The 144,179-nt window shown below is 39.3% G+C and overlaps 2 long non-coding RNA genes across 2 annotated transcripts; one reads left to right on the top strand and one right to left on the bottom strand.

The window, feature by feature from the left end:
• Window positions 1-40,275: 40,275 nt before the first annotated feature.
• LOC122459998 lies at window positions 40,276-53,754 on the bottom strand. The gene is made up of 3 exons (XR_006281003.1): window positions 53,700-53,754; window positions 46,253-46,530; window positions 40,276-40,855 (listed from the first exon to the last, which is right to left on the bottom strand). It is a non-coding gene; the product is annotated as an uncharacterized LOC122459998 (long non-coding RNA).
• Window positions 53,755-81,650: 27,896 nt separating this feature from the next.
• Window positions 81,651-123,790, top strand: LOC122459820. Its single transcript, XR_006280763.1, has 3 exons — window positions 81,651-81,731; window positions 83,771-83,899; window positions 122,895-123,790. It is a non-coding gene; the product is annotated as an uncharacterized LOC122459820 (long non-coding RNA).
• Window positions 123,791-144,179: the final 20,389 nt, after the last annotated feature.

Raw genomic sequence — 144,179 nt, 5'->3', positions numbered from 1 at the left:
CCGACTGACTCATTATTAAAACAACTCCATCTACAAATATGGACGCCTGTCCTGTGAGCACTTAGGCACATGCTTAACTTCAAGCATATCAGTAGGCCCATTGTCTAATCTCATGCTTCAGCATCTCTATCAACATGTGCAGGATTGAGGCCTGAGAGTACAGTCTAACCATAGCACTAATAAACTTCACTGCTTTTTGTTGCAATCTAATGCAACCCTGGTAAGTATGTTGTCCATTTATTATGTGAACTTCTTAGGGCACGTATCTTGACTATTTGTCCAAAAAAAGCACCTTGCTCATTTTTAATGCTATATAAATAACAGCAAACAACTTCATTTTGCTATATACTCACACAGTGCTACTTTCAGAATACCACTTCTTAAAGAATTATATTAACTTATAATAGCTTCTGTTTATGCAGTGTAACAGACTGAAGTCAGTGGGAAAGTGTCAGCTACAGTATATGACTTAGCTGTCATTGCATCATGGAACTTGGCAAGTTCTTACAATGCCAGATAAACTGCATTCTATACATTTTGAAACTCTCAAAGGATATGTGGCTGGGAAAGGCTTGCAAATGCCTCATGTTGATTAATAGTCACAGAACTGAAGTGATCATAATTTAATCCGAGCAAAAAAGACGTACTTCTTTGTAGCAGCAATAAAGAAAGACAAAACCCCCAGAACCTACACAAAATACAGAAACAATTTTAAAAGAAATTCATCGTCATCATGCCAGACACCAAATAAATTGTCTCTCTCATTTCTTGTCTCACCACAGCTTCCTCCCACTTGGACACCCGTTAGGCATTCAGCTAATCTCAAACATAGGCTTCCTTGCCGTATCAGTACATCTGCACTCCCCATCATGAGGGTATGCTAGACTGCATTTTTGCAGTGTAAAATGAGTGACTTTTTTTTTGTTTAGGTATGCTGTTAATAACACTTGCACAACATGTCAGTTAGAATCCTACAATTATACTCAGCTTGGTTCAGCAATGGGATGTGCATTGTTTTGGGCAGTGCTCAACCAGTATACTGTCTTAAGTTTTATTTGTTTCTGCAGCTCTGTGCAATGTGTCCTGTTCTGAAGCATAAAGAACACTTTATTTTTTCTGCATAGCAGCTGTGTATTCTTCCACATCTATAATACTTTTCCCAATCCTCTGCTCTTGCATTGCTTTTCCTGTGAAATGCTTTTTTCATAGATGCAGCAGAGGAATATGTTGTAACAATGGAGTGTTTAGAAAACCTTGTTTTGTTGCACTAAACCTAGTTTCTTGTCTGGTGGTTGTCCTTGCCAGTTCCAGTGTATTTTTCATTGCTAAAGCTATTTCACAGACAGACTTGGAAGTCAATTGCTTTTAAGATAGCAACCTTTTCTAGACTGATCCCCCTCTGCACTGATTTACAAATCAAATCAGAGACCACTTTATTTAAAAATAAATGTGTATGGCATAATGGAGTATTTATAGAATGTGTTAGAAGGTCACAGTGTTCATCAACAATATTTAAATCACAAAAAGCTTTTTTTTTCTTGCTGCCTTATCTAAAGTAAGGAAATGCAATTCATGGCACTGACAAAGACTTCTGTATGTGGGGAAATTAACAGATACCTGCTTACCTCAGAAGAAAAAAAATTACACTGTAAGATACAATATGGGACCCTCTTTTGGTGAAAGTCTAATAATTCTCTCCTTCATAAAATGACTCGATTCACAAGAAAACTTAAAAAATTAGTTTTAAATAGCTTTTGGGATCTATTAAGTACAGTTTTAAGCATTTATACAATTCCTAGAATGGGCAGCATTATGAGTCTAAGTAAATAAATAGTTGCAGTCTCTAAGCCTTAGACCACCTTGTTGGATCCCACCCTATAAAACTCCATTGCTAGGACTTTATTGATAACATCTAACCTTGTGTTTACCCTTTGGGAAATACTTCATTATCCACCCTGTTTAGTATCACCTTGGTTGGTCTCATTTTCCTACTTGTATGATCTGGAAAATTGGTTTGCCAAGCCCCCATGCTTTCCTCATTCCATTCCTTCCTTAGAATTAATTTATGCCACAATGCCTACAAGGAGTTCTTAATTAAAAACAAATGTTGCAATTATTCCCTGGATTTCCTAGTGCTTTCTGTCATCTTTGTGTCCTGTTCTCAGGGGAACTACTACTGCAGGTTCAAGCACTTAGATTGTAAGCTCTTAGGGGCAGGAGCAGTCTCTACCTTTGTGACTTGTCCAGCTCCAAGTGTATGGTCTGTTCTAAGGAATTAAGCTGTAATATTTCTGTAAAAGTTAGAAATCTTAAAGACTTCCTGTACAGGTGTATAGTTTTAGGATTTTAGCAATAGGCTCTTAAAGGCTCATATGTTAAAAGGGATCTTTTTGTTTATTCAAGTCTAAGGTAATTTGGTAGTCCAGACAGTAAAACAAATACAGCCTACTTTGTTGCTATGAATGCTGGATTTTGGTGTCCTCCTCACCCCCATTCCCTGAATCAGGCCTTTTATAACATGTTCTGTGTTGTATCTAAGAGTGCTAGGTGCTGCCCACAAGACAAGAAAACATAGCAAATCCTTTAAAGCAGGTTGCATAATCTGTGCCATATTTTCCTTCTGATAACTCTCACCTACACCATCTAAAAGTAGCCATTTGTACAAAAGTAGTCTTTTAATGACAGCCACTGTTCATGTTATCTTTACAAATTTCCTCCTTGAAAGAGCTGGTCCACTTACTGTTCAGATACCACTGTTTCTGCAATTGAAACCAGAGGGAGTGTATTTGGCCTTGATTCAGTTCTTACATAGTGTCTGCAGAGATCTAAACACATTAAAGTGTCAGCTAGATAGAACAAGCCAGAATCTATTTTAGAATAATTTAAAGTTTGACTTCCATTTGCTTAAGAACTCTGTTTATTTTAACTTCACTAAAACTCTTTCAGCATTTAAAGACAATTGCAGCTCTGCTTTTTCTTTCTCCCCCCTTCTACCGTCAATAACAGAAATCTCTAATATATTTATTTCACATTTATCAACTTTAAAATTAACTGTTTTTATTATGGAACATTACAAGTCTAAAAGCATCTTATATGGAACAACTTGTCATTCCATATTCAGAAGGAAGTGTACCTATTTTCTGCATGACATCAGGTTATGAAAGGAGAAATAATAGAAAATAAATATTGCAGAAGCCTTTGCATTAATTAAAATCAGATAAAGATTAGTCCATATTTTGGGATAATAAAAAAAATAAAAGGAAAACAATTGTACATTTTTGCTTCTGACAACAACAAACATATCCTATAGCATTATTCATGGGATTTTCACTCATTGAAATACCATTTAGAATATTTTAAGTTTCTGTGTTTAGAACTTTGGACATTCAAACTTACTCCGTAGCAATTTTCTTGCATCTGGATTTAAGGTCAGTCCAATCATGCTTATAGAGAGGTCAATGGGCTGGGCTAGGCTCTAAATCTATTGTCACAGTAGGGACTGTGCTAGTAGCTTTCAGTATTAACATTACACAGTTCCTGACATGCTCTCTCCTTACACTTGTGTGGTGTTGATACTAGATGTTCTGAGGTTAAGACCCCCGTGTCCTACTTCCTAAATTGACTCAGCCCATGGAAGAGGGAGTTGGGAGAAGAGTAGTAGTATATGCCCTTCAACTCCTGAAGATTTGACTTATCAAGGGACTACTGACACCTTTGAAAAGCATGCAGCACTACTCCAGCTCTGCCCCACCATTCCAACTTTGCAGTCTAGACCCAGAGAGACTTTCCCAGAACTTTACAGTTGGAATAGGATCATGACTGGCGTCATAACAAAGGGTCTCCTTGTGTCTTCTTTTCACCCTTGCACATCCACACAGGGCCATCCAACTAGCTGGCTCTGATTATGAATCATTTGAATATTGTATATGATTATAATATTTACAGAATTATTTTTATTTATTAAAGCAATTGTTCTACTCTCAGTATCAAGTTCTTACATGACACAGCTTCAGGGAGCACTCAGGAAACAAAAAACCAAAAAATGTTTGTTCTCCTATCTCTCTACAGCGTGCAATAGCTTAGCAGCATTAGGAAAACTGCTTATCTTTAGCCCTTCAAATAGATATACTGTATAAATGTGCAGAAATTCATGCACAAAAGATGGTGGGAATAAATCACAGTCTTCAAAATCCATTTGATAATCAATACAGTCCTCAAAAATCAAACAAATAACTTTTTCTCCACATTGAAAGGAAAGAAGTGCATACATTTAACCCAAAGATGGGCTCCAGCCACAGCATTAGTATCTGCACCTGAATCTTCGCATAATTCAGGGCAATCACATCTAGGGTTTTCATCCAGGCCCTTAGATATTTATACACAAATCTAGATCCTTCTCCATTCAATTTAATGAATGTAGGTTATGTTTAAGTATTTCTAACATTCCATCACTGTGGCATCTCGGCATAACCAGCATTTCCAAAAGCAAACCTTCAGTCTGAAATACTTCCTCTCCCTGGTCTTGTCCAAGTCCAAGAATGTGTGTATAGTTAAGTTTCTGGTTTTGTTTGTTTGTGGGTGTCATGGGGAGGCATTAACCTACAGTTCTGGGGAATTAATGTAAAGCTTGTGTGAAAAGATGATGATTTTCTGAACATGAACAAAGATGAACGACCTTCTGACCAAATGGTAAGACCCATTTCTATACACTAGCTTTCCCTCCCTCCCCCAATAAACTTCCCTGAAAATTGGAAGTTAAAGAACTTTTAAGGCTGGAGAGGAGAAGATAACTAAAAATAGCTTGATCAACTTTCTGTAATTTTGGTTGTGTCCAGATACCACAATAATGTGCAATTATCACCCAGAAGAAACCACTCATACTCATCTTTGAAAAGGTATAGGGTGGAACATTAAAGAAGCTCAGATTTGGCCTAACTCTGTACCCATTGAAGTCAAGTCAATGGAAGTTTTACCGTGACTTCAATGGCAGCGGAACTAAGCCTACAAATGAAAACATATGCACATAGCATGTGTAGCCAGACATCTGATACAGGTGACTGCCCTTGAAATAGGTTACAATCTATATCTCAGGAGAAGCCATAGGAAAGTCACATTCCCCCTCACAAACAAAAATATTGTTATAAAGTTAGAGTTAGATAGCTCCCATGTGTTTCCTCACAATGATGCAAAAGATTAAAAGCTTTTATGCCCATTTCTAGCCGTATGAAACTTTTACAAGCATCTCTAAGGATCTCTCTTAGGAAACAATGGCATTTTTGCATATTAATAGCTGATTCAGCCTGGCTTGCTGTAGTAACAGCTTTTGCCAATGTGAAGTTAGGTTCAATTAACAGTCTTACAAATATTAAGCATGTCTTTATTTGGTGGGGTATTAAAAAACACATTGTTCTTCAGTGCCTAAGAAATGTACCCAAACAGATCACTTATGTATATCAAGCCATGCCTGCCTGGTAAAATAATCACAAGCAGATCATTCTCAGAGACCTTCATCCACATTTTTAAGCAATTATTGAGTCTCCAAAGAAAGGGGTAAAACCACCAAGCAGACAATATCTTTTTTGCTAGTTTATAGTGTTTTATTTTCTTTTTTGCCATTCTTTCTTCAGAATTTCCTCTGGTCTTCCTCCATGTATCTAGACTCCATTTTCTTATTCTTCCATGCAATTTGCTACACTGTATTCAGTCAAACTAATCTCACCTCATTGATTCTTCCATTCTTTTTATTTTGTTTTATTTTCCCTGTTTATATGCCTCTCTCTCTCTCTCTCTCTCTCTCTCTCCTCTCTTACCCAGACCTCCACCCTTTATCTATTTTCTCTTTTCCTCTATCAGAAATACCCATAATACTATAAGTAAATGTTAGAGATTTTAAAAATAGATTTTTAAATGCTGCAAGAGGCAGAACTGGAAGATTGACATTTTGACCCCGAGTTCACTGCCAGATGAGCTACTGGGTGTTCTGGATAGATTGGTTCTCCTTTTTCTGTCAAAGTAGATCGTTACTTATTCTCATCAGTCTTTCAGACAAGTGGGCAAATCTGAAGTTGTTTTGGCTCAGAAGTAGACTTTTTTTTTCTGTTTCTGTTCATAAGTGAGTTTAGGTACTATAGAAGGTGCCTAAAAGTTTTAAATATTTATCCACAAATCAGATAAGTTAGCAAAAATGAAAGTTTCCCTACAGTGCTCCATTAAACTGCTTCAGTTCAGACCTAAAGGATTCTGAAAATAAGGGAAATCCCTTTTCTATCATCTTCATTCAGTCAAGCCTTCCTCATCAGGTGCCAACTTTGAGGTGAGTCTTTGTAGTATGGATAGCATCTAGTAGAAAATGGACACTAATATCTCATTTCATGGAGGTTGTAACATTAGTCACTGAAGTCAGTGGATACCAACTACAGCTGGTGAGAAAAATACTTTATTTTACATGAAAAAATGACAAAGTTTAGCAGATTTTCGGGAGAGGGGAGGGAAAGAGTGGGGTCCTATGAAAATCCACAAACCATAATTTTTTTTCCCCAGTTAACTAAAAGGTTGGAGACTGTGGGGGTTTTCAATGAAAACTGCCCAAAATTTAGATGAAAATGAAAACTCTCACAAAATATATTTTATCATGAAGCCATAAATAAAATTTATTGTATTAAAAATATTTTGATGAAAAATGTATTGACCAGCTCCAATACAGACTTTTAAATACCTGATACCTTATACAAGCTCAAGGACTAATTAGCAGGTACCTCTCAGAAGATATGTCACAGATCAGAGTAGGCATATTGATGTCAGAAGCTTAGAAATGCAATGAGGCAAAATAGGGATAAGCCAGGTAGAACTGGCACAAACAGAAATTCTAAGGTCATGCATTTTTATTCTATGACTTTTCTCTTGTCATTTGGGCTTTGTCTTACCTAGTCTTAGATTTAGGTGTGTTTTGTACCAGCTATCTTTGCTTTAATGTGATTCTCTATGGCTTTTCTAATAATTTTTAAAATCAAATTAGTGATTGTAGAGTGTTGTTGGGAAATTCAGTGGTCATTCTTCAAAGGAAGCAAAGAAAGCAAGGTCAGAGACAAGGAAAAATGAGCTTCTAACTTACACGGAGATGCAGAAGTATTCGGGAGGGTATCTGAGCTAGGTTACTAGGTCAGAAGCACAGAACATGGAAACTGTCCATCCTCAAGAGGTGTTGGCAGGACACTGCTTGTAGCTGGTATTACAAATAGGCAAAGTCCGGTGACCATTACATGTGAGAGATTGAAGTAAAGTGACCAACCAACTGATGGTAATACTGAAATTTAGTCACTACCAACAAAGTTAAATTCAAATCAATGACCTAGAGGTGAAAGTCTGTATCAAATTAGCTAATCTCTTTAAATATCCAGTTATGTGTTCCTTAATTATTGCTTTAATTACTGTAGTTGATATGTGTTCTCCAAGCATATCACCCTAGCAGATCGTCCGCTCTGCCTACGTCTGTATTTTTAACCTATATTATCTTTATTTCTGAGTTTCAGATTAGCTTTACAGTCAAGTTTTACCTAAAGGGCTTTTTGTCTTGCTCAGCACTATTGATAAACACTAAAGTTACATGTACCTCACAGGAAAATACATGGAAACACTGAAAGGATGCTTAAAAGATCAGAAGAGATTATTTTATAAAATAATATTTATACTTTTCACATACACCAACATAGCCAGAAAATTATTACAATCATGTTTCAGGTTTCATAGTAAGCCTTTTTTTTTTTTGGCAGAAATGAAATATTACAGGCCTAAGAACTAGGTGGCTGCTGAAAGACTACCAACCTACGTTGGTTTTGTAGGGTCTTCCCTCCTCCCTGCTCCAGATGAGTGCTATCAAAAACATAGTAAGACCTTAATATTTAGCTGTAAAACTCAAGGGAGAACATATTCACATGAAGTGATTATCTCTTATGTTTCTGGACATTCTAAAGATACATTACATTCTCCTAATACTTGCCTTCTTTTTGATATGATGTTTTGGAAGAACAGCTTGCACTTATAATCAGTACAATTTATCACCTATCCCCAAAGTACCCTGCCGTTGAAATGCCTGACATATATATTAGGTGTTGTGGATTTAGCAAAAATTGAATTATAAATTGCCTTGCCAGCTTTTGCCTCTGGAAATAATGAAAAAGTAAGCTAAAGAAATGTTTGCCTGAAGGATTTATTTTTAAGTGGCTATAGAGAAAGAAACAACAACAAAACACAGATTGATCAGATTTTATCATTCCAAGCTCAGAGTGGACTTAGTCTCAAGGGTTAGATTTTTTCCCCTCTTTTAAAAAGAAAGACTGAACTGGGACCACTTGAATGTCCTTGAAAATAACTCAATTAAGAAAGAAAAAAAGTAAATTTGTACTTAGTATGTCCAGCTGAAGAATTTCAAGGTCTTGTGTCCAAATGAAGTCAAACTAAATGTCATCCAAAATACTTTCTCTTTTCTGCTCCGTTAAGTGCCATTTCTTATTCTTTTTGGAGTTTAGCAATATCCAACTCCCAACAATAAAACAGCTTTTATTAACTTATATAAACATCTATAGTCAAGAAGAATTCATTACAAACAAGTATTCCAAGATCAAATGTATAGAATTAACCCGAATGTTGATTAAATACTCCAAATACAAGATGCTTTAGTCATACCAATTTTAGGCTAATGTTCTGTACACATTGTGTCTCATAACCTACATATTTGTATCACTGGAAAGCAAGTTCTTTGTCATTTCTATCATCTTGAAGAAAAGCAGCAGCTTTTGAAATTTAATTTACAGTTATTTAAGTTAACCATGAGATTTAAAAAAAAAACAAAAAAACAAAAACAAACACCCTATAGGGAAAGTTATACACATACAGCCTGCACTCTGTATTTAAGAGGGTCTGAAATAATATTTCATAGTTAAGTTTGGAAATATGGAGTGACACTCCAGCTTAACTTATGTCATTATGATGTTGGGTTTATCTTTATTAGGGTTTTGGGGTTTTTTTGTTTTTTTTTTTGCTTCAACAAGCTAAGTCTGGAGTATCAGCCAGAGCTCCAGATTTCTTTGCTTGTTTGTGCGGGATTTAAATCCACAGCATTGTGGATGTTTGTTGTTGTTGTTGTTGTTGTTGGGGGCGGCCCTCAGGTAGAAAGGATTCATAGGGGAGTATAAAATCATACTGAAGCTGGGCAAATAATTGTACCGTAACTATCATCATGTTGCCTCTTTTTCTGTATATTGAATGTTTATGAATGATCATGAACTCCTCAGATATATTTGTTATTTGAAATTATTCACAAAACTAATTTCATTTCTATTTGAAATCAAATATTGTTGCTTGGGACTAGTTACATAAGTCATGTGACATTCTTTCTGCTCCCTGACTGGATGAGTGTTAATTCATAATGTTAATAGAAAATGAACACAAGGAGTGACAAACAGGGTCAAAAGAAATGTGTTCCAAAATCTGAATGAATAATTATGGAAAACATTTTCAATACTTATTCAGATTGTGCACTATTCTTTATGTAGTGCTGTATGGAAGAGTACTTAAGTTATGAGCACAAGAAGCATTAGCAACAACAGCACTTAAAGCAATGGCATCTGCTGAGGGTGGTCCTAGGCTATTCAGAGGAAAAGTAGGAAGTCAAGTGTGTACAACATATTGACTGAATCACACAGTAAGATTAATAGACGGATAAAAAAGAAACCAGACACTAACATGAAGGTCAGTAAGTACTACTTGCTATATAAGACAGGGAAGAAAGGAAAAGACATAAAAGGCAGCAGCACCCAAGCCTACAATAGGGTCATCATTTGATATTCAGAATTTGGGGCGGTACAAGTTCCTCCCTTTGTCCCTTCCAGAGTTAGAAATAGTAAACGGAGATGGAACCTTCTTGGCCTGCTCTAATCTAGGGGATGGCTACATAGCGAGGAGAGGAGAGAACAGTGCCACTAATATCTAACTTTTGCTTTTACAGAGTAGGCTTCCAGTACTTGCCACTTATTTTCTTTCTTTCATGGCCACCTTTTAGACTAGGTCATTATTGTGAATGTTTGTTGTTGTGTGGTTGGGTGTGTTTTCAGTTAGAAAGGATTCATGTGGGAGTATAAAAATCTTACTGAAGCTGCGCAAATAATTGTAAAGTAACTATCATCCAGAGGTTGCCTCTTTTTCTATATATTGAATGTTTATGAATGATCATGAACACTTTGGGTGCCTGAACTTGGAGAAGTCAGAAATGTAAGTGAGCGGTCACAAGGTACTTGTGTTACCCAAACACAAAGAATGCTTTCAAGTTAGTGGAACACACTGAAGAAACATGTCCAGTTGTCATTTCATAACTGCAAAACATCCTGAAGATTAACCTGTTGGTGGCCCTCCATGACACCTGTTCTAAAATTAAACCATCAATTTGTAAACTCCTGGAGGTGAATAGGATTATAAGGAATAGCCAGCATGGAACTGTCAAGAACAAAGCATGCCAAACCAACTTTGGACAGAGTTATTAGCCTAGTGTATGGGGGGGGGGGGGAAGCAGTAGATATGATATATCTTGATTTTAGATTGGCTTTTGACACAGCATCACATGACAGTCTCATAAGCAAACTAGGGAAATATAAACTGGTTTAGATGAAATTACTATAAAGGTTGGTGCACAACTGGTTGAAAGACTCCAAGAGTCATTATCAATTGTTTGCTGTCAAACTACGGGGCTGTATCTAATGCGGTCCCGCAGGGGTTCAGTTTTGCGTCCGGTACTATTCAATAATTTCATTTAGGCTGTGGCTAATGTAGGGGAAAATAAGCTTATAAAATTTGCAGATGACACCAAGCTGGAAGGGGTTGCAACACTTTAAGGCCAGGATTAGAATTCAAAACTACCCTGACAAATTGGAGAATTGTTCTGAAATCAACTAGATGAAATTTAATAAAGACAAGTACTTCATTTAGGAAGGAAAAGTCAAATGCACAACTACAAAATAGGGAATAACTGGCTAGGTGGTAGAACTTCTGCAAAGGGTTGGGTGGTAATAGTGGATCACAAATTGAATTTGAGTCAACAACGAGATGGATTTGTGAAAAGAGCTAATATTCTGGGGTGTATTAACACAAGTGTGGTATGTAAGACACAGGAGGTAATTGTGCCACTCTACTCATCACGGATAATTCTCGAGCTGAGGCCTTATGACCAATTGTAGGTACACTTTAGGAAAGACATGGCCATATTGCGGAGATTCCAGAGGAGAGCAACAAAAATGATAAAAGATTTAGAAAACATGACCTATGAGAAAAAGTTAAAAAAAAGTTTGTCTTCAGAAAAAAACAACTGAGGAGGGACTGATAACAGTCTTCAAATATGTTAAGGGCTGTTATAAAGAGGACTGTAATCCATGTTCACTGTAGTAGAAGAAGAAGTAATGGGCTTCATCTACAGCAAGAGAGGGTTAGGTTAGATGTTGGGGGGGGGGGGAATTTGCGACAGTAAAAGCAGTGTACTCCAGCATTTTACCAACCAGAAAGCTCTAGAAACCAGCATTTCTGATATCTCCCAATATAAATCTTCAATCAGGTTGCCAGGCTCCCTACCTGGCTCCATGTGGCTAATCAGAAATGGCGACATGTCCCTGCTCCTCCTGGTGGGAGAAATGTCCCTGGGGGCTCTGAGCACTGCCCCCTGCCCTACCCTGAGCACTGTTTCCACAGCTCCCATTGACGGGAAACTGCGGCCAATAGGAGCTGCGGGAGTGGTGCCTGTGGGCGGAGGCAGCGCACAGAACCATTTGGCAGTGCCTCCACCTAGGAGCAGCAGGGCCATGTTGCTGCTTCTGGGGAGCTGCCCAAGGTGAGTGCTGCCTGGATCTGGCACCCTGAAACCCCGCCCATACCCCAACTCCTTCCCCGAGCTCCCTCCCACATCCAAACTCCCTCCCTCTATTGGTAAGCATAACTTAGTTAATCAAAATTTTTGACTAACCAGCACTCCCCCCTCCTTCTCCCAACATGCTGAATAACATGCCTTTTGCTGTATAAGGATAGTTAAGCACTGGAATAGACTTCCAAATCAAAACCCCAACACTGGAGGTTTTTAAGAACTGTTTGGACAAACACCAGTCAGGGTGGATCTAGGTTTACTTGGTCCTCCCTCAGCACAGAGTGCTGGACTTAATGACTTCGAGGTCCCTTCTAGCCCTACATTTCTATCATTGTATGTGCACACCAGGGCAAAATATTTGTTAGAGCTAATCATGGACCTGTTACAACCCTCCTTAATGCTCATTAATTAAGAGCACTTGTGCAGATACTCTGTGTTGTTCTGTGGCTGATAGATACTTTTTGAAGTAATGTTCCTCTTTTGGGGATAGCTACGCAATCAGGGGCATGAATGCCGCACATGGTTCCTTCATGTAAATGACAGAAATGGTCTAATAAATTAACAGCTGTATTTGAATAAAAGTACATTTACTTTGGTGCATCGATTCTGTTACTCCGCTCATCTGAATGGAATGTTATCATGTACATGGTGCGTACAGAGCCCAGAAGATGCATTACACATGGATGTCCAGGAAGCAGCCAAGTGGTTAAAAGAGTAATATTCTTTGTAACATTGTAATCAATGATACAATGCTGCACCTCTCACAGTCCCAACATTTTTACTAATAAACCCCTTGGACTACGAATGCTTTTCCACACAATCCACCTTACCCTTTAAAATGGTAACAGATAGGCAAATGAACTGTAGTGAGATACAAATATAAAACCATCATCGGTCCACTTCCAAAAACCACTTTCCCTTGCTCTTGGGGTCTAGAACGCTGGCTTCTTTGCTGTGCCCATGGATCCATGCTGAAGACTCAGAATCAAAGCTGCTGTTTAGTAAGAAGAGGTGCCAGCCTAGATTAGGATTAGCCTGGGTGGAGTAAATTGAAGATGCATAGATCCATCCTTCCCGTTCACTGTGAATAGGCTACCACGGCTGCAGACAAAAGTAGTAGGTGGCTTCTTGAAAGACACCCACCTTGCTCCCTCCTTGAGGATAGACCCTAATGTCAACAGTCAGTATGTACAGGACCGCAGGCTCAGCAGCCAGCAGCCCAATTTTTTCGCATCTTCTACTGTTGCACTCATCTTATATTCAAATGGCACCAGTGGATGCACCTTTTCCACCAGCAAGCATGGTGATGTAAACAAGGCTATGGGTGGGGGGAGAATAGCAAGAAAGAAATATGGATAACAAAAGGAGTAGAGAGTGGCAGTTATTTTAGGACTTGTCCAACATACGGGATATTCACCCTTCAATCTGTCCTGAAGGTAACTCCAGCGAAAGCTAATTTAGAAGCTACTGACTTTCTGTCTGCATATTATGGTTTTGCTTTACCCTATATACGTGGATATTTGGTGAAGCTGTATATTTATTTCAGTGCCTTTTTAAAATGTTTATATATAAAGTGTGTGTGTGTGTGTGTGTGTGTGTGTGTGTGTGTGTGTGTGTGTGTGAGAGAGAGAGAGAGATGAATAGAATATTAAATGAATATATAATGTTCATTATGTTGAGCATATATATTAGCTGGATTAGGCCCTAGCCTCTCTTTTGTATGTACAACAGACACCTGAAAAATCTGCACTTCCATTTTTCACCAGCAGAAATAATTCAATGGCATAAATCGGAGCATTAGCACAGGCACCTGCAATCCAGCAGCGAGAGGCACAAATACCCTGAACGGTAGGCATAATTCAATTGGGAGTTAAAAAGTATGGATAGAGTTTTGTGGATAAAAAATTGCACCTACTATATGAAGACTGCCCAGCTGAAAATGCCTCCAAAAATACAGTTACTAGAGATAACTAAAGCTACACTTATGCAACTGTGGTATGTTTATTTTTTTTCTACTGGTCGATTTACAGCTTTCACAAAAGCGTGTAATGAATCTATCAAGTCAGTAGTTTTAGAGCATCTTCTTGAATGCAGTGTGTGTCAACACTGTCATGCTTTTTTGATGCAGCAATAAAAAAAAGGCATCTGATATTCAAGATTGCTATCCACCCAGAATAATTTTATGTACACAGTTTTAGTACAGCAAGTGTACTACCTGATAAGAATTCCGTGATTTGTCGATTCTCAGTCTTTACATATGACTGATAAACTGCAGAAATTTGTTAGTGTGCCTTAAGGACAAAATGCATCTGTGAAATAGGGGAGATTTGTCCCAATGTTACAGATGGAGAACCGAGACCTAGGGTAGATTAAAGGACTTGCCCAAGGCCATAGAGGAAGTCCAGAGTGACCACTCATCCCAAATTGGGTGGGACAGTCCCAAAATACAGAGTTCAAGTCCTGGTCCTGGACTGAATGACTCCAGGACATCATTTGTCCCAGGGCAGGCACGGGAGTGGCACGAGGCTCAGGGGTGGCTCCAGCCTCTTCCCAGTGGGGATGGGCTGAGGTGGGCCTTGGCCCCACTCCCTGCTTCTCCTCTCCCTCCGAGGCCCTGTCCCAGGCTAGAAGCTGGAGCCAGGCAGTACTAAGAGCTGCTCAGGAAGTCTGGGATCACTATGGGAAGCCCTGGACCCTCTACCTGCATGCCCCAGGGGGCAAGAACATGGCCTGCTCTCGGTCCCCCCTGACCCCCTACCCAAGACAGGTGGAGGGTTTGGGGCTCCCCACAATGGCCTGGACTTTCTGGACAGCTCTTACTATGGCGCAGCTCCAGCTTCCAGCCTGGCCAGGGGTGGGGCCTAAAGGTAAGAATAAGAGCCGGGGTGGGACCATGGAAAGGGGTAGGGCTCTGCATGTGTCCTACTTCTACCTTTTGAAAAGGTGGTCACCATAAGGAAGTCTGCATCAGAGCCAAGAACCAAACCCAGGCCTCCTAAATCCCGTCTAGTGTGATTTAACATTTGGGAAGAGCGGTGAATCAGTAGGATAGTGAACTGAATCATAGAAGGTTAGGGTTGGGAGGGACCTCAGTAGGTCATCTAGTCCAACCCCCTGCTCAAAGCAGGACCAATTCCCAATTTTTGCTCCAGATCCCTAAATTGTGTTCAAAGATTGAGCTCACAATCCTGGGTTTAGCAGGCCAATGCTCAAACCACTGAGCTATCCCTCCCCCTATGAAACAATGCTTTGCTGAAATAAATTCAGGTAGTTAAGAGCTGCATCTTTCGCAAACATTTTTACAACAAAAAGGATAAATTTTGTAATGTGCATTGTTATACTCATAGAACGTATTATACTGCTAAATTGAATACATTCACTAACACCTACACTCTACCCTACTTTGTCCCTTTACACACACACACACACACACACACACACACACACACACACACGCTCCTCATTTACATTATTTTTAAATTGAAGGTTTGTATAATATTTCTAGACTATCTTGGAAAAGAAGCAGTAAATTCAGCTCTTCCAACTCCCAAAAGCCATTTGAAAGCTCACTTATTCCCCTTCAAATGGAGTTGTCCCTCAAACAGATGAAATAATCTGTTCCCAGGTTGAGATGACATTTGCCAAGTTTCAGAGAAAATATTCATGATAAAGTCATAAGCCTCTGAAAACAGGATTTTCCAGTGGAAATGCTGACAGGTTTTTAAGCATGGTAGAGTGAACAGCACTGCTGTGATAAGCAGTAATTTAAAGGCTGTGTACTAGTTAACTATTACTGCTAGTAAACAAGTGAACTTGATGGTATTTCAAATTAGAGCTCTATGGGAACTATTTGATATTTAGGTCTGCTGCTCTTCCACCTAATGGAAACGGAAACTTTATATCATAACATAATATTATTGTGTGGCTCGCTCACTTGATATGAACAAAAGCCAGATAAAAGAAGATAGGTTTCAGAGTAGCAGCCATGTTAGTCTGTATCCGCAAAAAGAAAAGGAGTTCTTGTGGCACCTTAGAGACTAACAATTTTGTGACAATAAGAAACCCCTCTGTTTCAGCCAATACAGCCAGCTGATATTCTTCCACTGGCAATTACATATATGGATTTACATTGGCCTTCATGTTGGCTGAGGCATCTGGAAATGAGAAAATAATGTGCTAACTATACATCGAATTCTACCAGTCAGCAATAAAGCATGCAGAGTAAATTAAAAATAACTCTCGCCTCTTGCACCCCATATATCTCATGCAGACCCAAGTTGGAGGGTGGGTTAGGCTCCCTTAATACGCAGTCCAGTTGACATACACTCAAAGAACCTATCAGAGAAACTCAGAAAACACAGATTTCAGAGTAGCAGCTGTGTTAGTTCTGTATTCGCAAAAAGAAAAGGAGTACTTGGGGCACCTTAGAGACTAACAAATTTATTAGAGCATAAGCTTTCGTGAGCTACAGCTCACTTCATCGGATGCATTTGGTGGAAAAACTCCCCTCCGTTTTTTCCACCAAATGCATCCGATGAAGTGAGCTGTAGCTCACGAAAGCTTATGCTCTAATAAATTTGTTAGTCTCTAAGGTGCCCCAAGTACTCCTTTTCTTTTTTCAGAAAACATACTACATCAGTATAAAACAGGAAGAATTTGATGCCCCTCGGGATTAACTTTTCTGTCCAAAAGCCACAAAAGCACAAATGATGAACTGAATACAGACATTAACTTTGTCCCACAGAGAATGTGTTAGTCAGCCCTTTCCCTTTCATCTATCCTCAAAATCAAGGAGAGCCAAAACTTCCCTCCAGGGAATTCTGATGGTGTATTTATAGTGTGGAAGAAGCTTGACTTAGGGCTGTGGGCAGTTATGCAAAAACAAAACATCTGAACACAGATTTAAATTAGTTCATATCCTGGTAAGGATTCTGCCCTCTGCTCTCAGCCCTGCTCTGGTGGTGCAGTGTAGGGATTTTAAACAATCCACAAGGGACTAGGAAGAAGGTCCTTGGCACAAGGACCATGTTGGCCTCCTGCAGGACCAAACAGAATCACGTCCCCTTTTTTCATATATCCAACTTAAACACTGTTCACTGAGGGGCAAAACTGAGCTCAGCTCTTGGCCACAGTAATAGACCTGGTGATGGGCAGAGGGTGATGAAATGGCTGGAGTAGCTCCCATGGGCCTTTCCTTGCCCATCCACAGGGGAGATGCGATGGCCACTCCCCTTCCATCTCCTGCACACTACCACTAAGGAGCCAGGCTCCACTGCACTTCAGAGAGCCCAAGCTCAGCACAACACCACTGTAAGAAGGCCCTATGCCCTATGCACCAGCAGAGAATGAGGTCGGAGTTGTTTCTTCGTGAAGGATATGCCACTTATGGACAAGGACTTCCTCAGCTTACTGTACACTGCCAGTCATACTAACACTCAAAGTAATAATAGAAACTGTTATATTAGATTTAAAATAAAATGCTGTAGACAAAGATACAAGCCACTATCCAAAATTTGTCAAAAGGAGATAAATACATCTTTAAAATGCAAATGGAAAAAATCCTCCTGCTGCTGATACCGACAGTTATTAAACGTCCCACTGATGTCTCATAGGAAGACTAGCATAAAAGCAATTCTGCTTTTATCACAGATTTTCACTTTTTCAATTATCCTTTATTGTTAGGGTCACAGGTACAATAAGAGGCTCTTCGTGCTTATTCTACTTTTATAATTATAGCCCTCGATCGGTGACAATAAAATTAGCTACAATGGAAATCATTTTAATGTCATAAACTAAGAATTGTTATGACGTAAGTAAGGAATAAGCAGTAGGGAATAACTAAGCCCTGTAGAAGCAGAAATTCTATTTTCACACAGCTGTCCCTAGTAGTACAAAATTGGGCAGGGGGGAGGGACAACACACACACACACAAAAGATATGGAAACAGGATTGTCTGTAAATAATGTCAAACAGATTTCATCTTTTTCCAGATGGCATAAGCATGTCTTTAAAAACCAAAAATAAAATCATAAAAATGACAATAACAAGAACTAAAAATGTGGGTGCTTCCCAGCTTTCCTCTCATGTGTAACAACAAACCAAACACATTGGCAATAGGCCTTTTAACTATTAGCTAATATTCATTAGGCTTACACACAGATTTTTATTTATTTGTAGTTTGATATCATATTTTTTTGTTTTTATCTCATCAGCTATTTCACAAATAATTTAATCTCTAATTAGTCCATCTATTATCTGTTCAAATTCCAGGTCTGCAACTTAATGGTCAATGATCTCACCTGGCAGTTAGTTTCTTCTAAAGAAAGTGTGCCTTCCCAAGAGACATTCTTGCATGCAACAGTGTATTTTTGATATTTTGATCTACCTTTGTCTAGCAGTTTGCAGTTGCTTTCATGAGCCCACTAATTTGTGAATCGTTTCAGCACCCCCACGCAATGCAGTTTTTCGTGAATTTACCGTTTGCCAAAAAAAAAAAAAATTGCCCGGCTCTAGTTTTCATCTTTTGATACTGTCTCACATGACCTTCTCATTAAAAAACCTAAGAGAAATGCAACCTAGAGGGAGATACTATAATGTGAGTGCAAAACTGGTTGAAAAACTATTCCCAAAGAGTAGTTATCAGTGGTTCACAGTCATGCTGGAAGTGCATAATGAGTGGGGTCCTGCAGGAATGAGTTCTGGCTGGATCCAGTTCTGTTAAATATCTTCATCAATGATTTACATAATGGCATACAGAGTACATTTATAAAGTTTGCAGATGATACCAAGCTGGGAGGGGTTGTAAGTGCTTTGGAGGATAGGATTAAAATTCAAAATGATATGGATAAACTAGAGAAATGGTCTGAAGTAAATAGAATGAAATTCAATAAGAACAAATGCAAAGTACTCCATTTAGGAAGGAACAATCAGTTGCACACATAGAAAATGGAAAATGACTGCCTAGGAAGGAGTACTGTGGAAAGGGATCTGGGGGTCATGGTGGACCACAAGCTAATATGAGTCAGTGTAACACTGTTGCAAAAAAAGCGAGCATCATTCTAGGATATATTATCAGGAGTGTTGTAAGCAAGATGCAAGATGTAGTTCTTCCACTCTACTCTATGCTGATAAGGTCTCAACTGGAGTATTGTGTTCAGTACTGGGCACCACATTTCAGGAAAAATGTGGACAAATTGGAGAGAGTCCAGAGAAGAGCAACAAAAATGATTAAAGGTCTAGAAAATATAACCTATGCGGGAAGACTGAAAAAATTAGGTTTGTTTAGCCTGAAGAAGAGAAAAGACAGAGGGGACATGATAACAGTTTTCAAGTATGTAAAAGGTTGTTACAAGGAGGAGGGAGAAGAATTGTTTTTCTTAACCTCTGAGGATAGGACAAGAAGCAATGGGCTTAAATTGCAGCATGGAAGGTTTAGGGAGGTTGTGAGTCTTCATCACTGGAGATTTTTAAGAGCAGGTTGGACAAACACCTGTCAGGAATGGTCTAGCTAATACTTAATCATGCCTTGAGTGAGATGACCTCTCAAGGTCCCTTCCAGTCCTATGAAAAACACTATGGCCCAGATCCACAAAAGGGACTTGGGCATTGTGACACTGAGCATGACAATGCCTAACTTTTTGGTGCCTATAAAAAAAAAATCACTGGAATAGCACTGCAATTCATAAAACCTGAACTAAAGGTCTAGGTTTCTTATATAAAGAATGGAGAGAGATCGGTGCCTTAGAATGTGGTCCACAAAGCCATTATGTTAGGCACGGAGCTTCTTAAGCTAGCCAGTGGGAGATGCCAATGACAGGAGTGTGTGCTTAGCCCCACACCTCTTGGAATTCAGTGCCTTAATCCAGGGTGCAGAGAGTTACCTAGCTCGATTTGTAATTCACAGAGCAGGGGAAAACAGGCATTTGGCCACCTAAGTCACATGTGAGGCCCACTATTAGGTATGCTCAGAGGCTGCCTAACTCCAAACAAAACAGCTCGGGGTGGGAGAATGAACACCTCCCTTATAATCTTGAGCCCAGTGGTTAGGGTACTCTCCCAGGATGTGAGAGACCCTCCGTTCAAAACCATTCTCTGCCTGATGAGAAGGGCTTAGAACAGACAGCTGTGACCTCTCAGATGGATACCCTAACCATTATGCTATAGAGCCATTCTAACACTTTCTCTGGTCTAATTAGTAAATTTGGTTAAAGTGGTACAACCTCAACAAGAGCCATCACACTCTATCAGAATATCGCATTACCTAGTGGCTCAGGCACTCACCTGAGAACTGACAGATCCCTGTTCAAGTCCCTTCTCATCAGGTTTGGGGATGGGGGGTGGCTTGAACCAGAGCTTTCGTACAGCCTGTGTGAGTTCCCTAACCATTGGGCTAAATGTTATGAGGGAGGTCCAGCCTCCTCCCACCCTGTAACTAGCCATTTTGTGTGAACTCGCATGCAGGGCTCTGTGCCTGCCCACCAAATCAGGTCCCACACAGGATTTAGGCAGCTAAACACCTATCTTCCCCAGTTTGTGAATTGCTCTGGGACTTAGTCAGGAGATAGGTGCCAGATGCTTAGAGTGAGGCCACAGTGTGCGTGTTCAGAGGCAGAGGCAGACGTGCCAAGGGACCTTTTACCCAGAAAACTTAGGTGCTAAGACAGTTTAGGTGATAGCTGACTGGGAGTTTTGTGGATGGCAGTGATGCCTAAAACCAGGAGTTAGGCATACAAGTACTTCTGTGGATAACCCTGCCCTAAGTTCTTACTATAGTTATTTTAATCAGTGTACCTGACTGCTTCAAGACCATCTGTTTTAAATGTTAAGAACTTCCAAAGAAGATTGCTTGTCCTTTGCATCTTCTGATATTCCCAATTCTAGATACAGTGTTATTCAGCACTTTACCAACCGGAAAGCTCTAGAAACCGGCATTTCTGATATCTCACAATACAAATCTTCAATCTAGTAACCGGGACCAATGCCAAAACTAATTGGAATGCGGAGGCTATTCGGGACCAGAGTATTTCCGAGAGCAGTTGGACTATGGTCAAATTAGCAGAGAAGAGCCGAATGCTTGTCTTTTGTTTTGTATCCGCCATTGTGATTGGTTGGTTTATTACTCGATGTATTGTCCTGTGTTTATTGTAAAATATCAATGCCATCCTACCATTATGGCATCCAAAATACCACTGAAAAGCAAAGGCAAGATGTGAAAGAGTTGTGTTGACATTAAAACAGAAAATAGATATTTGTAAGTGCCTTGAAAAGGGTGAGAATAGGAAAGTTTATTTATTTTATTGTATTCTAACTCTTTGAAAATTCATAATCCATTGGTAAGTATAACTCTTAACCAGAATTTTTGACTAACCATTCCCCCAACTGCCAGATAACAACTCTTTTACTGTAGTTCTGTTAATTTTCTCACAGGTCCAAGCAGTCTGCTGTATGGTTTTGTGCCTGCATTCCTATTCTGGCAAATCATGCCATCTCCTCTCTCTATCATATACTATTCTGGTTAGTTCCTATGAACTCACTGAAGAATTAGCCACAGGGTAGCTAAATTCTTAATTTTTTTTTAAAAAAAAGAATCATTTGAACTGTGCAACCATTTTACAATAGGAGTCAGATACTTTCTAATTTTAATCATCTATTTACAGTTTCAATGGTCACCATTTTCTTTTCTGAAAGAAAGATGAATCTGTAAATTAAATCAAAATTATCATATAAACCGAGATTACAACCTATGGGTTCACTAGGTTATTTGGTTTTTGTGGGATATTTATCCCATCAGACAAGCATGTCTTCCACATATGCTTTCTATACAGCCTACTAGTGTCAAAATAATTATAATGTTTATTAAATTAAAAGAATGAAGTTTATATGAACTTTCAATAATGCAGACAGGCAGACTATAACTGTAAGCCACATGCTATATACTCTGGACTTTTACGGCTTTTAATTTATCAAAGGAAATAATTAACACACTTTGTGGCAGCCAGTGATGGAATTTATTCATTTGGAAGCCATGGGTTTCCTGTCATTAAAACTGCATCATGTCCTTCCTTTTCTATTAAACTTCAGCTGAGGGCAGTAAGAAGTCACTAAAAGGAAATGAAGAGTTTTTTTGGCAATGTTCTCAAGCAATGATTTAATACTGCTAAAAGATAGCAAACCTATAATGTAGACCAATAAGGGATCAGGGTTTCAATTACCACATTATTTCCTTCATTTGATGCTTTGTTTGTGGCTCAATTAACTGATTTGCAAAATCACTTCAATAAATGTACTCTCTCTTTGTTGAGTTTAAAGCATTTCTGGTTCCTAATTACAAGTGTTTGTGGCAAAGAATAAAATTTAGATCTTTAACCACTGTATTTATATTTATGTCATAGGATATTACTTTTTTTCCCCTTCAAAATGATCAGTCAGATCTCATTAGCCAAAGAATCATTTTGGCTGAAGTGAACACCTTTTTTCCCCTTGAGCTGTTTTCAAGTGACAGTAGCATGAGAGATGAGCTTTCTTCAAGTTGAAATGGAACCAAGAGTACAACAAGACTACTGCCCTGTCTGACTTCCATACTAAGCTACATGGTTTCAACAGACTGAAATCCACATTACAGAAGCAACACAGTCCAGACTGGGATAGGCTGGCAGATACAAGTCCTTTTTCTTCAAAGGAGGTCTAAAAATCAAGTTAGCATGGAGACAGAATTACCCTCTTCCCCTCAGGAGTGGGTGGTCCTCCCAGGTCATGACCAAGGTACATTCATGGCAGAGGTGGAATGCTGCAGTTTCAAGCACTTTATTAAGTGAGGCTAGGACAATGGACAATTTAAAATAGGGTATGATTTTACCAGATATATCATTATGTCAATGACTAAAGAATCAGAATACATTTAAAATGATTTGAGTAAGTCTAAGCAGTTCCTTTGCAGCCTTTTATAGAATGGGAGGGGGAAACACTCTTTCAAATGTAACAACTTTACAAGAGTATTTATTTTTAACTTCTGTATCTGCTACATGTTATATAGAAAATGTCAATTATTCAGATTTACTCTTTGGGTCATCCAACGTAATATTAGGTTTTTTTAAATTCTCACTCTGTCATAGACTACGGTTAGCCTTCATTAGTGAAGCCACCATCTTTAATAAATAGTAAAAAGTGACAAACTTTTTTCTTTTGGCTCCTTAAAATGATCTGCATACTTTTACATGCATGACTTTTTGCTACAGCTCAATAGGGAATCAGTTAAATTGAAAAATGCGCAGGTTAAATTGAGTACTGATATTGCTGTTGAGTTACCAGATTAAGATGCAAGATCAGAGCTAGCTAAGATTGTCATATTGTCTCCTCTAATTTGGAAAAGTAGGACTAGGCTAGAGAGAAACTCATAAAAAAGACTTTATGAGTTTCTTCAAGGCTGACATAGAAGCCAATGCTCCAATCCCTTCTCCCAGCCTCTTGCAATTACATTTCCGCAGGAAGAAAGAGAAGGAATTAGAAACAGGATAATGTAGCCTTAAATCACTGCTCATAGCCATTGCCTTCTAGTGGGAGTCCAGAGCTTTTTTTAACATGGTTCTTATACTGTTTAGTGTGATACAACAAAAAGCACAAGTTGTTTGACCCTTCCTCAATAAAAAATCATTTTGTTCTGACAACCTATAAAACCTGTGCATGAGCCTTCTAAACCCTTGTGTCTCCTTCAATTGGTGAGGGGGAAGCATTGTAAACACATACAGTAAAGACAAGGTGAAAGGCAATTCTGATAAAGCAATACATGTCATAGTACAGTGTGGCAATATAAAGGCATGTGCTGCTGCTGAGTGCAACAACATTTCCAAGGCCGGGACTTATGTCATCACTAACCTTTAAAGGTTCTGAGTCATCAGAGTTGCCTCATACTTGGGTGAATTATATTTGATGGGTACTAAACTGGAATACTATGAACTCATAGGAACACAATGTGATTGTTTACAGAGTCCAAGTCTGAGACGGCATCAGCATGGACAGGTTAGTATCCTAAAGAAAAGCAGTGTGTGGAGTTTTCTGACCTGAGATCACCAGAGAAAGATGACGGGTGTAACTTGTTAGACGGTTTTTGTTTTTCCCCAGGAAGTAGAGAAAAAGATAGTCACTATAAACTTGCTGAAGCTCACGCTTACTGCTGATGTATATCAATAAAGCAAAAAAACCCCAGTGCATACTCTTGTGTACGGGAGAAATCTTGCAACAGAATTATTCATCTCATGATAAACCTTATTAGAGAGTATAATTATAATAATTAACTGAATAAAGATAGAAATCACTGTTTTCAGAAACAACTTTTTGATTAAGTTATATATTTTCTCTTTGAAACCACTATTTTCTCACCAGCTTTAATGCTAAGTAATCTGAAAAATCAGGTCCTAAGTGTCTCAGATTGGGCAACTAAAATTAGTGGAAGCATTTGACCTTAAGCTCTCTGTGCCTCAGTTCCCCATCTTTCAAATGGGGATAATAGCACTCCACTTCACAGAGGTGTTGTGAAAATAAATTAATGTTTATGAAGCACTCAGAAGCTATAATGACAAGTGCCATATTAAAGCCCATAAGAAAATTAATAGTTCTGTCTTCGGGGCAGGTTTTGAGCAGCATACAACAAACAAAGCATGAGGATAAAACAAAATATCGTTCCATTCACTGAGCACTGTCTATCCCATGACTGAATAAGGCAGGAGTTCTGTGGAAAAAACACTATTATGCTTTGCTCTTATAGCATTTTTCCATCGTTAGATCTCAAAGCACTTTACAAAGGAGGTAAGCATTCATTAGCCCTGCTTTACAGATGGGGCAACTGAGGCACAGGAAGATGAAGTGACTTGCCCAAGGCCACCCGGTGAGCCAATGGCTGAGCTGGAAATAGAACTCAGCTTCCCAGTCCCAACCCATTGCTGTATCTACTAGGCCATACTATCCCAATATAGTTCAGCCATGCACCACAGATCTGGTTCTTATCCCCTCTACACTAATGTCAGTAGTTTCTTCCTTCTCCGTGCTTCCTAGGCACCAGCAAAAGAAGCACTGAGCCCTGGAAAGATAATCACGTTAATCTCCAGTCCCATGCCTGGCACCTCAGCATTCAGGAGCACCAACCGCAGGGAAAACCCTGCTCATCCCCTACAGCCCTTGGAGATGGCATCGTCATAGAATTTAAAAACCAAACTGTGTCTCTTTTGAGCATGCACAAACAGATGTTTTGCAAATGCTTACAACTTGGTCACATTTGGGGATTTTTTTCTAGAAGAAAAACATAAACACAGATCCCTGACTATTCACTATGTTGGCTCCCTTGCCAATTTTCAAGTCCCGCCTCCAAAGTGTGGAGACACTAGAACTTCTCAATAAAACTGTGGTAAAAAATTTTTAACATGGGCATAACAATGTATTTTCCCCTAACTTTGTTCTCAGAAACTGCTGAAGCATTTTCGCTAAAACAAAAAAGCCTCAGGCAAACACCTGGCATAAGAAATTTCAACCTTGAACAGTTAAACTTCGACAGTTATAAGCAAGTGAAAACAGGCTCTTATAATGAGAAGTGTTGGGCAACTTTTACTGTACACAGTGCTCCCAGTTGTGCAATAAATTCACACAGACAGACACACACACTACATAAACATAAACATACATACATGAAATTTCATCAGTGTGAATATGGAAGCATTATTCACAAGTCAGTTATGCAGGTCATCCCAAATTCATGCTGTGAAAACCTTTATTCCTGACCATCATGTATTCTTTAAGACTAAGATATATTTTAGGAAAGTTTGAGTGCATTTTCTTGAGACTATCTTGTATTTTTTTTCTTGTAAAGCCTTTAAAAAAAACAGTACTGAGAAAGAGAAAAAGTATAACTAAAATGGACCAAAGCTCAAAAGCAATCTAAAATTTTTCTATATAAAAATATTATTACTTTAAATTGTAACATCTCAGGCCCTTCCAAAGAGATATTATGTGTGTGTGTGTGTGTGTGTGTGTGTGTGTGTGTGTGTAAATGAGAGTAAAGTGATATTCGTGTGATTAGGATGTTTTAATGTACAGAAAATATACTTTTGGTCAATTAAGAGACTTTTTTGGATCTCTCTGAGCCCTATAGAATTGGTTTCATGGTAAATAAAGCACCTGACTTTACAGGTTAAAAATAATGCTAATGGAAAGATTTAAACTCTGAAAGACACTCCTAAACTAGTATTATTGTAACATGTGTGGCACACACAGAATCCATGATGTTGTCGGGTAATAAAGATTTTATCCCACTGTTTTGGGTGACTTACATAATTCACTCCTAGCTCTGCCACTCAAAAGCAGCATGCCCAAACTTATGGCACACACCACCGCCATATTTTCCAATATGGATTACGTGCATATATATGCATATACTTTCCCGTGAGAACTTCTGTTTTCAGTTAATGATAGCTTTTACAATTTCAAATTTTCCATGCTTGGTTTCGGACTCACATTGGATTTTATTTTTGAAGTCTAAACAAAAATGTAAAGGTTGAACAGGGTTGGCAAAAGCACAGAGCCCTGGGGTAACCCATTGCTCTGTCGTCTCCAAGTACTTGTCTTCTCCCCCATATTGACTCTGAACTGCCCATCGTGGAGGAACAGTTCGACAACGCCCGTAACCCAAGGTAGCAGGACCTGTGATACCTTCACGAGCAGGCCTGTGTGCCATACCATATAGTACGCCGCTGTTAGGTCGATGAAAACAGCACCTGTTTTAAAGTTTCTCTGGAAGCCATTTTCAACAAATGTGGTCAGTGCAAGTACTTGGTTGCATGTGCTATGGCCTCGGCGAAAGCCGGCTTGGTTGGGGCTCAAAATTTTCTCCACGTTGGGTAATATGCACTGTAGGACCAAGCGCTCCAGTGCCTTGAAGCACACCGATAATAATGATATGGGATGATACCTTGATACTTGACATGGGTCCTTTCCAGGCTTTAGGAGGCCAATGACTTTTGTGGTGCACCATATCTTCGGTAGCCTCCCTTCACTGATGACCCCGGTGAAGAATTTCACAAGCCAAAGCCGAGTACGGGCCAAGGTTTTTTAGGAATTCTGGAGATATGTTGTCATAGCCCTCTAGCAACAATCTTCTCAGCAAACTGGCAGGTTCATCATGGCATGCTTGTGCTCCAACTCTGCGGACATCAGTTCTTGCCACCTCATATTCGGTGGCAGAGTACTGCGCACTAGTATAGAGCCAATTGTCACACACCAAACTGGTGGATATGCAGTTACATGCCGCCATGCGTATCATCTCCGGCACTCTGCATCTGACTCCATTCCCACGGCTCCCAGTTCTGAGCAATATTGCTCCTCTTCCTATCAGATGAGAGACTGCCACTGGCAAGTTACTGCACCAACTCAAGCCTGCCACTACTCAGTGACCTTTTTAAGACACCAATTGCACGTTTGCCATCACATCGCCCATTATGGTCTCATCCGTCACACCAGGATTTAGGGTGGAAACACTCTGGTAAGAGGAATGGATATTTGTTATAATCCCCAACCAGTCCCTTGTCGCCAACCCCACAATTTGCCTGCCTGCTTTTGACCTGCCCCATCGCCAATGTTCCCTGTTGAACAGGTTCCAGACTGGGCAAGGTCTCTATGCAGCCAACCAGTATCGCTGAAGCCTTCATGACAGCCCTTTGTGCAGCTGTGGCGCAACACAGATGATGATGCACATTGTTGATGAATGCCTGCTGACTAGGTTTAGCAGTGGCCTAGAAGAACTGCATCACATCACTGAAGATACCATCGCTTGGCTAGACGACTATGCACATACTAAATAAAATACTGCCCCGGACCCCGGGCTTAAGTCCCGTCCGGCCACCAGGTCAACCCAGACCTCCCCCGAGCAGGCGAAGCGGGGGGAAGACTTTACCGTTTGCCGTGGCAGGGATCAGGCCCCTGGAAGTCTGAAAAAAATTTTCCCCGATGCCAAGGGTGGGGGAGCTCTGGCAGCCAGGCCACTCCCCGGAGCTCAAAAAAAAAAAAAAAAAAAAAAAAAAAAAAAAGGATCTGGCCCACCTTATGCAAAGCGGCCACCAGGTCAACCCTATACAGGCAATCAACTAAAGCATTTAAACCATACTTCAAGAGGTATATGTTTATGCTCTGGATATGAAGGTACCAGTTTCAAACCTTCCTAATAATCCATGTATGAAATCATTACCATTGTATATTGTAGAATTTCTTTGCTTTTTCAGATTTAGAAAAATATCAGAAATTCCATAAAACCTTTCTTAAAAGAACATTAAGATTCCAAAACCAAACAGTGCAAAATGAATGCCAGAATTAAGGCTGGCAAGGCAACCTTAATTCTTCCTCCTTTTGTGTAGGCATCATGATCACATATTAATGTTTTCACATGACTCCTGACTCATTAAGTTTACAGGACATTACCAGGTTGTGTAGTCAATTAAGCTGTTGCCTGTAAAAACCCCTACCTTATTTACAGAAGTTGGAAGATAACATAATTAAAAGAGCTGGCCAAAAATTGGATTTTCAGTTCATGAGAAATTTCTGCATTTTGAATCATACTAATACCAAATCTTTCAAAAATTTCTCATACTGGAAATTTTTAAAAAAAATAGTTTCAGAAATAAAATTTGCTCTTCAGAACTGGCAGTTGTTGAATAAAATTGACATTATGAGTTTAATCTCTACTATTGCTGAATCTCAATTTTACTCAACAGCTGCAGGGACTCACAGAGTCCCAGCTAGCCAGGAGGCTATAGGTCCTGTGGTCTCTGGCCCTGGACAGTCCATATGGCACGGCTTTCAGGGAGCTGCAGGGCTGGGGAGGCTGTCCCAGGACTTCAACAACCCTCAGGAATTTCAAGGTTCCTTGTTGTAGAACCAGAATGTGAGTCCCAGTTAGAGTCAGGGCTCCAAAGCTGCCTACCATGGAGCCTGGAAGCCCCAAGAGCCCAGGTTCAAGCCAGGTCTCTTCCAAGTTCCTGACTCCAGAGCTGGGACACTGGAAATTCTGTTATGGGTATGGCTGCTCACGCAGACCATGTAAGGCTGGGGTCCTCAGGCCTGAAGCAGCCTGCATGGAGGGCTCCCCAGCAGCCTGCCAAGGGAGTTAGCAGGGTTCTATTAGAACCCTGGTAGGCAGGATTCTGCTGGAAACTGGCCTGTCATTTGGCAAAAGTTCAAAAGAAATTTGTGGTTCAACCAAGAGGTATTTTCAGATGAAACTGTTTTATCCACAAAAATGTCCAACCAGCTCTAGTAGCGAATTAGGCCAAGGACTATAGTAAAAGAAAGGTGATTGTGATTATATCAGCCTTCATCACATCCTTTTAACATATTTAGATATGCATAGGCTATTAAAAACTAATGTATTATAGGCAGTGAAGGCAGCAGCACCACCTAAACATAAGTTTGCCCCACACTTTCTACTCTATGACTGTCATAAATATAAAGGGAAGGATCACCACCTTTCTGTATACAGTGCTATAAAATCTATCCTGGCCAGAGGCAACATCCTGTTACCTGTAAAGGGTTAAGAAGTTCAGCTAATCTGGCTGACACCTGACCCAAAGGACCAATAAGGGGACAAGATACTTTCAAATCTTGGGGGAGGAGGGGAAGGGAAGGCTTTTGTTTGTGCTCTTTGTTTACGTGGGGGGTTGTTCTCTCTTGGAACTGAGAGAGACCAGACAGAAATCCATCTTCTCCAACCCATCCTAATTCAAGTCTCCAATATCGCAACCAGTATAGGAAAGCCAGGCAAGGCGGATTAGTTTATCTTTTGTTTTATGTGAATTTTCCCTGTGTTAAGAGGGAGGTTTATTCCTGTTTTCTGTAACTTTAAGGTTTTGCCCAGAGGGGGATCCTCTGTGTTTTGACCCTGTAAAGTATTTTCCATCCTGATTTTACAGAGGTGGTTCTTTTACCTTGGCAACAGAGGCCTATAAGCACTAAAGAATTCTCCTCAACAAAATCTGGAACTGATCCCAGGATTCCAGACACTCAACATTCCTCTGCTGTGTAACAAACAGAACTGGACAGGACAGTTTTTTCATCCCACAAAAAATGCTGAGTTTCAAAAAAAAAAAAAAAAAAAGAAAAGAAAAAGTTCCCCATTCTGCATTGGAATGAAAGCCAAGACTACCAAAATGTTCATGAAAAACAACAGAGATCCACACTACAAGAGCCAGGGCACTCATCCACCTGATTTGGAGTAGGGACTTGAATCTGGGTCTCCAACATCCCTGGTGAGCATCCCAACTGCTGTGCTACTGGCTATTCTGGGATGTGTCTATCAGATCAAAAATTCCATCCTGGACCTAAGAAAACTTCCTGACAAAACTGATACACTTCTTCCAAACTGAAATTTTTTTGCAGAATCTGCATTTTCTGATAAAAACATTTAGTTTGAAAATTCCTGACCAGCTCAAACAACAAATAGCTTTGAGACCCACTGGCAAACTCTACATCTCAGCCTTCTTTAGTGGCAGGTCTACACAGAAGATAACAGCTTTCTACAACCAATAGTTATTCAGCTCCAGTGGTAGATGATTGCACTCTAGATCTAAAAATCCCAACCCTGCACATGAGCCATGTGGGGTTCTAGTTGATTTCACATGCTGAAATTTCTGTTTTTTAGTTTGCTTTTTAAAATCTTAGTAAATTACATCCCCTAAACACATTAAAATAAAATTAAAGTTGCAAAGTCAAACACACAAAAGTTAGGAACTGCCAACATTGAAGTTTCCTGTGCAACCTTAATTCAGCCCCTTTGTGCATATGATACAGTTTTCAGTTACATGACCACACACTATTTTTTCCACAGGACCCCAGCATCATTCAGAGCACAAGATGGACCATGCTATGGGATTGAATCAGGGTTGTGTAGCACAGACGGCTTTTGCTTGTATGACCCGGACCTCCTTTGTTGCAGAAGTTGGAACATGTGTAGTGAATGAGGCAAAAACTTACAAAAACAGAAGGGATGGCCTGGTGATTAAGGAAGGAGAACTGGATTCTATCCCTGCCTCTACCACAGAGTTTCTATGGGATGCTAGGCAGGTCACAAATCAAAATTTTCATATCATGCCAATATGTGTTCCTCATTTTCCGAGTTCCTCACTTGAGATCCCTGAGGTCTGATTTACAGAGGACCTGAGCTGCAACCAAAGTCTGTGGGAGCTCTGCCCTGAACATATAAAGTGCTAAGTATTACTTCATTTTTCAGAGTGTACTAGAGGCTTCTCAACTTGGGCACCTAAAATTAGTTGACATTTTTGGATTATCTTTCTGCCTCAGAATCCCAGGTGTAAAATGAGGATGACACCACCTCCCAAAGGTGGTGTGAAAATAAATTCACTGATCTTTGTAAAGCACTAAAATACTATACTATGGTGAAAGCAGATACTAGCAAAGCCTATAGGGAAATTAATTCTGTATGCAGTGCAGGGACTGGATGGCGTGCAGTAAATTATATATGGAGAATGAAAAAGAATATTGATTAGCTCCCAATTGGTAAGCAGTGTCATCATTCACCAATATGTATGTGCTTGTCCCCAAAGAAGAAAATATAACAAAATGCATGTAGAAACACAATAAAAGGTATCTATCTTATGTGATCAGTATGTACAGTATTTCTAATGCATCACCACAAAACACATTAAAAATTCACATCCAGCATGCAGTCATGTATGTACATCACTCCTGAGTTCAGCTGTGATTTTACTTAGATTTTTTTTATTTCTATTAATATTTGTACTTCAATAATGATTTTGGATATGTTTTGTGAGAAGGAACACGATCTGTCATATCCAAAAACAGTTAGTTTGGTCTTCTTTTGATTTCTTCCACAAACAACCATCTATGTCATGGAGAATAGCCCAACCTCTACCAACAGATTTCATCAGATGAAGTATTCATCGATTTCAAGGCCACAAGGGAGCACTGTGATAATCTAATATGTTTTACCCAATATAAGCCATAAAGATTTATCCAGTAATACCTGCATCAAGTTCAATAATATGTGGTTAAGTGGAGTACCTTTTAAAAAGACATCCAGTTCCCCAATGTTCACTGAAAAATGATCCCAAATCATTTCCAAAGCAGAGCATGTAATGCTAACCCAATAACTGAGATTTTTTACAGAAATCCTCAAATACTTAAAACATTCACAACCTCTTCAGAAATTAACTGAAAGAAACCTAATTTAATATGTCTATCTCCATCACTTTATAGTAATATGTTATACTCCTCTTTTCACGGAATCCTAAGCAACAAGACAATTATGGTTTTAAAATTTGTGAACAGGCCTATCAGAAATAGTCCAGAGTATCTTCTGGAGCTTCAGATCATTATAAATGTTTATATTCATTTCACCTAAAGCTGGTTGTGGCTATTAGTAGGCTTATTTAAGCCCTACAGGGTCTGTCCTAGAAGATCTGTAGGTTCACCTGGAGATTTGGTTTCTATAGGCATCCAAGGCTCTAAAGAAACCTTGACCAATGGACATTCCTAATTCCATATGCTGTTGCTTTTTCCCCTAGTTTACAGTCTGAAGTCTTCAGGTGGAGCTCAGTGGCCTGTTCCCAACTCTTTGGACTTGCTTTGTTCACAGAGTAGAGGTTTTTCAGCATCCCTAGCCTTCTTCAGGGACCAACTGATGTCGCCACTAGCTCCTCTAATTAAATCAAGGATCTTGGAAAAACTCCTACTGTCCATCAGCTCTATATTGAAGTAACTCAGATACCTCATAATCCCTAGAACAGTGCCCTGGGTTCCTCCACTATCAGAGTGGAATAGAGAAACTTCATAATCCCTAGAAATGTAACTGCAACTACTAGGGAACCCACTTGAGTTTCTTAGCAACTGCATACAATATTAGGGGTTATGGAGCCTCTTTCATTATGCATCTCTTTCAGAGTGGCTGAGAGTTGGCTGGCAATGGGAGCAGAAGTATTTTCCCATTTTCACTTCCCTATAGAGTTATAGGTGCACCAACTCTCTGTCCGCCCATTCACTCCAACAGAGAAGACCGCTATATGGACATGGGGGCGGTAAAGGCTACAACAGGGAAGGTGCTGGGTGGAAAAGCAGCTATCTGGCACCTCATGAAGATACAAATTTACAGAAGGTTACCTTGCTTAGTAGTAAAAAGAAAAGGAGTACTTGTGGCACCTTAGAGACTAACAAATTTATTAGAGCATAAGCTTTCGTGAGCTACAGCTCACTTCATCGGATGCATTGCTTAGTAGTGATTAAGATGGGAGAGATCACAGGCTCTCCCTGAATACACCATAATGTAATGTAAGAAGGGGATCGTGAAGAAGAGTTAGCTCTGGAAAGCCAGTGAGGACTTTGTACAAGTTTGCTAGTACCAGAGCTGAAGTTTGCAGACAGAATAGAACACAAAGGCATTAAGCACCCAGATTTCAACTGGGTCCTGGGTTCTATGTTAACCTTTTTCACAGCCTTGTGAGCTGTTTATCTGCTTCCCAAGGAAATAAACAATCAATCATTCATTGCTTATTGTTCATGGATTCTCATAATGAAAGACTTGTGCATGAACAGCTCATCAAGTAGCAAGTACCAATAGATCTGGGTAAGAAAGAATTGACCTCTTTGATAGACTTCAACTGAGACTGTTGTACTAGAGTTCCTTACAGTTTGTTTTGAGAGGTTTCCCAGAATGGAAGTTTAGTAGGTTGGAAAAACGGGTGCATGATGCAACTGTAGAGAAGTACATTTCTATAAAAGTGTATCATTTATAGTAGTCCCTGTTAGTGGCCATTACAGGATTACTCAAAGTATGTCTGCAAGAGAAATGATACAGGATTAAATCATAGCACAATAACCACTTTGCATAGTCCAAATTCTGATCTATGCTTCCTTAATTACATTTATTAAAAAGACATTACAATGCCTTGAGGTAATGCACCAGTTTTTCTACTAAATCATTGTCAAAATTCTCTCTTAATTGTGTTATCTGACACCATTTTTAGAAAAGAAAAGTAAAGTAACATAATCCCTTCAAGTATTTTCAAACTGAAGTATTTTGTTTGATTTATATACTATTATCCAGTCTCCCTCCTGTAACTGACAAATGCTAAATGCCCTATCAGTCTGGCACCAAAGATGGTGTTGTCTCAGGGTTTTCCCAGACAGCTTTGTCTGCATAGCTACATGAAAAGCTTTAATGATCATGTATTAGGTGGGACTTTAACCTTCCTTGCACCAGGTCAATTGAGCAGTTAATTGGAAAAGTCAGCCCCACTTGTAATTTGTACTTGTTCTAAGACTAACTGCTAAATTCATAATCACCTACTGCCTTTTTTAGCTATATCCTTCTCAGTAATAAAAACTTTACAATGCTATAGTGGTACTACACAGAACGAGGATGATACAGTACTAGGCACTGTCCATACATAAGTGAGGACAGTCCCACACTGTGGACAAAAGTTGTGGGAGAGGGATACAGTCATACCATTTATTCATGCAGTTCCATCAGACCTCTCTGAGTCACAATGAGGTCAATAATGCCAAGGAGGGACAAACTTTATGAATAAAATTAGACCTGATCTGAACTGTTCTCTGATGTCTTCCACCTTTTGTGAAGTTACACATGTGAACTATTTTTTCTTTTAAATTGTCACATGCCTCTGTACTTTCTGGTTTTCCCTGAAGCAACCATCAAAACACAATGTGAAAATTAATTCATGAAATGACTCCAACCCAATTAAAACCACTTTCCAACCACACTTTTTTTTAGCAAAGGTAAAATAAGCTTTTTAGAAGTCTCCTGACTGTACTCAAACAGAGCCAACCAAACTTAAGAAATGTTTAATTTTGTTCATTAAATAATGTGTATTAGAAAATCTGTAAATATAAATTAGTAAAACAGGGTCCTTGCAGTACACAGGGGAACCATCTTACAGTGAAGTGTTTTGGTTTGTTTTTTCTACACATACAACCAAACTGCATTACAGGATTTTCACACTTATGTTTTTGATGCAAAATTAGTAATTTCATCAAAAATGTGAAGAAAAATGCTCAAAACAATTTTGTATGAAAAACTGCATTTTCCAACATCTAGCAGAGTTTCTTAAGGCCTAAGGTTTTTGACTGAAGTTCTATTGTTCTATGGAGCACTACATTGTTTGCTAGCTTCTAATGCATTGTGACCACTTCAGGTTTTTATGCAGGGCTAACTTTCCTTATTAGTGAAGCAAGTAGAAATTGCTGCATTTGGGTATTATGCTTTTAAAACTTGCAGGTGGGATTACTGACTGAATTCCAGAATCAATGCGTATAAAGTGTGTGCTAATTCCTATGAATAATGTAACCTCATAATAATTGTGTCATGTTAATATGTTATATGCTGCCAAAAACAAGAGAGAAAGTTTTATGTATAGGAAAAGCAAGCAGGAGGTATCTGAGGGGTATAAATTGTCAGAGTACTAGAAAAATTATAAAATAGAATTGAGATAATAAAGTGCAAACTTAATTTCTCTGTTCACCTTCATAAGGGGTTAAGAAAATTATACTAAGCATTACAATTACATAAGGGATAAGAGGTCAGTGAAGGAGACAGGAGGATCTCCACACAATGGAAGAAGAGGTATTGTAGATATTACTAAAAAATTAAACTAACTAAGGAGGATATGGGACTAAGGCCAAAAACAGACATAAATTTCCCAAGGAAGGAAGGAAGAGATACTGAGAGAGATCAAGATCATACTAGTATCATAAATAGAAAATTAAAGACTGACAAAATTCCAGGACTAGAAGCAACCCACCCACAATTCTGAAAGAAGTTGTGAACCTGATCTTCCACTGCTATGCCCCTTGCATGGCCAGTCACCCTTGTGCAAACCGAGTCCAAAAAGTGTGTGTAAATTACTACCATTCTAAGCTGGTAGCATGTTATAGCCTCTTGGCACAGGTGTAAAGCACTACACAAGGCAGTGGAGTGGAGAGTCAGATCCAGAAACTTTGAGATATTGCAAATTTAAAATTCCTTTGACAGCAAAGATACCCTGGGGTAGCAGAAAACATACTTAACTTTTAACAGTTAGAAAGCCACATTATCCTCGAATGGATCCTCATTATCCTCAAATGCAGAGAGCCACCAGCTTATGTCATTGTGATATTGCACCACAAACACAATTTGAGTCATGATGCTGTGTCATAACTGATAATGCTGATGTAGCACTGTTGTGATTCATCATCAAATATTGATGAAAAGTCTCAAGACAGCAATGCAGCATCCCCATCTATCATCAGTCTAGCTCTGACACTAGATGAAAATCATGCCACTAGAAGTGCTACTATGATATGCTACCAATTTATATTTCTTCCAGTAGCACAGTTTGTTGGAGTTCTGCTCATCCACTAACCCTTACATAAAATTCTAATCAGCTAAATTTGGGAGATGATGTAGCGTGAAATTCAACCCCACCCAACAGCAAAGGATAGAGAGTAAACTTTTCAGAGACATCCAAATTGCTCAAGTCCTATTGACTTCTAAAGGGACTTAGGTTCCTTAGTCTCTTCTGAATAATCATGACTGTGCAATGAAATCCATGGATGGGCGGGAGGAGAGGCCCGAATAGTGGCCACAGCTCCTCCATATGTCTGTTATGGGGAGTTGGGACCACTGGATCCATCCTTGTATGTATCCTGTGGCCTCTTCTCCTAGCCTGCCCTCTCTCTGCTGACCTATATGGGGCTGATGTTAGACATCCTCTCTTGTGAACAGAGTGTACTGAGGCCCCTCTGTACACAGCCCCACTATGGAGCTTAAGTGGCCTGGAGAACCTTGTTGGGCCTTAAATTTTATCAGCCAAGTTTCTACTCAGCCAGCCAGCCAGATTTAAAAGGACAGACTCCAAACAAACTGAATTTCAGGAGCTTTATTCAATTTAAGAACTTTGAAAGTTCAGTATTCACATGGTTTGAAATTCAAGATCTGACATTTGTTCCTCCCTCCCTAGCTGATACAAGAACATTGTTGCTGACCTCAGAATTGGTGCTAAAACCACAGTACACCTCTAGTTTCACCATTTTATTCCAGGTTAACTAATCCATCAACTAAAAGGACATTCAATGAATGTTCAATGAAAGCTAATGGGCTAATATACAGCATCTGACACTTTGCTATTCAAGTCTCAGTACAGGGTCAATGCTATTCAAGTCTCAAGTCCCAAGCTAACTTCAGTGTATGCCTGCGGTACAGAAACACTAGTTTATTTGTTTAGGCAAGAATTGTCTCATCTGCCTCAAGAGAGGCCTTAAAATTGCTTCTATGTTTAGAAACAAGATTGGTCTATTAGGGCTGCCTGTCACAAAGTTTCACCTCTTTTTAGAACAGTTTACTCCCAATACTCCATTTCCCAGTTTTGTCTGTTATGGAGTTTGATTGATGAACATCCATCTGCCTGACATAGTATAACCAAGAACACTAGAATCTTTTATCATATGCCTGAAGGCAGTACAACCACCACTTAAGGTTTACAGGGGCTTTATTTGTTAAAGTTCTACTGCCTATCTTTCTGAATCAACATTATGATTTGGTTTCATTGTCCCAAATTGTTTGAAAAAACATGTGATCGCACAAAAAGAATTTAACAATTAAAAAAATATAACCTAAAAGTCCACTATTTCCCTGACATATAGCCATACAGTTCTTATAGATGTCACTCAAGTAACTGGGAGCTATGTACATATCTGAGGTTAAAATGGAACTGTTTTTGCTCTGTTGGCTAGAAGATGGTAGGATCAGCCACTCAAGCAATGTGGGTAAATAGAAAAGCATGGTATCAGAGCCAACAATTGAGGTATTGTGTCTACGGAAGAGTGAAGGAGGCCATATGTTTTAATGGGGCCTGGAGGAGTTCATGCAGGAGTAACAATTGCCACACCCTTTAAGAGAGTGAGGTATGCATTTTCTTCAGCTGGTATTGAAAGGTTTTAGACCAATGTTGAACTCCTGTAGGTACCACTAGTTACAATATGACTGTTACCACCCCATACTTGGGTTCAGAAAGTGCAAGGTGCAGGACTCTGGTAGAAACTCATTAATAAGTACAAAGGTGACCTAACTAATAGGGTCCAACATTCCTCTTCACTTCACTCATTGTATACTCTGCAAGTTAAAATGAGAGTGCAGCTGGATGCATTTTGGGGGTTATTGCTTATGTAAGCAGGGGAATAGTCCTGCTCTTGTGGGGAACTTTCCTGGCTTCTGCACTACCCTGTTGAAGTGGGCTAGCGAAAGGATCTGAGTTCTTGCTCCCACTTCCTTTACCCAGTGGCCTCCCTGCCCTTGAGGACTCCCCTTCCACTCTCCAGTCTGGCAGAGTCCTCGTAACCCCAACAAGGCTGGGCCCAGGATTCCTGGGGGGCTCAACCCCAACCCTGCTGTGGTCATCTAGGACAGGGGCTAGGGTGTCCCCACTCCGGGGTATTCTCTCTGCACTCAGCACTTCTCTGACCCACTGACCATTACATACATGTTAAAGCAAATGCAAGTTATTTAATCAACAATTAATTTAAAAATAATAAGGAAAAATGGGAAAGGTTAAAGGAAACATCACCCCGCTCTGTGGCAGGAAACATCACAAACAGTGTCTCTGGAATGTCTGGGCAGTTCACAGTCTGTTCCTTGTAAGTCCCAGGCCTTCTTCTCAGGCCCTAGTTGTGCTATAGGGATGCTGTGGATTGGACACTTGCTCTGGTGGTGGCCACACGCTCTCAGGCTCTAAGTGGTAGGACCCTTCTTCCAGTGTCGCCCCCGCCCTGTTGGGGTTACGATCCAAGCCTGGCCTGCAGAACCTCTTGGCTGAGGCACCTCCCTGTGCTGGGCCCGCTGCCCAGGGTCCCCCTTGGTCTCCCCAGCTGCTCATCGCACCCAGCTCCAGACTGCTCCAGCCCCAGCTGCACCACTCTGTCTCCGCTGCTCTGCCTCCAGCTCCCTGGGCTGCTTCTTTGGCCCCTCGGGCTCTGGTTGCTGCAGCTCTGCTCCCAGGACAGGTCTGCTCTGCAGGCTGCTTCTGTGACTCTGCTCCCAGCACTGACCTGCTTCCTGGGCTGCTTTTCTGGCTTCTCTGGCTCTGGTTGCTTCAGCTCTGCTCCCAGGGCAAGTCTGCGCTCTCGGGGCTGTGCCTCTGGCTCTGGGGCTGCAGCTCTGCTCCCAGGACAGGGTCTGCTCTCTCTGGATCTGGCACAGCTCTGCTCCCCAGCTCAACTCAGGCCCCTGCTTTCTCCTTAGCTCAGCCCCACTCTGTCTGACCCAGGCAATTCCAGCTCACTCAGAGGACGGGACCTCCCTGGCCTCCTGACTCCCTGATTAGCCTGCCCGCCCTGACATTCAGCCTGACCTGGAGCATTGGCCTCTCCCCATTGTTCCTGGGGACTGTCAGTCTCAGGGTCCTGATTTCCCATAGACCCTTCTCCTTTTAGTACTGGGAGCTAGCCAACCAAAACAGTCCCACTGACTGTTAGTAAGGGGGCAACAGTCCCCTTACACTTAGAGATCTGATAAATCCTTAGCTGGACTTAAAGAGTAACCTTGGCAGATATCAAACTCAACATTCAAAACTTTAAGAAATTATGTAGACATAAACTAGTCAGAAAATAGGGGGAGTTGTACAAAAAAATTAGTGGGAATTAAAAAGATTAGACCATCAACATTTTCCATGAAAAGGCTGATTTGGCAAAAAATTGAAAATAAATATTTTGGGTGACAATTCTATACATTTCAATTTGGAACCACTGCTGTGGTATCTCATGGATGTTGTAGTTCAGGTGCCTCAGACTTCCTTTCTCCTCTGTAAATTTACCTCCCTGGATGGATTATGCTTCATACATCCTTTCTCCTTTATAAAAAGAGCTCCCTGGGTGGATTATATCTCCCATTATGCACAATGCTGTCCCCTGCTGGTAAGAAGAGGCAGTTGCATAATGGGAGTCCCTGGCCATGGTGCATTATGGGTGGTGTAGTCCATCTTGGGAGTCAGTCCATAGAGATAATTGGGACATGAGGAAACTGAACTACACCTTCTCTGAGGCACCATGGCAGGATATCTGAACTGAAATATTCTCATTTTCAGGCATTTGGTTGTCTGATGAAAACAATCAAAATCTCCCCAGAAAAATACAATTTCTCTAAAAAGTTTTCTTTAGTCAAAAAGTCATTTTCTGTCACTTTAGACAGAAAAATTTTGACGAGTCCTAAGATGCGCACAAACTATACACAGCACAAAATATAACACACATGCATACTAATATATGGGCTTTTTAAATGGCATGAATACTTTCAAACTTACTACAAAAACAACTTGAAACAGATGTTAATAAAAACAGATTATTTAATTTAATTTTATCTGTATGAGAATAGCCTTTTTAAAGCAAGGAGGCATGCTGGATGAGTGCATCAAACTAGGTGACAATCCAAAACGAGTCCAAATATCTCAACTGCTAGGGAGTGGACCCAGTGTTCTCTCCACACTGCCATTTTCTTTTCATTCCTGTTTGTGGGAGGATGTGCTCTGGAATAGACCCAATTGTCCCTCACACCACTATCCCTCCTGGTGGGAAAGGAAGGCTGCCAGTGAACCAGCTCACATAAGTGGACTGAGCCACCCAGTAATTCCTGCTTTCCTCACTCCAATAGCCTTGGCATCTCCTTCACCCAGTCTCCTTTTCAATCTTTTTGATATAATCGGAGCTGCAGATGGGTCCCTAACCACTGACGACTGTTTTTTTTTTAAATGGGCTGGAATGACCTCCACTTGGAAAGACTGCTTACTTATGCTGAGGATATAATACACTCAGATCAGGCACAGCCTAACTGACCTGGCTTAACTTCTTGTACCCTCCTGTCAGCTACAGTTTCTTGTACATGTTTATTTTCATTCAATGTCTCCAGACCTGATGGGGGAACAGCAACAGTTTTCAACATTGCCACAACAATATGGAAGAAGACGGTGCAATCAGAGAGGGCAGGGCACTGAACCAAGATTGGGATGCAAATAACTGTCTGGACCCAGACATGCTAACAAGTAGGGTACGGAATCTGAATTAAAAAAAAATAGAATTCCCACTGAGTTAATATCTTACTATCACTACAGAGATGGAAATTCTGGGCCAAACCCTCAGCTGCTGTACATCAGCATAACTTCTGTGAAAGCAATGGACTTATGCTGATGTATATCAGCATAGCTTTACTGAAGGCAAAGAACCTACGTCAATTAATAACAGCTGATGATCCAGCCCTGTGTGTCTGCAAGACATCTCTAATATCAGCCCCACTTGAAACAGTGCTACAAGTCTCCACAGTCCAAACTTCCCTTTGTAGGCCTCTGTTCCACTTTGTCATCTTGCCACCCATGTCCTTTTTTAGTGTTTCAGTTCACTTCCAACATGAATAGTCTCTCAGTTGGGGGTATTAAGGTCAGAGAACAAGCTGTTACTGAGATTGTCACACATTAACTGTGTTAAGATGTTATGCTACAAAACTGGCTCTAGATGGCAGAAATTTTAAAAATAGTTTAAGGAATTGGAGTTTCTACTTAAAATAATTAACTTGTGGACAAATTTTGGGGTGGGACTTTATTAAAGAAGGTGACAAAAAATGAACTTAGCATAGTTCAAGCTTAGTAAATAATGTGTTCTGAGCTGAGACAGCAGAAATATTTCTGATTAGAGGGTGATGGTTGTTATATACTAACTTCAGCACTCATAGGAAACTGCACTTGTTTGGAGTATTTTCTCATTAGATTCAGTCCCTAAAAGGAAAACTATTATCAGTAGCAATCACACAGAAACTATGCAAAAGATGAGTGGTATGTTTGTTCTCTCTACTCAGATTTATGCAAATACATTTTTCTGTAGGAGTTTTATTCCTGGAACATTTTGCCCAATGTCCAGGGTCAACAGAAGAACATTCTGCTGTGAAACTCATTTGGATTAAATGTGTCCGCTTCATGAGAATTTTAGTTTGACACCATATTAGGTTCTGTCATCCCTACAGGTCTGGGAATAATATACATAAGATTTGCATAAGGCAAACATGTATGCACTGATTTCTCCCTTAAGAAGTAAAATGTCAGTTCAGAATAAAGTACAAAGAAATATTTCTATGCAGAGCCCAAACCTAAAGGGGAGTCGGACTAGGATCCAGAAAGCATATGAAAATGCAGTTATAGTTTGAGCTGCCCCCTTTTTTATGCACAATTAAATTTTTAGGTCTAAATTATGCCTTCAGAAGTCATGAGACTTCTGCCATTTAAGCCACGTCCAAAGTGGGTCTAGAAAATGCCAAGATTGGACCTGGAATTAAAATCACAGAAGCACACTGAGCAATTTTTTTAAAAGTGTCAAGGATGACATCAGTATCATAATTATAGGATTAAAAGTATGTATTCTAAGAGATTTTGTGATTGGGCTGGTAAACTCAAGGCTACACTATAAAGCTCAAAATATGTAATTAATTTATGACTTCTTTATCATGTGATTTGGTTGCCCAGCTGAATGCAATGAGACATTCTGCATTGATTTACACCCATCACCACCAAAGGCTGATTTAACTCAGAGGCACTGGGTGTAAATCAATGCTGAATTTGTTGCTCTAATATGAATATATTTCAAATATGTATAAAAGCTTAAATGTGCAAGCTGTCGTTTAATAACTAAAACAGAAAACAGTTTCCCCAAAATGCATTTCCAGATGCAGTACTTTAGATTATTCATTGTAGCAGCACCTGCACACATGCCCACTCAAGAGATGCCAGCACTGAAGTCATCCAGCTTCAGGTTAGTTCCTGGGTTTTCCATGAATTCTCTCAGCCTCCAGAACAATTCAGTTGCCAAGGTGATTTAGCCCTCTTGCTAAATCACAAAAGCCAACTCCTTCCATCATAATCAAAGTCCAAAAGACAGACACCAATCTTCCATCATAGACTAATGCCAAGCACACAACAGTCTTCAGTTCTTCTCTTTCTGGGGTCAGCTTCTAGCCTTTGTCAGCTCTGGTTAGTCCCTTCTTCCTCCCTCTTAATAGCAGAGGTCACTGCATCCTCTACCAGCCCTGGGAACCCAAAACAATTGGGATATCAATCCTATAGCTCAGACCCAAACTCCTTCTTTCCTTCTCAGAACCTCTTCCTATGTACCAGCCTGCCTTCTCTGGAGTGTCTTCTCCCTCTGGTCCTTTCTCTTGCCCTGATACTGGGCTCAAAATTCTTCCACTTTGGACAGGTCTCCACAGCTCTACTTCCTTGGGCTGTGATCCTCACAAGCTTCCCTAGCACACCTTCATCAAGGAGCCTCCTTCCAGACTCTAAGCTTCACCCCACTGAGTTCCACCATCTTTTATCTGCTGAGCATTATGGCCACCTCACTAAAGCATATAGTTCCCAGCTTGACTGTTGGTCCTCCCATGGAACATCGATTCTTAAAGGGCCATGCTTTGAAACAGGGGATGGCTGGGCCCAGGACTCACTGGCCTTAAAGGGAACAGACCACCCTGTTACATTTGTTGTTTTTTAGAGCTCTATATTTTTACTAAGATAAGATTGCCAGTTTCATACATAATATCACATACTACTGGATGTTGCTGTATTTTAACTAATGGCAATAAACTCACTAATGCTGTTTCCTATGGAACATTCTTCTCTTTCTTTCATTTCAACAGCTGTTCATCTATGTCCTAGAAGTAGTACAGTTTAATTTATTTTTGGTATTAGGAAATCTCTCCATGCAGATTATGCTAATAAATTTTAGATGATCTGTTCTCAGAAGCAGAAGAACTGCTGCCAAGAAAGAGAAGGGAGGAGAAAGCTTGTAAAAGGAAGAACTTTTTTAAAAAAGGTTCTTTGTTTTGAAGGCTGGCATAGTTATTAAGAAGGGTTGAATTTATGTTCTTTGATTAATTGCCTTAGATGTACCAGAGCTGGCATGCTCTAAATGAGGTTCAATGCATTTCTGGGCCCTCACAGTAGCTTTATGCAGATGTTTGACAAGGCTGAGGTGTGCCATTCAGCAAAGAAAGTACCATCTTACATGGCTGTCAGTAATATATGCTTATTGTGTTCTGGGGCAGAGAGTGGATGAACAATAGAGTATTAAAGTAGGTTCCAGCAGACTTTTTTGGCTCTTTACTGGTAAAACATGTCCCTCCGTGTATTCTGTGATAGGACTTCAGATATCGTGTTTATTTTCTGGTTGCCAGATCTATTATTCCCCCCACATAATGTTAGCTGATTTGCAGATAGCCAATGAGAGAGACTTTTTTCCCCCTCTCATTAGTCACTCCCTTTCCCTTAACCAATGGTTATGCTACTCTCTGCCCTTGAAAAATGTCTGCAGCTGCTCTGCTAATTCCCCTTCAGAAATATCTGCCACATAATTAAACAGATTTTTTTAAAAACTTTTATTTTACTGGTAATTGCTTTTCTAACTGACCAGTATGAGCTCTTTTGAGCATCTTCAGCACAGAGCCTCCTGACCTGTGCTCACATCTGTGTCTGATGGGCACTATTTTGTGGCAGTGCCTATCTGGTACAGTAAGAGTCTAGTGTCACAAAAAGCTATAAATTTTCCTACAGATTTTAGCACAGTACTACCTGCTAAGAAACACACATTGCTGGTATAGCCAGGCCAGCTGACCCTTCAATGCATCAGGCAGAACCCACCTTCTCTGCCTGCCTGAAGGCAGCGCTTTACTTAAATTCTGCAATTGCATGGGCTCGGACCATCCTTTTAAACATCTCCTGGTTACCTATGGTTGGTGATTTATTGCACATGGTATAGAGCTGATTTCTTGTGGATGGTGGAATGTTGAATGAAGTTCTCTGAATGTGCCATCTCTACTTCATATATTGAATGCACCAGCAGGTTTGCACATAGCAACTCACACCTCTAGGGAGTACTGTGGGCCAAAAACAGCACAGGAACACTTGGATTAGCAACTGTTGATCTCACCAGTTGCCAGGTACCACAACTGCATGTGAAATCTGCCTGCTGGAAATCCCTGATGCTGAACACTCAGATAATTTCAGAATTCCAGGATTGTTGGGGCAGCCAGAACTGGGACAACATTCCATAACTTCTAGTCTACCCACCCAGCTGAAATCTTAAAGTTGCCTTTATTTTAAGAGTGTCAATAATTGAGTACTCCCCTTCCTTGTGGCACAACTCAATGACTACCTTTGAAAATGCACACTGCTGTGATAGCTAAACTATTAAATAATATGGAACTGGAATTTCTATGTAAGAGAGTGTAATACATCATCCATTTCAAACCTTTTGTGCTTAGCTGGTTTTCAAATTGTTTGCCCAAATGCACATTTCTTTGCACTAATTAACCAGTAAAAATGGTTTAAACTCCTTAAGTTATTCTTTTTTCTAGACTTTCAAACGCATGATTCAGAATTGGTTTGGGATATTTTTTACCAAGTTCTAAACCAGAAAATAGCCACATGTTTTCTTTTAATAAGCAGCATGAGATGTATACAAATTATATGCCAGATAAATTTACTGAACCAAATCCTGAGATAAAGAACAAAGATCAAATAACAGGCCCTAAGGAAGAACTTGGAAATATAAGGGTTTGAGGAAAAGCAATTCTCAGCCCCAACTAACAATTCAGGGCATTAAATTCCATGTAACCAGTTTATGGCTGACTACTGCAATGTATCTGAGGGACACACACAAGGACTTGGAGCTAGGATTTGGCTTTATTACTAGAATATCATGGCCAAGACATGCAAAGTGTACTGTTTGTACAATGACACATTTACGGTCCTACTTACAGGCAAACCCTGTCCTCCTTAGGGAGGAATGCCTCATAGTGGATGTCTACACTGCAATTAAAAACCCACGCCAGGCCCATGCCAGCTGTCTTGGGCTTGCAGGGCGTGGGCTGAGGGGCTGTTTAATTGCAGTGTAGACATTCTGGCTTGGTCTCTAGGACCCTGCAAGGGTTTCCACCTCCACCCTCCCATGGATACTCCTTCCATAGAACTACACCTGGTTGTTCTAAGTTTAGGGTAGTTTGGAAACAGAATGATGTGGTAACAAGTTGACTAATGTTTTCTGTCTTTCCAGTGGTCTTTATTCTTACAGTTAAAAAAAAAAGAAATACACTCTAAACCTAATTTACAAATTAGATTGTATATTAGAGGCAGGGAATGTGGCTTAAAATATGTTTCTAAAGCACCATGTACATTTACAGAACTATATAAGTGACTTCAATGGTATTTTGCTAAGATTTAAAATGTATTCGAACAAGAATGACCAATGATAAGTCAAAAGGCACAGGTGTACCTTGCAGAGAAAGTGAGGAGGCCTTTTGGAGGTCTAGGATCATGCATTCTGCAGCCCCTTCAAAGTAGTAAGCAGCATAGAAGAGTGCTCCTCTACTCCTGCACAACTGCTATTCCCAGGGCTCATGGGATCTCTGTTCCTCAAGGGATAGCCCTCTTCGATGGCTAGCAAAACAAAAACTCTTCAGACAGGGGGATGTGAAGTGGGAGCAACATCAAGAGCTGGCACTTGGCTAGGGAGTTTCAGGCTTCCAGTACTGATGATAGTAGTAGCCCCATCTGAGAGGGCAAAGAATGGTGTCCCAAATGGGAACTCTGCATCCACCTCTGCTGCTTTTCAGGAAGTTCTATCCCCCCTACCAGCATAAGACAGAAGTGAGAGGAGCTAGAGACTCCACTCCCTTTTGAGGGAATGACAATTCCATTATACAGGACAGATATTATACAAAATTGCTCTGTAGAAAGATCTTTGAAGATTGAGGAAATTTAAATAATTTCCAGGCATCAGTCCCTCCACTCGGCCCCAATTTTTATTTGTTTTTACATCAATACAGAGTCTCCATCCTGGCTGAAACAGGGGAGGGACTCAAGAAAGATGTGCGCCCATAGAGTTCCACACTTAGGTCACTTACACATACATGCTTATGATTATCTGGCAGTGGCCCTGCTTGCAGACATGAACTCCTTTCGGGCACATTCCTGCTCTTGTCCGCATTCTCTGCCCCCTACTGTGCTGCATCACAAAATGATGCAATACCACATCACACCATGATGTCCAGGCCCATGACAACAGCCATCAGAATTGGCTGGCTCCCCTTTGCAGCCTAATCTGATTTAATACTGCACTACAGGTCTCAGGTCAGCAATCCTGAGGTCCAGTGTACATTGTAAAAAACTGTCCTGATGGATCTGTCCAAATTTATTTGGCCCAGGTGTTTTAACAATTGTGGCATACCAAAAAATTTCACAGGGTTCAATGGCCTCTTAAACTCATATTTCTACCAGCTCTTTCTGTCAGTCTAGAATTACTCACATTCCCTATGTCCCTTTGTTTACTTAGGTATGTTTCTTTGTTTCTGCATCCAATTAAATACATTTAAGAAGGGGATATAGTAAATTTAAAAAGGCTGGTATTGGGAGTTTCTCACATTACCAGCATGTGCACTATACCACAGGAACAGGTAAACGTGTGGTGTGAATGATGCCCCAATGAATGTTTTCCCATATGCAATTAAACATCTTTTATATGCACTGTATGTAGGTCATTTTCTCTCTCACCATTAGAATACGCTAAAAACTAAAAATCCAAGGAATTCCATATATCCTCTACATATCCACCTAACTTCCATCTATTGGAGTTAAAGACACATCCCCTCCACAATAGTTTGTGCACAATACTTAACTCTGCCTGATAAGTCTGAACTCCAAGAATATGGTCGTGAGTTGTATGAGGATAGAACCTGCAGACACTATTCCAGTCTAAGTCACAAATATGGATGATGCTTCAACTATTATCCGGAGTGTGTCAGAGCAGATCATAATATAGTTGGTGTGAATATGCATCATCTCTACAGCAGTAAGAAAACAATTAAGCAAGGAGATGTGTGTTTGCAAACCAGGAGTTAATAAAATTCACCAGCCAAAGAAGAAGGAACTTCAGCAAGCAGAAACTAGTCACAAAATGGCCACTTTAGGTCAGCAGCTGCTTGGGTCTGCCAAATTTAGGATACAAAATGTGAGCGAGGCCAAACAGCAAAAATTAAGGTGTTTGTACACCAATGCGAGGAGTCTAGGTAACAAAATGGAGGAACTAGAGCTACTGGTGCAGGAAGTGAAACCAGATATCATAGGGATAACAGAAACATGGTGGAATAGTAGTCATGACTGGACTACAGGTATTGAAGAGTATGTGCTCTTTAGGAAAGACAGAAAAAAAGGTAAAGGGGATGGAGTAGCATTGTATATCAATGATGAGGTAGAATGTAAAGAAATAAGAAGCAATGCAATGGAAAAATAAGACGGCGGTGTGGATACTAGTCTAATAGGTTATACTGGCTGTAGAATGACTGTGCCTAATAGGGATAACAGAAACATGGTGGAATAGTAGTCATGACTGGACTACAGGTATTGAAATGCATCCGATGAAGTGAGCTGTAGCTCACGAAAGCTTATGCTCTAATAAATTTGTTAGTCTCTAAGGTGCCACGGGTACTCCTTTTCTTTTTGCGAATACAGACTAACACGGCTGCTACTCTGAAACCAGGTATTGAAGGGTATGTGCTGTTTAGGAAAGACAGAAACAAAGGTAAAGGTGGTGGAGTAGCATTGTATATCAATGATGAGGTAGAATGTAAAGAAATAAGAAGCGATGCAATGGATAAGACAGAGTCCGTGTGGGCAAAAATTACATTGGGGAAGAAAACTAGTAAAGCCTCTCCTACGATAGTGCTTGGGGTGTGCTATAGACCTCCGGGATCTAATTTGGATATGGATACAGCCCTTTTTAATGTCCTTAATAAAGTAAATACTAATGGAAACTGCGTGATCATGGAAGACTTTAACTTCCCAGATATAGACTGGAGGACCAGTGCTAGTAATAATAAGAGGGCTCAGATTTTCCTAGATGCGATAGCTGATGGATTCCTTCATCAAGTAGTTGCTGAACCGACTAGAGGGGATGCCATTTTAGATTTAATTTTGGTAAGTAGCGAGGACCTCATAGAAGAAATGGTTGTAGGGAACAATCTTGACTCAAGTGATCATGAGCTAATTCAGTTCAAACTAAATGGAAGGATTAACAAAAATAAATCTGCAACTAGGGTTTTTGATTTCAAAAGGGCTGACTTTCAAAAATTAAGGAAATTAGTTAGGGAAGTGGATTGGACTGAAGAACTTATGGATCTAAAGGTAGAGGAGGCCTGGGATTACTTTAAATCAAAACTGCAGAAGCTATCGGAAGCCTGTATCCCAAGAAAGGGGAAAAAATTCATAGGAAGGAGTTGTAGACCAAGCTGGATGAGCAAGCATCTTAGAGAGGTGATTAAGAAGAAGCAGAAAGCATACAGGGAGTGGAAGATGGGAGGGATCAGCAAGGAAAGCTACCTAATTGAGGTCAGAACATGTAGGGATCAAGTGAGACAGGCTAAAAGTCGAGTAGAGTTGGACCTTGCAAAGGGAATTAAAACCAAGAGTAAAAGGTTCTATAGCCACATAAAGAAGAAGAAAACTAAGAAAGAAGAAGTGGGGCCGCTTAACACTGAGGATGGAGTGGAGGTTAAAGATAATGTAGGCATGGCCCAATATCTAAACAAATACTTTGCCTCAGTCTTTAATAAGGCTAAAGAGGATCTTGGGGATAATGGTAGCATGACAAATGGGAAGGAGGATATAGAGGTAGATATTACCATATCAGAGGTAGAAGCGAAACTGAAACAGCTTAATGGGACTAAATCGGGGGGCCCAGATAATCTTCATCCAAGAATATTAAAGGAATTGGCACCTGAAATTGCAAGCCCATTAGCAAGAATTTTTAATGCATCTGTAAACTCAGGAATAGTACCGAATGATTGGAGAATTGCTAATATAGTTCCTATTTTTAAGAAAGGAAAAAAAAGTGATCCGGGTAACTACAGGCCAGTTAGTTTGACATCTGTAGTATGCAAGGTCCTGGAAAAAATTTTGAAGGAGAAATTAGTTAAGGACATTGAAGTCAATGGTAAATGGGACAAAATACAACATGGTTTTACAAAAGGTAGATCGTGCCAAACCAACCTAATCTCCTTTTTTGAAAAAGTAACAGATTTTTTAGATAAAGGAAATGCAGTGGATCTAATTTACCTAGATTTCAGTAAGGCATTTGATACCGTGCCACCTGGGGAATTATTAGTTAAATTGGAGAAGATGGGGATCAATATGAACATCAAAAGGTGGATAAGGAATTGGTTAAAGGGGAGACTGCAACGGGTCCTACTGAAAGGCGAACTGTCAGGTTGGAGGGAGGTTACCAGTGGAGTTCCTCAGGGATCGGTTTTGGGACCAATCTTATTTAATCTTTTTATTACTGATCTTGGCACAAAAAGTGGGAGTGTGCTAATAAAGTTTGCAGATGATACAAAGCTGGGAGGTATTGCCAATTCGGAGAAGGATCGGGATATTATACAGGAGGATCTGGATTACCTTGTAAACTGGAGTAATAGTAATAGGATGAAATTTAATAGTGAGAAGTGTAAGGTTATGCATTTAGGGATTAATAACAAGAATTTTAGCTATAAGTTGGGGACGCATCAATTAGAAATAACGGAAGAGGAGAAGGACCTTGGAGTATTGGTTGATCATAGGATGACTATGAGCTGCTAATGTGATATGGCTGTGAAAAAAGCTAATGCGGTTTTGGGATGCATCAGGAGAGGCATTTCCAGTAGGGATAAGGAGGTTTTAGTACCATTATACAAGGCACTGGTGAGACCTCACCTAGAATACTGTGTGCAATTCTGGTCTCCCATGTTTAAAAAGGATGAATTCAAACTGGAGCAGGTACAGAGAAGGGCTACTAGGATGATCCGAGGAATGGAAAACTTGTCTTATGAAAGGAGACTTAAGGAGCTTGGCTTGTTTAGCCTAACTAAAAGAAGGTTGAGGGGAGATATGATTGCTCTCTATAAATATATCAGAGGGATAAATACAGGAGAGGGAGAGGAATTATTTCAGCTCAGCACCAATGTGGACACAAGAACAAATGGGTATAAACTGGCCACCAGGAAGTTTAGACTTGAAATCAGACGAAGGTTTTTAACCGTCAGAGGAGTGAAGTTTTGGAATAGCCTTCCAAGGGAAGCAGTGGGGGCAAAAGATCTATCTGGCTTTAAGATTCTACTCGATAAGTTTATGGAGGAGATGGTATGATGGGATAATGGGATTTTGGTAAGTAATTGATCTATAAATATTCAGGCTAAATAGGCCAAATCCCCTGAGATGGGATATTAGATGGATGGGATCTGAGTTACTATAGAAAATTCTTTCCTGGGTATCTGGCTGGTGAATCTTGCCCATATGCTCAGGGTTTAGCTGATTGCCATATTTGGGGTCGGGAAGGAATTTTCCTCCAGGGCAGATTGGAGAGGCTCTGGAGGTTTTTCGCCTTCCTCTATAGTATGGGGCATGGTTGACTTGAGGGAGGCTTCTCTGCTCCTTGAAGTATTTGAACCATGATTTAAGGACTTCAATAGCTCAGACATGGGTGAGGTTTTTCATAGGAGTGGGTGGGTGAGATTCTGTGGCCTGCGCTGTGCAGGAGGTCGGACTAGATGATCAGAATGGTCCCTTCTGACCTTAGTATCTATGAATCTATGAATCTATGAAATTTAAAGGGGCAGCCCTCAAAGAATTGCTGGAGAAAAGTTCTTATAAGAGGGTTAATAGAGACCCAACGATCAAAAAAATAAAAAGCTTCTGGAAAAGGGGGCTGCTTTTTTATAAACCACTTCCCTATCACACTTTGTACACAGGTGCTCTGCTAAAAATATTCTACCCAGGCTATGGAAAGCCGAGTGCTGAGAGCCAGTGACCTACTGCAGGCATAGAGAAGAATTGTGAGTCGAAGAATCATAAGCTATTCTTTGAATTCTTTAACCATGAAGCATCCACCCACCCACCCACACAGAGGTTCAGGGAAGGTAAAAGAAACAGCAGTAGGGCAGTGCCCACCTAGTAGCTAAAAAATATCCAACCAAAGCAACAGGATCCACAGCAGGAGCAGCCCCATACTTCTGCACCCAAGTGATCTCAGACTGACTTTTTCACATCAGCCTGTTCCATTTGCTGATTGGCTCATTGCTCTGACCTGGTCCCACCTCCTCCACTACTTCTGTCTGATGGCCTCATTCTCCTAGCCCCCAGTGCTCCTCTTCATACATATAAAACCATGCAACCAATATGTCTACCACACTCAAAACAGGTGACATCTCCAGATCTATATATTGTAACTTTGTGACTAATCTCAGGATAGGGGAATTAGCAGGGGAGAAATGGCAGATGCATATTCCCTGAGGTGCAAGGAAACAGTAAAACATCTGTGCCTTTCTCTGCTTCATGGAAAGAAGGATACAAGTGAAGACCCACATTCTGGTGTTTAGAACAGATGGAATAAAGGTATATCTGGTGGACTGTGTTTGGAGGGTAGTTACCCAGCCCATTTTTAGAGGTTGAACAGAATGAGGTACAATACAGCTTCCAGGTCCATATAAAGAGAGGGTGGACAAGCTACTGTGTTCTCTTCCAACCTACAACGTGATGTTGGTGTTTTCTCTTGCAAATATGAAGTGTGAGCAAAGAGTAAAATGGTAATCTTTGGTCTACAGCGGGAGGATGGGCTGGAACCAGGTCAACTCTGTGATCTACATGTGGAAGATGAGTAGGCGGTTCACCACGCAGTAAGTATTCTTAATCTCAGATGAGGACAGCTGTGATTGCTCATATTAGAAATATGAGTAGGATGGCATAGGCAAGATAAGAGGCTGGTCTATAAGCAATGGGTGGTGGAGATAGAGGGCCAGAGCTGTTTTTCACAAAAGTTTTCCATATTGTTGACAAAACTGGCAAATGCAAATTTTAGAGGGTTTTTAATTAATTTTTCCTTTTTCAAACCCTTTCCACCCCCTTTTCACTCTTTCCTTCTACCCCATTTTCTGGGATAAAACTGAAGAGAAAAAAACAAAAAAGAGTTCGGGGGAGGATGGAACAGGAGAGAAAGGAAAATAGAGCAAATATGAAACCAAAAACAAACTGAAAAAAGTGAAATTTTCAATTAAAAGGTTCAAGAAAATTTGAATAATCAAAAAAATCATTCATTTTCAAAACCTGTCGGATGAAAATAACTTCCACATTTGTGACATTTTTTACAAACATTTTTTCCATTTTTCAACAGGCTCTAACAACAAACTTCCTGCATTGCTAGAATTAAACTATTTTATAAGGCAATGTATTTAACATTATCTTATCATACTTTCTCTGAGAAGTTTCTTACTTTCAATAAAAAGTATTTGTTCATGACTCATTAACAGCAGAATGGATTTTAAATTATAAAGGTAGTGAGACCTGTGATTCTTCAGAGGTGCTCCTATATTATAATAATCTTTGAAAATTAGGCTGGCCAATTTTAAGACACTTGTGATCTCTCAGATATTGCTTTTGGGGACTGGATTGCAATAACACCCTGGTATGGTCTAAGGGAATTAGGTATGCTGGCGTCTTTTACGGAAACTTTTTCTCTATAGGCACAAGTGTTAGGAAGCAAGTCTTGGTCAGAGCCAGGATAGCACTGTTTTTTTCCCCCACAGTAAAAATTGGACATGATACTCCTATAATTTAAGAAATAGTATATAATCATGTAAGGACTATACTATAATGCATACACTTAAGGGGAAAAGTTAAGGTTGCATGTGGAATCTTACCTTTGGTGTTCCCTGACTGCTGAATCCTTAACTCTGTAAGCTTCTTCAAGTCTTATTAAAAAAGTTTTTGTGTTTGAATATTTGTGCACTCCCACATACATACAAATATTCTCTATATATACACACATACATTCATCACATGTGAGGATGATAGCTATGTGCTAAATAGCAGACTTATACACTACACTGATCATACATCTTTGACCATTCATTCTGCTTATGGGACTTGTCCTCTGAGCAGCTTTAAAGAATTTGCTTTTTTCTCCCACCAAAAGTGGAATTCTACTTCCCTGTCCCCACTCCCATTCTCCTCCAAAAATTATGCTGGCCTGAGGCCCAGGCAAACAACATTCAGTCTGAGGCTAGTGGCACTTTTAAAAGTCAGATGATGCATGTTGCTTTATACCATAGGAAAAGGAACTTTCCTAGATTTCAAAGGAATAACACTTGCTTTTTGTCCTTGAATGTCCCAAGATATTGGACTTATATATATTATAAAAATGTCAATATTTTAAATATAAGACACTTGGGGTCATTTTTAGAGATGTTTTAATTAATTGTAACACTCTCCTTGTGAGTCTTTTCAAATTGAACTCACAATGCGAAAGCAGCTTGTTGGTAGGAAGAAATATGGAAAACAACACACACAAAAAATCTCCTGAAGTTGTTTCTACAGTTGGATTTCTGTACATTATGAGACATATACAAAATACATGATAGTGTGAAATAATGGTTGTATTGATGCTCATTTGAAATTACCTGCAAAATGACCTCTGTCCAGTTTCACATCATCATGAATTTTCATTCACATATATAATGAATGCAGGGGTGGGAGTTGTATCACTGTAATACTTTGTAGCTATTATGGTGTGTGCACTTACAACTTTTTAAAATATCTCAGTCTATGAATCCGAACAGTTGCACTGCTTGGCTGAAATGCCCATTATCCAGCCCAATGTGTAGAGCTTTCACTGAGAAGTCCCTTTATCCACTAAATGAAGATGAATGCATAAGGAAAGAAACTTGCTGTGATCCATTTCCCAAAAATAATCAGAGTGAGGCACGCAACCTGAACATTAGGGCTCTTAGTGGCTGGTTTGGATTGAACTGAGGAAGGCTAAGGAACCTTGGCTGCTTGCACTGAGTCATAACTTTTTAAACAAGGCCCTAAGTCAGAGCTATCAGTCCTGAGCTGCTGTTTTCCTGGCTCATGATAAGCCTGTCTCTTTCTATCCCAGGCTTGGGCCTGTGATTTAACATAGCAATGACAGCAATTGTTAGCCGCAAAAACATCCTTAACAACTCTTGTCTAATACAAATCACTTATTCTTTGTGAAAGATGAGTGAGTCATGCAAGTAACAGACGGCACATTAAGGCTACATTGTTATAGTGTGCTTTAATTAGTTGTGTGGCATATAATGATGTGGGGTCAAATAATAATTTAATTTTTGTACACTATCCTTTTTTGTACATTACTACTGGACCACCCTCTATGATAAAGGATCTTCCAATCACATACAGGATGCTTACTGTAGAACACCAGGAAATTGATTATTTTCTTTCCACAAAGACTCTTTACACATTTTTTAAATCTTTTGCATTATATAAAAATGACTTTGAAAACTGTTGCCTAAACCTTTGTAAAATATCATTGGAAAAAAGAAAACAGATGCAAACCCCATGCTATAAAATTAAATGAGCCTTTCTAGACAAAGTATAACATAGCACTTAGCTATTAATTTTTACCTCTACATCATAAATGCCCAAGGCTATCCCTTTTTATTTCTCTAAATGTAGTGAAGTTGGTTCCTTGAAGAAAAACTTTTGTTTTACTTTAGTTATACCAAATAAATATAACAATTCCCTGATAAAAGTAAACCTCTAATGTGGCTCCAAATATGAGGTGGATTTACTTTAAATAGTTAGCAAAGCAGTATCTAAGGATTTATCATTATTAGGGGAAAAGTTTTGTTGAAAATGAAAACATCCCACTCAGAATATAAACCTCCAAGAAGGGATAAAGTCTGCAGAAAACTCTACAAGTTCAGTTTCTCAGACTTTCTGCTGAATTACACCTTCCACAAGGAGTAGCTTGTAGCCTTGTAGACCTGCAGGGGTTTGGGATCCCCACCACGGAGTCTGTGATCCTGTTTAAGGCTGGGCAGAAAACACGTTTCTGTTTTACCTTGAGGTTTCAAAATTGTTTTTGTTCCCCTGCAGGACAGGGACAAGACATTTTGAAATTTTGCACAAAAAACACATTCAAGAGACCCTCCACTGAATAACCAGTAGCTAAAGCACTCACCTGGGATGAGGGAGGCTCAGTAGCAAATCCCCACTTTGCCTGATTCAGAGCAAGTACTTAAGCCTGCTTCTGTCACATCTCATGTGAATGTATTAACCACTGGGCTACACAATTGTTTTTACTCCCCAGTAGGAGTTATTTCACTTTGATCAATAATTAAGTATTCACTGTGGCCAGCAAGAGATTGATTCTATAGCCTAGTGGTTAGGGTATTTACCTAGGATGTAGCTGATTTGGTGCAGCATCTTGAACTCAGGTCTTCCACATCCCAGGCAAGTGTCCTAACAGGCTATTCAGGGGGAATCTTTCTGACAATTTTGATCAAAACTGATACATTTCCACACAACATTTCAGTTTTAACTGTAAAAACTTCCATTAAAAATTTTTGACCTGCTCTAGTTCCACTGAAATCAAGGAGTTACGTCTATGTAAGGCTGGTGGGATTGTGTCCTTTATTTCAAGTGTTCAGCTCTTGTGTTCAATTTATTTTTAATATTTTAATATGCTCCAAAACAATGTTAGAGTAAATGGTAAAGCCTGAGGCTATAAATATAAATTTATTAATCTGAACTCCTAAACTGGTAAGTGTAAACTATAGACCCTCTCATGGTATTGGAACAGGCCTGATTAACGTGATTGATAGTCTCCTTCCAGCAATGGATAATTAAAAAAAAAAACAAAAACCTGTCCTTGTTGATCATGACCCTGTAACTGGCTGTGCATGGGGAGATCCCTGTGCTCTCATGGTATCCTACTGAAGTCAACAGGTCTCTGCATGCATACAGGGGTTTGCTTGTATGAAACCATTTGCAGGACTACCACTGCTGTTAGATCTGTAATACCGCTGACCCTCAGGTGTTGGTGATGAGTCTAGTTACTACTGGGGATGGCTGAGGTGCTTCTAGAGGAAAGGACTTTGCAAATGATTGTGGGTACTTGCTTGCCTTCAACTGTGGGGTTCCACCCATGGCATACCATTGGATTCAGTTCTGTCCCATGAGGTAACTAGAGGACTATAGCACCATTAGTATGCTGATAATATGCAGTTTTCTTTTTCCTGTTCATTTGACTCATTGTGAGCTGTCTCTCAGCTATCCTATCGTCTAGCCAACATTTATATTTGGATGAGACTCAGAGGATTAAAACTCAGCTGAAATAATGAGACTTGACTGATTGCACCTCCTTCTATGTCTCTTCCTTGTGAGTACAATTGAGCAGAGCAAATTAGCTCTTGCTACCTAGGTTTAATCAGCACCTGATAGTGATAATTTTGCCTTTATAAAGACTGCAAGCTTCAAAGCATGAAAAGACTAGAAATACAATGCATAAGTACGGTATCACTTGCCCAGGAATACCAAAAGACGCCTCTCATTCTTTTATTACACTGAAATTGCACTACTCCAAAAGTTAACCAGTTAATTAGCAGGCCAGTATGACAAGTTTCTTCCTCTAGTGATTTCAGGTCTGTGACAGGATATAATTTTTAGTACTAGTTTCTATGCTATATTGTGTACAACAGAAATGGGCTTCAATGAACTTGCAAATTACCTTCTTGAGAACTGCAGGGTGTTGTTGAACAACTTCCAAAGAGAATGGAGCCTGATACACAGAGGTACTTAGGCACCTAAAATCAAGAATTAGAAACCAAAGTCCCAGTTTTGGCTCCACAGCGATCCACAAAGATCCTGCCAAACCCAACAGGCACTCATTCGGTGACTAAGTTTTCAGGATAAATGTTCCTAGCCACCTAAGTTTCTGCCTCTGAATGTGCGCACTACTGCTGCATTTAGATGTTTGGATCTCTATCTCCTGCCTAAGTCCAAGAGTGATTCACAAACCAGGGAAGATAGGCATTTGGCTGTCTAAATCACGTGCAGCGTGGATGTGCACAGAAGCTGCCTACTGGATTGGGTTGCATTCAAAATCTGGCAAAAGTGGCAGTGATGCCCATTTTATAGCTTTTAAGCCCAGTGGTTAGCACTCACCTGGGAGACCCAGGTTCAATTCCCCCATCTCTGCCAGAGGGGGAAGAAAGGATTTGAATAGGGGTTCTTCCACCTCTCAGGAGCATGCTCTACCACTTAGCTAGGGGATATAGTGATGATGGGCAGGGGAAGGAAGAGGAGGAGGAGGCGGCTTCCTCAGTCTCTCTCTTGAAGCTGTTCCACTGTGAATAAATAAAGAGGGATTGGGACAGCAGGACTGGCTCCACGCTCTCCTGCCCCTTCCCCCCTATGGGTGCCCTAACCACTGGATTACAGAGTCATTCTCTCCCTCGGTGTCTGGCCCAATTACTGTTTCACTGTGGCTAAGTACTGGAGTTATCATTAGGGCAGATAGAAAGAGAATGATACTGTAGCCTAGTGGTTAGAGCACCCATGTGGGAGACACTGGTTTCAGTCCCCCTGCTCCAACCACTCTCTTATTATTTAGCCACATTGGAACACCTCAGCTGGAGAGACTGAGGGAGCCTCACGTCACAATATCCCATAAATCAGTAATTCAGATAGGCACCTAAGAGGTAAGAGACCCCCCAGTTCAAATCCCTTCTCCCACTCTGGTAGAGTGGGGTGAATTGTTGAGCCAGGGTCTCCCACATCTCAAGTGAGTGCTCTAACTACTGGGCTAAACTTTATAAGGTAGGCGGTGGCACTACCACCTCTTTTTTGCGTCAAGTGTGGCACGCACCCAAACTCATTCCCTCAGGAAACACCGTAAGCACCTAAGGTGCCTGAGTCCAGGCAGCTGGTTCCTGTCTGTGAAGCAGTAGGTAGGTCCCTGCAGCCCAGACTTAGATGACTATCTCAGAGAGGGGGGTGGGGCTTAGCACACACCTCTCTCATTGGCATCTTCCATCGGCTAACTTAGGCAGTTCTCCACCTAGTATGCTTGCTTTTTTGAATTGCTGTCTAAGGCACTTATCTCTTTCCATTCATTGTATAGGAGCTTAGATACCTAAGTCAGCTTTTTGGCTTGGAGTGGTAGTCCTGTGATTTTCTACACACCTAAAAGTTAAGTGCTGTGACACTCAGCATTGCAACACCTAAGTCTCTTCATGGGTCTCACCCGTGGTGCTCCAGCAACAGTGGATCTTGGCTTAATTTGCCAGATGTGCACTCTCCTTTTGTAGCTTGTTTATTATTATTTAGATTGGCAAAAGAAAAGATGAATGAGCCAGTTCAGAAAAAATAAGAAGTGACTCAGAACTAAGAGTAATCCTAAATAGGTCCCTTTTGTAGGTTTTAAACAGTGTGTGGTATTAATGGGGTATGACAGAGAGGATGCTGAGGGGGAAAAAGATTGGGGGGAGCTAAAGTGAATAGGGTAAAAGAAAGAGGGGCTGGAGGACAGACTAAAAATGTGTTAAAAGAGCCTAGTTCAGGGCCTAGTTCAGGGTAAAGTGTAAGAGGGGATTTATACTGCTGGATGCCTCCTTGTACTGTCAAGGAAGGTCTTTGTCCACCCAACTTTGTCAGCAAAATTTCTCCTCTGGCTTTGGTACCGGACAGTGAATGGTCTCCTAAGCAAACTGAACAAGAAGGATTCTGAACGAACTTCCATGGATATTATAATAAGTCACTGCCATTCAGTTGACTTATTAAATTCATAGCAGACAACCTGGATAAGGAAAAGTGGCTTAGATTATCCTCAAGTGCCAGAGGAGTCAACCGAGGACATGTCTAGAAAAATTAAGCTGACAAGGCAACTATAAAAAACGAACAGCTGAAAAAGGAGAATGCCTCTGTTTTTCCTCCTACTGCCCCCACCCATTACTTAATTTATTGGATTATGTAGTCCTACAGTTTTAAAAGGCAAACAAAATTGTGTTCTCGGCTATAATGGTATAGCTCTAGAATAATTCTACTGATTTGCACACATATAGCAAAGAGCAGATTTTGGCCTTGTTTGTAGATGGCAGGTACCTTGATTGTGAAAGAAAAGTTGTTCTTGTTTTTTGTTTGTTTGTTTTAATTGATACATTATTGATGAAGCTGATTGAAGCAAAATATATATAAAATGGGATTTAAAGAGCTATTTACTTCTAATTTAATTTACTTCTGCAGGAGGGTAGTGATGGATTTGGGATCATGGAGCTTTGTGAAATTCAAAATGTGTGAATTTTGGGGAGGTTATTTCACAGAGATTCATGGAAACCTTTTGTTTTGTTTACTTGATTTCCTTTGGGAGTCTCAATTAACCCAGCATCTCAAAGTGAAACTCAGCCAAAATGACCAACTTTTACCTGGCCTTGAGTCAAAACCACTGAATTTCACATGATTTCCAAACAAACCCACAAATCTGCCTACATTTGTCCAGTAGTACAGATTCCTCTGTTTAGCTTAGGTAATAAATTTAAGAACATGAAAAAATGAAACAGAGTATGAGTCACTTCAGTTAAAAAACAGATCAAAATACATTTTAAAATCTGATATGGTCTTCTTTCTTCCATATTTTATCTTTATTTTGCATCAGATATTACAACCTCATTTTAATAAAGGTCATCAAAAATTAGGATCTAAAACTACAGAAGTGAATATCAGTATTGAAACTGAAGATTTTCTTTTGAACCTTTATTTATTTGAAGCTTCTAAAAAGCAATATACTGAGTTTTCAAGGTCCCATTGTTCAAGAATTGACCTTCATTTTTGGTCATCTTGGTTTTTATATGCTGTGCCTCCGAATTTCTTTTTCTGTCAGAGTTGAGAGCTATGTTTACATCACTTTCCTACTTTGGTCATCCTTCAATCATGCTATTACTCAGTAACTGAACTTGCAGGCTCATAACTTTATTTTCTTGAAAGCAGATGAGACCTTTGCTTGCATAGTAATTGTGAGCATTTATGCCACAACAGATGTCTTGCCTCAGTCTCCTGTGATCCAAGCATTTCCAGAGATCACCTCTTCAGCTGCTGTTCTAAACGGTCTATCAGACAGATTTTGCTTGATAAGTAGAGGTTGCCAGCAGTCTCTTGAGTAGCTTGGAGTCTTAATCGCATCAGTGCTAAGTTTAATGCATTGAAATAGTGTTCTCGGGCACTGACAAAAGAATCATTGCAGGAGATTAAAGAACACCTTTGCTGTACTTAGGGATGCTCCAAAATCAGTTGAAGCTAATTGGAACCTTTCCATTGACTTCAAATGGGGTTGAATCAGGTCCTCAGTGACTCACAATACAGTACGGTGAAGGTTTCAGAGTAGCAGCCATGTTAGTCTGTATTCGCAAAAAGAAAAGGAGGACTTGTGGTATCTTAGAGACTAACAAATTTATTTGAGCATAAGCTTTTGTGAGCTATAGCTCACTTCATTGGATGCATTCGGTGGAAAATACAGAGGGGAGATTTATATACACAGAGAACATGAAACAATGGGTGTTACCATACACACTGTAACGAGAGTGATCACTTAAGGTGAGCTATTACCAGCAGGAGAGCAGGGGGGAAAAAACCTTTTGTAGTGATAATCAAGGTGGGCCATTTCCAGCAGTTGACAAGAACGTCTGAGGAACGGTGGGGGGGAAATAAACATGGGGAAATAGTTTTACTTTGTGTAATGACCCATCCACTCCCAGTCTCTATTCAAGCCTAAGTTAATTGTATCTAGTTTGCAAATTAATTCCAATTCAGCAGTCTCTCGTTGGAGTCTGTTTTTGAAGTTTTTTTGTTGAAGAATAGCCATTCTCAGGTCTGTAATCAAGTGACCAAAGAGATTGAAGTGTTCTCCGACTGGTTTTTGAATGTTATAATTCTTGATGTCTGATTTGTGTCCATTTATTCTTTTATGTAGATACTGTCCGGTTTGGCCAATGTACATGGCAGAGGGGCAATGCTGGCACATGATGGCATATATCACATTGGTAGATGTGCAGGTGAATGAGCCTCTGATAGTGTGGCTGATGTAATTAGGCCCTATGATGGTGTCCCCGAATAGATATGAGGACACAGTTGGCAACGGGCTTTGTTGCAAGGATAGGTTCCTGGGTTAGTGGTTCTGTTGTGTGGTGTGTGGTTGCTGGTGAGTATTTGCTTCAGGTTGGGGGGCTGTCTGTAAGCAAGCCTGTAAGTTGGCCTGTCTCCCAAGATCTGTGAGAGTTATGGGTCATCATTCAGGATAGGTTGTAGATCCTTGATGATGCGTTCGAGCGGTTTTAGTTGGGGGCTGAAGGTGATGGCTACTGGTGTTCTGTTATTTTCTTTGTTGGGCCTGTCCTGTAGTAGGTGACTTCTGGGTACTCTTCTGGCTCTGTCAATCTGTTTCTTCACTTCAGCAAGTGGGTATTGTAGTTGTAAGAATGCTTAATAGAGATCTTTTAGGTGGTTGTCTCTGTCTGAGGGGTTGGAGCAAATGCGGTTGTATTGTAGAGCTGTAGACAATGGATCGTGTGATGTGGTCTGGATGAAAGCTGGAGGCATGTAGGTAGGAATAGCTGTCGGTAGGTTTCCGGTATAGGGTTGTGTTTGTGTGACCATAGCTTATTAGCACCGTAGTGTCTAGGAAGTGGATCTCTTGTGTGGACTGGTCCAGGCTGAGGTTGATGGTGGGATGGAAATTGTTGAAATCATGGTGGAATTCCTCAAGGGCTTCTTTTCCATGGGTCCAGATGATGAAGAGGTCATCAATGTAGCACAAGTAGAGTAGGGGCATTAGGGGACAAGAGCTGAGGAAGCGTTGTTCTAAGTCAGCCATAAAAATGTTGGCATACTGTGGGGCCATGCGGGTACCCATAGCAGTGCCGCTGATTTGAAGGTATACATTGTCCCCAAATGTGAAATAGTTATGGGTGAGGACAAAGTCACAAAGTTCAGCCACCAGGTTTGCCGTGACATTATTGGGGATAGTGTTCCTGATGGCTTGTAATCCATCTTTGTGTGGAATGTTGGTGTAGAGGGCTTCTACATCCATAGTGGCCAGGATGGTGTTTTCAGGAAGATCACGGACGGATTGTAGTTTCCTCAGGAAGTCAGTGGTGCCTCGAAGATAGCTGGGAGTGCTGGTAGCATAAGGCCTGGGTGCTAATAAGCGATGGTCACATAAACACCACTCTATACCGGAAACCTACCGACAGCTATTCCTACCTACATGCCTCCAGCTTTCATCCAGACCACACCACACGATCCATTGTCTACAGCCAAGCTCTACAATACAATCGCATTTGCTCCAACCCCTCAGACAGAGACAAACACCTACAAGATCTCTATCAAGCATTCTTACAACTACAATACCCACCTGCTGAAGTGAAGAAACAGATTAACAGAGCCAGAAGAGTACCCAGAAGTCACCTACTACAGGACAGGCCCAACAAAGAAAATAACAGGACGCCACTAGTCATCACTTTCAACCCCCAACTAAAACCTCTCCAGCTCATCATCAAGGATCTACAACCTATCCTGAAGGACAACCCATCACTCTCACAGATCTTGGGAGTCAGGCTAGTCTTTGCTTACAGACAGCCCCCCAACCTGAAGCAAATACTCACCAGCAACCACACACCACACAATAGAACCACTAAACTATTTCCCCATGTTTAATCCCTCCCCCCCCCCCCCCGCACTCTTCCTCAGACGTTCTTGTCAACTGCTGGAAATGGCCCACCTTGATTATCCTTGATTATCACTACAAAAATTCCCCCCTCCCCCGCTCTCCTGCTGGTAATAGCTCACCTTAAGTGATCACTCTCGTTACAGTGGGTATGGCAACACCCATTGTTTCATGTTCTCTATGTATATAAATCTCCCCACTGTATTTTCCACTGAATGCATCCGATGAAGTGAGCTGTAACTCACAAAAGTTTATGCTCAAATAAATTTGTTAGTCTCTAAGGTGCCACAAGTACTCCTTTTCTTTTTGCGAGTACTGTGAAGGGTGGTGATCAGTATTTTTCCCTACTGTGGAACAGAATACCAATTTCATAATGAACAATTTTGCCTGTCTAATTAAGACCATTAGTTGATAAAATGAATAATATTTATTATGGCCTTGATTCAGCAAAGCACTTAAACCTCATTGAAGCCATTAGGTTTTAATGTTATGAACGTGCTTATGTTCTTTCCTGAACTGGGGCCAATATCAGTATGCCAGGTTCTTAGGCTGTTTAATACCGAGTAGTAACAATAATTACTTCTAAGCCATCAATCACCTTTAGTCACATATAGTGTAAAGCTGCCAAACTGGTGATGTTCATGCAGCTTCTGATTGCTTATCCCAATCACTATTTTCAAAGGATGTACTGGTGACTTTCATGACATTCATCAGACAATTAGGAATCTCTAGTTTCAAAATCAGTCAAATCAGCAGTTAGGGAACCAGTAGCAAATGTTTGATAATCAACCATTTGAAAAGCCTGGAAAAGCAATGGTTTGCATTATTTCCAACAGGGTCTGTAAATTCTAGGATTAAAAAAGTGGATTCTAATTTATTTCGGGTCTTGTACCAAGTGCACATAGTAAATCATATCGTAAACGGCATTAGCTTCACTGAAGTTTTGCAATTGCACAGGTCACTGTAGAAACATGTATACTTTGCCAAGGACTGTGGCAATTTCTTTTCAGAAGGAATTTCAGGTATGTGGTGGAATTCCAGCTACTCCACAGAAAGTCCAGCCACAAGGTCATAAATAGCATTCTGTAGCATGTAAACTTAGTGTGACTAAGATTTGGTTATAAAATAACATAACACTCCGTATTGGGAAATCTTTTTAAAGTTGAATGGACCTTTTTATTCTCTATATATCAGCTTCCTAATGGCTTTTCAACAGTTTGAACCATTTGCTAAAATTGCCACAGCTGCTTCACATTAGCTATGGAGTTTTGTTGCTAAGAGACCTTCTGGTTGCTGTCTTACTGGATCCTTAAACTAGATTTTTGTTGGTTGTGTATTCACAGCAGGATACTCTGATGTTCAGATCTTTTCTCCCCTTTAGCAGTAAGGGGGAATTGAACCTGAGTCTCATATCCCTGGTGAGTGCTCTACCCAGGAGGTTAAAAGTTACGAGGTGCATGGCTTCTCCTCTGGGTAGAATTTGAATGAGACCCGATGTCGTAGAAAGTTTCTGAGCATGCCTACTGGATCAGGCCCCACACGAGACTTAGGCAGCTGAATGTGTATCTTTTCCTAGTTTGTGAATTGTTCTGGGGCTGAAGCAGGAGAAAGGCACCAGGAGGGAAGCAGAAGTATACATGTCCCAGAATCTAAACCTTAGTCAGTTAGGGAACTTTTACAGTGAAAATGTAGTCCCTGGATTAGTTTAGTCACCTACAGAGTTAGGTGGTAGCCAAATGAGAGTTTCATGGATTACAATGGTACCACACACAAGGACTTATTTGCCTAACTCTGGAGTTTAGACACCTAAGCTGCTTTGTGGATTGTACCCATAAACCACGAAGCTGTTATCAAGCATGTTGTCTTAGGTGAGGCCTTCCCAAATCTTCAGGCCACATTGCTGTGAGACTTCCAGTGTGTTTTGTCAGCTCTGTCTTTTAGGTTGTAAGATCATCAGGGCTTTAATTTTCATGTGTTGGCCACACCATCACGACTTAACAAATAAATAACAATGGCTTCATGGATGAAGTACATTTTAAGGAGTGATTACAATAAAGACAGAATGGTCTGCTGGTGCACAAAAGATGGAAGATGGCTCCACACTTTGGGGGCAGCATGGAAGAATCACAGAAACATGAATGGGAGAAAGATACAATGGGCCCAACTCATTGTTACCCTCCATCTTGTATAGTCACTTCCACCAGTGCCAAGTGCAGATGCAAAATGCTAACATTCCAAATTGATAGCATATTATACCGTGACTACATAAGGTGCGTGGTAACAATGACAGGGCCCAAAAGGAGCAGTTAAACAGGAGGCTTATGTAGAACAAATGGAGTGGGAAGTGGAAAAGAAAAAAAATATAACAGTAGAGTTGTAAGTAGATGGGGAATTGCGACAACAATTTTGTGTGAACCAGAGGCTCAGGCTTGAAGCAAAAGGAAAGAAGGAGCCAGTGAAAGCACATTGTTGTATGATCAGGAACCCTGCACTGCTGTTCTTTTTCTGTTTGACTCCCAATACTTTAGCTAAGCTCTCAAACTGAGTATCCTCACTCCCTGCCAAGGCAAGGAATTGGAGCAAGTGTGTGAGAACAAGAAGCTGGTAGTAGGCTTTCCAGCTTCCTGTTCAGGATACAGGGGTCAGAGTTAGATAAGTGGACCACCAGAGGACTTCTCCAGGAGATGGAAACAGGAGAGGAAAATGAGTTGCTGATAGGTTCCTTGTACCCTGCTTCCTGCCAGGAAGAGGGATGAGTTTGAGGAAGTTTTCTTCTCTACAATTTTTTATCTCATTCCCCAAAGGACAGAGCGGTAGCAAATAGTTTTCTCTCCTCCTCCTCTCTCATTCCTCTCCTGTTGGATCCTTCCCCAGTAAGTGAAGCACAGCAGGTGCACAGATAGTTGGAGAACTGGGAAGGAAGAGGAGTTTTCTACTGCTGCCACTGCTCCATAACTCAGGAGGGGAGGAGAAAACAATGTGCTACTCAATATTCTTATGCAACATTAATTTGAGATGAAGGTGAAACTGTGGGGAAAGACCTGGGAATAAAACCCAGAGGAGGGAAGTCAGGAATTAGTAGGGTGGGAGAGCCAAGGACATGAGAGACACAGAGAGAAAACATTCTCAGTCTAAGGGGTCATCCGCGAAAAGAGCTTCCGGAGAAGATTGGAATGATACAATCTGATCAACCCATGGCTTGCTGCAAGAGCCTCCTGCTTGATAAAACAATCCCAATAAATCAGGGCACAACCACCATAACCAGCATGGGGGTGGGGGGGAGAGGGGGAGGAAGGAAGTAAAGGAAAAGGGGGAAAATGAATATTCCATTCCCACATAGCTCTTCCCATAACCAGAGAAAGGATATGAACACCAGACATTCTGAAGTCCATTAGGGACTTTGCTATACAGATCTAATTTACCTGGAAAGGACTCAGATGCTGTGGTGACTGACACTATTGAGATTCCAAATATGGTCATATAGATAATCCAAGCATATTAACATACATTACAACTATAATTCATGGCATTTAACTCTTTCAAGATACTGTGTATGAGAGAATACATTTGAATGAAAATTGCCTGTGAGAACTGTGAAAGACAATTGCAGGTATATGACAGACTTCTGCAAAAGTGAAAGAGATATCATGTGGCGTCATGTAGCTGTACAATATGCCGATGCTGTACATTTCACTCATATGTATGCTACATGATAAAACCCTTACTGTTTTCTTTTCAAAAATAGCCTCTTTTGCCAGTAAGCATGAATGTCATGAAGAGAAGACATATGAGTTACATAATATTTGGCTTTATTGCAATATGTAACCTCTTGATATACATGCTCCGGAGTGATCCACGATGGAATAACGATGTTTCATTGATTAGGAAGCCTGGTACTTCTGCATAATCAGAACTGTGCTTCAGATAGTACATAAAAATATACTAGCAATAGCATTAAGTCTGATAACGTGTTTAGCCCTGTACAAGATGAAATAAAGAGAATTCCTTCCTTGCAGAGTATACAACCTAAGGTCCCAGTCCTACAGACAGTTATGTATGAATAACTTGAATAACAATGAGCAAGCTCCTGGGGACATAACTACTATTTTGAGCTAACAGAATTGATTCATATGGCGAATAAGAGAGATTACTGGCCAGTATGTGAAAGGAAGAATGCAGAGGCGACACACTGGGAGGACATGCGGGATTATGTTACCCTGCCCGATTTGCTGTTCAGCTTATACTAAGCAGTCTCACATGGACTGAGCATGCTCAGTAACACTGCTGAAGCCGGCTGCCCTCACTCTGCCCTCCCTCCCACTATCAGCAGACCTGGGTGGGTTCTGGAAGAATGTAATAAGGGACTATTTACTATTTATTTGCACTGTGCCTAAAGTGTGCTAAAGGACTTACAAACAAGGAGACCAGAACCTTTCTGCAAGGAATTTGTATTCTAAATACCTGATACAGGGGGAAGGAGGGGAATAAAGGGTGTCATAGCATAGGATGGCTCTTTATTGGTCTTAGCCCCACCTGTGATTAATTAGCTGTTTCCCAGATAATGGGTTTGATTTATTTTATTGGTATTCATACAACCATTAAATTACAAGGACACAGATAATATAAACAAGGTTCCCTACAACTGAATAGGAAAGAGCCCCTATTCCATGTTTTTACTGATTAACTTTAAAAACACAAAGATCAAAACCAGAACATTCTGAAATGCAAAGATGACTGTGACAGATATGCACTATCCTGGATAAACCTTATTGAATTAAGTTTAATACCTTTGGGTTCTATTATATTAAAATGCAATTGTTTATGTGTTATTGTGAGATAGCATGCAACTTCTCTAAGAGGAGGAAGTATGCTAAAATAATTCCTCCAGTTATCTGCCCTTTGAAGCTTTGCCCCATGGAAAGGACCCACTATCTGGCTGATACCTATTCATGGTGTTGTAAAAGATTCAATTGGATTCTCAAAAGACCAGAAGACAATGAATGGATGTTGGGAAAAATAATCTGGTGGTAAACTGACCCAGGGCTTTTGTTCTGATACAGCAAATAGATGGGACCTCCAGTCCATGGATGGCCCCAGTCCATAGGGAAGGGTTGGAAGGACTTTGCTTACTAAGGCCCCATAATACTATGTTTTTTTCCTGAGCAAAGGGTGTGATGAACTTGAAACCACAGGAAAACCCTTGGGTGGGCTTTGAAGGACTGATCCTGCCAAAGGCCATGTTGGAGATAAGCTTATTGGAATGTCTGTAGGTTCTTTTATTGTTTTTAATGTTTTCTCTGTAGTGCTTTTACCTTAAGAATAAAACAGGCTTGATTAGAAAGAACAGTGTGGTAACTTAGAACTGTGGACAATTATGCTGTTTGTCTCTGAAGAGAGAGCAAGCAGGCCCGCTTAGGCAGATTGTTTTTTGCTGGGAATAACACAGTGAAGGCGGGGAACTGTTCAGCTTGGATATATCCCCATCAGGAGAGAGAGAGAAATGTGTCTCTACCCAAGAGAGGTAAAGCTGGGGAGCTGGAAACCTGAGAGGGAGGTGACCTTGATGAACCACTGAGGGGAAATTCAGCTGTAGTTACCATGAACCGTGATGCTGACCATAACATAGAATGGCCATGGCTGCTGCCAATGCTCCCTCCACATCACGGTGGCATAGGATGGGATGGCCCTCAAAAGGAGCTGGGCTTAGCTTCACTTGTGGCTAATTAGCTACCTCCCAGATAATAGGTTTGATGCCTGAGATCAGGTGATAATCTGTAGGTCATTTGTTCTTTGGATGAAAGGCTAAAAAGCAACTCAGTTAGAGGTAGGCATGTAGTTATCTTTAAGAGAAAGAAGTATGAAGAAATACCAGGCAGTAAAACCTGGTTTTGGGAAATTGCTGTTGAGCCTACCCAAGGGACTGAAGAAACTGTAGAGTAAGGGAAAGACTTGTTTTGATGTAATGTGATACTTGGCCTGTGCTATTTTAAAAAGTCAGATACCAGGAGGAAGTGTCATTTGACTTACAAAAGTCTGAACGCAGTTTGATGATGTCAAGGAGGGGAAACTGAGACAGCAGCAAGGTCTGACAGTGGCTCAGCTACAACCTGGTTACAATGGAGAAAGGACCACATGTACAGACAAGAAGTTCTGCCACTACAATTAAAAATGATATAATATGAACTCACTGTAATTTTTAAAAGAGAAAGATACTCCAGAAGTTCATTAACACTTTTTTGTTTAAAAGAAATATTTGGTCCAAAATATTTTTTTGTTCTTCTGCATCCTGATTTTTTATTCAGCTTCTTAGCTATTTGTTTTTACAAAATAAAATGTGCATAAATTGCTGACAATTCAAAGACCCAGTATGCAAACCTGAGCACATAAAAAAGATGTCTAAATCTAATATAATTATAAAGCTGTATTTAGGCATGCAAAAGAGGTATCTACATACCTTAATTCTGACTTGTGCCTCCAAATGCAGGTCCTGTTAGGACATTCACATTGAAAACTGCACCCACACTTTGATTTCAAGGAACTGTAATTAGTAAAACATAATATTGGGAATATAATTCTGATATCAGGGTCCTAGTCTTTGTCATTGAAATCAAGGACTAAATCACCAAATCACTAAATTAGGGCAAAATTAGGGCAAAATCAGACAGCAGACATGTCTTAGCAGGTTATTGAAATGTCCTCATTTATTTCATTTGTGAATTGAAATCTATTGGTTAAATGCCAAAATGCTTATTTTAGTTTTTCCTTACACTTTAAATTTGTGGTGTTTCACAGCTACTGTGTACCTTCTGATGAAATAAGTTGTTAATGCACATACTGACAGTGGAAATGTTTCTGTATATTTCAAATGCACCACTGTGTAGATTGTGTATGTGAAAGACAGAAACAAAGAGTACAAAAGTGCCAAAGATTCAAAAAATAAAATATTTTCATTCCAGACCACTGCAGTTTTATATCATAATAAATCTCATTCCGTGAAAAACTATTGCTAACTGAAGCACTAATTGGAAGTAGTAGCAGCAGATTCATAGGCCTATGGTATAGTCATCATGGCACATAGAATGGACTTCCATCTTGAACAGTTCCTGCAAGTCTTTTTCCTTTAGCAAGAGTCAATACAAGAGTATTTAGTCTTCTTAAATCCTTCAAAATTGCATCTTCCCACCTCATTTGTGGTTGACCTTGTGCTGTCCTTCCTTCAACCTCAGCTCTATAAAATGTCTGTAAAAGTCTACACCCTTCTGGCCATTAGACATTGCAGTCATCTTGTTCTCATTGGGCACAAGTCTGCAACTGCCCAGGATCCTGATTGGGGAGGAAAGGTATTGTGAAATAATTATGTGCAATTTTTAGAGTGCCAAAAGTCTGAGTCACATTTTGGAAACCTGTAAATGGGGGGGGCGGGGGAAAAAAAAACCCTGAGTTAGACTAAGTTTATGTAAATATGAATTACATTGTACTTTCCTTCTGAATGTAATATTCACACATTTTGCAGAAAGTATCTTCTGCTTTTAAACCCTACAGAGGACAAAAAATGGATTGGATCCACTTAAATGTTTGTGCTTCCTGCCATTCAACAGTATTATATTGGAACTGTGTCCTTAAGCAAAGCACTGCTATGAAATGATCTTGTTAGCCAAGCAGCATAATAATAAGAAAACAATTGCTCACTGCCAATATCTCTGATGTGAACAAGAATGAGGAGGAACTTGGCCCTGAATAATGACAACTCAATGAGAATAACAACAAAAAAAAACCAGAGCTCAGTCACTGCAAAACCAGGCCCAGCTATTAATGGAATTGATAATGCATCTGTAATCTAATAAAAAACATATTCAAGCATTTTTTCTGCCAGTTTATTTCCCACTCCCATTTGGCAAAATCTGCATGCTTTAGTGGCTAAGGTCAACAGCTACAGTGTGTTTATAAATAAAGGACCAAATTCCATCCTCAGATGTGTGTGTTGGCTCTTGTTGGCACCAATATGAGCTATGCACGCACATCCAGTGGAAGAATTTGCCTATAATAGCTAACAAATAGCTGTAATAATAAACACCAAATGTCTGTACTTATCAAAAACCAGGCACATGCAAAACAGCGTGGCTTGACATTTTAAGTGATGTTCTCTGTGTAACAGAGCAACTTGGGCTTGTTTCCTATTAATACGATAATAAGCAATAAATAGGAACACCATTATTTACTTAGCTATAACATGGAGATAGTTTGGTTTGCTGAAGCTAAGTCTATTTTATTGTGGACAGATGTTTTAACTGTGACATCTTCCTTCCATCATTTGTATTGCCATCTACCTCTCATTATGTCAGAAACGGGGAGCAAAGCTGTTTCTTCTTTTGTAACCCCAACACATACATAGATTAGTGGAATGGAGCAGCAGCTGAGTCTTGGGGGAGGATAGGACTATTGATATCTCATAAGAGCACATTGGCATGCAGGAACAGCACAAGGCCATCTGAGAATGAGGAGAGCATGAATGCTTCGCGGGCTGCACGAGTGGGGGTCCATCATGGCTACTGCCTTGTTTGAGCTTTTGGCACAAGCCAAGGAATAAGTGGTGCAAGTGCGTTTTTTTTTCCAGGAACAATATGGAGTCCAAATTTTGAAAATCTTAAATCAAAGAACAAAGCCAGCTCTGTTTTCTGTTGCTAGTTTCAGGATCCTGGATTCTCCTAAAATTTTAGTTTTAGTATGGCCCTTGAGAACAGTGAAAGTGCTCCAGCATATTCTGGGGAGAGGACTGCCTGATGAAAAGTTACTATTATTTGTATAGCTCCATAAATGTGCGTGGTGCTTCATGAAATAAAGATGGAGTCCCAGCCCAGAAGGGCTCGTACCCTAAGGCTCTGATCTGCCCAGGTAAGCCCCTATTCAGAGCCCCACTGGCTCTGTACAAGTGCAGATGTCTGCCAGAGTTATTCAGACTGGAAAATTCAAGCCTAAATTAAGGCAAGAATGGGAGAACATGGCAAATATTCTTAATTATAATTAGTAGTATTGCTGTAGCACCAAGGACTCCCAGTCATGGACAAGGGCCCCTTTGTGCTAGGCTCTGTATTAACATCAAACAAAAAAGATAGTTCCTGCCCCAAAGGTAGGGACTGAGAGGCAAAGGGACTATACAGCAACAGCAAGATCATGTGGTCACTTAGGTGGGTGAATCATGCAACTTAAGAGTTACATTGTGGTGTCATTTATTTGGTTTTTTTAATTATAAAACAGTGGTTAAGCCTAGTGTTTGGAGAAAGAACTTGGAGCATGAAAGCAGGAGTGTGAAAAGACAAATAACCAGGTGAACAAATAGGGTGAATAAAGTAGGTATGGCAGGTGAGGAGGAAGGCGTGAAAGGAGTTGGGATAGGAGTGATCTAAAAGCTCTTCCTATTTCCTGTTATGTTGTCTTTTCATCTGTCCCTGTGGAGAAAGCTTCCCCTTTACCAATGGCGTACGGAGAAAAATTAAAACCAGACAGCTTTAAAAGCTGAAGTTACAGCCAGATTAAATGATTTTTAACCATGTATTTACTATTGGTGTTTAAAATATTTAAGGATTTTCAAACTATTTCTATTATATTTTAATTGGAAAGAAGTCAAAGCTAAGCCTGTTCAAGCAGCTTTGCGGTCTGCTTTTAAAATAACAAGTTAGACTTTTCTCCTAATTTTTCAGACTAGGAAAACATGTCAGGCGTATACAGTATTATAGGAGAAAAGTAAATAGTAGCATATATCATCTACATTTAATTGTTCTGCTTCATGGTTATATGAGAAGGCACAGATCTCTCCTTTCTGAGAGAGATTTTTTTAAAACTTGAGTCTTCACAATAGTGGAAATTATAGGAATTACTCCTGAGATGATTGTCATGAAGATAGAGATTCTGGTCTGTATGTGTAAATATTTCAGAGAACTAATCAAATCATGTTAAGAAGACTGTCTACAAAAAGGCAAGGTTTTTACTTTCCTGCCTATAAATGGAAATTTTTACTCTTTTAAAAGCTCTGCTAACAGATGTTAAGTGGGAAGAGATTATTTTATATGAGGCAAATGGTACATTAGGATTTTACTCCTTGTTTCTTGTATGGTGAGAGAAATACCAATGTAGATCACAAACCTAACTTACGCTCTGCAAATGGAATTAGCAGTTTTGAAAATAATCACAGTAACCCTGTCTCTCTTCTCTATGTCAAATGTCCATTGGCTTGTAAAATGCAGTTCATAGGCTAAAAGCAGGAAAAGTTCTAGTTTCCTATGTTTTGCTGGTGAAACTGATATGAACATGAGCACAAGTTTCTGATTTCAAAGAAGTTGAAAGTTAATTAGGTTCCACAATAAATCTAAATAGTTCTCTGCAGCCGTGTGCAGATGAAGGAAAACAATAGAAAGGCTCTCAGTGAGTTATCACTATCACAAGATTTTTTTTCCCCCCCAAGAAAAAGCCTTCAGGAAAAAGTCTTTATCTTATCACAAAATACAAACAGTTTATTGTAGCATTGTGTTGTTTCGGTAATGAGACAAGTCTATGGAAAACTATAGTCTTCTTGTTTGTATGTAGTAGAGATGTGAATGTAGTAGGCAGGAGTTTAGCAATATACTTAGATTGTTTACCTCACCATGAGTAATGAATACAGGAGTTTGTTTGGCTTGTCTTTCCTAAATTATCTTCTGTAAAAGGTACAGGTTTTCAAGTAAAGTGTTTTCAGGGTGCTTCATGGGTGAAGCTAGAGCTAGTTTGCAAGGAGACCAAATGTGGCTGAGATTACCTACAGCTTTCATCCTGAGAAATGCGCCCCAAAATGAATTCTGTGGGGCAAAAGATTCGTCCACAGAAGAATACTGTCCTCATGACCATAAAATGCCAGGCAACAAAAGAACTCATATAATGACTTTTTTAATCCTAAAACATTGAGTCAGAAGGCTACAGCTACAGAATTGCCATTTTGTTTGAGCACATTGTATGACTTACAATAACTAAAGCCAATAAAACATCAGATTATGCAGTACCTTTTCCAGGCATTGTAAAAGAAATAAATTTACAGCACTGGCAAAATGTAAATAGTAGTGTCTCCAGAAAAAGCAGGTTAGAGTCCAAACTTGAGGAAGCAGATTTAAAAATAAACTCCATCAACAGAAGTTGTGACAAAACCTCAGGATAAAAAGGCTGGATTCTTAATTAAAATATTAATGGCTATGAAGAAGACTAAAGCCATGTTGAATAAAATAGACTGTAGTACACAGAGTTTATACAAATATTTATAAGGATGTTACAAATGATCAAAGGAGCAAAAAATATTCCAAGCTTCTTAGAGAAATTGGCTCCATGGATTCTTAATTTAGACCCCTTAAAAGATCCAGTTTGTCTCCTATTTAGTGTTTGTTGAGTGCCTAGAACAGTGGAGCACCATTTTTGTTTGACCCTTAGCATTACCTTAATAAACATTAATAATAAAATAATAATAATAATAATAATAATAAATATGAGGAGCCACCTTATTTTATTACTAACCACCCACCTGTTTAAATTATAAATGCTGAAACTGATGTTTTGAGAACTATTGTCTGTTACAGAAATACAAAATAGAATGTATTTTACCAACAGCCAAGTTATGAAAGATAGATCTTACACATTGTTTAGAATATTTTTTTCCACACTAAGTCCAGGAATTCAAGCCAAGCAATATATATTTGTAACAATAAATAAGCTTCCAGGCAGAATTTCAAAAGTACTTAAATGACTTAGGAGCACAAGTCCCACTAACTTACAAATTACTAAAGCTCTTTTGAAAATTTCAACCTTTTATGCAGATAAGAGCTTAATCTGGACTTCTTGTCTCAGGTAAATTGAGGGTTGACATGAGAGGAAATAATGCTATTTCTGGGATGAAGAAAAGGAGTACTTGTGGCACCTTAGAGACTAACACATTTATTAGAGCATAAGCTTTCGTGAGCTACAGCTCACTTCATCGGATGCATTTGGTGGAAAAAACAGAGGAGAGATGTATATACACACAAACAGAGAACATGAAACAATGGGTTTATCATACACACTGTAAGGAGAGTGATCACTTAAGATAAGTCATCACCAACAGCAGGGGGGGAAGGAGGAAAACCTTTCATGGTGACAAGCAGGTAGGCTAATTCCAGCAGTTAACAAGAATATCAGAGGAACAGTGGGGGGTGGGGTGGGAGGGAGAAATACCATGGGGAAATAGTTTTACTTTGTGTAATGACTCATCCATTCCCAGTCTCTATTCAAGCCTAAGTTAATTGTATCCAGTTTGCAAATTAATTCCAATTCAGCAGTCTCTCCTTGGAGTCTGTTTTTGAAGCTTTTTTGTTGAAGTATAGCCACTCTTAGGTCTGTGATCGAGTGACCAGAGAGATTGAAGTGTTCTCCAACTGGTTTTTGAATGTTATAATTCTTGACGTCTGATTTGTGTCCATTCATTCTTTTACGTAGAGACTGTCCAGTTTGGCCAATGTACATGGCAGAGGGGCATTGCTGGCACATGATGGCATATATCACATTGGTAGATGCGCAGGTGAACGAGCCTCTGATAGTGTGGCTGATGTGATTAGGCCCTATGATGGTATCCCCTGAATAGATATGTGGACAGAGTTGGCAACGGGCTTTGTTGCAAGGATAGGTTCCTGGGTTGATATGATGATAACAATTTCCATCCCACCATCAACCTCAGCCTGGACCAGTCCACACAAGAGATCCACTTCCTGGACACTACAGTGCTAATAAGCGATGGTCACATAAACACCACCCTATATCGGAAACCTACTGACCGCTATTCCTACCTACATGCCTCTAACTTTCATCCAGATCATACCACTCGATCCATTGTCTACAGCCAAGCGCTACGATATAACCGCATTTGCTCCAACCCCTCAGACAGAGACAAACACCTACAAGATCTCTATCATGCATTCCTACAACTACAATACCCACCTGCTGAAGTGAAGAAACAGATTGACAGAGCCAGAAGAGTACCCAGAAGTCACCTACTACAGGACAGGCCCAACAAAGAAAACAACAGAACGCCACTAGCCATCACCTTCAGCCCCCAACTAAAACCTCTCCAACGCATCATCAAGGATCTACAACCTATCCTGAAGGACGAGCCATCGCTCTCTCAGATCTTGGGAGACAGACCAGTCCTTGCTTACAGACAGCCCCCCAATCTGAAGGAAATACTCACCAGCAACCACACACCACACAACAGAACCACTAACCCAGGAACCTATCCTTGCAACAAAGCCCGTTGCCAACTCTGTCCACATATCTATTCAGGGGATACCATCATAGGGCCTAATCACATCAGCCACACTATCAGAGGCTCGTTCACCTGCGCATCTACCAATGTGATATATGCCATCATGTGCCAGCAATGCCCCTCTGCCATGTACATTGGCCAAACTGGACAGTCTCTACGTAAAAGAATGAATGGACACAAATCAGACGTCAAGAATTATAACATTCAAAAACCAGTTGGAGAACACTTCAATCTCTCTGGTCACTCGATCACAGACCTAAGAGTGGCTATACTTCAACAAAAAAGCTTCAAAAACAGACTCCAAGGAGAGACTGCTGAATTGGAATTAATTTGCAAACTGGATACAATTAACTTAGGCTTGAATAGAGACTGGGAATGGATGAGTCATTACACAAAGTAAAACTATTTCCCCATGGTATTTCTCCCTCCCACCCCACCCCCCACTGTTCCTCTGATATTCTTGTTAACTGCTGGAATTAGCCTACCTGCTTGTCACCATGAAAGGTTTTCCTCCTTCCCCCCCTGCTGTTGGTGATGACTTATCTTAAGTGATCACTCTCCTTACAGTGTGTATGATAAACCCATTGTTTCATGTTCTCTGTGTGTGTGTATATAAATCTCTCCTCTGTTTTTTCCACCAAATGCATCCGATGAAGTGAGCTGTAGCTCACGAAAGCTTATGCTCTAATAAATTTGTTAGTCTCTAAGGTGCCACAAGTACTCCTTTTCTTTTTGCGAATACAGACTAACACGGCTGCTACTCTGAAACCTGTGATTTCTGGGATGGAGATTCTGCTGAATCGCTGAAGGAATTCAAATTGCATCAGATTTGCAGTTCTAAATATTATGAGCCAGAGTGACTTATTGAGATTTAATTCTCATTAATTGTATCATTATTATAAAATAATTCACCTCAGAGGACATGGGAAATATAACACTTTACACAGAAGCTAATGGCTTGTTTTCCTCACTTTAAGATCCTGATCTAAACTCATTGAAATTAACTGAAGGACTTCCATTAAATACAAAGTATTAGGACTAAAATGCTTAGATATTTTGCTTCTTAAATACATAAGGCCAGAGTCTCTCCTGAGCCAAGATGTGCTCAATACAAGAGAGAAAAAAGAGGGAGAGCCAGCTGTGGCTCTCCAATTATCAAACTGCTCCAAACCTGAAATAAGTTGGAGCTATCTCTTGGGTGCTCTAATTTATTAAGTCTGGATATGGTCCACACTGATAATTCCTGTTGGGGAGTTCCTTTTCACTCCACCCTCTTTCTATCCCCATGTCCATTCCCCTGACATGCTTTCTATGTTGTGGAAGATAGGGAGGTCAGGGTAGGAGCTGGCTCCACAGGCTTGAAGCCAGTTAAGAATTCACCTTTGTCACATCAAGGGCCATATTACATCCCTTTTGCACCACTGATGCAGAGGCTGAGAAACTGGGCCAACATCTTTTGATGAAAGTATACTGCTAAGTAAAGAGTCAACACACAGATGGTGGATGTGGAAGTCAAATGAGAGGTTTGCAGATAGACTCCTGGTCAATTATCCCTACCTCTCAATAATGAAAGAGCATAATAATCCATATCAGCATAGATCATTACAGCTAAGTATTGTTTATTTACAGGAGAAGAATGTGCATTTGTGTGAGTTGTTTGGGAGTTAAAAATAAAAAGTCAAAATGTTTTCATAATTGCCATAGTGTTTTCTAGTGTATTGCTAATATATTGCCCTGTTCAGACATGGCACATACCTTATGCAGACACGTTAGCTGTTGTTGCACTACACCAGGGGTCAGCAACCTTTCAGAAGTGGTGTGCTGAGTCTTCATTTATTCACTCTAATTTAAGATTTCACGTGCCAGTAATACATTTTAACGTTTTTAGAAGGTCTCTTTCTAGAAGTCTATAATATATAACTAAACTATTGTTGTATGTAAAGTAAATAAGGTTTTTAAAATGTTTAAGAAGCTTCATTTAAAATTAAATTAAAATGCAGAGCTCCCTGGACCAGTGGCCAGGACCCAGGCAGTATGAGTGCCACTGAAAATCAGCTTGCGTGCCACCTTTGGCACACGTGCCATAGGTTGCCTACCCCTGCACTATACCAATATCTTTCATTCTTCTGTCACATTGGCCTTTGAAGCTTATGGAATGTGGACCTCCATTCTGTGAGTGAAGCTGCCCTGACCTAATGGAAATTTATTAGAGCTAACAAGATTTTCCATCACGTTTAGAATTTTTCTGAAAAACAACAGGACAGATAGAACAGGATAAATTAAGCAAAGTATAGTGGACATCCACTCTTCCCATGCTGCACAAAGCAAAATGCGTTTACTTAATCATCTGACATAGATACACAGCAAAGCGTTTTATGGATAGATATTTTGATGTGTTTAGATAGTGTGATCACTCATACTAGGATACAGCAAAATGTGTGTATGCACTTACACAAGCAGATTATTGCATGTGCTAAATGGGCAACTGCATTTTCAATTACTTGATTTGCATGTGTAAATGCATGTTTTACATGATGTAAGAGAGGCTGCTGTGATACTAAATTTGTCATTTAATTGACAAGAAAATGTTATCAGACCCATTTTTTCTTCAAGAACTTTACATAAAAGAGAGACTACACTGCAGTAGGTAAGGGGGGAAATTGCAGTCTGGAGCTTAGCATTGACTATGACAGGTGAAACATTTTCTTTAGGAACTGGGCTATAAAAGTAAGATAAATAATTGGGATCTATTACCATCAGGGAAGAAATATAGTGTAGGATTTACCTGGGACTGTCACTTGTGAAATTTGCTTATTAACTAAAGCTCCTATTCCCTTCGGAAAAAGTCATTCATTAATGAAAAAGTGCTTACATTGATCTGACTTCAAAGGGATCATTAGTGGAATAAGGTACTACTCAGTGGCCAAGATTTTCAGATGTGACTGGTGATTTTTGGGTGCCTTAATTTTGGGGTGCCAATCTGTGACACCTTAAAGGGGCCTAATATTTAGAAAGTACTGAGCACCTGCCCTCTGGAAATTAGGCCTCTCTCAGATGTCTGTCTGCTCCCTCCCCGCATATCACTAGTCACTTTGGAAAGTCTTGTCCAATGTGAGTAAGGGTCAAGAAAAGTGGCCACTAGGCAATAAGCCCCCAGGCCATAACTTCCTCATAGCAGGGACCTGTATGCTGACAAATCAGTAAAATTCCATGCTCATCAGTGGTGATATATAAATAATTATATAATTTATTAGATACATATCTAATATACTATATATACAGAGAGATTTGATTAAGTCTGTTGGTTGATGTGGATACATATGAGCATGAGTTCATATTTTTGGTAACGTCATAGCTCCCCTTAGAAGTAAAATATGCAAACCTGCCAAAACTTCATGACTTCCTCAGTAATCCATGACTTTAGAAATCAGCTTCAGGGTCACGTACAATATCTTTAATTTCTCCTGTTGAGTGCAGGCATAAATGTTTAATAGTCTCTATGGATGGTGAAAAACACTGAAGGGAAATACAATCCCTGTGAAGATGATGAAACTATTGAAGAAGAGCCAAGATAGATAATAAATAACATAAAAGAAAGACCCTTTTCTCTAGTGTTCCCTCAGAACTGTTCCATTTGGCTGGGTGTGGTGCATCAACTGGACTGGATACAGAAAGCAGCAAACATTTTCAGCCACTGTGGCTATGATTTTGGAATGTGTGTTGTGTATACAACTGAAGAACTGGGAGGAAAAACTAATTCTGTTTCGTGGCGTATTTTGAAATTTGGTTTTATTCCAAATCAAAGAGCTGTGTGTAAGCTCAAAAGCTTGTCTCTCTCACCGATGGAAGTTGGTCCAATAAAAGATATTGCCTCACCTATCTTATCTCTCTAAGGGTTAAAAATACACATTTGCTTCCCAAGGAAAGACTGGGCATATGTGATTTAGACCAAGCAAGGTAACTGACTATGTCTGGGAGTGGAGATACCTGTTCATGGATAGTTAAAAGAGCTGTACTGGTGTCTCCAAGGAGTAAGCTAGGGAACATCCAAGTGACTCCCTTTATTAACTGGACTGAGAGGAATTAGAGCACAGATGGATCTCTCATGGGTTTAGAGTGGGGATATGTTGACAATTCCAGCCTTTGACAAGAGGAGATAGAGAATGCACTAGTGACCTGGGTTGTGGCACCTAACTTTTAGGCACCTAGAAAATCACACGAACACTATTGCAATCCCCAAAGCCTGAGTTAGGTACCTAGGCTAATGAAGGGGGAGAGATAGATGCCTTTCAAAGCAGCCTAGAATGCCAGCACACTAGGCAAGAAGCCACCTAAGCTAGCCAATGGGAGATACTGACCAGAGGGGTATGTGCTAAACCCTACTCCTCTCATGGAGATAGGTTCCGAAGTCGGGGCTGAAGAAATGCATCCATTGTGCGATCCACAAACTGGGAAAGATAGGTGTTTTGGCTGCCTACATTGCACGCAGGGCCTGAAACAAAATGACTGCAGGCAGGGGGAGAAAGAGGACATCCCTTATAAACTTCACCCAAGTGAGCAGGGTACTTACCCAGAATGTGAAAGACTCCCCAAGAAAGGTAAGGGAATTTGAACAGGGCTCAGCCAGCACTTAATTGAGTGCCCTAGCCACCAGGCTATGAAATATTCTGATGTGGGTTATCTCAATCTCTCTTATTGAAGATGTTCCTCTTTAATTAACTAATTGAATAATTAAATACGAATTGGCCTAGAGAAAGAATTAGAATGACTCTACAGCTATGGGGTTCAAGCACTCACCTGAGAGGTAACAGTTCACTCTTCAAATCCTTTCTCCCAGCAAGAGAAGGGCAGACTCCTATATCCTGGCCTAAAGTCTATAAGGTAAGCCATCTTTTCCCCCCCAGCTGTTTTGTGTGAACTCACCAGAGGGGACTGACCTGCTAGGTTGCCCCTGAGCAAGCCTAATGGATCGGAACCCCCTATCGTTCCCGGTTTGTGAATCACTCTGGAGCATAAATTGAAGATTGGCATTTGGACACCTATCATGAAACATCTATGATCAGTGCACATGCTCAAGTGGGAAAGAGGCACCCAGGTGTCTGGAGTGAGGCTGCAGTGCACATAGCCAGAGGCAAAAACTTAGGCACTGAGTGAATGTAGGTGCCTACAGAGTTAGGCAGCAACTGAGTGGGAGTCTTGTGGATCAGAGTGGTGCCTAAAAACAGGACTTAGGTACCTAAGTATCTTTGTGGATTGCACTCCTGCTTCCTACCCATCCGTCTCAAATTCCCACTTCCTTGAGGTCAGTTGACTCTGAATCACAAAGTACCAGAGTGTGGTTCTGACTATGAATTAGAACTCTGAGAGTTCCCTGTCTATTGTGTGATGTTTTCCTATGTAGGAGACAAATTGACCCTCTGGGTCTTTGTGCAGGTGCAGGGGTCCATCCCCAGAGAACAGCTTGTGGGACTGATGGCCTAGATATGAACTGTTGTTATGCCAATGCTATAAAAATGTCTCTGACAAAATGTGGCACAATATATGTCACAAAGATATGCACCCACAATTCTCGCTCTGATGGCAGGAGTCACAGTATGAAAGCATAGGCTGGAAGCCTTCCGATTTGTATTAGAAACAGAATCTGTTAACTTCCTAAAAGGAAATACCGTATGTAGACTTATCCAGTGAGTGACTTTCAGCAAAAATACTAAGCTAATATAATCAAAACCATTTAGCTGTAATTTTTGCAGTACTCATTGATAGTACATGTTCTCCAACTCTAAATGTGTTTTGGATTTATTTAAGGTTTGCAATAATTGGACCTGGTTTTAATTGGGCCAGTGCAACAAGCAGTTGCAGTTGTTTTACTGCCTTAAAGAACTTTTAAAGAAATGTGATTAAATAGTTGAGTTTAAACACTGAAAAAAAAATGAAAGGAATTAATTATTTAGTAAAGAAACAATTAAACAAAGTCCAGATCTTGTCCATGGCCATGGATGGGTCTTACCCATTAAAATTTTTGTTGCTGTGCTGTAGAAAGGGATGCAAGAGTTGGGTTTCCTGTACTGAGGTGCCATATTCGGCTCCTACAGGTTTTCCCTCCACCCTTCCATTCAGGGAAGTTGAGGACATGCTGGGAAAGAGCAGGAGGTTTACCCCAACCCCATGAGACCCACAGCTGATCTGTCAATATGCACATTAAAGTCTAAATCTGCATTCCTTGAAGTCAACAGAATTACTCCCATTGATCCCAGTGGATTTTGGATCAAGCCCTGGGTAGAGGGTTTGGCCCTATGTGGACTTCATAAAACCATTAAGCATTTGGAAGAAAGTAATCCTGCTTTATAAATAATGTTAAGAAGGAATGAAAAGTCCCACAGTCCTGTGAGTACTGTATTTAACTACATGATGCTCCATTCAAAATACTAAACATGTCAGCTAATGAAACCGAAAGCAGCTATACTTTAGAACTTATTTGTGTTAAAACACAGAAGAGACATGTAGATTTACTTTCACATTGTGTGATTCTTTTTTTCCTGCTGTGCAACTTTGCAACTTTGCATAATGCAATTCTTTAAAAACAGAACTAACTGTTCAGGAAATTATTTCTTTTCCCATGAAAAATATGAACAAAAATGTGATAATTCTGCTGCACTACAACACCTCAGGTGCTGAGTCCACTGCACCCTCTAACTCAATGGGTATTTGAAGGAACCTTCCCTTTTCAAAAATAAATAAGGGAAATTTAGTGCATAAGAGAGGACACTGGAAGTGCAGACAGTAAGTTCCTAAACATTACTAGATTCTCTGTCTTTGAAATTGAATTTGGTTCAAATGAGACTTGTCAGAGGCAGAGAGGAATTCAAAGTAAAATGAAAATGAATGATTTCTTTGTATTATTTACATGAAATTGAAAATAGTGATGGAATGAGCAGTTATCAAAATGCCTGTATTCAGAGAAAGAATGGCTGAAATCTGTGCCTAATACAGTGGAGAATTTGACAAGAAAATGCTGTTCTTAAATAATGTGTCACCCATAAACTGCCAAGGTTAGTAATTTTATAGATTATATGTCAAATAAATGTGGTTAGTTTGGTATAATTTAAAACTGTAATGAGGCTGCTTTCACTTAATCTTTTTTAGAAAATGTTCCAAGTTTTATATCCGCAAATGGCTATTCTTTGCTTCATGTTGGGTGTTTTACTGTTACACTTTTGCTGATTGTGTGGCCAATTGCCCTGTTATGCATTCATTAATCTGTGTACATGAATTCTATGTGTCTTTCAAAAAAAAAAAGTCCACAGGAAAGGCATTGCTTTCACAAAGTGTAAACAAAATGTTGATGTTACATATGATGTAAATTATTCAGGAGATGGTCCAAATACTTTGTTTGATATTAAAAAGTCAGCATTATGGCTAAGCAACATTGAAATCAAAATTAGAAATGGGGAAAGATACTATTAGTTAGAATAGATACAAGTAGAGAAAAGGTATTAATGAAAACTGGTGTAGTATTTTTCACTGGTTCATTTGCCACAATTTTGCATTTTGAATTTCAGTTTTTTTTTCACAAAATCTTAGGAGACTGAAAATTGAAGCAGGTAAACAATTGGGGAAAAAATGGTTATTCTTGAAAATTTACACTTGTGAATTTTCAATCTTTCAATATGAAGTGAAAAGGTGTCTCTATGTGTATACTCAGTTCACTAAATTAGACCATGCTATTCTTGTCAAGGGGATATACAAACACCATCTTGCATCTCTTCCCAAATGGCTAGATACTAGAGAAAGTTCTGAACTCTTCAAATTAGGTATATTTTGTCAAAATAAACTTTTTCAGGTTAATTCTTTGCTCAGATCCACAATTAGGTAAGCTTGTCCCATAATTTCCCAGCAAGCTGTTCTGGAGGTTGGCCCTTTACATTTGGCAGAGCCAAGCAGCTGTTACCTATTGTGGTCATTTTGTAACAGTCTGCTGCATATCCCTCATATCCCCTGGTAAGCATTCTTAATTTCTGTTGTGCTTTTTTTCCCTTCTGCCTATGATTCAAAGGTAGGGCTTTTCTTCCTGTGGGAGTCTATTCTAATATCTTCACTGTTAGGAAATGTCTTTGGCATTCCTTCGATTAATTTATCTCCATAAATCTAGCTATACCCTTATGTGCCAACCAATGTAATTCCTTTTTACTTGGTATTTACACCCTTCAAATACTTGTACACAGTTACCAGATCTGCCCTTAGTACTGTCTAGCCATGTTATACTTATTTAGTACATTTGAGCTTTTCTCACAAAAGTTAGTTTGCCTAGCACTTGAGCCAATTTTTGTTACACTGATAAGCATTTGGGGGTGTAATAATAAACAAGAGCGATCTCGCGAGTCTATTAACAAATCCAGTGTCAGCTCTGCTAATTCTGTTCCTGTTTAACCATGTGTTAAATTATAACTTTATATTTATAATCATTCATAAAAACACAAAGGAGCTGCTGCAGTATCAAATGTTTGCACTGAAAGGTGTGATGGCTCATGTGAGTCATTTATTTCCTATTGTAAAATTGTATTTGCCTTAAATAAATAGTCCAGAATTTTCCAAAGGCTTTTGACTTGTAGATAAAAAAAAGTTTTAGGTATTATATTAACTACTAGAATTTTTCTGAATATCATTTTCTGAGGCAGTGTGACAATAGGGTGACAAAGAAATGTGGTGCTATGCAGGAGACAGGAGTATGGTTCCTAACTTGCTTCCTCACTTGCTGGTGGAGTGGGGAATCAGAGCTCTGTGAAAACACCTTATTTAGTATCATGTTCCTCTGTACCCATTTCAGTTTCCCTGAACAATAATTACCAAAGGTAAAAGGTGAAAATATACAGAATTTAGGATGTCTTCAATCAGAAATGAAGCAGAGAACTTAATCCCATATCCTGCCAGCTGAATCAGCTTCTCCAATCTTGAAAACTTCTATATTACTCCTCTATTACTTTCCCTGTTTGGGATTTTGGGGACCCATCCCTTCAGTTGTGCTGCCTCATCTATCTGAAAGTTCCAATTTCTAGGCTACTGAAACATTCTTTTCTTTAAATCTCATCTTAAACCCTACCTTTTCTTGATAGCCTGACTTATTCCCCCTTCCCCCTCCCCTCCTCCCTCCTGAATTGTTCTATAAATTGTAGTATATTTCCATTGGTATCTGCAACCATAGATCCTGTATGGTAAGTGGAATTGGGTTCCAAAATAAATGCACAACAGATGAAAAGCATGATAAATGTATGAAAAAGTAATCCTCCCCTTTCTTAATCTGGGTAATAATGACTGACCCTGCATTCATAAATGGGTTTGTTTCAGTGCTCTGAGTGCAGCAAACAAATGAATTATTACCAATGACATTTAAAAAAAAGAGATTACTGCAAATTTATTTTAAAAGGTAATCCTATTCCTCTTAGTCATTGTGATTCATTACCCATGACGTTTCAGTAAGAAATGTACTATATATATATATATATATATATATATATATATATATATATATATATATATATATATATATATATATGAACGGATTATATTATATATTTGTTCATTGATATGTGTAATCAGTGTCATACAAATACTGCATATAGTGGGAGGAAACTGGGAGAATTTGGTGTGGTTGGCTGTTACATTCAGATGCCAGATTTTTTTTCCATATTTTGACCTTTCAGAAGAGGATTTTGAAACAATCAACTAGATAAAACTTTGCATGAACAAATAAACTGAGAGTAAGAAACAGGTCACATAGGTCAGCACATGTTCAGAAAGGTTCATGTTTGCATTGCTTGAACCTGTACACAAATTTCAGGTAGCATGGGTTTCACAAAGCCAGGAACTGAGGCTTTTGACTTTGTGAAGAGATAGAGGGGACATCTTTTGAAGACAGTAGAGAAAATATAAAAAAAAAATCCTGTCACTTTCTAAAATAAATGTGTAGAAGAGGAGTGTGAAGTAAATGAAGAGGAAAACTGAGGAGAACCAGGAAAGGATTTTGGAGGATGGAGGGAGGTGCAATAACATATGTAGGTACAAGTCATGTCCAGTGTCCAAGGTATACCAAGCTGTATATTATATACAATCACTGCCACAAAGATGTGAACTATTATGGTCCATGGAAGCAGATAAGGAACACAGCTATGTGACAGTGCTATAAATGAGTGTGTCAAGGCTAATTCCCCACTCTGACACTTTGAGTGCAGAAGGTGGGGGCCCGCAAGGATTCTAAAAATTAATACTTGCCATTCCAGGCCTGTATTAAACCCCCAAGGCTACAGCTTTTCTCTGACCTTGGCTTGGTAAACCCTGCCTCCACCCAGGTGAAAAACTGCCTCTTGAAAATCCTGGAAAAACTCACTTGGGAAGTTTTCCCTGAGACTCCTCAGCTTTTCCACCCCTCCCTCAGGGAAGCTGAGAAAGAAAATGAACAAAAGAGAAACCCAGCTGTTACCACCAGCTAATTGGAAAACATATGCACAGACCTTTTAAGACACAAAACCAATCAGGTTCTTAAAAAAGATAAATTTTATTAAAAACAAAAAGAAAGAAAATACATCTGGAACTTGGGCTTTAGCTAGATTTTAAAAGAGCAATTCCAAACATTAAGCACCCAAAATAGCTTTCTTGGGGGTTCAGCTTAAAGGTTACAAGCAAACAAAAGCATCTGGGGCTAGCACAGAGTCCACAAGCCTTACAGAAAATAAAAGAAATAAATCTAATCGCGTCTATCTAAACATTCCCTGTCCCAGTGAATCCTCGTAGGTATGGACAATGAATTTTCATACCTGGTCCAAACTTTACACAGCATTCCAGCTGCTCCCATCTCTTCAGCCCAGAGAGAACAACAGAGAGACAAAGAGAAAAGTTTTTCCCATTTTAAAAAGTTCTAGTCTTCCCATTGGCTCTTTTGGTCAGGTGCCCACTCCCTTTTCTTTACCTATGGGACTTTTTAACCCTTTACAGGTAAAGCAAGCAGCCACCAAGAGAGACTTTATAGCTAACTGGCTGGCTGGGTGTCCATAAAAGGGAGCTACTCCCTTCATTTATCACAGGGTGTTTGAGATGCAGGGTTCTCATAACATTAATATTTTTGTTATGAACAAGTATGTGGTTTTTGTAAAGACAGCTGCTGCACAGACAAAGTTGTTGGGGCTGAAGGAAGACGTGATTGGAATAACAGAGACTTGGTGGGATAACTCACATGACTGGAGTACAGTCATGGATGGTTATAAACTGTTCAGGAAGGACAGGCAGGGCAGAAAAGGTGGGGGAGTAGCACTGTATGTAAGGGAGCAGTATGACTGCTCAGAGCTCCGGTACGAAACTGTGGAAAAACCTGAGTGTCTCTGGATTAAGTTTAGAAGTGTGTGCAACAAGAGTGATGTCATGGTGGGAGTCTGCTATAGACCACCGGACCAGGGGGATGAGGTGGATGAGGCTTTCTTCCGGCAACTCACGGAAGCTACTAGATCGCATGCCCTGATTCTCATGGGTGACTTTAATTTTCCTGATATCTGCTGGGAGAGCAATACAGCGGTGCATAGACAATCCAGGAAGTTTTTGGAAAGCGTAGGGGACAATTTCCTGGTGCAAGTGCTAGGGGAGCCAACTAGGGGGAGCGCTTTTCTTGACCTGCTGCTCACAAACCGGGTAGAATTAGTGGGGGAAGCAAAAGTGGATGGGAATCTGGGAGGCAGTGACCATGAGTTGGTTGAGTTCAGGATCCTGACGCAGGGAAGAAAGGTAAGCAGCAGGATACGGACCCTGGACTTCAGGAAAGCAGACTTTGACTCCCTCAGGGAACAGATGGCCAGGATCCCCTGGGGGACTAACATGAAAGGGAAGGGAGTCCAGGAGAGCTGGCTGTATTTCAAGGAATCCCTGTTGAGGTTACAGGGACAAACCATCCCGATGACTCGAAAGAATAGTAAATATGGCAGGCGACCAGCTTGGCTTAATGGTGAAATCCTAGCGGATCTTAAACATAAAAAAGAAGCTTACAAGAAGTGGAAGCTTGGACATATGACCAGGGAAGAGTATAAAAATATTGCTCGGGCATGTAGGAAAGATATCAGGAGGGCCAAATCGCACCTGGAGCTGCAGCTAGCAAGAGATGTCAAGAGTAACAAGAAGGGTTTCTTCAGGTATGTTGGCAACAAGAAGAAAGCCAAGGAAAGTGTGGGCCCCTTACTGAATGAGGGAGGCAAGCTAGTGACAGAGGATGTGGAAAAAGCTAATGTACTCAATGCTTTTTTTGCCTCTGTTTTCACTAACAAGGTCAGCTCCCAGACTGCTGTGCTGGGCAACACAAAATGGGGAAGAGATGGCCAGCCCTCTGTAGAGATAGAGGTGGTTAGGGACTATTTAGAAAAGCTGGACGTGCACAAGTCCATGGGGCCGGACGAATTGCATCCGAGAGTGCTGAAGGAATTGGCGGCTGTGATTGCAGAGCCCTTGGCCATTATCTTTGAAAACTCGTGGCGAACGGGGGAAGTCCCGGATGACTGGAAAAAGGCTAATGTAGTGCCCATCTTTAAAAAAGGGAAGAAGGAGGATCCTGGGAACTACAGGCCGGTCAGCCTCACCTCAGTCCCTGGAAAAATCATGGAGCAGGTCCTCAAAGAATCAATCCTGAAGCACTTAGAGGAGAGGAAAGTGATCAGGAACAGTCAGCATGGATTCACCAAGGGAAGGTCATGCCTGACTAATCTAATCGCCTTTTATGATGAGATTACTGGTTCTGTGGATGAAGGGAAAGCAGTGGATGTATTGTTTCTTGACTTTAGCAAAGCTTTTGACACGGTCTCCCACAGCATTCTTGTCAGCAAGTTAAGGAAGTATGGGCTGGATGAATGCACTATAAGGTGGGTAGAAAGCTGGCTAGATTGTCGGGCTCAACGGGTAGTGATCAATGGCTCCATGTCTAGTTGGCAGCCGGTGTCAAGTGGAGTGCCCCAGGGGTCGGTCCTGGGGCCCGTTTTGTTCAATATCTTCATAAATGATCTGGAGGATGGTGTGGATTGCACTCTCAGCAAATTTGCGGATGATACCAAACTGGGAGGAGTGGTAGATACGCTGGAGGGGAGGGATAAGATACAGAAGGACCTAGACAAATTGGAGGATTGGGCCAAAAGAAATCTAATGAGGTTCAATAAGGATAAATGCAGGGTCCTGCACTTAGGATGGAAGAATCCAATGCACCGCTACAGACTAGGGACCGAATGGCTCGGCAGCAGTTCTGCGGAAAAGGACCTAGGGGTGACAGTGGACGAGAAGCTGGATATGAGTCAGCAGTGTGCCCTTGTTGCCAAGAAGGCCAATGGCATTTTGGGTTGTATAAGTAGGGGCATAGCGAGCAGATCGAGGGACGTGATCGTTCCCCTCTATTCGACACTGGTGAGGCCTCATCTGGAGTATTGTGTCCAGTTTTGGGCCCCACACTACAGGAAGGATGTGGATAAATTGGAAAGAGTACAACGAAGGGCAACGAAAATGATTAGGGGTCTAGAGCACATGACTTATGAGGAGAGGCTGAGGGAGCTGGGATTGTTTAGTCTGCAGAAGAGAAGAATGAGGGGGGATTTGATAGCTGCTTTCAACTACCTGAAAGGGGGTTTCAAAGAGGATGGCTCTAGACTGTTCTCAATGGTAGCAGATGACAGAACGAGGAGTAATGGTCTCAAGTTGCAATGGGGGAGGTTTAGATTGGATATTAGGAAAAACTTTTTCACTAAGAGGGTGGTGAAACACTGGAATGCGTTACCTAGGGAGGTGGTAGAATCTCCTTCCTTAGAGGTTTTTAAGGTCAGGCTTGACAAAGCCCTAGCTGGGATGATTTAACTGGGACTTGGTCCTGCTTTGAGCAGGGGGTTGGACTAGATGACCTTCTGGGGTCCCTTCCAACCCTGATATTCTATGATTCTATGATTCTAAGATTGTGCCCAAATGGTTGCTAGTGCCTTGGCGAGGAAGGATTCTGAATCAGGAAATTCTTCTCATGCAAAGTCATGTTACATATTTCATACAAAGTTAAATAACAGGTTTCTACAAAATAATGGAATTAAGAGTAATAATGTGCTAACCTAGACCATTGCTTGCTAGAGTCAGACACAGATTAAGATTTTTTTTTTAATTTTGAGGGGCAGAGACTCTTCTCTCTGGATCAGGATTTAGACTTAAACACAGCTCCTCTGAGAAACCAATTGATATAGCTTCTGTTGATTAAGGTTACCATATTTTAACCTTCAAAAAAGAGGACACTCCACAGGGGTAGGGGGGCACGGGGTTATTTGCACCAGTATCTACCAACTCGCGTTGTATTAATGTGTTGTCATACTATTGTATATGCTGTGCGCTACATGTTGTCTATATTGAGTGTATATATAAGAAAAAGTGATATGGCCTCAAAAGTGAAGTTTAATTATTTAAAATTTACTGTACTTCTTTATATGTAGTGAGTCCTTTCCCTTCACCAGTTCTTCAGTTTCTTTCTCCTCATGTGCCCACACATACTTCTCTGTAGATCGCATTTTTCTCAGCAGTGGCTGATTGCTCTTTAAGAAAGCATGAAAGTCTTTACAAGAAGTTTGTCTGAAGTTGTACTGTACAAGTAGAATCCCTTTCAGCGACTCAGCATTCAAGTTGTTCCTTTCTTTTATCCATTGGCTTCGCATCATTAAAAAAATAGAAGAACTGTGCAATCTTTAACAGTTCTGAATGACACTCAATGTTTTTGGATTTCTCAAAATATTTGGTTTCAGAGTAGCAGCCGTGTTAGTCTGTATTCGCAAAAAGAAAAGGAGTACTTGTGGCACTTTAGAGACTAACAAATTTATTAGAGCATAAGCTTTCGTGGCTCACAAAAGCTTATGCTCTAATAAATTTGTTAGTCTCTAAGGTGCCACAAGTACTCCTTTTCAAAATATTTGGTCCACTTCTGGTGTGCTAGCAAATTACTGAACTCTTCATCACTGTTGTAACTTTCCGTAAACTTGTTCAGGTTGCTGACCTGATCAAAACACTTCATGTCATCAATTTGCACCCCCTTATCGATCAGGTACTTGATACAAGGTTCCACATCACTCCAATTCGGTGTCTCACTCAGGGTAATCCACCTGAAACAAGAGAAGTCTTCCAGGGGTCTAAGCCACTTCTCCAAATATTCTAAGCATCTGCTGTACATATTATCTACTTCAGCACAGAATTTGTCACACTCTTCATCAATTCCTTCCATGCACTTTTGTGCCAGTAGTCCCTTAACTTTCAGGGACATAAAGTTGTGAGTCTTGCATTTGAGAAGGATAGTGTGAACCGAGTTCAAACTTTTCAGCACTTCCACGACAGAATTGCTTTCCCTTTCGATTTCTTGGATGTAAGTTTGGAATACACTCATGAGTGAATGCATGTGCCAGAGGTAAATCTCACTTAATTCATACTCAAAAAATGTCTTAAGCACTGTGGGTGGTTTGTCCTATGACAGAAAGAATGACTTCAAGGCCGGAAACATCTGTATCAGTCTTGTAATGCCTGGAAATAATGACAGCCATCATGTCTTGCTATGAGAAAGCAGCTTTCTGTATTCAACATCAACAAACTCACAGTACTCCTTCAGGCGCTTAGTTCGGACAGTGTAGATATGAAAGTACTGGTAAATTTTAAAAATAATGTTCTCAATGTTAACGTTCATTCTTTCTGCTGCATGGTGAACACGTTTATTCAAAATGTGTGCTGGGCAACCCACACCAATTAATGTTCTCTTCTGCAACAACTTCTTTAAGTTTGCAAATACATTCTTTCCATCTTCATCATGCTGGAGTCCTCCAAACATTGTATTGCAGTTGTCACCTGTAAATGCAATACACTTCTCAAACAAACCATTTTTTTCAAGCATTTCTTTTATGTAATGAGCAATCGTGTTGGCAGTCTCATTAGGTGTGTTTGGACCTCAATCAATTTTGACTGCAAACACCATACTTCCAATTGAAATTACTGGAAATTTTTTCAATTAACTATTGAAATTGATAGTTCTATTGAAATTGATATTGCTTCTTTCTGTAGCAACTCCACAGTAAGCGATGTCATTTTCTTCAAACGTTTTCAGAACAACATCAACAGAATGCAGTGTAAGCACAGAGATAACAATTGCTTCTGTCTTGGTTCTAGCACTGGAAAATTTCCGTGCTACTTCAGAATCAGGGAATATCTTCTTCAACAAGACAGATGTGCAACCATTGACTTAAAGCGGTCATGATGCTTAATGGTGTGAAATGCAAAAGCACCCTCTGCTGCAGTAACAGCATCCTCTGATTTGCTGCCTGGTTTTACAAAATAGCCTGTCAATTTTGTTGATGAGCTCTCTCCCCTAACTGCTTTTTTGTGCTTGTCTGAGTCCACCTGAATTTGTAAATCATTAGCGCCTTTATTTTTCACAGAGATGTAAGTGCCAGGTCTACCTACCAAGCACTCAGCTTCCCATTCTTCTCTACCACTTCAAAAAAATGGAACTTTCGTCTTTAGTTCTGTCATGAATTTACACTTTCATTTGGGCATTGTGTTTGGGGTTAGTAAAATAAAATATCAATTAAAGAGCTCTTCAGGAAACACTACCATGCCTGGTATGAACTCAGAAAAGACACTGAAATTGTCGACGTTGCATTATCGCCACTATGGAAAAATGATCACGCCTGTCTGGAACTATAGGGCTAGGCGCCAACATTCCCTGGCGCCGGTGGCTGCTCATGCCCCCCCTGGCCCACCGAACTCCAACCCTTCCCCACCCCTTCCCCACCCCCATTCCAACCCTTTCCCCAAAGTCCCTGCCCCAACTCTGCCCCCTTCCTGCCCCATTGGACCCCTTCCCCAAATCCCTGCCCCGGCCCCGCCTCCTCCCCTGAGCATGCTGCATTTCTCCTCCTCCCCAGCCACGCGAAACAGCTGTTTCGCAGCACAAACACTGGGAGCTAGGGGGCAAAAGCAGGCACTCTCTCAAGTGATCAACATTCACTCTTTTTTTTTTTGAATGATCAACTCTTCTTTAGGGAAAAATAATAATGGCAAAATCCTGGACATTTTTAGATATTTAAAAATTTCGGACGGCGATTTAAGAACCAAAAAGCCAGATGTGTCCAGGAAAATACGAACGTATGGTAACCCTACTGTTGATCCTTCTGATCACATGGACTAGGCCCAGTCAATAAGGAGTACAGGAAATATACCATGTGACTTGCCCTATTTAATTGTTTCTAGCCAAAATGGTTGAGGGAAAGGTAATATCTTTTATTGGACCAACTTCTATTGGTGAGAGACAAACTTTACCTCACCCAACTTGAGTTTCTAATATCCTGGGACTGACATGGCTACAACAATGCTGCGTACAACTCAGAATACATTTGAAATTTGACTCCAAAGCTTTTCACACTTATTTATAGGAGGAAAAAATACAGTCTGTATCATTTTAGTAAACAAAATATAGTTATAGTTACTGAATTAAATGAGACCATTTTAGGTAATGTATTTGTGGCTTCCAATTTGTATCCTTTCAGCCTCACATTGAATTATCTTAAGCATAGAACAAACTACCATGTTTTACATGTTCTCACATGTCTAATCAAAAATACACAAAAAATATCTTCACATAGTCTAGAACAAAGATATCATTTTAGCAGTTGAATTTCTCCTTCAACTGGTTTCCTAGAAAGCTTAGCTAGAAGAAAGAGTGGAGGGACAACAAACTCTATCTTTGTAAGGCTAGAGCATCCAGCTGATGTAAAATACTGTTTGCTTTCAATTCAGTTTGCTATTGAACTGTTGGGGGAAATCTGTACACCTCATTTAGATCCAGTAGAAAATTGAGAAGGAACAGGGGCAACATTAAGTTTATCCCTAGATCTTTGTTTATTCTGTTTTTACATATTCTCCCAATTTCAACACAGAAAGAAGGAAAGTTTGAAGTTTTTCATTCCTGTGTAAAATATATGTTTATGGTAGGACAGATATTACCCCTCAATAATAGTCATTGCCTTCTAGAACCCCTCCAGATAAATGATTATAAAACCTGCTTTTGGCTAATTATCACTGTAAAGAACTTAAGAGGGAAAAGAGCTGGTTCATTTTCCTTTAGAGTAACATAATTTGCGGCAAATTAGCCAGATTTCTAAAGAATGTGGAGCTTTACAATTGCTTAGTGTGGATGATACTTTATAATTAGTGGATACCTTCTGTTAAAGGTCAATCTAAGATGCTTAAAGACAGTTAAAAATTATTTATTTGCTAACTTGCATCCCTTTCAAACCATACTAACACTGAGGCTATGTCTACACTGCACTTTTGTCGTTACAGCTTTTGTCGGTCGGGGTGTGAAAAAGCACACCCCTGACTGACAAAAATTTTAACAACAAAAAGCGCCAGTGTGGACAACGCTTTGTCAGTTCAAGATGTTCTCCAGCCAACAAAGCTACTGCCCATCATTGGGGGTGGCTTTATTTTGGTGGCAGGAGACCTCTCTCCTGCCAGCAATGAGAGGCTACACAGTGTACCTTACAGCAGCACAGCTATAGCTGCACAACTTTTACGCTGTAAGTTAAGCAGTGTAGACATAGCCTAAGTGGCATGTGGAAGAAACTTTTTGATGGAATATACCTGAAGAGTAAGTCATATAGTTTCTAAAAGACAAACCAACTGGTGCTGCCATATGGTGGAAAATAAAGAGAATTTGGATAGATGTTTATTGAGGGATAAAGAATGTATATTTAAAGAAGCAAGTAGAAAATAAGAGGAAAGTTTGACATTTTTCAGAACTCAGCTGTGATTAGGTGTAGTGCTGTGCTTGTAAATAAAACTGGGGGGATGGTGCTTAGGGTAGGAACTGTGGGCCAGATTCTCATGTTACTCCTACACAAACCTATTGACTTGAATAGTATAGAGTTGCCTCAAGTAACTCTGCAGAGATTCTGGTCTTTTGTGTGTATATGGTTGTGGTTTGGGCCTTTGGTTTTTATACAGTTTACCTATACTTGATTGAAATCTCTAGTGGCTAACCATAATACATTAGTTTGATGATTAGAAGAAAACATTTTCATGTTGTTGTAGTTTTTCATTTAAATAATCATTCCAAAATATTACAAAATCACTTCTCATTATTTTCTCCCCACTTTCTGCTGATAGAAAAGTTTCAGTGTTTCGCTAAATGGGGTGTTAGCTTTAAAAAGAAAATGCTAATCAAAAATAAGCAGTGAGTAGTCCATGTTGCATGGAAGAATGAAGAGTTCAAAAGCAGTGATACAGAACAAAACTGGCAACATTGTTTACATGGGTGCAGCCTTCTTGGTTAATTTAATTAGGAAAACAGTGTTTTAGAAAAACAGACATTATTAGCACTGTGACTTAGAATTTTTCATTGAATGTTTTCACTAAATATATACAAAATGTATAATACAAAATATAAAATACAAGTGTGTATTTATAGGTATGCCAGAATGTATTATACATTATATCAACAACACTGAGTCTCGATTTATAAAACATCTGTTCTTTTGTTTCCTTTTTAATATTTTACCACTGTATTTGGGTTTTTCAAAGATTTTTACCACTGCTTTATGTACACATAACTCTCTGACAAATGGTATATCATTACATTTTAACATTGCATCAGTTTTCCTCAGCAGAAAAACATATGCTAATATTCACCTTCATTCAACTAGGACTTGGATTTAATTTTAGATTTAACATATTAAGCTAAATTTTAGCTTTTCAAAACACATGTAGACTAAAGACGTAGTATGCATCCAATGTCACTATTCTGGAGTATATTGTCTAACTCTAACACACTACACTATGTTATTTTCTGCTACATGACAACTTAATTGTACTTTATATGTTTCAACTCTAACTTACAAAGCATGCTCCTCAGATCTTTGGAAAATCTGTGCATGTTGTGGTTTACTCATTTTGTAAATGATTCCAACATGAAGTTTGCACTCCAAAGAGTAAAACTTGTTCTAGCTGCTCATAAAATTTACCCCAGAAGTGTTTATAAAAGCTAGTAAAAAAAGAAAAACGCTCATTATTTTTGATAAATAATAAAAGATTGAAATATATATTTTAATCACAAAGCCAGAAATATTTTGGAATAGAATGGAAAGGGGGAGGTTTTTTTTATGGATAAAGTCTATTTTTTAAAATAACATGAATTTCAACTTAGTCCATCAGCCGCTTTACTCATAGTTAAACTTTATTTTTTGCTGTGGTTAAGCTGGGGGGAGGAAATACACCAAGTCCCAGCAAATGTCAAACCCAGCTTTAAAATATTGGTATTTAAAGGAGGCATAATACCAATAAGTCTAAAACTATTAAGGCTTCTTAGTGAGAATATACAGGACTGTTTTATGTAGTTTTTGACAGAGAACTTAAATTAGCTCTGCAACATGGATGGTGTAACTTTTTCTGCTGCCTGGGAAAGAAATGCTGTCAAGCTCTAAGTTGTGGTGATGGCACTTAGTTTGTATGAGACTAATAAAAGGGCAGAGAGTATGCGTGTTTCTCCAATTCGAGATTTTTTTTTCCCCTGGTCAGAACTTTGAAGTCTTTTTAAAGCTTTGTTCTCTTCCTCTTTGCCAGGCTAATAAAAAGAATTATTATTACTACCACATTTGTGTCTCTTGGATTTTATTTTGGCTATTGCAAGAGTTTTTACAACATGATCTTGGACAAAGGAGCAATTAGAATTAAGGAGCCTTATCCAACAATTACAGCACTTATTGCAATTATTATAGTAACTTAGTAAGTTGACGACTTACTGAGTTACCCAAATGATACATTTTTATTTTGCTTTTAAAGTTAGCAAAAACTTAATGCTAGAGTTTTGTAATGAGCCTGTGGTAACCAGATTTGTAGTCTGAAGCCTTCGTCTGCCACGCTGTTAGCCATCAAAGGAGGCCTGTCCTACCAAGCTTTCTATTTTCACAACAGGATATCTGGTTTCTTTTATGAGGATACAGCTATGTTAATTTGGTTTAGTGGTTTGTTGGAGGTAAGCATGCTCTTCACAGCACAAACACCAAAATCCCCTTAAAGCAGTTCCTCGTTAATAGCTGGGGTCTGATTGGCAGTTTTGCATTGTAAAGTGTGATTTGGTTGGATAAATATGTTTAGTCTAGTAAGCACTTTAGTGATTGAGTGTCTGTTAATGGATAAAGGTGGATTATGGCAAAACCTCTACAGGCTGTCATTGAGCACTTAAGAGTTGTGAGATGTCATGGAGGGAATGGAAAACAAACCCACTGTGGAAAAACTCTGCAACTATAAAATATTTTAAATATTTGGTGCTAATTTTGTGTTTAGATTTAAAATCATAATTCATTTGAGGAAAACAGACAGTTGAGCAGAAACGGTATGCAACACATAAATTCCTGATCTGACATTAAGAGAGCATTCATGATACATAAAGCATTCAGACATCTTTGAGACATTTCTTAGTACATGTCAGTTGAAAGAACCCCAAACTGGCATAAAGAGAAGTATAGTTTGGCTATTACTTTTCTCCAGAATGCACAGGAGAGCCTTTGATTGAAACTAAAAGTCAAAGCGAATATTTTTTTTCCAAGAGAGGATTTTACAAGTCAGTAAGGTTGTTTTTTATTGTTCATAGCTATTTTTAAAAGCTGTTTTCTGCAGCCATCCTCCCCGATTTAAAAAAAAAGACATTTCAGTCACTCTTCTCCCCCAACCCAAGATGCAGAAATGAAGATCTTTCTCTTACTTTTAAGAAAGGTAATCTGATCCACCCTATAAACCCCCAGAAAATGTCACTTTTTTCCCTCTACTCAGGTGTACACAAGCATTTTTATGAGGTGGTAAATATCAGCTTACTCCAGGGTTCTAAATGGCCTTGAGGCCAAGTGGCAGATATTCAGGCTCTTTGGAAGAAAACATAAAGAAAATCTTCATTTCTAGTGAGTTTTGAAATGGATATGACTTTTTATATGGTTGCATGGTGAAGGTTGGTTTGTTTGGATTGGTGTGGAAGCATTTAAAATTACTAACAGGTGAACTACTCTATCATGCCGGTGCAAGACTGAAATTCTTCCATATAGAAATATTTTTATATAAATAAACTTAACATGTAAGTGTTTCACACATTAAAAAATTAAGACCTACTTGACTTCTGGTTTAGAAGGAGGCTATTTTCCCAGGTATTTCACTGGATCCTTTCCCCATTTTCTCCTTTATTTTTCCCTTATCAAAGGCATATCCAGCTGATCCCTGCCTTACAGCTGATGTTCATCATCTGTCAGTATTGGCTCAAGTTCACAAAGCCTAAGGTTCTAGTGAAATGTTTAGAAAGGCAATAACAAGTGTTTTTAGAAACTTCTCTGGCTTGTTGTAAACCTATATATTTCTCACACTCTCTCAACATATGATTAAACCTACCTAAACTAGAAGCTTGCCTTATGGTCAAATCAAGAGTAACTTTATTGACTACATCAGGATATGCTGGATTCTTCATCACTGGCCATCTTGAAGTCAAGACTGTATATCTTTCTGAAAGATGTGCTGTAGGTCAAACAGAAGTTAAAGAGTCAATGCAGAAAATTTTGGGCTAATTTTTTGGGCCTCTGTTATGCAGGAGGGTAGATTAGATTATCATAATGGTCCTTTCTAGCCTTAAAATCTATGAAGCTGACTTCAATAGTATTACACCAGTGTAACAAAGCAAAACTATAGTCTTTCAACACTCCCTCACCAGAGTATGCAACATGGTTAGATAGATCCGTGGCTACTGTACCCCTTTCAGGACTCTGATTTGTCTTGTGTACCCCCAAGTTTCACCTCACTTTAAAACTACTTGCTTACAAAATCAGACATAAAAATACAAAGTGTCACAGCATGCTATTTCTGAAAAGTTGCTTACTTTCTCCTTTTTACCATATAATTATAAAATATATCAATTGGAATACAAATATCGTACTTACATTTCAGTGTATAGTATATAGAACAGTATGAACAAGTCATTGTATGAAGTTTTAGTTTGTACTGACTTTGCTAGTGCTTTGTATGTGGCCTGTTGTAAAACTAGGCAAATATCTAGATGAGTTGATGTACTCCATGGAAGACTCTGTGTACCCCTAGGGATACATGTACCCCTGGTTGAGAACCAGTGAGATAGATCAAATTTGCTGTTCATGCTACTTGAATCTGAAATGTTATGGGACAAATCTTCCCCTCATTCCTACAACTAACCCCATGTAGCAAGAGTGTAACTGAGAGCAAAATGATTCCTAAAGACTTAATATTTCCTGTGTTTCATCTCGCAACTGTTAATGCATGAGTAAGAGAGGAAATCAATCTAGCAATTACAAGTTTCATATAATACTTTAACTAGAATCCTAGATGATTTGGCAACTCAGTTTTGTGTGTCAATATCAGTGGAAAAAAGGGAAGGGGGCCTTCCCAGATGCACCTGGACACCATCTATTTGTAATAATACATTTGATTTATATAACATCTTTCTTTCATTTTAAAAGGGAAAATACTGCATTTTCCCAGCTCAGCACACCATGCAAGTTACCAGAAATTTTACACATGGGGAAACAGAGGCAAGGAAAAATTGAGTCACTTGTCCAAGATCTCAGAGTTGGTGTAGCTCCACACATTAAAAATGGGTCATCTTCACTGATTGAGGGAGTACAAAGCAGGGCTCATGGTTGGTCTGATGCTCTAACCCTGGCTCCATCTAATACCATCCTTTGCTATGAAAATGTGCATTAGCTGCTGCCTTAACTGGAAGCAATATTTTCAGATACTTCCTTACCAGTTTTAACTTTCAACAGTCAACTTGTGGCCTGAAGAGGGCTGTGCTGTGCTGGGGAATGAGGTCAGCATCACAGGATGGATTGATGGAGTGGCTGCTCAACCTAAGGCCCGCAGGTCATACACTTCCCACTAGAGAATTACATAAGGCCCACCACCTGCTTCAACACAATGTACTAATGGCTGATTCATTAGCATTCGGTCATCATGTTTACATCATTTTAGTTTCCATGTACAGTATTATCTATCCAAATACATTCAAAACAAGCTGAACTTACAATATAAATCAATCCAGGTGACTTTAAATCTTGTTAAAATATGTAGAATCTGTTTGCCCCACATAAGGTTGTGGTTAGATTTATGTGGCCCTCCTTTGTAATAAGGTTGCAAACCACTGGATTGGGGGCTGAAAAGAGGACACTGGGGAATTGAATTTATTTAGGGTCTGAGAATTCATTGGGAAGAGTGGGGTAAACAGGATGAATGTTCGCAGATATTAGATTTGGGAAGTTTGGGTAGTGGGGTAGGCACAGGATAGATTATTGGAGCAGGAGTGCAGAAGATGGGATTGAGGGAAAATGGGAAAGAAACAGAGGGAAAGGGCAAGAGAAATCAAAGTACCCTGGACAGATAGCAAGAAAGAAATGCTAAATAAAGCAGGAGACCTTGAATAGAGCGAATAGAATAGGGAAGAGAATGACAGAACATGAGGGACTGAAAGGAACATAGAATGGAAAAAAGAGACAAGTGGAAAAACACACGCAGATAGGGCAGAAAAAGAAGTAGAGATATTCTTTGAGGAATGACAAAACAACAGCAAAGAGGACGCAGTACATTTCAATATTGTGTAAGGAAGGATTGGTTCCAAATTACGACATCAAACCCAATCTTTGTGTATATGGTACTTTTTGGTCTGGCATAAAGGAGGGTTGGGAGACCTGGCTGGGAGGTAGGCATGAACAATTAGTCTTCCACCTTTATAGAGAATATACCAATAATTTGCTTTTATGTATTTTAAAAAACATACAATCCCAATGTTGACACTTTTTTTAGAACAGATTATTATATTATTTTGTCTGATGAGAAATACGTGAGTCTGTCTGGGGCCTAGGGTTTTTTGGTGCATCCATGTTGGTGAGTTAAAGGGATGCCAATAACTTTATCAATTAAATAAAAAAGATTTAAAAGTAATTTCATGTACTTCAACTATCTCTGAATTCTCCTGCCACTTTTAATAGTTCTTAACAGTCACATTTTTCTAAATTTTTTTCAGGATGGGATTTTCAGAAGCACTGAATTCAGTGGGGTCAGATTTAGGCCAATGCTGAGCATTTCTGAAGAAACCCACCCTAAATGTTTTTGTCTCCTCTTTGCTGAGTGAAAAACCATACCCACCCACCCATCCACACAAAAGGATGAAAAAGGACGGACTGATTAAAAGGGAAACAGAGAAAACATCTGTACACAAAATACTATCAGGTACACAAGTAATCAAACTAGAAGAAAGACACGTTTTCTTAAATCTTTCTTGGTAATAGTACTTTGAAATATTTTAACAATGGTAAGTTTAAAAAAATCAGACCAAACTGTGTGTATAAATATGAGGCAGGATTCCTAGTTGTTGTGGTATTTGTTAGTTTGTTTTGGTCTAAAACCTTGTCAAGGATACTTTTCATGCCTCTCCACAGAACCACGCTGCTTCCCTTCTTTTGTTTGCCTAATGGCCTGTACTTCTGCTTCAGATTTGTGAATGAACAATCAATCATATTAAAATACATGAAACTTTCACAAACATTTTCACAAATACTCAGCAGCCATCCAGCCATATGTGAGCAGTCAATAAGACCCCACAAATAACAAATTAAATCCTCTGTTTTTATGCTATATGAGTAGTACTTCTTGTATTTAGCCGTCAGATGCCTGTTTGAGATAGATGAGAAATGGCTTGGTGGTCTCAGTCCAATTCCAACTGGACAGGTGTCCGGATCATAAAACTCCCCACCGTAATTGGCACTAATTGGCATCCCTGTCAGCAGAATAGCCAACGACTGTATAGGAATGGACACTGAACAGCCTCTCTCATAGCCTAGAGGTGGTTCCAATCCAGATCAGGAGAGTGGGTGGTCCATTGATAGGGAAGTGTGAGATTTTTTTACTACTGTTTCTTATGATATATCTTTTTTAGGGATACACAGAAGAATTCTGTTTCTAAGGATTTAATAAACTCTAAATTTTAAAAAAAGGTGTATTAGCTTTGGAGGGAATTTTGGAAAACATGAATGAAATAGAGGCTTCACTGAAGTCAGTGGCAAAGTCCCATTGACTTTAATGGGGCCAGGATTACAACCAATATTTTTAAAGATACTCTTATCAAAGAGGTTTGGGACCGGGCTGTTTGAAAAGTTCATAGGAAGGCAAGATAAAGTCATGAGTGACATACTTGCTGCCTAGTTAAGACCTGATCCTGAAACTTGTTTTGCACAGAGAAAACAAATTGCAGACTTGGGGTTTTAAAGTCCCTTCATATTTGAATGTGTGAGTGAACAGCAAAAAATGTATAGCAATAGCAAAAATATAATCAAAATAGAAAAAAAAATCAGCATATCTCTTAATATAAAGACTGTGTTCACAAATATTGCTAGGGATTTGTCATAAATAAATGGAACTCTGTGCCCCCAGCTTAGCTAAGAGGTTTATCACAAATAAAATACCATGGAAATACAATTGGTACAAACCTGCTGAAAGAGCTCCTTTGTAAACAGCTGGAAAACACCCATGTGTCATAAAATGGGAAGCTAGAAATGTATAAATATTGCAGATACAGGGCCAGATTCTATGGTGCCTTGCACCTTATACAGTCATTTACACCAATGCAGAGTGTCTATCCAAACAGGTATGGTAATGATTTACACACACTTTGCACTGATGTAAATACCTACACAAGGTTCAGGTCAATAGAGGTCCTGCCCATAATGCTGAACTACATATGTCCTGCAAGATAAATGTTCTTCTAAATCTATATCATTTATTCTTGAAAGCCTACATATTTTTTCTTTCCCAGTGATTGCTTTTTAAAGAAGAAACTTTTATGTTCTCTCTTGCATAGGAGCTCTTGACAAACTGGAGGGAAATGTAAGTTACGTAACACGCCTGTGGAAAAATAGATATCAGTTGCTTTTTATGAAAAACAAAAATACGGTAAAGTCAAATGGGCATATGCTTTGTACATCTCCCAAGTTCTATCTGAAGAGAACCATACAAAAACAAAGCTTGATCAAGAGGAAGCAGCTGCAGGGGTGATACAGAGCCCTTTCTCATAAACAAAGAGCACCAAAAAATCTGTTTGAGCATGAATATTAGATTTGCCGAGTTCTGCTGACATCACTATGGGAGATAAACATATTACAAGGAGTGGAACAGCTTGTTGTTTGAGAGGTTGCCAGATGAGATAAGTGAGTGGTAAAGTGGCAAATGAACACGGGGTGCCCATCTTGACAACCTCAGATGTGGTTGCTGGTTGTGATTTAGTGAAGTGTCATATCGAACATAACTAATCTGGAACAAGTGAATAAAAATGAACTAAGGCCTTTGCTATAAGGGAAAAAAGAGATTCAAACAGCTGCTTCCATCTGGGAACTATGTGAAAGTGTTGCACAGCTGTACAAAAATAAACAGCTTAAAATTCTGCACAGCCTACTGCTCCATTTACATTCTTTCCCAATCTTTCCCCTCATTAAGCTTTAATCTTGCTTCTAATTATATTTTATCAATCTATTGTTTATGCAACTCTAGCTTAAACTGCAAACCTATTCAAACAAAAATAAAGTTATAATTAGTTGTCTTCTCCCCAAACTCCCCCCACCTCCTTTTATATTAGCAAGTGCATCATTATCAGACACTGGGTGGGGGTTGGGGACGCAGTCAGTTTACATGGTGCCCTTTTGGCAGCAAAGAATAAAAAAAAATTGTAGCTGTATAATGTGATTTACCAGCTTTAGGACTCCAGGGTCTACACTTCCATAAATAAAAGTGACAAATTATCAATAAATCATTCCTGAGTCTACCATATTGCATAATGTTTGTTGAAACCCAGTTCTAATAAATATAAGAATCACCTTTTTTAGCCAAAGCATAAGAAACAAAGATGACAGCGATTACAAACAGAAGTGAAAAATGAGAAATAAGCCCCCTGGAAAGTAATGAGCTTTTTTCCCCTCGCATCTTTAATATTGTTAGCCTCTCGAAAAAAATGTGTGTTATTGCAAGCATGCTCTCTAATATCAGTTATTAGTCATTGTGTACAAAAGAAATTGCATGTCATATATTTCTGACAAGGTGAGGTGTTAACAACTAATTCCTGACCTCTGAAGAAACCATTCTGATTTTTTTTCCAGTACATGCAGATAATCTTTTTCAGAATCAATAGAACTCAGGCAAAATTAATTCAGCACAAGGAGTTTTGTGCTTTGAAAGTGTGATGCTGCCACAGTTTATCGAACAAAATTAACTGGAAAGTGAACAAAAGAAAACTGCAACATTCAGGGTTCAATTACTTTCCTTGTTGTTGTTATAAATTGAAAATGTGGCATTAAGATTAGCATTTAATAGATACAAACAAATGTGTTTACATTTGACTATGTACCCAGTATGTAAATACTCTTATTGACTTCTGGGGGATTACTCAAAGGAATAGCCTGGGCAAGATTTGGGCCTTTACCTTTTCTCTTCCTACACCTCTCCTCCCAGTATTTTGTTAGAAAAATACAACAGAAATTCTTCAACTATGGTTCTGAAATAATTTACCTGTTACAGGTGCTGGTTAAATATTAGGTTATAATATCCCATAGTTTTTCATGCAGTTCAGCATCTGGGAGTAATTTATACAAAGGAGTCATTAGACTTGGGTAACACTTTAAAAAAGTCAGCTTGAACCTTAATTGCAATTCCCTATTATTTTATGTTCTATACGCTCAAAATCAAATATATGGGCTAAGCTAACCATCTGCTTCTCTTTAGAAACATTAAAATGACCACTTATTACCCTTGCTATCCTCCAATTTGTGCAAGCTAGCTTCTCTTTATCATAAAGATGATCCTATGTTAAAATACGTTCAGTTTTAAGACTTCTGCTAAGCACATTTTGCAAATATATATTGAATCTTGTAATGTTTACATTTTGGGCCATTTGTAGTTTCCTTTCCGGATTAGACCCACATTTAAAGCTCGATCCTCCTCCCAGTGATATCAATGCCACATCACCAATTGTCTTCAAGGGAGCAAGGCCCTACTGGGATGGTTGTATTTCCCTTATGGGAAAGTCTTACAGAATTTAATAGGAAATGGTAAATTTTCTATAGGCTGTATGGCCTTAAACTGACTTTACCCAGCTGAACAATCCCCTTAACCTCAGTGGAACTATTCACATGCATAAAGGTTTGCATGATCAAGGTCTAACTGTCTATAAATAGTCTAATGAAACACTCTTCGGATTTTGTTGTAAAAAAAAATGTTATTTTAAGAAACAGAGTTCAAAAGGGGACTCCTCCACTGGCACAAAGTTGCCTTTTATAGACAGCCTCACCCCAGTTTGCAGAGAACATGGCTAGAGTTCTCGCATGATCTGGTAAATCATGACTGCCAGTATGGCACTAAGTCTGCTCTAAGATACTGCTCATGACTAGTATCATGCTTGGCAGATCAAAGATCAGGGAATTTACAGGTTCACTTGCAAGCTCCTCACCATCTGGCACTGCACAAGACATTGAACAACCAGTCACTTTAAAAGAAAGCAATCCCAAGAGGAAGAGGAAGATGCAACATGCATCAAGAGGAAGAGAGGATGCAACATGCATCAGTTATTCAGAGCCACAATGTCTCTGATGCAGAGGGAGGAAGCAGCTGCAGAACAGGCATGCAAAGCATACTTCATTCCAGATATACCATGCCTATCTCAGCATAAAGGTATGGGACTTTGGTGATGAGCTGGGGAGGAGGAGAAGGTGAGGCCACTGGGTTCAGAGAATATTTTCATTCCCTGGAATGGGACAAAATCAGAAATCTGAGAAACATGGACATTAAAATAAAAAGCAAAATAATAAAAATAGTGATGTAGAGAATGACATCATGTGAGAGAGTATGAGCAATGTGGATGAAGATACCAGAGGAACAGTAGGTAACTTTTGTATATTTTAATGCCAGGGCTATTGTTCAAAAGTCACAGATCACTTTCTGATGATAATCCCTAGTGAGGTCAGAGCCTGCCACTACAAAAAACCTGCAGATTGGTCATACTCCCCAGTAAATCAGGCCAAAAAAAAGTAGTCTACAGGAAAAAGCAGACTTGTCTGTTCTATTGTGGAGCTAAGAGCTAAAAACTCGAAGTAGGTCTGCCCTTCAAGCTATCCTCTGAAAAGCTGGAAAAATCCCCCATCCATAGGGTTCGCTGGAATTCTGATACCCAAACCTCCCCATGCTATGAAATTACTTCTCATGATTACTTCAATGCTTTAGGTCCAGTTGTACTCTTCCTTTGGATAACTTAAATGATAATGAATAATGCAGGTGTTATTTTCCTTCATGGATGCTGCCGTGAATTTTTCCATTCTTAGCCCTGGAATCTTTCTTTTCTGTTAAAGAGATTATACAATCTGCATTTACTGCATTACCTTTGAGAATTTTGTATACATTCATATTATCTTTCAAAGTCTCTACATGCTTAATTATGAGCTCAAGACCGTTCATGACACACTGATTTCTGAGATGATCCTGGTGTTTCTTATGTTTTATATTGATCATTTGCAGTATTTCATGGGGTCCTTTTGTTTTGATTTTCATTTACCTGCACTACATTTAGTACAGAACATTTTCTGTTTATTTTAGTAGCGTGCCTTTATCTGACATTTTCCTACAATGATCTATGAGCCTTTACAGAAGTCATCTCATAAAACTTTTCCAGTTAATTATAACATGGTGCTCTCTTATAGATAAGGTGTGTGTTAGAGTTTTAACTAGCTATGTGTTGACACTAATAGTTGTATCATTAATTCCAGAAAAGAATGAAAAGAAAAAAGTCTAGCAAAAAGAAGATATATGAAAACAAAGCAACAAATAATTCATGTTCATCTGAAATGTTAATGCAATTTAGAGCTTTATAGGAGCTTTTTTAAGCTTTGGCTACCTGATTACTGGCTCATAGCCCATAAAAACATAGGATGTAAATCACGTAAGTTGAATAATTTATCATCAAGAAGTTACATGCAATTATTACATTTTTGACTAACAATTGCTTTTGCAGACTGCAAATCCATTTTTAACTGTCAATGTTAACTGCAGGATATGTTATCATCCAGTTGATCATATTGATATAATGCATCTATTATCCTACTGTCTGCATATGACTTGATATCAAGTGGCCAATAATAAGCAATTAGGGACCAGTTATGCCCTCTGATGCAAGCACACCACTCCCATTAACTTCAGTGGGAGCCACACATGTCTGCATCTGAGGATAGACGTTAGCCTGAAGTTTACCAGACAGTTGAGATGTGTATTTTTATCCTATTTTTACAATATCAGTAGCCATAAAAATGCAACAATCTATTTGGTATTGCATAAATCCCAACTAGAGATGAGCAGAAAATTACTTGCAAATTTTTAGCAGTGATTTTAAAAATCATAACAAGCAAGTTATGTGTCAGCAAAAGTTATAAAGCCAAAAGAACAGCAGGCTGATTACGTAGGGCAACATATAGTTAATGAGTGATATTATGATGACAAATGAGTCACGGTCTACCTAAAATAGTAACATCAACAATACAAACAGCTGTAGGGCCATTAGTCTCTGGGGAGGGGCTGAATTATAAGAGGTTAAAGATTATAATGACATGCAATAGAAGGCATAAAGGGGTGGACAGACCCAGCTCGACATGTTTTCTTGCATAGGAAGAGAAGATTCTAGGGCTGATGCCATACAATTTCTGCATCTGCCCCAAATCTGGTGTTACTTCTAAACCTTCTGCAAACACTGAAATCATTCCTATCTATCTTAGGAACCTATATGGCCCCCATTACTGTAGCATTTGAACATCTCACAATATTTAATGTATTTACGTGTGCGGTAGGGAAGTCCTCCAAAATTATCTCTGTTTACAGATGGGAAAATGAGATATAGACAGACATGCCAAAGGGCAGACATGTCAAACCTGTGGAAAAAACACAGAAATTTTGACTTAATTGGCTTGTGAGTTGAGTTGCTTGTTGGCTGGTTTTGGGCTTGTAACTTCTTGTTGCTGCTTTATTTTGATCAGTTCCCAGCAAGCAGGGGCAAGCAGGGAGGGGGGAGAATCAGGGGTGCATAGCGGGCCCACCATAGTCTCAGACTGCACACTGGGGGGATCTAGTCACACAGAGAGTGTTGGGGCTCTTAGGGACTGGCTTGTTCTGAACTTGTTTTGAAATGGGATTAGCTTGATTTCTGGTTTATTGTGAAAGTAAGAGTGCTTATTTACCACGTGAAAGTTGGCAACTGTATTGGAAAAAGTATTAGGCACTTAATTAGGCATAAAAATCTGGCCCTAAATGATATTCCCAAGGTCACACAGGAAGTCTGTGGTGGATCTATAAATTAAATTTAGGTTGCCTAAATTTCAGGCAAGTGCCCTAATATCAGAACTATCCTTCCCCTAAGTATGTGCCATTCTCCAATTCAGCAGTTTTGCTTCCATGTCACTAAACACAAGGCTCTCTGACTGCAAACCTCTCAGAATCATCTGTGCGTGTATCTGAATAAATGATGGCCAAACTCCAAAAGACTTTAAGATTCATTTCAGTTTGAATAAGGACACAGCAGTTTGAACTGTCCCTCATGGAACAACATGGGCAGAAACTTCTCCTTTTCTCTCTTCTGGAGATTTTCCTTAGTTTTTCTCCTACTGTCTCTCCAAGCTTCTCTTCCACAAAAGAAAACTTTTAAAGAAAGCTGTTATCCCTCTTCCACTTAGGCTCAAAGTTTAATAAAGAAGAAATTTCATATGAAAAAGGTTATATGACTTCAGGTGAAATGTAACCAGTGCCTTAAACGATTGCTAAAAAGCAAAGTTCTGAAGGCACAAAACTTGCAAAGTGCAGTGCAGACACTTTTCACATAAAGCTTCTAATCAAGAAATCTTTAATTTCACAAGGCTCTTAATTGTGACTCACAATTATTTTTAATTAATATTATGTGCTAAACAATGGCTTCACAGGAAGTCAATGGTATAGCATAAAACATCACATTGTACTCAATGCACTGTGAAATCCTTGGGTGTGGATTCAAAAACATTAATCTAGATCTGAGATAGTTGGAATGTTTTTAATTTTTGCTACATAGAATTAAAATGCCAAAAATGTTCACAAGAAGCTATGGACAAGATTAAGTATAGTGCATTCCAACTCAATGAGCTTCTCTAGATAGTACTGGTAATCACTGAGGCGTTGCCATATGAAAAGATATTGGAGCACATTTTTCAGTAGGATGGAGGCCACAATACTTGCATCTGCACAATGGATAGTAGGAGCAAATCTGATTTCTTGCACCTGTGTGGTTTTCATTGTATTGTGGAAACAAACTTTGTGGCTGCAATTTGCACCCCAAAAGGAGGCTGCCCTTTCAGTAATTTGGTCTGCTTGCAACAATAGTGGAATGGCCTTCCCCTCCTCCACTGCTTGGATTGCAGCAGGATGTGATTGAGAGGCTGGAGGAAATGGCAATGGAAACAAAGGGACTTGGGTGCCTAACCCCCAGATTTAGGAACCTAGCTCCCTGGTTTTGACACCATTGCAATCCTCTGAATTCCTACTCAGCTGCCACTGATCTTGTAGGTACTTTAACTTGCTCAGCACCTAAATTTCCACTGAAAAAGTTTCCTAGGCACCTAAGTTTCTGCCTCAAGCTATGTGCACTACTATCTCACTCTAGGCATCTGGACACCTATCTCCTGTCTAAACCCTAGTACAATCCACAAATGGGGCAAAGACAGAATTTTCTTCTGCCTGTCTTGCCTGTGTGGCCTGATCTGATAGGTGTGCTCAGAGCACATCTACCAGATTAGGCCCCATTCAAACTCCAGGAGTTACTGCAGTGCAGGTGCCCACCTTATAACTTTTAGCCCAGTAGTTAGAGCACTCACCTCTGCCTAATGTGGAGAAAGGAATTGAACATTCTAATTAAAACTTTCCCAAAAGAAGAGTGTTTTAATCACTGAGTTCTGGGATATTCTGATGTAAATTTCCCTCAATCTCTCTTGCTGAAGTTGTTGCACTTTGGATAAACACTTAAACAGCCATTGAAGCATGTGGACTGGACCCTGGGTCTCCCACCTCCCACGTAGATGCCATAATCAGCAGGCTATCAAATCATTTTCATTCACTCGCTCGCTCTCTCTCTCTCTCTCTCTGACCCAATGACTCTTTAAGTATTTATTCACAGTGGATCACCTATAACAGGAGAGATTAAAAGAGGCTCACATCAGAGTATCACATAGTTCATCAGTTAGAGCACTGAGGTGAGAGATGAATTGGGGCATTCCAAGTAACTGTTCATCAGTTTTCACAGCACAAACGTTGTTGGAAAAATATGTTTTAAAATCAAATCTTTCTTAAAAACATGGCTTTCGTTTATGGAAAAAAAGTTTCAGAAAACTTAAACTCACATTCTATGTTCACAAAATATTTTCAACAGGTTGTGTGAATCACAAAACTTCAAACTCTCCTGGGATTGCACACTCCTGTTTTCAAGAAAATATGGCCTCCTTCAGATCATTGATTCCCCTCACTATGAACTTTAGCAAAGTGATCTGTTTCCATAAATTATAAAATATGCACATTTTTCAGGCTGTATTGATAAACTTTTCATCCTTTTCTATAAATCCTGCTATATCCAAACAGGGTAGAGATACACCTGGACCTGTGACAGAAATAATTATGTGAAACATGGTGCTTTGCTGAAAAAACACACTGTAGAGCAGTGATACTCAGAGTGAGATTCGCGAGCCACAAGTAGCTCTTTAATGTGGCTCGTGTGGCTCTTTGCAGCATATGATATTAAAACACTGTGTGATGTAATTATTAGCCAGTCTAAGTTATTAAGCAATCGGGATAACAATGGATTCACATTATTGTGGCTCTTTTGGGTAACACTGATTGCTAATTTGGCTCCTCAACCACTGAGATCTGAGTATCACTGCTATAGATCCTAATTTAAACACAAACTAGTCCATACCTTCTGTTTTTTACTTTGGTGTTCAGACAGCAAGAACAACAGCTAGTGAAACAGTTCTTGTCTTTCACAGAAGATAATTACATAGTTAATAAAATACATTGATGTCTAATAGATCTGTAATCATTTAAATACATGCAAGTATACTTTAATTAGAATGTCTTGATCAAATTCTGTATACTATTTTCCCATACGGTAGCGTGTAGCATTAACTATATTTTATGAAAAATCCTGTTTCATCAGATTAATTTTATAGTAAGATACTATTCACCATAGGTTAGAATACATGCCTCTAAGACTTAATTTAATGTAATTATTAAATAAAAATATATTCATGATTACCCAACAATTACATATGAAGACATTTTTTTAAAATGTGCTGCACTTCAGAAAGACATAGTTTTGCATCATTTAAACAAAGATACAACCAATAATAAGATGGGGGTTGGGAAGGAAATTATCACTTAAATAACACTCTTCTCAAAATAGTGACGATGATAGAAATATAGTTCTTTTAATGCCTCCAGATCATCTTAAAGTTGTCTGACACTAGCTTTTTTTTTAACTAGGCTTTTTCTACTAAAATGTTGCCAAACTGTTCTAATGATTTTAACCAGACAGTTCTAAATTCAGTTAAAAAGGAAAGAAGGGGCAGTTTATCCAGTGTGTTAGGTTTAATTATTTAAAGATTCAGGAGGTCAGATATATAACAGGCTCTGTTAATACAGAACCTTATTTGAGTTTGCCTTTAGCCCTGTCCTTTTGTCCTTCTTTCATATCTTTTAAAGTTAATGTCATATCAAATGCCTAAACTTGGGGAAACGGAGAGCTTTTAAATTTTGATTACCATTAAGTAGATCTAAGTTTGTTTGCTAATCTTTAATATATACAAACTACATGATCAGTTCTGCTTCCTATTACAAATATATGGGTTTGTGTGACACATCCTTTTAGCAATTCTCTTTTACTCTGAAGCAAGAGGCATTTCTTCATTTAAAAACACATTTAATGTGTTCAATTTGCACAATGATTTGCAAATAGCTAACAAGAGCTGGGCAGAACCAGGCTTGCACAAATGTCTTCATATTTGATTGGTGGCTGTCGTTGTTTAGGGAGGCAGGACATGGAGTTTAGACTATTTGGAAACAAAGAAAGAGGGGTGCATTTTCAGTCATTGCATTTCAGAGAAAGAGAACTCTAAATTTTCAATAGCGTTGTGCTCCAAACTCATGCTTAATTAGAAAGAGCAGCATCCAGAAGCATTATCCCAGGATTGGATGTTAGAAAGCTCTAAATTCTACTCCCTCCTTTATCATGTTAGCACTATATGTCTACATCAGTTTTCTCATCTGTAAAATGGGATTAATAATACCTCATACCCAACATGTGGAAATATTGCATGAATTAATCAATTAATGTTTGTATGACTCTCTGAAAACCTGAAATCCTATATAAATTCTAACGGGTGTTATATAAGAAATAGCATGGTACAAAAGTGCACCTTACATTTCCTTGCACACACAAAACAAATCTTCTGCCTTCTGTGAATGTCCTTTAAATATGTGTACACAATTACCATATCTTTCCCAGCACTCCAACCTTACTAATTAATTCTATCTCAGATTTGGGACTTTTCTACACGGCAGTTATGTGTAGTAGAGGGGTCTGATTTCTAAACTGCACAAACGTGGTGTGTACTATCTGGCCCATGTACACCCTGCTGGCATGCACTAAAATCTCCCAGCAACTGCACCCCTCTAGTGTGCAAACCCCTCCACTGCACATTCTATAATGTGCACTACAAAATTTGTAGTGCACGCCACCAGAGTGTACACAGGCCAGTTAGTGTGCAGCACGTTGGTGCACTCTTTAGCAGTCCCATCCCTTTAGTGTGCATTGCCACACTGTGTAAACAATGCTTACACTATGTTGTGGTTCTCATTAAAACAACAGGAGCTTATGTTCAGCAAATATATTTTTCATTCATGGTTTACAGACATCTAACATAACAAAAACCAGCCTGCTTTTAGCAACAGCCTACAGTTCTTAGCTTGGTTGGGTAATCCCGGAGCTAAGCATTCCAATATATGGAGTATTTTTTATCACTACAAGCCACCTCTCTGATGCTTATACAACAATAAAAGCCTTACATTCCACAAGCAATAATAGTTTACACATTATTCTTTCTAAATGAATCCATCAGTTATCTTACTTTTTGTTGCTGTCTTCTGAATTTCCTCAGTTATATCGACACCTTTTTGTTAGACTGCCCAGAAATGAATGTCATATAGTAAGCATGGTCTCATCTGTGCAGTGTTACCAGCTCTAATGATTTTATCATGATTCTCGTTGTATTTGGTGTTTGCCTTAAAGTCCCAGCTATGGGAGGCATGTGATTACATGAGTCTCTCTGTTTTCATTTTTTGAGAGTAAATTTCTAGCCCCCGTGGTTACAGAGAAAAGCTTGAAAATGTGAACCCTGAAGGCTCAAAACCCAGAAGAAGACCAACACTTATTTAAAAGTTCATGCATTTTAGGACAATCTCATGATTTTGGGGTGCCTGAATCATAATTTTGTACACTTGGGTTTGGCAATACTGCTAATGCCATGCAGGGCTTGAGCCTATGGCTCTCTGAAATCAATGGCAAAGCTCCCATTGATTTTAATGGTGGAGAATCAGGACCAGAGAGAAAGGCACTATCATCTTCCTGGTCCATGATGTGATGGCTCTATGTATGCAACCCAAACATGTAACAAATGCTCTGTTGCCATATCACACTGCAATTACATATATAACTTGCAACATCCCTGTGAATTGTGCAGCATGACTTCTTTCTTATGGTTGTTCCCATCCCCCATATTTTTGGTCATTTTTCCCAAATGTGTTGGCTGCATTTTTCCAGGTTGAATCTCTCTTTTTTTTTTAATTTCCTGTCCATATATTTAAACTCTGATCCCTTTGTATTTTTGCTCCATCCTCCCTTGCGTTGGCAAAATCTTGCAATACAACATCATCATTCAGGTCTAACACTGTTCTTTGCGGTATCTTGGACACTTCGATATTTTGCCATTGTTTGGGTTTTTTCAGGCAATATTTCATGAGACATAGTACTAAATACTTTACGTAAACTGAGATATGGAATGTAAAGGTACTTCATTTCATTCATCCCTTAATTTTCCAGTTCTACCACAAAACAGTTCAAGTTTATCTGCCATAATGTATTCTTTATAAACCCATTGTTGTTTGTTGCTCACGGCTCCAGGAATAATATCTGATGTTACCATTTTAAATAATGATTCAAAACTAGAAAAAAGGTAGTTAATCCTCATAACGTACCTATTGAAATAAGTCTGTTGTCTCTGTTTTAAAGATGATGACCGTGAGACACAGACAACTTGAGCGCTTGTCTGCACTTTAAATACTACAGTGGTACTATACTATACTAGTCCTATGCTGAAGGCCCTGGTAACCCACCTTCCTGAGAGGAAGAATTCCTCCATTGACCTATTGCTTTCTACACAACGGGTTAGGTCTGCTTAACTACATTCCTCATGGATGTGGATTTTTCACACCTCTACGCAATGTAGCTGGGTCAACCTAACTTTTTAATGTAGACCAGGCTTAAGTGACTTGCCCAAGGCCACTTGCTAAATTTTTCTTATTCAAGACATAAACCAACCATTGATGGATTAGGAAGAAATTTGCTCTTTGAGTGGTTTATTCCATAACTTTCCACCCTGGACATTTTTTTCACCTTCCTCTGAAGTATATGGTACTGGCTACTGTCAGAGACTGGCTATTGGCCTAGGTGGACTTAAATGAGAGCTCAGCGCTTCTGAAAATCAGACTATGCTTATATAGGAACCTAAATATGAATTTAAGACCCTGAATTTTAATAATCATTTTTTTAAAATCTTGATTCTATTACTTACAAATGTTCCCTTCCTTAATGGCACTTCACAGAGAAAAATTAGACATGGTGTTTGCCTCCAAGAGCTTACACGTATTTAAAGCATCTGACTCAAATCCCAATGCCTGCACAGACTAGATGGGGTATAAGGATCTGCCCAAATGGTTCCCTTTGTAGAATCAGGGCCAATGTTATGGCTACAAGATGAATATAATTAGACTCACTAAACAGTCCTAAGACACTAGAATGGAAGAATAGGAGAAAAAAAATGGGTTTGGAGGCGGAGCGGGTGGATAAGGTGAAGGAGGAGTCTGGTCCAAGCATATGGAGCGGCATGGAAAAAAGCATGAAGTCAAGAGGGGGGAGAAGCAAGAAAAAGGAAACATTAGAGGAGAAAGGAAAGGGCTGTTAGGGCTCAAGAAGGAGGTGTAGGAGGGAAGGAGGGCTGAGATGTAGGCAGGGAGAGAACTGTGTAGAGCCTTAAATTCAAACTTCTGGCACCTCCCCTTTATTGTAGGGGAGAGAAGCCAGCAAGAGATCTGAAGAAGAGAGAGATGGACAGAAAAGAAAGATGAATTTTAGCTTCAGTATTTCAGATAGTCTTGGTGCAGGCTAAGCAGAATGATCCTATGTATGTTTTTCTTGTTCCTTTTCTTGTTGGCAGATTATTTAATCTTCCTTTCCACTTATCCTCTTTGTGTTAGAAGATTGACCTCTCTCTCTTTTCCCTGCTGGCCTACAGTTTCTCACTTTTCCTATCACTGGTGCAGCTCCTCCAATGATAGTAATGGTGGAAGCTGGCTGAGACCACATAATGATTAAAAACCCTGTAGTTGCCAGTACCCTAGATTTCCCTAAGGTTACCACTGGTGGAGCTGCACCAGTGGTAGAAATGCTGGATATTTTCTGTCCAAAAAAAAAATAATGTTGTCTTTGTGAGCTATCCAGATTGGCGCTAGAAGGATTACAGGGACTGAATTCTTTGCCTCTCTCTATAAAAGAAAACGGAAAGGCTAGGTACTGGCAGGCTTCATTTATAGAAATTATAACTTTGCTTAAGTGTAGTTCCAAAGTGTGATCTGTTGCATTATGTGGAATTTGTTCATGTTCTGGTTTTATGAATGGTAATAGCTGAATTTGAAATAGATCTAAAATTAAACTGATCAAGTATTTTGTATTTCAATGCTTTTTACTTGTGTGTGTGTGTGGAGAGAGGTTCTCTGCGAGGGTAAATTCAATTGAAGAAATGTTTTTCATCAATGCCTCTTATCATTCAGCAACAACTCAAATTATGGGGAGAAAATGTAAACAAAACTACCCTAAACCAAGTTAATAGTATTGGGGGTTTGTAATGTGCTGAGAGGATCATCTTCAGATTCTGACCTGAATTTTGTAGCAACCAAGTAAATTTCAGATAATATATCCCAGGTTTTATACTGATCTCAGTGCACGCTGGGAAGAGCACTTTAGGAGGATTTTTAGTGCTGTGTGTGCCCATGAAAAGCCGTGATGTTCTCCAGAGCTTATTGGGATCTCACATGAGTCACCCATTACAATTTTTCCATAAAATTTAAGGGAAGACTGGGATGATTTCTCTGCTTCTGGAATGCATTTCGGCCAAAGAGGACTTATTCCTGAGGTACATGAACATTTTTCTGAAGAGCAAATTCTTGGTCTTTCAAATGAACCTGGTTGTACCAAATTGAAGGTCTTGTAAAAATATTTTCCCCGAGGTGGAGGATTGGCCTATTTACAAGGCCTATGCACCACTTAAGCCTTTAAGAGCTGATGAGGAGGAATTTCAGAATCTAGCCTATTAAGCCACCAAAACAAGTCCTTTGAACAAGTTGACAATAAAGAGTCCTAAGCCATCAAAGAAACTGTAGTTCTCTGACAGTGACGGTCTCCCTACCTGGGTTGGGCAGCTGCAGCTCCCAGATGTGGCTCTGCAAGCGAGTATCTTCCCAACCTGGGCACAGGGGAAGTTGTGAGAGGGGAAAAGCAGCGAGTGACTGTGGAAGGAGGGAAGAGGAGCAAACAGGGGTGGGGCCTTAGGGGAAGAGGCAGGGCAGGGGTGGGGTGGGGGAGGTTCTGGCACTCCTTTTTAAATATTACAAAGTTGGTGACCCTACATGCAATAGGCCAGCACACCACACACCACTTTAAACCTTGTTTTGTTATGGGTATAGCACTGCGCTGGCAATATTTTAACCCAAAAACAGGGTTTATGTGGTACACAGGCTTTGTGCTGCAGCCTCTGCATTGGAGGCCCTTGTGTTTGTGCTGATGGATGCTGCCCTCCTCCACCTCCTTTGTTTTCTAAGGGCTTGTCTACATAGTGTGTTAGTCCAAACCAGTGAGTACAAATTTTGGTCCATGCCAGCGTGTTGCACACTAACTGACCTATGTGGTCCCTAGTGGTGTACACTAAAAGTTCCCTGGTACACATTAATGTAGTCCTGTTTCAAACAGTGCTACATTAATATGCACTAGGGAAACTTTAGTGCACACCAACAAGGTCCATGTGGGCCAGTTAGGGTGCCACATACTGGGTGCAGCCTAGAATTTACAAACTAGTGGTGCAGACTTATGCGCCGTGTAGACAACCCCTAATTTAATAGTCCTTTGTTCTTTTTTCATCCTTTATGTGCTAGACAGAACGCATGCTCCTCAGGGATGCACCTCCTTGGGGGGGCGGGGGGGTGCAGCCATTTCAATTTAGCATCTTAAGCTTTGAAAGGCCATACTGATATAAAGTGCATATATCCATATTATGACAATCCAGAGACAACTTTCCAGAATGGATATTTTGCATTGGTGGGACACTAAAGCAGCTATAAGTCATCTTCATTTAATTTTTAAGTAAATTCAGTGTGTGGTATCTAGGTTGACTTAAAGTTTCAGAGAAAACTTGAACCTTGCCTAAAACTAGGGGCCTTCTATAAATGCTTAAACTGCACATCAAATCTTGCAGTCTGTCTGTACATATGTGCCGGTGTGCATGTGCTCAGTCATGCGAGAAGTTATATGGGGAAGAGATGTTGCATAGTCAAAGAAAAATACCCATTTCATGATATTGGCCTCTTTAGGAAATTATTTTATTTAAAATAATTAGGATAGATTAGTAAAAAATGCTTTCATCTTTGCATTTTGTCTATGTTGCATTTTAAAATAATTAAGAATCCAGATTGTTTCTGTTTTTCACCTCAGTTTACTGGCATCCAGCAAAGAAGCCTACACTTTGATTTTAATCATGGCCAGACAATACAAGGTCTTGGTCTTAAAGGCAACTAGAGCAACAAGCAGAAACCCTGCTGTGTAATTTCAAAGCAATGTACTTCATGCTGCTAACCCTACAGTATGATTTCTGTTCTGCCAATGGCTCCAAAAGCAGACAACTTCCAATTTGCACCTCTCACATAAATCTACATTATGCCAATAGGTTTAGAAGAAAACCACAAGCTGCCCAGCTCAGCAGTCAGAGGTCTGTTAACAGATCTTTAACTATGATCTATTGTGCAGGAAAGTCTGAAATTATGAATGCAGAGTTTCACTTTATAGAGCTCTCACTTGTGTAACGCAGTTTTTCTTGAGATAATTATAAGTGTTTATTTTGGCTTTTAACAACTTTAATCACATTATTTAGCAGGTTCTTATTTTGTCACTGAGTTAACCAGTACTCTTACCAGTAATTTCACTAGCATACGTTTGCTTAATTGGCAAACAGCACAGAAAACTGAGTTTAAGCAGTTAATTGTGATAAACTTCACAGATGCCAAGATGTTGCTCTTAATTAAACTTTTTACAAGATATTTTCCAAATGCCAGAAGTGCTGTCTCTCATAAGTATATAGCATAGTTTCCTACTTTCAGTTGTATTCCCACTTTAAACAGCTCAATGCTATGAATGTTCCAGTAACGGACTGGCCTAGAGAATGGAAGGCTGAGGTTGAGGTTATAATAGTAGTAAGTTCAGTAAAGCACTTCTGCTTATCTGAATTCCAATTTATAAATAACCTTGGCTTCCTGGAGAGAGTAATTCAGTCTGTTAATTTCAGGCCACTGTTTAAGTAACATGCTGTGCATCATCATTGCATTTGATAGCTTTCTAATGGCGGGACTACAATATGCTTAAATGAGATCTATAAACATATCCCCTAGTGGGAATTTCAACCCAGGTCTCCAGTGGTAAAAATGACAGTTCATTCATATTTTTCACTTCTTGTTTTGTGTGCATCCTAGAACAGTGTAATTGTCCCATTCTATACAAAAATATGCATTTTTATTCTAATCTGAACCACTTACAGTTCTTGGCTCACACTATTTTGTGTAGTTTCTAACTTAGCCTTGTAATAAAGTATTGCAAAAGCACAGAGCTTGTTTCTTGACACACGCACTCTACTTTACATCTCCAAAATAAGATATTAAAATTTGCTGTCAAAAGTGATTTGAACCTGGAGTGCTTTTTAAAGAACAATAGTTTTCAACACAATAAGAATGTTGCTTCTTAATCCCTAGTAAGTACTGGTATCACTTACAAAGGTGCATGCTCACAATAGAATACTGCCCCACTAAAGGCATCTGTGCCAGGGCGCAGGAGTATTCTGTAGTGAACAGAGATATCTTCACTCCCTCCCCTGGAGATGGAAGGGAGTGAAAGCCTTTGGGAAGGTCAAACTCTATGCCCAGGGGTCATGGGACAGGGCTGAAGCTGGGGCGTCTGTTTATTTTCTAGTTATGTTGAACTGTGTTGTTCTCTTGTTGTAAACAGCATTTTTTCCCCAAATAATCCTGAGAAGAGACCTTGCTGACTAAGATTGTTTTTGAGTAGCAGCCATGTTAGTCTGTATCCTCAAAAAGAACAGGAGTACTTGTGGCAAGATTGTTTTTGTTGCTGAACCATTCTACCAACTCACAGCATCCCACTTAAACGAGGAATAAAATCCCAGTGCTAAAGCTCTGAGTTGTATTTTAAAATATGGTAATGAGTAGCTATACCTTTACAATCACATCTAAAGTAATGGTGCAATTTCTCATAAAATTGTTTGTTTTGTTTTGCTGTTTGTTTTTTTAAGGGTAAAGAAACTTTTCTCTAATGTCCAGTGTACTCCAGTCCTTTAGAGAACTTCCATTTGTAGGCTATTATAATGCCCTGAATTATACCATGCTAAACAAAACATTGCAAATGTTTTAATAAACTTCCTGGATCATGTCATGACTCCTCCATATTGAAACAGTCAGACTATGCCAAACTGTTTGAAAGCAAAGAGATTCATGGAGCACAGCTTTTGTGGAAATGGTATTCGCCCTTAGTTAACTCTTTCTGAGGCCATATAGGTAAAATTGTCAATGGATTTTGAATCAAGAATAAAGTGCGAGAGTATTTCAGAGGGGAGAAAGTATCTGCATCATTTAGATTTTGTTCCACTTGATTTTCTATCTTCAAATCTCCCTTTAGAGCCCTCAAGACTTTCTATGCTGATTTCCTGATCAATAAGGACGCTTCACCATCTTTCACTCTATCATATGTGTCTGATTGCAAGGTCTTAGGAGCTATAATGTTGTCTCTTAAAATGTTCCATTAAGCACCACGTGCATTTATGGCTCTATAAATAATAGATACTAGCACTCTGGTTGCAGCACTGCCAAAGCTGCTAATTATTTCAGCTGTCATACTTCATCCTTTTAGAGATACCTTCAGCCTTTCCTGCTATCATAGCTATTCATTTCAACAGCCCTTTTTTAAACTTTCTTCTCTGCAATTCAATTACAACTAAACATCAAAATAAATGGAGTCACTTCTAGTTTCAGGTCAGAACTCACTTTCTAAAATACCTTCAGGAAGCATGTGTATCTTCACCCACAAGTCTGTCATGCTGATACAGTACAATGTGTCTACACTTCCTCCTAGTCATAATATTTACAACATATTGTTAATAATGAATTTCATAATAATCCTGTCACCTGACCAGAGGGTGAACTTCACTAACTCAATGAATATATATTTTGATATTTGGTGGAAAATGAAACATTATGATGTAATTACTAAATAGACAACATTTTGACAATCAATTTTTTAAAATGTTCTTATGGCCCTGTGCATATTTCATCACACAGTGCATGTGCCACGTTAGTAATGTTAATAGGAGTAGTGCATCTAACTCCCCAAGCATTGAAGAAAAAGGGTCAAATTTAAACAAAAGTTAAGAAATTCAGAATTAAGCATCTACTTCCTCATTAACATAACCTTCCATGCCAGAAGATTGTACCAGTTTTAGAAAAGTGTAAGGACTTATCATTGATCACATGTGCTATCTAGGTTTAATAGAGTGAAGATATTGACTCTGACTGAATTTTCTGTCCTTCTATAGGTTTAAATTACATTCTTAAGGATAATATTTAGGAAATGGGGTGGGGGGTCAAAAATCAACCTAAATTTTGCCCTTTATTCAAAATAAACCTAAACTTAAACTGTTGCTGTTTTTTGGTTTGTTCATTATGTGGCATTACAAAATGAATTAAAGTATCATGTGTTGTGACCTACCAGTTATGTCAAGCTAAGCAGTTTCAGGCTGGTTCAGCACTTGGCCTGGAGACCTGAAAGAGACACGTAGGTGCTGCAGGAGGTTGTGCCAATGATTCAGCAGGTGCTATTCTTCCTTCTGATATCATATTGGCCAAACGCCCTCAGTGCGGGGCTTCTAGAGATGTTGACTTTCTGATGTCAAACCAAGATTTGTGGCCATTCAGGGTCACTTGGAATTGGGCAAAGATACTGTAGTTAACACCATTACTTTTACAAATAATGACAACTGGCCTACCTAACCCTGTCCTGAAGTTTCAGTGAGAAAAAGAATTTACTGTTATGTACTGTTGCTATAGGCAGCTTGAACAACTGCTTCCTTTGTCTTGAGCATATCACTCCAATGGTGAATGAAGTGATTCTTCTGTATAGTTTATGTATCAGTTTGTTATACTTACAAAGTATGTTGGGAAGCTTTGGAATGAAAGATGCAATGTAAGTATAACAACATTCTCCATCCTCTTCAGGTATCTCTGCACATCCTATATCTGGCCTGAAGTAAAAAGCCTATGTTTGGGAGTTCCAGACTCATTTTCAGACGAACGGCTCAGAAGCTTCAGAAAGACATCCATTTCAACAAAAATTGAATATAACAGAACTGGGAAAGGCATACTCAAAATTTCCTGTCACCAGCAAGCTGGTTTTATATCCTAGCATCCTTTCAATACACCTGGGCACTTATAAGCAGAGTCAGGCACAATATAATGTGATTCCTAGGAAAGTGCATCAAGCATAAAAAGATAGAGGAACAGTGATGCAATCATCGTAAAACCTGACAGCTTGATGGCATATGTCACAAACCAGCCAGCAAAAGTTGTTTATACTGGCAATCAGCCCCAACACAGGGACTTCTAATAAAAGCTTTTTAAGGAAAAGACAGCAGCATACGTGTGCACTACATGAGCCAGGAGAGGGTACCTATCATGGCTTATGAAATATTGTCATAGAGTTGGTTACCATTAATATAATGATCTTGCTGCAGGAGTGGAAATACAAGAAAAAATCAGGTAGTAGCTCATGCATCCAAACAGGCTCTATGAAATTCCCCTGTTCTTTACTTCTATGATGACTGTGTGTATGTGTACATCTGAAGTGGTATATATTCAGCCAATGGCATCCATGATAATTACAGGCAAAATTAGTGCCTGGTATGACTCAACTGAAGTCAATGGAGTTACACTATGGGAGAATTTTATCCCATGTGAACAGTAAATACTGCAGTTTAGTGCTGTTCACCATGTAAGTGCTAGCAGTAAATTTAAATACAGCAAATATATGGCTTTGTGAGCGGTGCTGTCTCCTGTCAGATGCACCCTATTCCCTTGACTGTAATATTGCTGTTGTCAGACAATGGCACTGCATGGCTCTCCCATTGACCATGACAGCCAATAGCAGAGGATGTAGTATAGAGGTGCCAAAAGCAGCAGAGTATATTTTGTGTCAAAAATCTACAAATATAATTATTTCTAAAGGTGCATGCTTTTGCAGTCTCTCTATCTAGATAATATAAATCTAATATATAAATCTCATTGGGGAAGCTAAATTTCTGATTAGTTTGATATTATTTCTTAGCATACAAGATACACAAAAAGCCATTGCAACCAGTCACAAAGGGGAAAATATATATGCTCTTTGTGCATATGCATAACTCAAGCACTAAGAGTTAAAGCAATGCAAAGTTCAGATCACTTTAATTTGTAATATATAAGTAAGCAAGGAGATATAAAAAAAATATATAGAGATATCTGTGTGTTTACATATAGATAGGTTAACGGACTTCATATGGATGTGCAGAGGTCTGTGTATCTGGATTGCAGTGCCATATTTCTCTTTGGCTACTATTGGATTTCCCCATAATGCTTAGCAGAGTTGATCATAAGATTTTGCTGCAGCAATTCAATATCAGTTCAATTTATGTGAAATAGTGTTAGCATGTTTGAATCAGATTTTATCCAATGCAGGCAACTTATACAGTTAGGGCCACTTTTTTCAGAGTATTGCTGAGGAAAAGGAAGCTGGAAACAGTGAGTGATGAGAGGTCTAAAGAGCTTTTCATAAAGAGGAGGACTAAAAATATTCAGAGGGAGCATGAGTGATGGTGCCAGTGATGTGTAAGACTTGGGTTGCGAGATGAAAATTGAAGGTAAAAGGGAGTCTAGTGAGATGCTTATTTAAAGTAGGTCATTCGCATCATCAATGGATGAAGGAAGGTGCCAAGTTGAAGATGAATAAAGCAAAAGGCAGCAATGAAGCTAAAAAAAGAAAATGTAGTAAATTTCTTACAAGGAGGAATTTGGAGAATGTGCTGTAGGAAAGCAAAGAGCTCAGAACAGGCACCTAGAAATATTAGTAACCTCTACAATGACTGAATGGAGAAAATGAGTTTTCAGACTCTAGCGTAGAGCTGGTTGGAAACTTTCTGTCCAAATGTCTTGACGGAAAGTGCAGTTTCTATAAAATTTTTGATTTTACCAACAATGTTTTGATTTTTCCATTGGGAAAATCAAGAAAATATTTCATTTGAGGTTGGTTTGATTGGATTGAACCAAAACATTTTGAGTTAGTTCTATATGAAACCGCATCTGCTTAAGGTCCATGATGATTTGTGGGCATTGTAGTGCGAGTACCTCATGTCCCCATTCTTCCCTTTGGCAAGCATGTGGTGCATCCTGGGGAGTCACATACCTACAAGTACATCATGGCATATGTAGTATGGTCAGGGAACATGAGGAGAAGAAGCACCTGAACTACAACTCCCATGAAGCACCAAGGTCCTTGGACAAATGCAATTTAAAGTCAAAATTGTTGAAGCTAAATGTTTTGATTCAGTTTAACAAACCAAGATTAAATATTTTATTTCAGAGATGTCATTGTTTCTTTTCTATAAAATATGTCAAAATGAAATATTTCTGTTTTCAAATACATTTTTTGGAACTTTTCATTCCATTACAAGTTTCAATATTCCATTTTTTTTTGTCCCAAGTGGAAACAAAAAAAGTCAAAAATCCAGAATTTCCCTTGGGATATACATTCTGATTTTTCTCAACTCAACTATAGAGGAAAGCTTAGTAGATGGTAAGCCTATTCTTTCCATGTCTGCTCTTGCCAGTTACTCTGTCTCTCTCCCCTTTGATTTGCATCTTTTTATCTCCACAACCAGACAGATGAATTTGAGCTTGCATGTACTCATGCACTGATGTGGTGCAGTTGGAGAGACAAAATGGAAGATGATCAGTTTGGTCACGAGTCAATGAAAAAATAAAATTCTGACACTGGATCCTTCCCTTGTCATCAGACATTACTTAGAGCATTAATGATGAAAGTAGACAGTATATATTATGAGATTAATTAGGGAAATAGACTTTGCCAATTAGAGCAATGTGCAGATATTAAAGATGACAGTGAGACAGAGTTTAAGGAGAGTAGAGTCAAATTTTAAGATCTTGAGTGTTGATGGCATCTCAGTCATGCAGAAAGGGAAAGTGATCCTTCAAATGATTAAGTTGTTCATGATGGGGGAGGAAAGGTGGGATGAATCTAGAGTTGCTGGGAAAGTTGGGAGGCTATGAATGTCCAGAAAGAAAAGCTGGGTAGGGTAAAGTTTGCAGGCAGGGTTATAAGCATGGCTGTAAAAGTCCCCAATGATTAGACTAGGACCAGGACAGACCAACAGTATTGCTGATGTCCAAGAAGTCACAATTAACAGAGTTTATTAGACTAAAGCAGTTCATATCCTACAGAACAATAGTAGGAGACGAGAGACTGAGTGAAAAGCAAGGAGAGAAAAGGGAAGACGGACTGCTTTCCGCTAAATCGTTCCAATGATTTATTTAGATTTCATGACAGCTTTTCTTTGGTGAAATAATGCTCCATGTAAATATCTACCCTTTCAATTAATTTATTTGCAATTATGATAATGAGGGATAAAATGGTCAAAACTCCAAAGGAATTGTATATATGTGTCAAATTAATCAAATCAATCATTAAAATAAAAAGTAGTATCAAAAGGATTATAATGTGATAATGTGATAAAATGCAAATGCCTGCATAATGCTATAGTGATTTGTACAAGCAACATTCAAATATGAAACATAAAGCTTGTAAAATGTAAAAATTGTGAAATGTGCATTACTGTGAAGGTTTATTAGGAAAAACAAGTATTTTGCTTTGTAATATAAAGTATCTTTTATTTCCAACTTTAGTACCAATGGATGAATTATGTTTGTTTAATTTAACTACTTCAGATGTTGTAAACATCTGGATAAAAAGTACGGTGTTTGAATGCCAGAAAGATAAACTACATTTATATAAATTATTTGGAGGAGTTCTCTACTAAAGTTGCATTTGCAATTCTGTTTACTTTTTTTTCTCATTTTAAAGGGATTTGAAACTGTTTGCATTGCTATTGGTTGTTTAAAAAAAGGGAGTGCTTAAGAATAGTAAAGCATCAGATTAAAAGACATACCCAAACCACAAATATGGGCTAAACATGCCAAGCTCTTATATTGCTGTTTAATGATCATTCATGCGTAACGTTATTTTAATGATTTTGTTTTTCCACAAAAGCACAGTACAGGGTATGTGAAACATGCCAAAAGGGCACCCTGACCCCCTTTAAGATCTGCTATTAACCTAAAAAGGATCTTGTACTGGACATCAGATGATTGCATAGTGTAATTATAGAAACAAGAACAATTGGAATATACATAGCAGACAGGCAGTAGGGAATCAGTAACTGCACGTGTACAGCCTGATCCTGAGAAATGCTGATCACTCATAATTCTCACTGACTTTCAGCTCCTGTTGACTTCAGTGGGAAATATGACTGATCAGCATCTTTCAGGAGATAACCTTTAATGATCAAAAATAAGGACCGACAAAATAATCCTGCACACTTGATGGAGAAGCAATTTTACCTTCATCTGTTCTATTGCATTCTGGTTAGGTTCTTAAACAACACACATCACCATGGTACTTAAGTGCCTAGTAAAGACATCCCTCCAAATCAGTGTTTTTCAAACTGTAGTTCCGTCCTCTTCTGGGAAGGCTCATACAAGCTCCAAAAAAATGAGGAGAAAAGGGAATGTCCATTTTTATTACAGTTTTATTAAGGCCAGAACCCATTATTGAATAGTTCACGACCAACAGTAATGTTATGCCTGTAAGGGGAAAAGAGAAACACTCAAAATTGGGCTGTAACAGGAACTAGGATACTTTGCATTGCAGTTGTATAAACTCTGCATTTGTTCAAGCGAGGGCATGTCTAATCCAACAGCAGCCCATGTCTGTCATAGGGGTTATTTCTCAACCCGTTTGTCTTCCTGAATTTTAAAGCAGTTTTAAAGATTCGCTTTCTGTTTTGTGTTCTAAGGTTGTACGCAAAAGAGAGAGAGAGAGACTGTGTCAGAATTTGAACCAAATGTGTTCTACAAATATGTATTAATATCTCCAATAAGCATGATCCTGAAAAGCGTTTCATACACTGTGCTGGGGCAGGGGACAAAGGAATTCAAACAGGTCACCACTTCAGATCTAAGGTAAATAAAAAATGCTGAGAGGAAACAACAGGTTTCTCACAACGCTAGAAGTCACCAAAATTTGCATGCCTTGCATTTTATCATTTTCTTTTCATATCATTAAGATAAATAAGTATTAAATTATGTAAAACTAAAAAGCAAATCCTAAACTGTATGTTAGAAAAATTATTTCTCCAAAATAGTCTTGAAGTGAAATTAAATGTATAGATATATATTTTTAAGTGGTGTAGCTTTGGGTACGCTATTCAAAAATGCCTACATTCATTGAAAGTCAATGAGACTCAAGCTCCTAAGTCACTTAGGTTCTTTTGAAATTGTTAATCTTTATTAATTAAATAGGTTTACTAAAGAATAACCCCTCAGGATAGCAATAATAAATGTGCAGTAGTAAAATTTATAAAGTTTCTACTGCACATATTCAGTATACAAATTTCATATGGTCATATCTTTGTGGCTACCGATTATTTTCTTGAAAAACCCTGCCATATTAGCAGACGTTGATACTGCAGGAAAAGGGTTAATTGTGTTCTGACCTATTAAGGCAGATTGTTCTTTATCTCATTTCTATATAAGGGAGGTTGGAATTTCTCTCTCTCTCTCTCTCTTTTATTTATATGTATATAGGCTGAGCAGCCCTGAAGTAGGAACCCTAGGAGCAACCAAACCTGTTGACAAAACTTGAGCTGAATTCCTATGTTTCTGGTTGTTAATACAGCCAAGCCTCAGGAGAGAGGAGAGTGGGCTTTGTACTAATGCAAATTGGAAAATACACTTCCTCACACTTTAAATCAAAATATTTTTCCCAAACAAAGCAAAGATATTGCTAGGTTTATTCTAAGTCTATGACTCATACTTGATTCATTTTGCAGCCATTTTTTCATACACAAGTTGTGTGATTAGAATATTTTTTACATATGGGCTAAAGGGTTTTTTTCTATTAATTCAGAAAAAAATGAAAGAATTTTGCTCATATATACTATACGAAGTGCACATGAATTCTAACCACATCAATCAGAAAAAATGACAGCAAAATGACTGCAGATTAACAATACCTTTGTTTGATGCTCTGTAGAAGTTACAAACTATTGATTTTGCCTGGGCATTACTAAAATTATTTTGTGATCTTAAGGATAGAGCTCATTCTGTCACTATCATTACAACATAGGAAAAATCCTAACCCGGCATGGTCTACTAACACAAGAGAGGTTTCAGAGTAGCAGCCATGTTAGTCTGTATTCACAAAAAGAAAAGGAGGACTTGTGGCACCTTAGAGACTAACAAATTTATTTGAGCATAAGCTTTCATGAGCTGTAGCATGAAGTTATGCATCCAATGAAATGAGCTGTAGCTCACGAAAGCTTATGCGCAAATAAATTTGTTAGTCTCTAAGGTGCCACAAGTCCTCCTTTTCTTTTTAACACAAGAGAGTAGTGCTTATGAGCATTTTTTTTGCTCCCGGAGTATTCATAGCGTTTCTTACTTAGCCAAGGCTAGAGCTGAGCAAAACTCAAATTTCATCCCTCATGAAAATTCAATGTCTCAACATTTTATTTCCTTCTGAATTAGGAGAAAAAGGTGAACTATCAAAATTTTTCACAGAAGGGAAAGTTCCAAAAATAATTGATTCAAAAATGTCAAAATGTTTTATTTTCAACATTTCTGGTTTAAAACATTTCATTCTAGTTTGTGTAACCAAATTGAAACATTTTTGTTTCAAATCAGTTTAGCATTAAACTACATCTGTGTATGGTGCTCTGGTACCTCTAGGAAGCTGCACTTCAGGTGCTTCTTGCCCACACTCTTCTCTATAGGCCAGGCTTCTTGGCTGGACTATATCTCCCATGATGCACTGCAGTTATGTGACTCCCATGATTCACCAAGTACCTCAATCAGAGAGGAGACCATGGTGCATCATGGGACATGTAGTCTGACAAAGGAGAAACTGCATTTTGCATGGAAAAATAATTTCACTGGAAATTTCCCGACCAACTCTAATCAATAGCAATCTAACCAGAGCAGAGGCAGTCATTCAAGGTATAGCATTTCAAATCATAGGGGACATGAACAGTATTGGAATTACAAGAGTAAAGACACAGGACCAAGTTCATCTGCTGTAACTCCATTTACAGCTGGAATGAATTGGCCCCCAAAGGGTAGATTCTTGGTAGAGAGGGCTGCAGTCTACAGAAGTTATGGGGGAAATGTGACAGTAAATCAGGTTGGGAATGAGTTCCTAGGTAACTAAGTACACCATATTTTCTGGCAATATATTAAAATGAAAAAGCAAGAAGTAATAGAATGTAACAGCAGACTGTAGTAATAGAACACTCAAACATTAATTCTTTCTAGTTTCATCTAAGTCAGTCTACAGTGATGTTTAATACTGAATGTTAAAACCAACACATGTCCAGAAGCAGAAGAAAAAAGCCTCTCTCTGTTTAATGTGGAAGCAGAAAGGGAAAAGTAAAACCAATGAAAACATTTTGATTGCTATCATACTTTGCTTTCAGCACAAGAAGTTGAGTCTGCAGCAAAAGCAAGAATTGTAGTAGAGGATGTCACCTACTGAGGCAAATATGAAAATCTAGGCTTACAGAAGGAAGGGAGAGATCCAGAATCTACAGCAGGAGAAGGATGGGACATTATTTCTGTAGCAAAAGGACAGAAGGCTAATGCTTGTAGTAAAAGAAGTCTACAGGAAGAAAAGATGACCAAGATATGAGGCAAAGGAACAGGCCAAGGAAAGAAAGAAAGGGAGAATGTTATGATCTTGAACACAATAACTCTGGAGCAGAGAAAGACCAAATGAAAAATCAAGGTTGGAAGCAGATGAACAGGGATTTAAAATTGAATGCCTATTCTCTCAGCTCAGAAAAGGCAATGGCAAAAAGGCTTTCAAGCAATCTTTGGCCAATGAACAGGGGAAGACACTAGTCAAATAGAATGTAAGTGGGCTAGCAAAGTACAGAAATCCTCTTTTTGCATTTTGGATTTCCCATGCCTTTTCATCAGTCAACTAATCAGAATTAAAGCCATATCCAATTAACAATAGCAAAGACATTCAGAGTTGTGTAACAGCCACCATTTTGGCTGACCCCAGGGATTTACACAGCAAGAAATGTACAGCTTGAGCTAAAGAGCCAGGTTTTGTAGCTAGGAAATGGGAGAGACTTGCCTCCTTTCTGGATCAGACACCAATGGGGACATGTAACACACACTAACCAGTGGGTTACATAGGCTCAGTGGGCTACTATTACTTCTTCACAAATAAGCTTATCAGACATCACCCCAACTCTAACCTGGACTCTGTCTTTCAAATCCCACAAAAGAGGTCTCTTCTATGGTTGCAGTTCATAACAGCCTCAGCTCAGTACTGGCACCCAGTCTTATGTACCTCAGTAGGTCAAGTTCTTCCACCCCTTCACTAAGGATTGGGGTCCTCTGTGGACCAGAGGTCCTGTCCATTTGTTGGATCAGGAGGAAGGCCCTGACCTAGTTTAAAACCAAAACCCATTTTTGTCTCTTGGTCACTGGAGAATCCAGTCTGAACTAGTATATGCATACCTCTCCAAGGTGCTGGCTTCAAAGGGCTGATAGTGGAGGAAGTTCATTAGCATCCCCTTCTTACTAGAGAAGGTATACATAATAACACATACACAATTGCATTTCTAATTCAGTGGATCCTAAAGGAATTAACCCTAAATCAATAAGGTTTATCTTAATTCCATAAGGTTTGTCCAGGATATTACAGGAGATTGTCTCTGTCACATTTATAGCCTATAATATGTAGGTGAGAAATCTGCTTTGCTGCTGAAAAATTTGATCCTCCCCACACACTCTTTTATATCTGCACAGGAAGCAGAGAATTACCTGCAGGAGACAGAAGAAATAATAGCTCTTCGTCTTTTCACTATGTATGCTGTTGTTGGGGTTAGATAGTTGGGGGGATATTGACACTGCTTAATTGTTGTTAGGGACCCCCCTTCTGAATTTTCCCCGTGGGCATTGGTTTCCTATTCTTGTATTTTGTTACACAAGTTTAAGCGGCACCCTCCCTTCTTCCCTACTTTCTTTCCCTGTTCTTCTGCACCATGTTATAATCTAAGATATTAATATTGTTCTATATTTTTATTGGGTCAGAAGCCACTCAGAATTTGCACCTTCACATCATGCCATCAACAAGTGCTGTTCTTATTAAAGTGTGTCAATATTCAGGAATAGCATGTTATCATGATGTACAAATGCAAATGGTTTATTTGAAATGTTTAAGATTCATTGACTTTGGAAAAATGTCTAATATTTTCCCCATATCTGAAATGACAAATACTAAATCTTAAATCAGGTGCCCAGAATTTCATATGCATAGAAATTATTTGCATTACAGTAGTATAGGCCCCGGACAGGATCAAGGGCCCATTGGGCTAAATACACATAAGACAGTCCCTGCCCTGAAGAACTTGCAATCTAAATTACATGCAAAAAAATTAAGATGAATGTCCATGTTGCAGAGTCAAGTCCTCAAAAGTTAGGAAATGGCAGCATTAAGGTTGCCTGTGCAAATACGTAGATCTGACAAATGTGAAATGTGATTTGTTCTTAGGGGGAAAAAGTGATAAAAATGAAAGTTTAGCTGTTTTGTCAAAGTTTATCTTCAAGGGGATTTTTCCCAATTTTCCAATGAAAACCCCCAAAATTTTCTCAAGCAGATATTTCCCATGGAAATCTGTTTTGACAAAAAAGTTACTTTGATCCAAAAAAATCTAGAATCCCATATTTCAACCAGCTCTACCTGTACGTTATGAAAGTGGTACAATCTTTAATAAAATGTTCACAATATTTTTTCAGCAGGAACCCTCTAGTCCTGCTCTCTTCACCTTGGGGTTCCGGTCTCTGTTTCTCATCCCTAGATTTGGAGGAGATGGTTATCATTCCTGGACATGCTGCTCTCAGCCTCCCAGTCAGTCCTCTGTGTCAGATCCCTGTAAATGCAAACTCAGAGTGCCAGATGAACATGAACTGATTAACCAGTGCTTAATACACTGAAGGAATGAGCCTTCTTTTTATACATATCACATAACTAGTCTTGGCATTATCCTAGTGGCATTCAGTAGTGTTTTGATACATAATATGTGGCTATATACTTCCCAGATAGTACAAATAATGATAATATAATAAAGTTGGAAATGATCTGTCCGGCAAGTGAGGCTAACAAAAATAAATGTCCAAGCACCAGGAAGCCTCTGCAGTATTACAGTGGAAACATGAATAAATTAGAAGACATGCTGATATTTTCCTGGCTGATTCACTAATAATATGTGTGAATGGTGAGGAACCGAGAGTATTGGGGGATCTCCAGCAATTCATTTGGCCACGACTCTGAGACAGCACTCTCTATTCAAAGAAAAGACATTTTGTCTCTATGATGGCTTGTTACTGGCTTCATTTGTAAAAAGAGCTATAAATTATGAAAAATGTCGAATGTCCAGTTCTGTGATGTTAATGGTTCATCAGGGGAATGAGAGGAATGCAAGCACCATTCCAGTCATTTAATTGCAAGAATCTTTTTTTTAATTTTATTTTATGACTGAGGGTTGGTTAACTTAAATATGTCTAGTGTTTCTTGTTATTCTGCTCTAAAAAAGTAAGTGATTTTAAACAGCCACTTAGCTATAGACCCATCAAAGAAGCCTCCAATTAACAAGTCATACTGAAGATAAATTCAAATCTTTGCAAATTGTTATAATCACAGCTCACCAAACTTACTTCAGCTGCACTTGCCCTGTTGTAGAAATGGAGATGGTCTGTAATTACAAAGGTGTTAATTTCAGCATTGTGTGTACCCTTTTCTTTTACTAGATTGGCACGAACATTTCACACTCAAGTGTGTGCTGTAATTGGAACAAACTGCAACACCTACTACTAAAAACCGAGCTCTTTGTAGCCATTGCTTAGCCCCTCCATTTAAAATTCCCGAGCCACACTTCTGCCTCCCAAGCTGCCTTTGAAGGCAGATTTATATGTTTTAAGCACAATTCAAGCATATTGTGGGCACAGCAGGAGATTGTAAACAATCAGAAACTGAATAGGGGCACTCCTCAGCATCCCAGTGTGGCAGAGGCTAAAAACGACCTGCATTTAACTGTTTACACCCTATGTGCATTATGGATGATTCATGATTGTTATTAAATGTTATTCAGGAACATCTTTTAGAACATAGCATAGTGTACTTGGGTAACATAAAGGGCTTTTCATGTATGTCAGTCATTGCTACATTGAAGATAGGGATTATTCCCTTACTTTTGAGACAGTCATGCAGCTTTTTATTATCCTCACATTTCATATGGCACAGTTCATCAAAATACATCTCAGGTACTACACAATATAGAAAATCATGAAATAAGAATCTTCTGCTTTGATCTAAATTCCAAACTGATTACACCTTTCTACATCTTGAAGGACTTTCTGTTTGTAAAATATCAATTCAATAAACATGGGAAGAAAATTAGATTTAATAATTACTACTTTTAAGACTCATTTCCTTGATATCAGATGGCCCAGAATTAATTCGACAAAGTTGCTGGCAGAAAAAAATACTACATTTTCTACAGCCCTTATAAATCCCACAAAAATCAGCCATAATGTTGCCAAGTGGTAATAGATGTCAGGGGCTTGCAGGTTAGCTTCCCATGGCAGGAGAAATCAAGTATACAAAATCTCTGTATTGTCTTAGTGAAGCTTGTTCACTTACACTATATAATGTAAAAAGAAAAGGAGGACTTGTGGCACCTTAGAGACTAACAAATTTATTTGAGCATAAGCTTTCGTGAGCTACAGCTCACTTCATCGGATGCATTCAGTGTTAGTCTCTAAGGTGCCACAAGTCCTTCTTTTCTTTTTGCAGATACAGACTAACACAGCTGCTACTCTGAAAACTATATACTGTGTGTTGTCTAGTCTGAAGAACTTGTACTGTAAGAGTGTGTGTGTGTAATTGATTGTGTATGAGATATCATGGTCGCATACATTAACAATAGCATTCTATCTGCTGCAGCACCGTTTATATCTATTTTACATTTTAAACTTTGTTTTTATGTTCCATTATAGTTAGGGTTAGGTTATGCCAAGGCCAGAGGAATGAGATACAAGGAACTGTAAGGGAAAATTTTTATTTTTGCCATTGTTTTCTTCTACGCCATCTTGTATTCCCCTTAACAACAACTAGGAATCCATGTTTGGCATCCTAATTTCCCATCCTTTGTTACCTTTGATGCTTTTTCTGTCTAAAGGCAGGAAACTGGCAGGTGATCTGACTGGGAGTCTGCTCAGCAACTGGGATGGTGTATAAGACCAGTTCACCAGTTAGGTTAGGAGGGGCTGCCCGTCTGGGAGGTAGCAAGTGCTGCTGAGTGCTGCTGCTCACCTTGAAGGGTAGGTCTAGGAGCACACTAAGGGTTGTTGGGAGAGGTGGTTGTTCTGCAAGCGAGAACGAGCTGTCACCTCCATTCTAATCCTTCTCATACGTCCACCCTCGATGACGCAGGGAAGAAGAGCTGCAAGAAGAAGAAGAACAGAGCATCCATCACCCTGTGCCAGGAGGTCTTGCCTTCCTTCCTGCAGAGTCATCTGGTCCTGGAACCCGGAGCCAGTCCCGTCATGACAGTGCCATTGGTTAAAGCTGCAAGATATAGTAGAGACCCAATATCTTTCTTTCTATCTAGCCTAATCTGGGAATAGCCTTGGGTTAGGGCTTCAAGCCCTCACCTGTTATGTATTTGGTCCTCTGTTTGGTTGTATTTTGGGAGTCCTGAGTGTTTTGTTTAATACATTATCTTGTTATACTTACCTGAGTTTATCTTTACCTTGTTAACTGTTGTCTGTTAATAAACCTAATCTTGTTTGTACCTTATCCTTTTGTTAGTTCTCTTTGGGGAGCAAAGGCCCCGTTGAAAGATGCGGGATAGGGGAAACGTACCTGAGATTGGTCCTTTGGCCAAGTATAAAATCCAGCCAACAGAACCAGGAAAGGAAAGGTCTTTTTTGCTTTGCAACCATACATAAACTTCATAGGCTGTGAGTAATGGAAACCCATAAAGCCACTTTGGTGAAAACACATATAGCATAAGTTGCTGCTGAATGTAGCACAGTTCATTTCATGTTAATAAGCTATGCTTCTCTTTTTATTGTGTGTAAACTGATCACATATAGAGCTTTGAAACATTGAAACAGGGGGAAATATATAAATATTGTTAAAAGCATGTTGGACCACAGAATCATATTTCTGTGGCACAGATGGAATAATTTGCAATATTTTCACTTAAAATAAATATTAGGTTTGTGAAAGAAGCAACGTGAAATCCCTCATGAACACAGATTTGAGGTTTATCCCACCTTTATTTTCACTAGAGTGTGGATTTTGCTAGAAAACCACAGGCAACTTTGGTTTGTGGTATGTTTGAGCTAATTAAAGATAAATAAATAGATAAAATAAGGAGAAATATTCAATTACATATGAGAGAACAGAGTGAATGTGAATGTTGCTTAGTATTAAATTACTTTCAACCTTTAAAAAAATACCTGGATAGATTCAAGAAGTAAGGTGAGACTGAGGAAAAATATAAATTAATCAATAACACACTTCTGCGATAGAATATTTTTGACTACCCCAGACCTACTCATAGAGTTTAAGGCCAGAGGGGACCATCATGATCATCTACTCTGTAATAGGCCCATACCCTTTGACTGAGTTATTGAAGTCCTCAAATCTTGATTTAAAGACTTCAAGTTCCAGAGATTCCACCATTTACTCTAGTTCAAACCAGCAAGTGACCTGTGCCCCATGCTGCAGAAGAAGGCGGGGAAAAAACCAATCTGACCTAGAGGGAAATTCCTTCCCAATGCAAAATATGGTGATCAGTTAGACCCTGAGCATGTGGGAAAGATGCATCAGCCAGACACCTCACCTGGGAAAGAATTCTCCATAGCACGCAAAGCCCCCTCCACCTAGTGCCCCATCTCTGGCAGTTGAGATATTTGCCGATTGCAGTCACGGATGGGCCATATGCCACTGTAGGCAATTTCATCATACCATCCTCTCCATAATCATGTCTAGCTCAATCTTGAAAAAAGTTAGGTGTTTTCCCCCCCCCCACTATTCCCCTTGGAAGGCTGTTCCAGAACTTGACTCCTCTGATGGTTAGAAATCTTCATCCATTTCAAGCCTAAACTTGATGGCTTTTGTTTTTGTGCCAACACCGTCCTTTAACTCAAATAACTCCACTCCCACCCTGGTGTTTATCCCACTGATGTATTTATAGAAAGCAATCATATCTCCTCCCATCCTTCATTTTGTTAAGATAAGCAAGCCAAACTCCTTAAATCTCATCTTGTAAGGTAGGTTCTCCATTCCTCTGATCATCCTAGTAGCCCTTCCCTGCACCTGCCTCAATCTGAATTCATCTTTTTTAACATGGGAGACCAGAATTGCACACACTATTCCAGATGAGGATTCACCAGTACCTGGTATAAGCCTTTCTCATGGCTGCACCACAATGACAGCTCAGAATCATCCTGTTATCGACCAATACATCCTTGTCTTTCTCCTCCTCTGTCACTTCCAACTGATACGTCCCCAATTTATAGCAAAAATGCTTGTTGTTAGTCCTTAAGTGAATGACCTTGCACTTCACAATATTAAAATTCATCCCATTTCTATAACTCTAGTTTTCAAGGTCATCCAAATCTTGTATGATATTCCGATCCTCCTCTCTATATCAGTTTTCTTCTCAAAGAAAGACATCGGGTTGGTCTGGCCAATCTACTTTTTGTGAAACCATGTTGTATTTTATCCCAATTACCAACTACCTCTATGTCCTTAACTACTATCTCTTTCAAAAATTGTTCTAAAATCTTGCATACAAGTGAGAGTAAACTAACAGGCCTGTAATTTCCCAGATTGCTTTTTTCCCCTTTCTTAATATAGGCTTTATATTTGCAATTCCCCAGTCATAGCATATGACCCTTGAATTTACAGATTCATTAAAAATCCTTGCTTTTGGGCTTGCAATTTCAAGTGCCAGTTTCTTTAATATTCTTGGATGGAAATTATCCAGGCCTCCCAATTTAGTCCCATTAAGAAGTTTGAATTTGGCTTCCACTTCAGATGTGGTAATTTCTACTTTAATATCCTCATTTCCATTAGTCACCCTGCCACTGCCCCTAACCTCCTCATTACCCTTATTAAATACTGAGGCAAAGTATTCATTTAGGTCGGCCATACCTACATTATCTTTAAACTCCATCCCATCCTCAGTGCTTAGCGATCCCACTTCTTCTTTCCTTGGTTTCTTTTTATTTATATGGCTAAAAAACCTTTTGCTATTGGTTTTAATTTCCTTTGCAAGGTCCAGCTCTGCTTGGCTTTTGGCAGTTCTCACTTTTCCCTTACACTTTCTGCCCTCCAACTAGTAGCTTTCCTTGCTGATCCATCCCCTCTTCCATTCCATAAAACCAGCTATGTGCATATTTGGCACCCACCAATTGAATAATGTTAATGTAAGCAGACACAGTTTTCTGGAATCTTTTTCTATGAAATGTGGCTTTTTACTGCTTTCAATACTATGTTAATGAATGCCAAGGAGACTATAGGCTGTATTTTAACTTTTTGTTTACTTCACTGGACATGTGCTGAGAGACCAGTAAGTGCCATTCCCATTGTATAGTGCTTACCACATGTACTTAAAAAGTTCATGCTTACACAATTAATCAAATTTTTCAAAATTATTTGCTTTCCCACATGCAACACAATAGGCCTTTGTTATATTTTACAGCTTCAGCATAAAAGAAATATACTAGCTACTAAAACAGTATAATGGCATAACTTTGGCCACAATAAATAGCTAAGTTTTAATATGTCTGGACTGCAACAGTCTCCTGATTATCCAAGATGGTGATGCTAAATCCCCACGGAAAATAGAGAATAAATAGGGAATGTAGTGGTGACTTTTTGGGAGGAAGGAAATGTACTGGAAAGTTCAGCTGAGAGTTTGAGAAGATAATTAATTGTATAGCCATGGAGGACATGGAAGAGACCTCATCAGCAAAGGAACATTCCAGCTAAGATGCAGTGGAGGGGATGCTAAGCAAGAGGAGTGGATCTGAGTGGCGCAGCAGATCAGGTATAATGGAGATCTGAGCCCAGCAGTGTGGGGGTAGTGGTGAGTGGGTTTATTTTTGTTATATAGCAGGGATCCATTCAATAGCTATGTAAAGAGCTAAGAAGTGGGTCGCTGGAATGAAAAATTGAAGGCAGTCTCATTGATCTTGTTAGCATTTAACAATGGACAGTGAGGGAGAATTGCTTATGAAATCTGGTGGGAGCACAGTATAAGTTGGTATGGATGCAGAAATACAGTTCTAAACCAAAGTATGTTATGGTATAAAAGCTCTATGATTTTAAGCACCTCTGTGTGTATTTTGCAATGAACTATTAAACTGTTGTTTTTAATTGGGCTACTGCTTGTGCTGATGGTGTGTGAAAAAGTAGGGGGAGAGGTTCACTGACTAATTGGCTGGTTTTATGTGATGCTTCATTGTCCTAACTTACATTTTTAGTATATTTTGCAAAGATAACTTTCCACACAATGAATCTTCAGCCTCAGAGAACTATAATGGAAAGGAATCATGTAATTTGCAAGATATGATACATACTGTATCTGGGGTCAGAGGTTATGCACAGAGTGCTAACTTATTGAGAATCTCAAAAGCCAAATGGTTCATGTTGAGATTAAGCCAACTTGGCACACTACACCAGGAGAATAGAGGTTTCATGAGTCACAGGTAAGACATTTAGGCTGGTTGGCATTCTGCAAGCAAGAAACTCAGGACTATCTAGTGCAGGAATGGTCAACTGTCCTACAAATAAAAAATATTACAGCATTCCACACTAATCACTCCAAACACTGCAGGATGACTGCTCTTAGCTATGTTGATGGACCATTACTTTAGACTGCTGTATTACTTTTCTGATAAGTTGCTAACTCTCACAATATTTGATGATTTTTGTAGAGCCTGAGTTCCCGGAGGCAAGTGATTAGGTGAGAAGGTCATCTTTCTTTTTTTTTTTTGTAAATAAGTTTCTATTCATCATGCTTGCAGACATCAGCTTGAAAATGTAACTCAACTGTACCCTAATGGCTCAAAACCAGAAGGCAAATAAAGAGCAATCACAATTTACTCCTAGCTTAAATATCATGAGTGGGGTTTCTATTCACATTTTTGCATCTTATGATTCTTCAGCCCTTGGGTTAGCAGTATAGTAATGTTTGCTGCCCGTGATCTTAAAGTAACCCATGGACACACTTGAAAGGTTCATAGAGTTGTGGAATAGGCAGTGGTATGTGATCATTCAGGACCACTTTCCTGCCTTAGATGTGAATCTGGGGACCATTCACATTTCTATCACACCCTACATGCAATGGAATCTGTGTCACTGTATATCCTATGTGAATCTGACATTTAGTGCCCCAGACACCATTATGTATACTATGGCTGCCAAGAATTCACAGGGAAAGTGCCATGGAGGTTTCATATAAATCCACTGAACCTCAGGTTCATTTTAAGCTAGAGAGAGAAATTGCTTCATGAGAAGTGATGCCGGGGACAAAGATATGAAGGCTCAATGTGTATTGAAAGATCTCATATCACTAAGTGCCTTAATGTTCTTTTTTGAATTTCAAAATCTGGTGGTATTTTGTTACTTATATTGCTCGATAGGTAAGAATTGAAAAAATTATTAGACACCTACTAACCAGAGGCAAGTACAAAAAATGAGTAGGATGTAAGGCCCAAGATCAACACGGTCATCAGAAGCCCAGCATCTCCTAGGGACTGGGAAGTTTGAGAATAATAGGGTTCCAGTGAGTGTGCAATCCCTGTACCCCACTCAAGGGCTCTGTCTTTTGTATCCCCTTCTAGCTATGCAGGAGTCTGATATATTCTTATCCTCCTCTGGCTAGTTGTGGAGTATGACACATTTGAAGTCCTCTATCTTTCTCTGACTGCTGGAAAGGAGATGGTAGTTCCTTCTTCCCCTGCCTTCAAGTGAGGGGTTTTTTTTTCAAGCCCTGCCCATACGATTTCATGTTGCTTTTCAAACAGAGAGACAAGGTGGGTGAGGTAATGACTGACACAGCTATAAGTACACTGCTTTACAAATAGGTTATATAATGTGTTTGTGAGTGTCATTGTCTGGATAAGGACCTACTGCGTGTAAGTGTAAGTGTGTGTGCGTGTGGGTGTGTGTAGACACACACCCACACAGTAGGTCTTTACCCTGACAATTATACCCATACAGGCCCTGGTATCCAAACCTATTCTTAGCCTACAAACACTCTTTCAGCTCCCCTAATCCTTTTATTTCCAAAATGACAAGTAGCTTAGCCCAATTCCCCACCCCAAATCTTCCAGAATTATTTTTATCTGTCTCATTACCATGATGAGTACCCTCAACTTCAGATAACACCTGCTTTTAGATCTTTGGTGCAAAGTACTGCTTAAGCGCAAGCTGTTATTTAACACATATCTTACTGTCATTATTCTACAATTGTTCTACAAATGCTATCCTAATGCAATCACAATGGTATTGGAACAAAATCCCTGCTACTAGAAGTAGAAATTATACTGATACCCACAATGGTGTGATCATAGCAAAGCACTGGTAATGCCATGAGACTGCAGCCTTTTATAAGGCAGGCTCTTAGTGAGCAAAAGAGAAAAGAAAGTAGACTCACACAGATCAACAGAGTGCTGAAGACAAACCTGACTGACAGATGTATTCTGTAGGCCTTGTATCCCTATTGACTATTGACTTCAATGAAACCAAAATTTGTCCTTTTGCATAGCACTTTTTGGGGGTTTGTTTGTTTTTAATACTGCTCAGGGCAAAGGAAAATGGCAACTTAAAAACATGCATAGCAGAATGGCTTAGCAGAATGTGCATAGAAACAGCCCAGCTGAAACATGGAGATCCCTGACTGAGCAAGCAAAGGAACACCAACAAAAATAGGAGTCGCTTTTGCATTTTGTACAGCCAAAGCTCACTTGGTAATAGGTGTGAGAGGTAAAAATGGGGGTCAAGAAACAAATTAGACAGACTAAATGCAGGATCCAAACTGTACTCATAAAAACTGGTTTCCTCAGTCTTAAAGGGACAAGGAGCTCTGCATAAGGTTATGAGGGCAGAATCTGGCCTCTAGTTATTTTTCTTCCACTTTGTTCAAATAGGTATCTACACTATGTACGTGTTTACATAAATTATAGCTAACAGTGAATTACGAGCTATACATTAATTGAAAGGTTCTAGTGAACTCATTACAGAAGCAAACTCCAGATGACTGTGAAAACCTCAGGATCATATGCAGGTTGTTCAGTAATCCTTTTCATTATTCTATAGATTATATGAAGCTGGCTGCCAATTTTAATGGTGAAAGCTATTGTGTTTAGCATAGGAATGTATCCTGGGTAGTAAAAACTGTAGCTGTCAACATTTTTATAAGACTCTTAGTCACTAGGAGAGTTGGGAATTTTTTTTATATATATACATTTTGTGGGAATGTGTTTGAACTGATTTTAAACCCCCAAGAGGCAAGGATGTGAAGTAAAATCTTTAATTTATAAACTGACAGTGCATACACCAATTTCAATTTCAAGTTCTGACATGGTGAATCAATGGAATTACACCAGGAATGGATTTGTCCCTGTAGTTCTAAATAACAATTTGGTTTTTGCATCTTACTTTAATAGTTAAAGCCAGGCATTAGGAGGCAGGACTTTTGGATTCTGTTCTCAGCTCTGTTGCTAATTCATTGTGAGACCTAAACAGGTCACAACCACATCAGGAAGACTGGCAGCTCTCAATAAAACCCCACAGCAACATTCTCAAAAGCTTGTGTGCCATATAAAAAACAGAAATCAAACCACTATAGTCAGTCTCTGCTCTTAAGGAGATGACAGTACATCCTGCATCAGCTGTCTGTGGTCACCAAGGGAAAATACTGCACTTGGAGTCACAAGAGGCTTCTGTAACTTCAGATCCCTGGTGGCACATGGAGTTTATTTTCTTTTTAATTTAGTATGAGCCTCCTGCCATGGACGCTACTTTCACCTGGGTCAAGCCCTTAATGAAGCAGTGAGTAATATTGAACTGATTAGATGCCATCACCCAGAATTCATATCCTGTTTATTGGTGATGGAGAGGTCCTCCCAGTAGTAAAGATAACGTCTAGTCCATTGTTCAAGGTCCTCTACCAGACACATCAAAAAGGCCATCAAATTAATTTGATTTTTCCATCATTTTACTGTGATTGCTTCCTGAGACATTATCCTCTTGAGGATACACACCAGCTTTTTTAGTTGGCCTTCATATTTGCTACTCACTGTTCACAAATCTATTTGCATTTATCAGCAGGTCATCAGTATGATTTATTAGCAGTCCAATAATGTAGGATCAGTATTCTAGTTTACTTTGTTTGTTGTATGTTTGGTTGCTTTATTACTTTTTGGTAATGCTGCAATAAAGAAAACATCCTGGTGCTTTTTCTATTTGTTTTATTAAACCTCTTTGCTGCAGGGTATTTGGCAGTTGTCAAGTAGGTTCTCTTTTAATATACCAGCTGTACTTCATACTCATTCATTTCCTTTATCCTTAAATGTTCCTCAATAAACTAAACAAACTACTTATTAGAAGTAACTTTTAATGCAATATTTGTATATTTAATACAATACTTTAGAAGCTGCTATTTTTGTATTGGGACTTGGATTACAAAATCTTGGCGTTACAAAATTGCATGTTTGATATATCTTGTAAATGTGTTTTTCAGAACCAATTTATATTCATATGCACATAAAGTTCCCGTGGATATAGCATTTACAAAATATTGTAGTTACAGTTGTCAGTAAAAAGTGGATAGGTAAACATGTAGACTCACACTAGATTATTCTTTCATTACTATCAACATAGTTTACACAGGTTTGGTATAAGAAAGTAGATATGAAGATAAATATGTGTCTGTTCTCCATTCCAGTTCACTTCCCAGCATGTTATAGTATCTCCTGCATTCTCAGCCTTTTCTCTCTGTACATATTTACCTGGATTTTTGGTCTGGGTCTGATTCTCATTTAGAGTGAGACCCCTATAGATATGTCTATGTTGCCTCCAGA

Source organism: Dermochelys coriacea, chromosome 4, assembly GCF_009764565.3.
Source record: "Dermochelys coriacea isolate rDerCor1 chromosome 4, rDerCor1.pri.v4, whole genome shotgun sequence".
NCBI classification, from domain to species: domain Eukaryota; kingdom Metazoa; phylum Chordata; order Testudines; family Dermochelyidae; genus Dermochelys; species Dermochelys coriacea.
Note: the sequence above shows the minus strand (reverse complement) of the source record. Positions and strands in the feature narration are given on the sequence as shown.